General features: G+C 42.4%; 7 protein-coding genes and 1 long non-coding RNA gene across 23 annotated transcripts in view; 5 read left to right on the plus strand and 3 right to left on the minus strand.

Moving 5' to 3' along the window:
- rgs17 (regulator of G protein signaling 17) overlaps positions 1-16,242 on the minus strand; it is a 17,029-nt gene extending 787 nt beyond the window's left edge. Inside the window, exons 1-7 of one of the 7 annotated variants that reach the window (XM_077614020.1) lie at positions 16,104-16,242; positions 12,936-13,003; positions 12,666-12,871; positions 9,905-10,035; positions 6,477-6,551; positions 6,159-6,411; positions 1-5,029 (exon numbers count right to left, since the gene is read on the minus strand). The exon at positions 1-5,029 is cut by the window's left edge and continues 787 nt beyond it. In XM_077614020.1, coding sequence (XP_077470146.1) covers positions 4,841-5,029; positions 6,159-6,411; positions 6,477-6,551; positions 9,905-10,035; positions 12,666-12,668 — 651 coding nt within the window. In that variant the 5' untranslated portion in view covers positions 12,669-12,871; positions 12,936-13,003; positions 16,104-16,242 and the 3' untranslated portion in view covers positions 1-4,840. Of the gene's footprint in view, positions 5,030-6,158; positions 6,412-6,476; positions 6,552-9,904; positions 10,036-12,665; positions 13,004-15,543; positions 15,780-16,103 lie in introns of those variants that run through there. The other 6 variants (XM_077614018.1, XM_077614019.1, XM_077614017.1 and 3 more) reach the window with 6 other exon arrangements.
- Positions 16,243-26,528: 10,286 nt separating this feature from the next.
- oprm1 (opioid receptor, mu 1) lies at positions 26,529-39,156 on the plus strand. Of its 2 annotated transcripts, none has more exons than XM_077614039.1 (6): positions 26,529-26,849; positions 35,960-36,309; positions 37,253-37,428; positions 38,029-38,207; positions 38,307-38,490; positions 38,557-39,156. In XM_077614039.1, exons 1-6 carry the CDS (start codon positions 26,632-26,634, stop codon positions 38,560-38,562), a joined length of 1,113 nt encoding a protein of 370 aa, XP_077470165.1. In that variant the 5' UTR covers positions 26,529-26,631; the 3' UTR covers positions 38,563-39,156. The 2 variants fall into 2 exon arrangements, with proteins under 2 accessions (XP_077470165.1, XP_077470166.1); XM_077614040.1 differs by lacking the exon at positions 26,529-26,849 and adding an exon at positions 27,895-28,337.
- LOC144085061 (uncharacterized) lies at positions 34,074-49,180 on the minus strand. Its single transcript, XR_013304002.1, has 3 exons — positions 48,878-49,180; positions 37,238-37,505; positions 34,074-34,137 (listed from the first exon to the last, which is right to left on the minus strand). It is a non-coding gene; the product is annotated as an uncharacterized LOC144085061 (long non-coding RNA).
- Positions 48,518-49,350, plus strand: sf3b5 (splicing factor 3b, subunit 5). Its single transcript, XM_077614041.1, has 2 exons — positions 48,518-48,639; positions 48,902-49,350. The coding sequence occupies exon 2, from the start codon at positions 48,903-48,905 to the stop codon at positions 49,161-49,163; it is 261 nt and encodes an 86-aa protein (XP_077470167.1). The 5' UTR covers positions 48,518-48,639; position 48,902; the 3' UTR covers positions 49,164-49,350.
- Positions 49,351-53,907: 4,557 nt separating this feature from the next.
- phactr2 (phosphatase and actin regulator 2) lies at positions 53,908-72,277 on the minus strand. 3 transcript variants are annotated; one of them, XM_077614027.1, is made up of 13 exons: positions 72,023-72,277; positions 70,618-70,753; positions 61,282-61,473; positions 61,154-61,228; positions 60,915-61,052; positions 58,669-59,188; positions 58,099-58,274; positions 57,864-58,020; positions 57,600-57,655; positions 57,397-57,458; positions 57,132-57,269; positions 56,617-56,693; positions 53,908-55,834 (listed from the first exon to the last, which is right to left on the minus strand). In XM_077614027.1, exons 1-13 carry the CDS (start codon positions 72,260-72,262, stop codon positions 55,819-55,821), a joined length of 1,983 nt encoding a protein of 660 aa, XP_077470153.1. In that variant the 5' UTR covers positions 72,263-72,277; the 3' UTR covers positions 53,908-55,818. The 3 variants fall into 3 exon arrangements, with proteins under 3 accessions (XP_077470153.1, XP_077470155.1, XP_077470154.1); XM_077614029.1 differs by lacking the exons at positions 70,618-70,753; positions 72,023-72,277 and adding an exon at positions 68,315-68,400; XM_077614028.1 differs by lacking the exons at positions 70,618-70,753; positions 72,023-72,277 and adding an exon at positions 65,012-65,441.
- Positions 72,066-86,127, plus strand: LOC144085058 (pleckstrin homology domain-containing family A member 1-like). 7 transcript variants are annotated; one of them, XM_077614033.1, is made up of 14 exons: positions 72,066-72,232; positions 75,482-75,713; positions 76,154-76,210; positions 76,739-76,784; positions 78,965-79,062; positions 79,353-79,484; positions 79,987-80,127; positions 80,828-80,896; positions 81,285-81,349; positions 81,497-81,560; positions 81,715-81,804; positions 82,475-82,548; positions 83,097-83,171; positions 83,753-84,285. In XM_077614033.1, the coding sequence occupies exons 2-14, from the start codon at positions 75,573-75,575 to the stop codon at positions 83,757-83,759; spliced, it is 1,059 nt and encodes a 352-aa protein (XP_077470159.1). In that variant the 5' UTR covers positions 72,066-72,232; positions 75,482-75,572; the 3' UTR covers positions 83,760-84,285. The 7 variants fall into 7 exon arrangements, with proteins under 7 accessions (XP_077470159.1, XP_077470158.1, XP_077470160.1 ...); XM_077614032.1 differs by lacking the exon at positions 83,097-83,171 and having other exon boundaries at positions 84,137-86,127; XM_077614034.1 differs by lacking the exon at positions 83,097-83,171.
- Positions 86,128-87,651: 1,524 nt separating this feature from the next.
- LOC144085056 (serine protease HTRA1A-like) lies at positions 87,652-105,276 on the plus strand. The gene is made up of 9 exons (XM_077614030.1): positions 87,652-88,395; positions 92,061-92,160; positions 92,809-93,013; positions 101,043-101,237; positions 101,327-101,359; positions 101,853-101,967; positions 103,345-103,402; positions 103,493-103,588; positions 104,632-105,276. Exons 1-9 carry the CDS (start codon positions 87,915-87,917, stop codon positions 104,798-104,800), a joined length of 1,452 nt encoding a protein of 483 aa, XP_077470156.1. The 5' UTR covers positions 87,652-87,914; the 3' UTR covers positions 104,801-105,276.
- A 370-nt stretch (positions 105,277-105,646) lies between these two features.
- wapla (WAPL cohesin release factor a) lies at positions 105,647-119,649 on the plus strand. The gene is made up of 20 exons (XM_077613607.1): positions 105,647-105,928; positions 106,865-107,229; positions 107,904-108,591; positions 108,694-109,001; positions 109,533-109,663; positions 110,304-110,399; positions 110,961-111,167; positions 111,882-112,018; positions 112,567-112,678; positions 112,760-112,990; positions 113,063-113,174; positions 113,606-113,703; positions 113,907-113,983; positions 114,067-114,245; positions 114,968-115,083; positions 115,175-115,405; positions 115,488-115,698; positions 117,167-117,255; positions 117,429-117,524; positions 118,289-119,649. Exons 2-20 carry the CDS (start codon positions 106,890-106,892, stop codon positions 118,352-118,354), a joined length of 3,525 nt encoding a protein of 1,174 aa, XP_077469733.1. The 5' UTR covers positions 105,647-105,928; positions 106,865-106,889; the 3' UTR covers positions 118,355-119,649.
- Positions 119,650-121,896: the final 2,247 nt, after the last annotated feature.

Genomic DNA, 121,896 nt, shown 5'->3' on the forward strand with positions numbered 1-121,896 from the left:
GTGATGGATTTGGAGTCTTTGGGCTGCCCAAATTCTCTTTTACATGAAAATGGTCTGCACAAATTATTATTTATTTTTTGGGGGAAAAGCGGCCTTTCGAGAAATAAGCCCCGCCCCTTTTATATTTGGGCGTATTTTGAAAATTCTGGCCTTGATTATCATAAATATCTTGGCCTTTAGGTTTGTTATCCTTTGCATCTCATTAATTGTCCATTTTTTAAATTATTTTTTTATTTTTCCTTGTTCTTTTTTGGTCCAAAATAAAACAAGATGTTACGAATTGTCCAATATCGTTAAAGAAGTGACGTAGTTGTGGTTGGTTCGATTTCCTAAATATTATTTGTACTATTCCCCATTTTGTGATGGCGTTAAATCAAACAGCAAGTAAACAAACAAAGGTCATCAAATGTCCAAAGTTCCTTCCGAGCACCGCGAAGTCGCTTGTCGTGATCATGTGACACTCAAGAATCAAGTATGCATCAGTGAGAAAAATACCAACCTCCCAAAAGAGTTATTTTTTTAATGGTCTGCATACTGCAGTACTCGAATACATACTCATACAGTATCGTTTGTAGCAAATAACTGAATTATTTCATTTATTTAGCAAAAAGCATGCTGAATAGAAAAACCGTTGAAACAGAACTTTTTGGAATTCCCGATTTTCCGTCGGCGCTATTTACGTCATCTCTTTCACCGAGACGTTTAGGCATCGAAATCAATAAAGAGACAAGTGATCGCCTAAAAATCTGTGCGTGGCACGCCAGCCTAGCCAGAAGCTCAAACTGAAACAGTGGAGGGGTGTCGCCGCCCTGCTGGCTATCAGTGGTATTGCACGTGGCCGAGAAGACGCCAGCGCGCGACAAAAATAAATCAAAGAGACACATTTTCAAGTCTCGGGGAAACCAAACAGGGCAGAAAGACATCTAGTTTCGCTCAAAAAGAGAAACAAAGAGCTCGCTAATGTCGCTAAATCCCGAAATCAGGCGGCTCGAACCTCAACATTTTCCGAAAACGAAAAGGTAAGTTGCCAAATCAAGATTTCATGCTCTTAAATGTACCTTTCCAAACGAACATTTCACAAAAAAAGGACGATTAGCCAAGCTCGTTAGCACGTTTCAGCCCTTCAAACCTTTCGTCGGCGTAAAAAAAAACAACCAAAAATGACCGAACGAGCGGGAGCCGATCGTAAAAAGTCCGATTTCTAAAATGTTCCTTTTCGAAATGAAACCCCTCCGTTGCTAAGCTAGCTACAATTCTTGGCAACACGCCAGCAAACAGCCACGTAATCAGACAACACACGTTTATTTCTGTATCATCACGAAGGCATATACTATTTTATCCGTATATTAGTCGATTTATAGATACTAGCTATTCATATATATATATATATATGTACACATATATGCTCATAGATCTATATGTAAGAAGAAAAATAATGGTACATTTTTTGCTGAGTGAGATTGAAGGACATCAGCAAAAGGGCAATGTAAACCGTGGTCCATCTTTCAACGGGTGTGGGTGGAGCCCCCAAAAAATACATTTGCATAGGCAAAAAATGGGATTTAGCCCTTAGACAGTGGTTTCCTGAATTATTTCTAGAGATGCAAACAAAAAAAAGTCCACTTCCAAATCAACACGGACAAAAAAAAACGACAACAACGACGAGAAAATCAACTTCAGGCTAAGCTTTCGTGAACGCACCCACGTCCCCGCGCGCCATTTTGTCTGTGCACATTTTGTAGTTTACAGTGTTTAGGCTTCAAGTAGATCTAAAAAAAAAAATGACATTGAGAACTAGATGTGTAATAAATTAACCGACATGAGAGGTAGTGAAAAGCCTACAAAGATGCTCGTGGTTTGTTTTCATCAAAGGAGGAAAATAAAAAAATGATCATTTTCGTGGTTAAAAGTGTCGGTAAGGCCAAAAAGCTTTGCAAAAGCGTTTCCTTTCCCGACAGGACACTTTAGATACTTGAAAAAAAATAAAGAGCAGAATGGGAAATGGCCACATCGCTTGTAAAATTCGCAGGAAGCGAGCCGCGTTAAAGTCGCAATAAATGAAACGAAGGGGCGGGGCTGGCGAGCGGAAGAGCGTCAGACACGCCCCGCTTCCGTTGCAACTCTCCCGAATCTCGAACCTTCCCAAATGCTTTGAACGCGGCGTGCGTGCGTGCGTGCGTGCGTGCGTGAACTCGAACTCGCTGCTTATTCATAAATGTAAACTTGATATAAATTGCACCATGTTTATTTCTATTTTCTCCCTCCGTCGTTTAACTGCGTGAGACATTCTCGCGTTTAGTAGCGCTTCAAAAAGTATTTTTCCCTCCCCGGAAAATGGAAAATAAAGAAGAGTTGAATTATTATTATTATTTTTATTATTAGGAGTTAAGAGGGCGCATGCATGCATGGTGAAGCAATATCCATGGCTAATGTGGCTGGCTGCACGTATTGCCAAAGGTTAAATATGTACGAGGAATTCACTAAAGAGGCCTTTGTTTACATTTGAAACATTTTAGATTCTGTTCTTTTTTTGTCTCTTTCACATCTCAAAACAATATAGTAATACCTTGACATACAAGTGTCCCAACATACGAGAGATTTGAGATACGAGCATACAAAATGGTTCCCGATGCGGCCCAGTAAAGTCTAAGAACGCCATACGGTACTGTATATAATAATGTCACATTTTATTGCAGATTATAACCATTAAATAGCTATTTGTGGATGAATTGGAACAATTAAAAACTTGTTTTTCCATCGTAATATCCTATTTTAGGTGTTCTTTTCAGAAGCTAGGAACGGATTTATTTAAATTTTGTTATTTTAGAGGGGAATTCAAAAATTTATTTGAGATACGAATGAACTGACATACAATTTGAGATACGAGCTCGGTCCCGGGAACGGCTTAAACTCTTATCTCAAGGTATTACTGTACTTGACATCTACTCCGCTTATTGATAACAAGTCCGTTTAAATTTACAGCGGGCTTCCCCAAATGGGTGTGAAAGCACTTCCCGAAAAAAAGCCGGGAAAATTCATTGGCTCAGAAACGTTCGTTGCTGCTATTCTGTATTAAACGGCTAAAATGAAGAAAAGCAACTTACCCCTTCAAAGCCGACACGACGCGAAGATTTTTTGCAGACTGATACGTACGGTCAGCTGGTGGCTTTATGCGGGTGTTTCGGGAATAATGCTCTGTCAAAAATACAAAGTTTCAGGGAAAAAAAAGGCCAATTTAACAACATACTGAACCGGATTGGCTTTTGGAGGTTCACTGTTGCGGATCTCATCGCTTCCCTGCCGGTCGTCCCTCGTTGGGACGGATTTGACATCCATCGCCGTCAGCAGCGGAGGCGTTTTATGTTCGCGCAACTGCCTTTCTGGGGAATGGAGGTGAGCGACAGCAACTTGACGTCAGTTATTGGAGGTTGAGCGGCGGCCAATCGGGACTCGGCTCGATACGAGACCGCAAGCTAACCTTGGCACATCAACTTCAGGTAGTTAAATACATACAATGTTCCCGCGTATCGAGTAGTGGCACGTTTTTGCTAATATTTTAGAAACCGGACAGATAATTCATCTTCTATCTTATCCGTCAATAAAGCTGGAGATAATCGATAGCGGACAAATGAAATAATAGCGTAATACTTCAGTCATGCACTTTTTACTGAAAAATCCACAGTTTGGGCGAGGGAGAAGATTAAAAAATATATTTACCAGACGATTTGGCAAAACCCCGCCCTCTAAAATTCTTCGACGTAACACGATTTCATGCATTGAAATGTTTTTTAATCTTATTTAATTTTTTTTCAGAAAAGTAGACCAAAGCGAGCGTGTAGCGCAGAGGCATGCTAACCTAGCAGCTTGCTCTAGCACCCTCGGGGGCACGTTAGCTTGGTGGCTAACATAAAATATGCTGGCTAAACTAGCTGACTTTTCTTTTTGCGCCGTTGACATCATGTGTGGCAGCCATTTTGCCGCTGACGTCATTAAAAGCCGAGGGTTCGATTTCCGAATGAAGAAGACGACAACTATTTTGTGAGTGTGTGTGTGGTTTTTTCCGTGCCTTTCAGGCATGGGAAGCAGGAAACGAAAGGGATGGTCGTGATGAATTACGGGAAAAGCCCCCCAGCGGCAGCAAAAGCGACGTTTGTGTTGCCCGTATTCCGTTTTTTTTGTTCAAAACGCGCGTGAAGGCATCGTCGGGTGACGTGTAGCTGCCCGAGCACAAGTCTAGCTAGCTAGCCCTTACTTCTCCCACGTAAAGAAGAAAAAGCGCCTGGGTGGACGGAAACACGCCATTTTGGACGCTTTCCCCGGCTAGAAACTGAACGGAGAGCTGTCCTAGATTTTCTTTTCCTGAAAACGAAACAAGGTTTTTTTGCAAAACGCACGACTTAGCTTGGTTAGCTCGTGATGGCGCGGTGCTAAAATGGGTGGGAAATTAAAAATGAGGTGTCGTTATTACAGTACAGGAATAGTTGGCGTGTCCCTCGTCTTCTTCTTCTTCTTCTTCTCTCGCTTGTCGGTCCTGGTCCTGAGGAGTCCACGGTCTAACGCAACCATCGAGACATCTGCACAACAATCGGCGGCCTTGTCAGACACATTTGACCTAAAAGCAACCAGCAAAGTCACGTCACCGTCTAGAAATTGCTCGAAAAATGATCAAGAACAACAACGACCGGCTATTTTTTTTTTTGGGTCCTGTCGTTCAGTCTTTTTTTTTTGCAATCAAGAAAGTGTTTGATTGTTTTGTTTTTTCCAAACCGGACTCCTGGCGCCGTCGTTTTTACGTAGCAGTCGAAGGGTGTGGTGGTGGCGGCGTGGTGGAGTTTTTTTTTTAGGTGTCGAGGCAGGTGCGCCTCCTGTTGGCCAGGAGGTCTCTGTAAACGCTGGAGTTGAGGAAGCGGGGGAAGGAGTCTCGGTGCATCAGCGTGTAGATTTGGAGCTGCGCCTCCTCGTACATCAGGCTGCTGGGCTCGGCCAGGCTCTGGTTGATGCCCTCGCGCACCCGGGAATCCAGACTCACCTAAACCGGGAAGGAAAAACCAAATCAGGAATTATTAGATAACTGGGGAATTTGCAATTCACACACTTGCCGTATTTTCTGGCATATTAGCCGCCTCGGCGTATAAGCCGCACCCTTAAAATGGTTCAATTTGTCAATTTCTCTCGTATATAAGCCTCCCCCTAGATTCACAATTTTCACCTCCATATTTATGGTTTTTATAGGGAGTACAAATGTGTATTTCTGAGGTACTGTAAAAATCGATTGCTGGATTGCACATTTCTAAAGGGTGCACGTAGACCAAGGGTGTCAGACTCGGGTTGGTTCGCGGGCGGCATTAACGTCAACTCGATTTCATGTGGGCCGGACCATTTTAGATATAATATTTAGATTTTTTTAATAAATGGATTAAAAGAACTGGATAAAAAGCCCTGAATATTCCATTTTTTATAGATCTAAAACAATGTTTATTGTAGCTTTTTATTATTATATACTTTTAGATTTTACAAAATGATTTTTTTAAACTAAAAGCAGAAAAAAATAGATTAAAAAATTACAATTATCGATTTAAAAGGGGGAAAATCAGGAAATTTAATATACATCTAAACTCTTCATTTTAATTTGATCCTAAAACAGAAAGTCGGCACTCATGATTGACTTTCCTGGGCCACACAAAATGATGCGGCGGGCCAGATTTGGCCCCCGGGCCGCCACTTTGACACACGTGACGTAGACGAATTGAAAAAGGAAGTCATGTGAGCTGTACAACCAGGAAGTGTGTTTGTATCTGTCTAGTTTGTCATCCCTAGGTAAGATGGCGGCACCCTGAGCGAGCAATGGCAGGCACTAGTAAGTGAATTCTTTCACGTTTTATGCAAAATATTGTATTTTTTTCCCCTGAATTTCATTCATCGTCAAAATGAATTTTGTTACGCATCAAATCTGTTTATCTTTTCTCTATTTTGAAATGAATGAACGCATAGGCCACATTGTGATATGGTGTTTTGTGCACGCCAAGTCTAATTTATTCGCATATAAGCCGTACCCTCGATTCAGTCATCATTTTTTAGAGCGACAAATACGGCTTATATGCGAGAAAATACACTATACTTTTTGTCAATCATTTTGAATCACTGACAAAAGGCCAAACCTCTTTCGGGGAAAGTATGGAGACGTAGTCTTCGTATATTATCCTGGCCTTCTCGTCCACCACCGACGAATCCGTCTCCTTCCTCATCTCGTCGCAAGCCAACCAAAAGAGGAGGTTGTCCTCGCTGTACTCCGACCTGAGGAACTCTCGGAAGATCTCGCGGCCCTCCAGCGAACGCAGCATCATCTCAAAGCTGCGAGACCACGACAGCACCTCGTCGAGGCTGGGCTGTCTGTGGCGGCAGTGGGACAGGCTAAAGACCAAGACGACACGGTCGTGACTACCCAAAAGCGACGGCCGACGGCTCGGTCCACTTACTGTTCTTCCGCGGCTTCAATGCTGTCCATCTTGGTGCAGGTCTGGCGCTCGCTTCTGTCCAGCCTGTCTTGACTCCTGAATGGAGAGAGAGGATTTTTTTTTCATCCAGGATTTTATCCCAGAAAACTTGCATAGCTTGATGGTAGCCGGCAGCCTACTATGTATTTTTATGGGGGAATAATAACAAAACAAAAACTAATAAATACTTTTTTTTAATGTTAAGAAGGCTGGTGGTCCGCCAGGCTTATAAAGCACTGAAACTCTGAAAGTAGTGAAAATGAAACGAAATAATCTTACTAGAACAGCCAAAAGAATCATTTTATATAACACATTCATTCATTTTCCAGGTCGCAGGGGGTGCTGGAGCCTATCCGTGTACTGTATATATTTTTTTTCTTCACAAAATTGTTAACATAAATAAAGTATGATTAAAACAATTAGTATCAAGAGAATAAAGAACAGAAAAAGGCTGCAGTTTAATGAATTAGTTGTCATATTATTTAGAGAGTATAAATCAATTTCACATCTTAAAATTGGCTTTACCAAAATAAAATAATCGTACTCGTACAGCCAAAAGAATCATTTTATATAAGACATTCATTCATTTTCCAGGTCGCAGTGGGGTGCTGGAGCCTATCCGTGTACTGTATATTTTTTTTCTTCTTCACAAAATTGTTAACATAAATAAAATATGATTTAAAAAATCGTATTGAGAGACTAAAGAGAACAGAAAAAGGCTGCAGTTTAAAGAATTAGTTGTCATATTATTTAGCGAATATAAATCAATTTCACATCTTAAAATTGGTTTTACCAAAATAACTTGACAAGACGAAGTGTTTGTCAAAATCTTAATTTTTTAGGACGTTTTTTGTCATTCAAACAAGGGTTGAATTTGCAATATTCCATTTTTTTCTCTGTTAAATTTTGATATATATTTTTTTCCCAACATCAAATCTGAATTTAAGGCAAAGGTCAACAAATGTGTTCTTCCACATACAGTTGAGCAAATGTGCAGACAAGTCAGTCCGTGAGCTTGTGATCAGGGCCAAAACAACGCTGACATTATTGCATGCCTGCCATTAACACTAGCGCACAATGCTAGCATTCACAGTTACATTTCGTGCTCATTTAACCAAATAAGTCAAATGACAAAGAACTAGCTCAATGGCTAACCAACTGTTGCATGGCACATTTCTCCATTTATTTTACATCACGTTTCCCGCTAGCAGGAGCGTCCTCATTTGAGCTGATAAATTCTTTTAAGACTATTTCATTTCCACGTGACAATTTCGGTCAGATGAGATAAACGGCCATTTTTTTCTTTTTCCGTTCAAAGTAAAAACAGAAACGCCCCACACGTAAAAAAAGGAATAAACAATCCCGGTCGGTGCGTATTTGTTAGTTAAGAATCGGGCTGCGAAGGATGCGTGAGCCTCGAGTGCGCCAGACAATCGCCAGTAAACATTGGCACCCATTTGTTGAACAAAGGCCTCCTGTCAACACGCTAAACGCACATGCGAGCCTCCCTCCATCCACGGCGGCGGCGGCGGCGGCGCCGTGCCACTCGCCTGGGCCCGTAATGCGACAGACACTGCCCCGTCTATTTTTGTCCCACCGTGGAGGATCTCCGCTTCCTCTCGCTGGCTCTCGTCAAAAGTCCCCATTGTGCTACCTCTAATAGGGTAAGCGGGCCGCGCCCCCCCCCCCCGGGCGCCCTCGCAATATGGCTAAATATACGGGCTGTTCTTCACAGCTGTTTTGCATGTGATCAGAAGATGGAAATAGAAGGGTATTGTCCGATAAGCGGGTGAGGACCGGGTTAGAGGAGACGAGCGGGGAAGGGGAGATGAAGAACTTTGATACGGCGAGAGAGAGAAAAATGCAAGCGCCAATTGAAACCATTGAGAAGCAAGCTCTAAAACAAGGGTGTCAAACTCAAGTTGGTTCGCGGGCCGCATTAACGTCAACTCGGTTCCGTGTGGGCCAGACCATTTTAGATATCATATTTAGATCTTTTTTAATAAATTGATTAAAAGAACTAGATTAAAAGCCCTGAATATTCATTTTTTTTATAGATCTAAAACAATGTTTATTGTAGCTTTTTTTTCTTAGTAAGGGAAAACGTCTTTTAATGGTTTTTCATTTCAAAAGGAAACCATTTTTTTTTATCATGTTCAATATTAAAATGGAAAACAGAAAATATTATATATTTATTTTTTAGATTTTACAAAATGCTATTTGAACAAAAAACAAAAAAAATGGATTACAAAATTGAAAATACTGATTTAAAAAGGGGAAACTTAGGACATATAATATACACCTATAGTCATTGGAATTTGATGCTAAAACAGAAAGCCGGCATTCATGATATACTTTCTCGGGCCATATAAAATGATGCGGCGGGCCAGATTTGGCCCCCGGGCCACCACTTTGACACCTTTGCTCTAAAAGTATTGGAGAGAAAGCCAAAACGCACCACCACAGTCAGATAAAAAAAAACACAAACGCCTGAACTGGAACAATACTGTTAAATATGCAGAGGCCATATTAGTTTACAAAATCTTCCAACACAAAGCTCCTCCCCCACTGCAAGATTGTGTACAAAAAAAAAATTGCAACACATCAACAAGGGCTGGCTCTAGAGGTGACTGTGTAGCTCCCTTCAAAAAGAGGGCTAAATACCTGGAATTCAATAGCAATTAGCAGACGTGTGGTCAAAGTGGCGGCCCGGGGACAAATCTGGCCCGCCGCATCATTTTGTGTGGCCCGGGAAAGTCAATCATGAGTGCCGACTTTCTGTTTTAGGATCAAATCAAAATGAAGAGTATAGATGTATATTAAATTTCCTGATTTTCCCCCTTTTAAATCAATAATTGTATTTTTTTCGGTGTTTTTAGTTCAAAAATCATTTTGTAAAATCTAAAAATATATTTTTAAAAAGCCAAAATAAAAATTGTTTTAGATATATAAAAAACTGATTATTCAGGGCTTTTAATCCAGTTCTTTAAATCCATTTAGAAAAAATAAATCTAAATATTATATCTAAAATGGTCCGGCCCACGTGAAATTAAGTTGACGTTAAAGCGGCCCGAGTCTGACACCCTTGGCATACGTGAACTCCCGTCTCTGAACAATGTCAATCTTCAACTTTCCTCACGTCAATACGCCACCCTCTTCCCACCATTAGCCATGTTTCTCTCGTCCGATTCTTCTTCTACACTTAAGCCTTTGGCTATCACGCCAATAACGTCCTCTAGTAACAGCTGACAATTTAATAAGGAAGCATCATCCACAAGTTTAAAATAGAAGCTAGTCCATCACAAAGGCCTTTTTTTCCACTTTGCAAAGTGCGCCTCGGAGATCCAGTCCACTCACTTTTTTTAAATGTATATGAACATTTGGGCATTTTGGGGTGACGGGGGACCTACCAGAGACACTTGCAGCAGCCGCACCAGCAGAGGCAGCAGGTGTTGGGTCGGGGCTGTCCAGGGACCTGCGGTGGTGCCTCGATTTGCGCCGCCTGCCTTTTTCTCATCTCCACTCCACTCACACTTCGGGGCTTTGGCGAGCACAGAACACACAAAATACCTGTTACTAGGGAAAAGCTCAACAATTGGAACAGTTTACACATTTGATGTTTTTCTAAATCCCCCTATGGTGTTTGTCACTCGGTCAATCTGATTGCCGACCCGAGAAAATTTCAATTTTCTCCCTCTTTCTGTTTTGACACTTTTTTTTTGAACATGCACATCATTTAACAATCGATAAGGGGGTCATCGGGGTCTAAATGTGGTACTGACAGCCTCGGCTAATATAAACGACTTGTCACAACTGCTTGTTAAGTCTTTCCTTTGATGTTGAAAAGCTTCATTTTTGCGGCCTTTGTTGGTAATAAGGCGCGTCTCAGCTACCCTCCCTCTGAGGGATGGATGGATTTAAGTACCGTATTTTCACAACTATAAGGCACACATCAAAGTCTTAAATTTTCTCCAAAATAGACAGGGTGCCCTACAATCCAGTGCACTTTATATATGGACCAATACTAAAATTGTTATCACGATAAAAATAAAAAAAATCAGTCGATAGGGTACACCATCCTCTACAGTTCTCACAACTACGGCAAGCAGCCCCCGACTCTATTTTTCACGTAAAAAAGTACTGCACAGTGACTGCTGGGATATATAGTTCTTTTGTCAATACACCCAATGGATTGTGGCCTGGACATCGACATCAACACAGCTTTACGAAGCATGGAAGGCAGCGTTGGAATAGTTACGCTAGCTACTAGCTAGCTACTATTTGCGAATGGATTGTGGCCGCCTGGACGAACGTATAAAACTCAGCGTTTTCGATGACTCATTTGGACAATTGCTCAATTCGGACACAGAAAATGAGGACTTTGATGGATTTGTGGGTGATGATGACATGAGTACATTGTAAAATGGCTAAATAAAGTATACCCGAACTCAGTTTTTCTTCCGTTGCCTTTTTAAAAACATGTTTTTAGCATGTGTTCGTATGTTTAAGCTGGTGTATGTTTTGCCATGCCTGGCTGTGTCTTTAAAAACGGTACGTCCTTTGTGTGTGTCAAATACAGAAATAGCACTCGTTACTGACACTGCGGCTAAAAATATGATGTGCTGTAAAGTCGTGAAAATACGGTAGGCAAAAAAACTGTAAGTAGGCAAACGAACTGTAAGTAGGCAAGAGAACAGTTCTAGGTTGCATGATGGCAACGGTTTGCGCCGGAAAGAGACGAATGCACTTTACCTGATTTCCCACTCATTGGAAAAAAAAAAACATCCCACAGGTCAATCAAAGTTTCCCCAAATCGAAGCTACAAAGATGATTTAGGCGCAATCCGAGTGGTCCGCCTTGTAGTCGCCGTGGAGCCCTGCCGCAAAGGTCTGGGGATTTCCCCTGACATTTCACAGGCTCGGAAGGTAGATGCGAACAAGGCCTTTTGGTTAGGAGAGGGGGGGGAGGTAGCGGCGATAGAAGTGGAAGGGGGGAGGAAACGGAGAGACAGCCACTTGAAGATCACACTGCGGCCTTTCTCTACAGGCCAGATTGCAGCGAGCACTGCGGCTACTCTAAATAAAATGCCTCTCGAAGAAGAAGTCACTTGGAGTGCCTCGGACAATAACGCACAGTGCCGCCTTGTAATTTGGTTTCTTCGGCGGCGGGCAAGCGAGGCCGCCAGCTGGCGGGCTGGCTGGCTGGCTGGCTTTGAGTTCAACGGAGCTGGGAAAGCCTCCTCACGCTGCCGAGCAAACCGCATGGCAGTCTCCCAGATTCGGGCTGTTACGTCAGCACTCTCGCCATAAATCTTACAGATCAGGTGAATTATTCAAACGGAATTGAATTCAAGTTGCATCGGATTCAAACAATGCAGCGACTGCTAAACTACCAATATTACCGTATTTTCTCGCATATACGCCGTGTTTGTCGCAAAAATTAGATTTGACAAGACGAAAAGCCATAAAGCAAGACGAGCTGATACGGTCATTTATTTCAAAATAGAGACAAGATAAAGAGATAAAACACTTAAGAAAATGGATTTTGAGATCTATGAATAAAATTCAAGAAAAAAAACGGATCTTGCATAAAACGTGAAAAAAACTCACATACTTGTGCCTGCCATTGCTCGTTCAGGGCGTCGCCATCTTGACAAACGACACTATTACAGACACTTCCTGGTTGTACTGCTCACATGACTTCCTTTTTTAATTTGTTTACATGCAGGCAACATTCGGAATGTGCAATCCAGCAGACGATCCTTTCGATTCATAAAGTATCTCAGAAATACCACGAGCGATTTTTCTAAAGATTTTCCCTTCTAAGTAACATATTTGTACTCCCTATTAAAACCATGAATATGGAGGTGAAAATTGTGACTCAGGGGGCGGCTTATACGAGAGAAATTGAAAAATTCAACGATATTAAGGCTATTTTAAGGGTCTGGCTTATACGCAGAGGCGGCTAATATGCGAGAAAATACAGTAAACCTGTGATTAACGCTCCTGATAAATAAAGGGCGTCTCGTGATTTGATTACGAAAATACGATGGACTGGAATCTAAGATAACGACTGTCTGATATGTCTTTGCGTCAAGGGCCCTAAAATTGTTAGTTGAAATACGTGGGGGCTTCTTGGTTCTAAAATGTGGACTTCTACGGCGGATCTTACCATGAATTAGCGAGTTCTTGAAAGCAGGTCAGACAACGCGGTCATGGCGTGAGGTCATGGCTTGCCGGACGATAGCGGGGCCACTGGGCGCAGCGTCTGATTGGCTAACGGACCGCCGGTGCGACCGGCGAGAGATTGGAGGCAAGGCCAGGCGAGGAGGTCCTTTTTTTCACCGACGGCAAGAGCGATCGGTGGTCTGACCATCCCTGACCCGAGACGCTCAATGAAATCTGCCCTCAGTTCGCACCCGTTTCTTTGGTTTTGGCTCACCGGCTAGCTTTCTGACCTTCCTCCGATCTCAGCGAATGGCTCGTTTGTGCACTTGGAAAGTACAGCATCTGAGGAGGAGAAAGAAAAAGCATTCACTAAGACTTGAAATAGTTTAAAGGCCAAACCTCACAACCAGCGCAGTTACAAACTGCTGGTTTGTTACAGTGGAAAAACTCTGGAAGAGATGTTTGCTAAATGTTTGTGGGGTAAGTTGGAGACCCTTACATTATTAGAATTAGTTTTACATTTTTACAATGGAACTTTTCGAAATATGTCTTGAATTTGAACTGAAATGGGTGCCATTTTTTAAGGTAGTGTAAGGTAAGTATCAATGTTAGCCAAGTTGGACACTCAAGGAGTAGCAGTGTTCAAAATTGTTTGCTAAAAAAAATGTACTTTAGCCTCTAGTAAAAAGAATAAAGATATTGAAAAGAAACTATATGTAATATATAAATATATATGTAATATATAAATATATATTACAAAAACAAGCTAGCAACTTACCGCCTTATGTTTTTGTATTTTTCTTGGTAGACAATTTGAAAGTTTCAAGGTTTTGGTTACAAAAAAACCCGCTTAAAAACACAGTAATAATACTTTGAGCTGTGTGGCTCACTATATAGTATTTTACTAGACCTGTTTTTTCATTCTCTGTACAATAGAACATATCCCAGTTTTAAGAAATCAAATAAAGCTAGGTGAAATCATTTCATATTCAGATGGCAATAGTCACATCATAGTGATATATAATTAGCATAGTCTTAAGTATTACTTTTAGTCTTGGACCAGCAAAACAAATTACTCAGCGTGACCAAAACTAACCTTACAATTTGTGCGCAAGTCCACAAGTGGCAGTGCGGACCAAAAATTTGAAAGCGCAACACAGCAAAATTGTGAAAGTGACTCAAAGCAACGAACAATTCAAGCGCGGAACGCATTCATTACGGATCATTTATTATTCATGCTTTGACTTTCACCATTTAGCATCGTCATTTTTCATCCACAAACTTTATTTTTAGAGGTGGCTGCCATCATATGACGAGCTAGTGTTTCAACTATACTATAACCATTCTTCCTGAACTTCAATTATATCCAGTGGAGCCAGATTAAAGCAAAAAGAAATAAAATACAAGTCGTCCTTGTACGGTCCATGAAGAAGGATTTTGCATAACCCCCATGCAAAGATAAGACTTTTTTTGTGCTGGCAAAAGTTCGCAGAAGGAAGAAGGCCGGGCTATAAAGCGGATTTAACCCCATGTTGTCTAAAACAATAAAAGACCGAGTGAATGACAGGAAATGCAATGTTTCACACTAATGTATGGTTTCCCCATATAAGGCTATTGTTCTACATTTGGGAATGTGTATGTGTGTGTACGTGTGCTGGGCAACATATAGAATTCCTTTAAGAATGTAATCTCTATCAAAAAAATTAAATTAATAAGTGACATGGAAATGTTGGGGAAAAACTGCCACAATGTAACCATTGTGTTTTAGTTATGTAATTTAAGCAATTTTCTTGTTAGATCAAGTTTTGCAGCTTTTAAGGAGATAAATGTGGTCACTTTTAATAGTTTGCTAGCAATAGAATGAGCAAAATCCTAGAATGAGTTCTTATGACACATTCTGGCATTGTGGCACTTAAAAGAAACATAATTTGGGATATTTTAATCCACAAAAACTCCAGTTTGAAACGTGAGGCTTATTTAGACTCCATAAATAGATTGGCATTATTTTGTTGTGATAACTTCTGTCGCGTGATTGATATGTCACATGAAAGTGATTTTTTGGGGTAACGCATTGCGTTGGATACAATATTTATCAAGATGTTTTTCCGCTACCGATTCCATCCTGATTCGATATTTGTTATTTTAGCGCAGTGACAAGAATACAAAAAATAATGTAACCAGAAAATTGCATATCCGTTGAATTGTCTTTTTAGCCCTCCCAGTAAAAAAAAACATTCAACAGCTATTACCGTCAATGGAAGCCAATGAGTGAAAATATCTCCCTTTTAAAACCCACTCATCTTAGAAACATTAAATACACACCAAAGGTCTGAGTAGAATAAAGTAGAAACCTAATCCCAAAGTCTGACACAAGGTTATGAGGAACCTCTCATTCCTTCAAGGAACAGCCTTGGCCATGCCCTAAAACAACAATTTTTAAAAAACAACAACATTCAAGTGTTACAGTGAATATTCTGCATCTGCCTCAAGGCCCCCCTTCTTTCTTGAACCTGCTCTTATCGTGGAACTACCACCCAGCACTACCAACAACTCCTCCTTCTCCTTCTCCTTCTCCTGCTCCTTCTCCTAGCTCCGCTGGCTAGCCGCCGCTTCGGCAAACCCACCCGAGCGCAGCCACCCGCGGGGGCCCTAGCGAGACCGTTCCGCGCAGGCGGAGACGGACACTATTCGAGCGAGCGGCGACGAGCACCACTGCGCCTCACTAGCCGCCCAAGAGCCACTATCTTCGGGAGGAGCCGAGCCGAGCCGAGCCGAGCCGAACTAGCAGCCATGCTAATCGGCGAGCTAGCTCCATCGCCGCCGCCGGTTGTCTCCGTGTTTCAGTGATTTCCGAGAGCCCCCGAAATAAAGCGTCGTCTTACCTACCGCTCGCTGCCGGAGTGTCAGTATCCCGGGGTTGGGGGAACGCACAAGACTGTTTCCCGACGCCGCTGGGAGGGCATGGTCAATGGGGTTTCGGCCGCGGAACGTCCATCGCCGCCGTTTTTTCCGTCCATCCGCCCCACTTCAGCACCGAACGACACCGAGCCCCTGGATGCGTTGCGCATGCGCGCTGCTCCCCGGCGCTGCAGCCCATCACCGTGCGTGAGGGCTCGTCCCAGATGTTTCACCCTGACCCTTCACTCTCGTTTCTATCGTTATTTTCAAGTGCACGAGCTCAAGGTGTTGCAGAATACATTATCCAAAGCTGAAGCCACACTTTAGTAGCTCATCTACCCAGCATGGAACATCTCGCCTAGTCCACCCATACACCAGGAACATACATGTCCCAATACCCACGTCTTTCTAGAAAGTCAGTTTTAGCATTTTATAGAAAGGGCTCTATGTGACACCCACACTTTTACCACTAAAAAGTTCATCATCCACATCACCCCATGCACTGACACTCTTCCTCACGTTTAGAAAATAGTGAAATACTCACACTTTTCACAATGTTCTTCTCCACCAGAGAGATGTGCTTGTCTCAACATTGACTTTTTTCCCGATGAAGGTTCCAATACGTTGTGATGTGGGTGTTTTAAAACCCACACCTGCCCCTGAAGGAGTTCGACTTGCACACCTGTGTGGAAAAAAAACAAATTATTCAATTGAAAAGGTTCAACCCACGTTTTAAATATACCTACACGGTGTATATATACAAATGTCTATAAAGTAGTCAACAAGTTGATGAGTGCTGTCAACTGTTCTCTTCATCAGCACAAGGGGACGCTGTAGCCCTGTACCGTCTATTTTAAACAAACACACACTCAAACACACACAACGTAAACACTCTCCCACACCCAAACGTCTGCTTTCTGTCATTCGAATGTGTAAAAACCTCCATTTATGTCAGCCCAAATCAATCAGAAACATTTTTTTCATACCCCCACTACAACAGTAAGCATCCATAAATCTTTCAACCTCATTTTTCCAACAGGTTAAACAACTACAATCTACAGAACCCACCAAGTGTTTTCTTTTTTATGCGTGTCAAGTACAAAAGAATGTTTCTGGGTGTACAAGGTTCGAATGGTGAAAAGGTCACAACGCAGCATCCAAGATGGAGTACACTTTGATGATTTGGATACATAATGGGGCGTCTAAGTGGCCTCAAACTGTGTCTGTCGTCAAATTCAAGCGAGGATAGTACATGAAAAGGTCAAGAGCTGGAAAATAAATCAACCTCTAGAGATAAAGTAGCGTAGCAATTAAATTTGAAAGCAAACTAAACAATCTCCAGCACGTTTATCTTTAGAAGATCAATTGAAAGTAGCCTTAAATGCATGTCCGGTATTTATTCAGACATTCTACAAATTCCATGTTCAATTGTGAGACAGAAAGTCCTTTTTTAACGCTCACCTTTGACCTTTCTTTTACCGATGAGAGTTGAATGTATTAAAAGCCTCATTTTTTGGTCAAATATTTCCCCAACACGGTTATTGAATAGGTAACAACTCCTGAGTTCTAATGGGAGGACCATTTTTTTATGCGCTCACTGATATTTCTCTCTGTAATCAAAAGGAACGACAAATATGACTGACGACTCCCCAAAATGGAGCCACTCGTCATCATAATGGCGGCGCTCGGGTGGCTTGTCTCCGAGAGAAATGGCGGAGCCGCGAGGAACATTCACGAGCCGGTGGTGATCGATAACCCCTTTCTGTGGCTTTTATTCTACAGGTGGAACTGTTGCTATGTTGTCTAATTTTAGCTCAGAGCTGTGTGTTATTAGAAGAACATCAGAACACTCATAACCTCAAACGTGGAAGAAGAAAAAAACATGCTCGTGGCATCAAAATAATCATTTTTTCAAACGACATGGCATAAAAATTCCGCGTTCGTATATTCAAAACAATCAAAAAGCGGTGCGGCGTAATAATGATATGCGTGTGTTGTCAAAATAATAGAAGAATGGAACGTCCATGTCGCCAAATCTAAATGAAAGCCGTCAAAACAATAAGATGGATAGCTATTTGTGGCGTCACACATACACAAGCTCAATTCCTCAAAATTAATCGCGGCGTGCCATGAGCAGATCTCATTTCTATTAGTATCGTCGAGAAAGGACTTGGCTAGCATGCAGTGGAATTGCGCTAATGTGTTGAATAAACTTCACCGTGGATATAATACAGTTGATTGCAAAGGCTTTAAGTCACAGCTGCCAAACTCAAAGCAACGACTCAACTGGACAAAAAAAACATGCTTCCTATCAAAATAAAATTTCCTATCATATCGGAAAAACTAGATTATAGCTCTGTACATCATATGTTGATTTTAAATAAACAGTGTCAAACACATGACCGGCGGACAATAAGCGGCCCACGGGGGTGCTGTGACTAACTTTGTAGCTCATTACTACTGTACATATAGAATCAAATGCTCTTATTTGTTCTACACGGGCGCTTTAAACTAGAATTTTGAAAATTCTAGTTTAAAGCGCCCGTGTAGAACAAATAAGAGCATTTGATTCAATTTTGTGAATTCCATGATTGCACTTTGCTCAAGTTCCGCTCCGCAATACCATTCGTTCATTGGCCGTCAAAATGTCGCCTTCAATGGCAGCCAATGAGTTAACCAGGAACCTCAAAATGCCCCTGGAAATGTTCAAAAATCACCAGGAATAGACCAATTAACGGGGAACAACCCGGAAATTTTTACAGGAAGTGACCTGTGAATAGCCTAAAACAAACAGGAAGTGACACAATCAGTAAGTTACCTTTTAAGGCCAAAAATAAACTGGTCCGGCCCACTAGTTGGCACGAATATGGCACGCCAACCAAACAGAGTTTGACACCCCTGTTTTAAATTCTCCTCACAAAACCACGCCCCCTGGAGGCCAGGGCCCAGAGGTGACCGCACCCTCCTCCATTCCATCTCTTTTGCCCCCCTTTATTTCCGCGGGCGGCGGTAATGAAATGCAGCGAGCGGTCGTAATGATGTAAACAGCCTTCTGGGTATATTCTTTAAAACAGAAGACTGTCCGAGGGTAGATGAAAAGGAACGGCGGATCGTAAAAGAGCGCCGGCGTCGCCGCGGGTAAAATACTTAAAGGCCGAGATGACCTCTGCGGAAACAGAAGGTGTCGACTTTGCATTCGGCGCCCCAAGTAGGCGGAAAGCTTGCATCGTTAACTCATCCAAGAGACCGTTTACGGCACAGGTGTCAAAGTGGCGGCCCGGGGGCCAAATCTGGTCCGCCACATCATTTTGTGTGGCCTGTTAAAGTCAATCATGAGTGCCGACTTTCTGTTTTAGGATCAAATTAAAATGAAGAGTATAGATGTATATTATATTTCCTGATTTCCCCCCTTTTAAATCAATAATTTGATTTTTTAATCAATTTTTTCGGTGTTTTTAGTTCAAAAAATCATTTTGTAATATCTAAAAAATATTTTCTGTTTTCCACTTTAATATGGAAAATAATTAAAGAAAATTTTGGTTTCCTTTTGAAATGAAAAACAAATGATTAAAAGAAATTTTCCCTTACTATGAAAAAAAAACTCAAATAAACATTGTTTTTAATGGTGCTTTTAATCCAGTTCTTTTAATCCAGTCTGACACCCTTGTTTCTGGCATGATGGAAGATCTTCCCGAAAGTGGCGATTTGAAGGTGTCTTTCCAATAAAACCAGAAGGCGGCTAGGATCCATTTTCCCATTTTCGTCTTTTCAGGGTGTGATGTTGACCGGCTTACCGGTTTAGCGTCTCCCAATTGGGCCCGATAGCATCTTTCGATTACGGCAGCTGGACATAACTGGATCTAGCGTACGAGATAACGCGCGCCTACCTTGGGAACGGAAGCGTTGTTGTTGTTGTTACAATTGAGCAGGGTTAAGATGATTGGATAGGGCACATCGGGGGAGAGTTTTTGAACAAAATTTACACATTCATACCTGTCAACCTCTGCCGATAACTGCCCTTATAAATGATTATGATTCCCCTTACAAACCCCCCAAAAACCTTACAAACATCGTACGACTCGTACGGTGTTTGTAAGTTTTTTTTGGAATATTCAAGGCTTTTAATCCAGTTCTTTTAATCAATTTATTAAAAAAAATCTAAATATTATATCTAAAATGCTCTAAAACAGGGGTACCTCAGAGGGGCATCTGGCCCCTCGTTAAGACCGTCATTTTTAATATTCATGATGCTATTCAACTTTGAAAAGCGCAGCTCGAAATCACCTTCAATAATTCAGCGTCGTGGTTGAAATTCAGCTTGCACGTCAATCCCCCTCTCTAAATCAATAAGACCTTGACATTGTTTCTGATAAACGAATACTAAATTGGTTTTGAACTGTCAATGTGGGAAACCAAAAAAAAAACAAGGAGTTATGTAAAAGAATAAAGGAGCAGCGCGCCGGCGAAGAATGGCTTGTTTTTCAAGGCGTCCTTATCCTGTCATCTTGACAAATGATTTGTTATGAAGTGTACTGTTGGGCTTCTTATTAAACTTTATTTCACAATATGGCGGACGGAGTTGCTATCACGCTCAATATGGTGTTCAAATTTAGTTGAAAAAATGTATCAGCTGTAAAAATGTCACACACTTGAATTTTAAAACCATTTTTTTAAGTTCACTTACCTGAGGAGGTCATTTTTTTTCTTTTTCATTCTCTATGGGTTTTGTTTCTGGGATTGCGTCGTGTTCATTGGTTGCGTTCTGCTGATTTTTTGGCATTTTCAGGAAAATTGTGGTTTTTGCAGTCCTCCAAAAAGACCATTTCCGTTATGCTAATAATTGTATCTTTAGACTGTGCACTGAGGGTTGCTCAGGCCCTAATTATTCCGCTTTTTAGTACATTTAATCCTAAATGTCGACTCGGATCTCGTAACGTGGCCACTGGAGTGAACGTGTGCTGATTCTTTGCGACGACTTTGCTTGTAAAATTTCAACTTTTTCTTTATAGCGAGAAATAAAAGTTCATTTTAGCGCTGACATTTAAAAATATTCCAAATGTAAAGGAGGATCCGCTTTTTCCCTTTTAAAATCCCAAGCGTATATCATCGCAATGAATACTCCTTTTGGAGGCTTTTTTTCCCCATGTGGTCTTCTGCTATTTGTGCCTCACACTTGTGATAAGCTCCACTCAATTTAGTAAATGGAAGCGAGTTGACAGGTTGGATTTTGGACGCCGATAGCAAGACGCTGTTCCGCTCTTCCCAAAAGTATTTAGAGCCGAGGATGACTGAGATTGTACACGCACGGGTGACTTTGAAGGGCTTCCTGCTGGGAACAATAAAGCAAGCACCGTCTTTCCTTCCTTCCTTCCTTCCTTTTGGCCACCTGTTTCCATTGAGGCAATGGCAACATTTTCCATCTTCCTGGTTAAATTGGGCGCACAAAGTCGTTGGCGGTGTGGCTGCAGCTATCCATTATTTAAGGAAGCCATTCGTCAATCGACCGATTGCTTCTATTATATGAGCTGCGGTCATTTGTGGGGAGGTTCCGCAACAAAACCGAACTATTACGAATTATATATATATATATATATATATTATATATATATATATATATATATATATATATATATATATATATATATATATATATATATATATATATATATATATATATATATATATATACACCGTATTTTCTTGGAATTTTCTCAAAAGCCGGCAGTGCCCCTTTTAAATATGGATCAATATTGGTTAATTATTATATGAAATTCCATTTCCTAAACAATACTACTATTACTACTACTCCATCTCTTGGATATACAACACAATCCACTACTACTACAGGTTCATCTTGTGGATATATAACACAACTCCTAACTACTACTACTACTACTACTACCACCACGACTACTACCACGACTACCACTATTACTACCATTAAAACTACTACTACTACAACTACTACTACTATTAATAGTCGACGACGACGACGACGACGTCGACGACGACGACGTCGACGACGTCGGCGACGACGACGACTACGTCGACGACGACTACGTCGACAACGACGACCACTACTACTGGTACTGCTACTGCTATTACTACTACTACTACGACAGCTCCATCTAGTGGATGTATAACGCAATCTCATTCTACGAAGACTACAAGTACCAATACTACTACAGCTCCATTTAGTGGATTTATAACATAACCCCCTGCTACTACTACTACTAAAACTTCTCATCTCATCTCAATTTCTGAACCACTTTATCCTGGTGGGGTGCTGGAGCCAATTCCAGCTGTCTCCGGGCCAGAGGCGGGGGACACCCTGAATCGGTGGCCAGCCGATCGCAGGGCACAAGGAGACAAACAACCAATCACTCTTAGCTAGGGGCAATTTAGAGTGTCCAATCAGCCTTCCATGCATGTCTTTGGAATTTGGGGAGGAAACCGGAGTACCCAGAGAAAACCCACGGAGAGAACATGAAAACTCCACACAGGTGGACAAGACCCGGATTTGAACCCAGTACCCCAGATCTGCGAGGCCGATGCGCTAACCACTGGCGCCCATGCTGCGACTTCCAAATGTGAAAAATGTGAAACAAAAGCTTTTGTAAAATGTTTTCCAAGCTATTTTTAGGCATCAAATCTCATTTCACATCCAATCCAGCACGCTTGAAACCCCATTTTGCACCTTATTGTCATTTTAGCGTGCGCCCGCCGGCGCCGGAGTGCTTTCGTGAGGCTAGGCTCACACGCACGCTTCCCGGAGTACTCGCATTTGTCCCGTCGAAAGAATATAAACAGCTTTTGTGTACTTTGGGTCGACGGTGACAAAATGTCGCTAGGCCGGGAGCGGAATAGCAAATGATGCGTGTCTGTTTATGTTAGCGTGCGCTATCGCCGCAGAACACGCGGCCCGGAATATTTTCCAACACTTGGCGTCGTTTGTCTTATTTTTTTCTTCTTCAGTTGCCTAACATCCTTTTTGACTGTCGCGGAAATGTTTGGAAGACTTTCTTCGCGGTGCTTTAGCCACGTGTTTGTCGTTGCCTCGCGTAGAGATGTCCCAGAGACCCCGTCATACAATCGGAAAAGACGTCATTTTCGTAGGAAGAGTTAAAAAAAAGATTTTTTTTTCAATGTATTTCTCTATTTTGTTATATTAACTCATTGGCTGCCATTGACGGTGCTAGATTTGAGGGATAAAAAGACTGGATTGCAAAAAATACATATACAGTACTATACTATATATTCATATACCTCTACTTACGAATGGCTCTAGGTACGAAAGTTTCAGGTTACGATTTTTTTTCCACGCAAATGAGTGACCGGAGATGCGAAAAAGATCCAAGTTACGAAATCTCAAAGCATTTCCTTATCCGTCATTTTATTTTGAATTCCCCTTATTAAGCGATTAAAAACTGTAAAATGCAACGTGACACATATTTTCACACACGTAGGGCACACGTAAAAGTCTAAAATGTACTACAAAGTGGACGGCTTTCGGCCCTGGTAGAACGGCTCTTGCCGCCATCTGGCGGACAAACACGGATATTACATCTATAACAGCCACAAAGGGAGATATTTCAGTGGGGCAAGGCACATTTTCAAATGCTTTATTTATTTTAAGACATTATTAAATCATATCCTTATAATTTTCTCTCATTTTTGTGTGTTTCCTCGCATCTTTCATGCAAAATTGGGACACTTTGACCAATTTTAAAGGGTTTAGTTTGTAGTTGTGTGAGCACCTTGGAACGAATTAGAGAATTTACATATAAAGTACACCTCTACTTACAAAATTTTCAAGTTACGATAAAGTCTATTAATTTCGTAAGTAGAGGTACGACTGTATAGAATAGAGAAACAAATTTTACAGAACAGACAGAAACCAGCAACAATATAAAAGTCAAGAAAAACAATCGAGATCTCAATTTATCAATTATAATTGAAATGTTCAACATATATTTTCTAAATTTGTATCAAATTATATTTTTAAATCCTTTTTTTCCAGTTTTCAGCATCACCTTCCTTTTGTCCCTCCCTATCAAGAGTAAATGAATCTATTTAATTTGAAAAAAAGGAACATTTTGAAGATATTTTTATATTTATGAGCACATTGTGTACTGTAAAAAATCTATCTTCATTAGATCTCATTTTCCATTTGATGTAAACACTTTGAATAGCAATAACATTTTTGGGCTAATCCAATTCAGGCTGGTTGAGCATTAAAGCGTCATCCACCGATGACCGACCGGTCTTGCTTCCATGCAAAGAAGTCGCCATGGCAACAAGATGAAGCTTTCCCCCAACGGGACGGAACGCCTCCGCTCGATCCGAACGACGTCGTTGTTCCACGTGAATATAGTCGATCGTAAATGGAAGTACGTACGTGGACCATTTTGATGGTTGTAATAAAGCCTGTTTTTTTAGATTAAAAGCCCTAAATCTGTCCAAAATCAGCTCTTCCAGGACAGGACAGGACAGGAGCTCATCCGTCCCGCTAAGTGGAGCCGCCGGGACTCGCGGCCAATGGCGAGCCTCGATAAATCAAGTGGATATCTTGCAAAAGGAGTTTATGACTTGAAATTCCACGAGTTGAGCTTACTTAAATGAAGAGGAAAAGTTTAGAAGTGATGAAATGCTCATTTGTTCTTGTCCACTGGGCGAACCATAAAAATTTGGGAATAAATACCTGGAAATACTTTGAAAAATGGATGGCACAGAATCTGTACAATTTAGAGGGACATGAGAAATTGAGTTTTTCTAAATCTATTTTTTGGTGTAAAAATGTTGGTGCGCGTTTTCAATACTTGTTTAATTTAGTTAAATTCTGTCATATATTATTTATTATTATTTTTATTTATTTTTTATTTTTTTATATTATGTATTTTATCATGCTGTCGGGGTTTTGTTTGTAATATTTGGGGTTTTTTTCTTGTTCATTTTTGGGTGATTTAGAATTTTTTTCCCATTATTTACACATATAATGATCATAATCGTTACTTTAGATTCCACTTGCACATATACTAATTGCATATACCATAAATCATCATAAAAAGTGAAACTGTAGCACCCTACCAGTCAAAATGGATCCAACGTTAATCCCCGTCAATGGCAGCCATGGATTTCCCCCTGAAAAAATAAAAAACAAAGAAAACCATTTTTAAAAACCCGGATGATTGACACCCAATTCCCTGAAAATGAGCCGATGGATCTTGATTTCCGATCACGTGACCCGACCTGGGACATGGCTACTTATTAGTATTCACTCCATCAAGTACAGTTGCGTTGTGGTGTGCTAATTAAAGTACGTACGTTTGTTCAAACGAAGGTCCCGGCGCGAGGAAGGACATTTCTAATCCGAGCCCCGGCCATCGATTTACACCTCCCAGATCGATGAAACGCGCTGTTTCGCCTGTCGGGGTTTGTCGGGCAAAGTCACGGAGGACCGGCGCCGCTTGTCGCCATTAGCGCAGACACCGCCTAATAAGTGACCTCTTGGCCCCTTTGGGGTCCAGAATGGGACAGTGAGGGACATTATCCAAATTGAAATCGATCCGATTGGATTAGAGAATTGGCCGTGTTCCCTCGTCCGTTACCACGCTATTTCGCGTGGGTGTGTGATAGCATAGAAAGCAACTTTCAGGTGTCGTAGGTACGGGCTAGCACGAATCCCGTGAGAGATGTTATTAGCATTGGTACTTAGAGGTCACTGCTGGGAAATTTTGGATCATATTTAAGGATTTTCCAGGATGCTTCTTGGTCGTTTGTGGCTTCCTGATAATTTTGGGGCGTTTTTGGGTGATTTCCTGATGGTTTTGGGGTCAAAGGGCTTAAATAAATCGCCGTATTCATTCATCTTCTGTGTTGCGCATCCTCGCAAGGGTTGCTGGAGCCCATCCCGGCTGACTTGGGGCGAAAGGCAGACTTCACCCCAGATTGGTCGCCAGTCACAGAGAGACAAAAGACCATTCGCAGTCATTAGATTAGATGACTTCATCCCATATTCGGGAAATTTCATGGTCACAGTAGCAAGAGGGTGAGAATACAGACACAGAAAAATGTATAGAAAATATATCAATAAAATCACAAGCAGGAATCGAACCCGCGCTCACCCTTTACCAAAGTCAGGCGAGTGAACTACTAGTACACCAACCATCAAGTGGCTAAATCGCTCTAGTCACCTGTAAATAGGGGTACACGGTCGATTGGTCCCAGGTTTTTTGGTCGCTGGTCTTTTGGTCGCCCGGAAGTTTATTGATAATTACCATTTAAATCGTTGCTCAAATTCCCTAAATGCAAACTGTGAATGACTATTTAGTCATACTTAATGCCCTAGTAATGATTAGGCTAAAGAAAAGCTCAAAATTTCCCGGACTTTTATTGTTTTTTGTTGGAGAACTTGTTAAGACCTTGACTGACGTCGCTTCTTAAAGGGACAACGCACGTACATACAAACTCTTCTACACTCACACGTCGGCTCAGTGAAACTGCTCATGGCCATTGTTGGCTTTTATTGATGCGTAGACCGTGTTGTTTTACCTTGTTTTGTCGCCGGTCTTTTGGTCGTCGGTCTTTTGGTCGCCGGTCTTTTGGTCGCCGGTCTTTTGGTCGCCCGTTGTCGCGATCGGGGCGACCAAAAGACCAGCGTCCAATCGACCGCACACGGTAAATAGGTAACTAAACAACTGGTAATAAGTGTGGGGGGTTTTGGTGCGCCCCCAAATCGATAGCGCCTTGGGCAGTCGCCCGTATCGCTCTTAGGAAAAACCGGTCCTGCGTGGAGGTTGTTTTGTGTGTGTGTGTGTGTGTGTGGCAGGGACAGTGCGAAGAAGGTGAATGTGAATTACAAAGTGGGAGGAGATTAGGCAGAGTAGAAAAGAGGAGGGGGGAGCAAATGGGGCAAATCTCTCTCTCTCTCTCTCTTTCGCTCTTCTCGGTCTCTCCTTTTTTTTTCTTTCTGTCCCGTAAACGGCCGCCGGTCCTCCCTCGCTTTAGTCTCTGGCGGCTCCCCAGCCAAGCGCCCTTCCCTCCCCGCATTTTTTGTTGTTGTCGCAAGAACCATGGAGAGCGCAGGTAACCTGTCGGACGCCGATTACGGGATCCCCAGCCTGGACTCGTGTGCGCGCAATTCCAGCGCGGCCAGCCGCGACCCGGACCTGGACTGGGACTACGTGGACTCCAACCCGGTCAGCATCGCCATCGTCATCACGGCCGTCTACTCCATCGTAAGCGTGGTGGGGCTGGTGGGCAACGTGCTCGTCATGTACATCATTGTCAGGTAGGCACCACCAAGAAAAACTCTCCAGACTTATTTTTGCCGTGGATGGATGGATGGATGGATGGATTGATTTGGGCTTTGCTGCCAAGTCGGCTTGCGCGGAAAAAAAAGTCGTCTGGAGTTACGCAGCCTCGTCCCGACCGTGGAAAAAAAAATGCTAGTTGGAATTTTAGCTGTCTGACAATCCATCCTCATCTGCCAATCACGTGCGTGGCATCACACGTTAGATCTCAGTTCAGCGGGAGTCATTTTGGGGTCAATAAATAGCGTGAGATTCACTGCTTCAATAGATTTTACTCAACCTTTGAACCTTGGGTGGTGAACCAGAATCGTTTGGTTGAACTTTTTTAGCTGATTGCACATTTTTGGGCAATCCATTTGACACCTGTTTATACTTTTTGGAAAGGTTTTTCTCCCTTGTTTTGAGACGCTTAGCATGCTCGACATTCTGAGATGTCAATCCTGCTAGCATCAACTTTGATTTTTAGATTTTGAAAGCATCATTTGAAAATAAGAAGCCTTAGTCAACAAAATTTTGCATTTTGAAAGCATCATTTTAAAATAAGAAGCCTTAGTCAACAACATTTTGCATTTTGGAGACCTCATTTGAGACCCTGATTCGGATATTGTTTGTTTATTTCCTTTTCATTTGGAGTCAAAATCAGCAATAATCAAACAGTTTTGCTGGAATGACTTGGGAACATCTAACTTTCAATAATAATTTTTAAAAAAGCCACATTTCTCATTTGCTGATATACTGAAAGAAGCATGTGAAAGAATTGATAATCCCGAACCATAAGTTAATCGAGCCCTTGATTTTAAATTGGACATTTTCAAAACCAACCCATTTTTAACACTGCAGCCCTTTTTAGCATGCAAAAAAAAGACACATTTAACTCATTTCAAGCCTTTTTTGCCCCCACAAAACTAACATGACAGTTGTTTTTCAAAACAGGTATATTGACTTATAACATCGTCATCCGACATGAATAAATGTGACTGGTCCCCCGTTTGTTGCCATTTCTGTTCCGCAGAATGGACAACAGCCTGGAGTGAAAGCCACATGCAATTCCTCCACCGTTTGGTAACCATAGTAAATAAAAATGCTGCCGCATTATAAAGCGTCTCAATTAAAACGACGCCTGGCTATTTTGCAGTCGCGGAAACACCTCAACGAAATTGGCCACGGTTGCTAAGCACCGCGTCGAACGACCGCTCGGCCCGTTTTTAATTTTTCACACGCTCGAGCGAGGAATCCAAACCCAGCGCGGACGTGGCGGCGTATCTTTTTGACGGAGCGCGTGTAGGCTGCATGGCAACACGTGAGGCCTTTTCTTTTTTTTTTCCATTTTTCTTTTTCCCATCCATCGCCCTTCGAATCCCAGCAAAGCGGGTGACAGATGAGCCAAGAGGACACTTAGGATCTTTCGCTTCATCATCGCTCAAGTGTGTCGTGGGAACGCCGTGTCACCAAACTGCCCCCCTGCGGTAATGAAATAAACATCGGTGCTGATTTCGATAGACAACCTGAGTGCACACGCGCGTGCTTAAGTGTGTTTGTGTTGGCCAAAAAGCTGCCTGCAAACTTTATAACCCGGCTAATGAAGCCATAAACGCCGAAAATGGCATCCGGTGGAAATAATACGCCGGACCTGACGATGTACAGTATTATCTGGCCAATCCGTGGATGGTCGATGGTGGGCGTGGCTTGGATCTGCCCAATGTATACGAGTTGTTTGGGGTGTAGGAACGATAATACAAATTGAAATGGGGGAAAAAAGGCAAGTTTCAATTGGACACTATTTAATAGGCAGAGTCTATCTTCGGGATTTAAATAATGGCGTGTTACCCTACTCTAGCACCCCGCGACCGTTACTAGGGTAAGCGTGACCGGACGTTTTGTCGATAGACGTTTGGTAGGACGGACGTTTGGTAGAACGGAGGTTTGGTAGAACGGAGGTTTGGTAGAACGGAGGTTTGGTAGAACGGAGGTTTGGTAGAACGGAGGTTTGGTAGAACGGAGGTTTGGTAGAACGGAGGTTTGGTAGGACGGAGGTTTGGTAGGACGGAGGTTTGGTAGGACGGAGGTTTGGTAGAACGGAGGTTTGGTAGAACGGACGTTTGGAAGAACGGACGTTTGGAAGAACGGACATGTGGAAGAATGGACGTTTGGTAGAACGGACGTTTGGTAGAACGGAGGTTTGGTAGAACGGAGGTTTGGTAGAACGGACATTTGGTAGAACGGAGGTTTGGTAGAACGGAGGTTTGGTAGAACGGAGGCTTGGTAGAACGGAGGTTTGGTAGAACGGAGGTTTGGTAGAACGGACGTTTGGTAGAACGGACGTTTGGTAGAACGGACGTGTGGTAGAACGGAGGTTTGGTAGAACGGAGGATTGGTAGAACGGAGGTTTGGTAGAACGGGTTCGCATGCAATTGATAGATTTTAACATTGGGTGAATAGGGATTTAATGACTATTATTTAACATTGAGTGAATAGGGTTAGGGTTAAACAAATCAAAGTCTCGTGACTCAAACCTCGGGACTCCGAACCCGTTCTACCAAACGTCCATTCTACCAAACATCCGGTCGACCAAACGTCTGGGGACCAAACATCCGGGGACCAAACATCCGGGGACCAAATGTCTTTCGACGAAAGGTCCGAGTACCAGGTTAAGCAGTGTTAAAAAAACGAATGAATTATTGTCAAACCGGTGTAACTAGGGCTGGGCAATGATAAGAAAAAAATCAATGGCATGCGATCAATTGCGTAGTCATACATGCAAACGAATAACAAATTGAAAAGTAGCATACAAGGGGTCCTCAGCCCTCCGAATAAAAAGGTATCGGGCATCTACTGGGCAGCTAGTGAGTTAAAACTTCAAATAAATATTAAAAGATAAGCTTTTGCTTTTTTTTCCCTATCAAATTCCGAGCATCTATTTAACGTATAAGCGTGGAAATATTCCAAGTTGTCCTTGGTATTTTTCGAAATCGGATTTAAAAAAAAAAGTCTGGACACTCCTGGTTTTAAAAGAAGGATGTAAACATTGCCATTGATTTACAGCCCGGCTTAAGTGAGCAAATGGTGTCCCCGAAGCATTAGCGCTGTGTCAAAAAGTAAATAATGTGTGCTAATGTGAGCGACAACTTCCTCGTCTTTCTTCATCCTTCAGCATTAACGGCCATTTAGTTAATGGGGCAATGTGGACATTTCCTGGGGAATGTCAAAAATAAATAAATAGAGTAGTCATGCGCTCTCCTTCACGATTACTCACGATGCAATTGGGCCCGATTAAATAGTGACAGGGGCGTTTGAGGGAGGCGTTCCCGTGGCAACACTTCGGGTCATAAAGGCTAACGACCGCCCTCTCGCTCTCGCGCGTCCCTTTCAGCTTGACCGCAAACTTTCCCGTTATTGAGCAAATTGGGCTAACAAAAACATAAAAAAAATAAAATGCGAGCGGCCAGCGCGTCGGGCTCACAGTTCTGGGCTCGTGGGTTCGATCCCAGGTCCGGACATTCCCGTGTGGAGTTTGCGTGTTCTCCCTGGGCTTGCGTGGGTTTTCTCCGGGTGCCCCGGTTTCCTCCCACATCCCCCAAAAACGTGCGCACTAGGCTATTTGGATGCAAAATTGCCGGGCCCACACTTCTGGGGTCGAGGGTTCGATCCCAGGCCCGGACATTTTGTGTGGAGTTTACATGTTCTCCCTGGGCTTGCGTGGGTTTTCTCCGGGTGCCCCGGTTTCCTCCCACATCCCCCAAAAACGTGCACGCTAGGATAGTTGAATGCTAAATTGCCGGGCCCACACTACTGGGTTCGAAGGTTCGATCCCAGGCCCGGACCTTCTTGTGTGGAGTTTACATGTTCTCCCTGGGCTTGCACGGGTTTTCTCTGGGTACTCAAATTTCCTCCCACATCCCCAAAACGTGCGCGCTAGGCTAATTGGATGCTAAATTGTCCCTCGTGCAAGCCTGATTGGTCGTCCGTCTCACTTTGCTCTGCGATTGGCCAGCCCAGTGACTTCACATAGCGTAGGATCCGGCACCCCCGACCTTTGTGAAGATTGGCGATACAGAAAATGAATGAAAAAACAATTAAAATGCTATCATGGCGGCTTGAGCTGTCGTTACCACGGAAACAGGCCTTGAAAAAGTTACAATGACGGTTGAGGCACGGCGCCCTCTGCGAATTACGGTAATTACCACCACGGTGAAACGTTCCCCGTGTGGCCTTTACGGGTAGAAGGCTTCCTCATTTTTACCCGTTGGCCTGACGCCCGTTATACCGGTATTCTATTCATAATCTGGTTTGCAAATTCCAAGGAAGAGCGGCGCTACCAAAGCGTCTCTGTCATTGGTCTTACTTACTTCTCTTGAGAGGTGCCAATAAACAAAAGCGCAGATGTTTGGAAGACGTTCAAAGTGGCAGAGCGTTCCAATTGGCTGCCAAAACCAAAGGGGACGTGCCGTTAAGTTGTTTACCCCGAGCTCAATCTCAAATAGAATTAATAGTTTTTAAAAATAAAAAGTTATGCACTGATATTTGGATCTAATTAATTTTTAACAACGTTCCCGCAGCCAATCAGATTATTTACAGGAACTGGGGGTGAATTCCAGATAGGCTCCAGCACCCCCAGCGACCCTAGTGAGGATAAAGCGGTTCAGAAAATGAATGGCGGTGAATTCCAGGGGCGGAACTAATTTGACTCAGTCTTGTTGCGTTGATTGTCAACAGGCACCATAAAGTTTGGAGCTATATTTTATTTTATTTTCCGATTTGACGTGTCTTTGAGGTTTGCTTTCTATTCTATTTCCACACTTGTTGGCGCGGCGCTTCTACGAGATAAACGTGGGCGGTCTGGTAGGTCAAAGGGCACGATCTGGAGTTGTTATCCTCGGAGAGTGGTAAAGCTTCTTCTGCGTTACCGTGGTAACAACAAGTAGGCAAATTAAGGGCTAAATGCTCTCCAGTGTAGTCAACACAATAGAAAAGTGTGGGTTTTGTACATAGTGATGACAGCCATTTTCCTAATTCACTCAGAGTGGAGCTGCATTTTAAATGGCCATCTTTTCAAAAATGACATTTGCCGTGATCTCATTTTGGCAGAAATGAGCGTGCGGGGAAACCAACGGGGTGACGGATCGAATCATCGGCTTTGCAACGCAATAATAACTTTTTTTTCTGACATATTTTGCCAAATCATAAGGAAAAGTACAGTACTATTTGATTCCTATGCATTTGCCAATTAATGCAGTGCCCCGCCCCTATTTGCGTGATGTCACAATCTGTACATAGCACTCAATTTTCAAAGAATACAAACTTCGGTTTTGTTTTGTTTTTAAAGCGGACTTAACTAATAAATGAAAGGAAAAGACATTTCATCGATTTGTACTGAAACTAAACAGGAAGTCAAATGGATTGGACACGTCACACCGTCATTCGCAAGCCAATGAGGGCACAAGACAGCCTTTATTTGGACTCCAAAGTAACACATGATTAAAAAAAAAATTTTTTAATTAAATTAAGATGCGGTTAAATGATGAAAATACTTTAATTTTGGGCTGGATGAGGATCTCGAGATGCTTTTGCCTGGTGTTGTTGGCTGTACAAATTGAAAGTAATGCTTTCAGGGGCTAAGGGAATGTTCTTCTGGATCAATAAGGTTTCGACCTCCGCTTGCTAACTTAATTGAAGCGATTGGTTAACTCGGTGCTTGAGCGGGAGGAAGGACGGCAAGCAATTTTTCTTTGGAATATGTCGAGGCTTTGTGACGTTGGACCTCGATGGACTGCCACGGGAATGTTTGGCGAGGGCACGTTGATGGATGCTTTGGCTAAACGAGTCCGTCGGACACAAAGGACACACCAAAACAGGTCAAGCGGATCGTCAATTTCTCTAATTGGACGGATTGGCGACTGGTAAATAATTACTGCCGGCTCAAATGAGTCTGTAATGATTGATGGTAATATTCAAATTAATTAAGATTTTGAAAAATATTTACTCATTTACCTCTTTTTAAAAATAAGTGAATAAACAAAATTTTTTAATTAAAAAAAACACCCTCATTTAGTTTTTCGGTTATTTTTCCAATACGTTTTTACTGAATATTTCCAGTTTTCCACTCTTAGTTTTTTAAAGAAAACATATTTCGTAAAATATATTTCCTGTATTTTATTTTGAAATGAAACCCGAATGATTATTTAATTTTGCTCCCTTTTCTCAGAAAAAAAAACCTTCAAATAATTTTTTTTTCATTATTTATGATTTTCCCCATTTTTTTAATCCAAAAATATAATTCAGAAAAATAAAAATAAAACAAAGAAAATACATTAAAAAAGACCATTTCTTGTTTTTCCTTTTTGAAAAGGAAAAAAAATCTATGAATTTGAACATATGTAAGCGTTCAATTATTCATTGCATTAACTGCGGCGCGCCTTTTCCCGCGTCTTCCCACGCGCTAATTCGCCACGTGTCGCATTGCAGCAGCTGGCATCGTCATCTTTATCTTCTTTCTTTTCTTTGGCAATAATCCCAAATCCTCTTAACAAGCATCCGCGTTGGCATGTTTGTTCATTAAATTCTAATTAACGCCAACACTGACAGCTTGCCGCGCTCGTTATAAATATTACCCACTTTTATCGGCCCGGGGACGGCTAGCCCAAGCGATAGCTCGCCGCGCGCTACGTAGCGGCGGGAAGCGCGCGCATTTTAAACGCCCTCGCGGGCCGAGCGGTTCCGGGCGAGGCGGGGGTGCCGTAACGACCACCCGCTGCCCGAATTTCAAATGAGGAGAAATATTATTGAAAATGGCGCGCAGAACAAGCTTGAATTTAGCCTTCATTCTGTAGCACTTGTATTATACTGTCTATAAGCTGATATGTCAAACAACTTTACGATATTCGTTCATTTCTCAGTAGGGCTTCTCCTCACAAGAGTCTGGGGGGTGCTGGAGCCTATCCCGTCCAACCGGGAGTTGGTGGCCAGCCATTGGCAGGTTACAACGAGAGGAACAACCATTCATTTTTTAGGAAAATTTAGAGTGTTAAACAAGCTTGGCGTTTTTGGAATGCAGGGGGAAAGTGGAGTACCCAGAGAAAACCCACGCAAGCCCGGGGAGATGACGCAAACTCCACATAAAATGGTGGGAAGCCACCAGGGATCGAACCATGGTCCTCACCACTGTCGCACATGCTAATACTAGCAAAAAAATTAAGATTTGCTTACCCGTGAAAGCGATTCTGAGGAGATCCTTTCGATAATGTTGATTTTCACCGAGACGTGGAGAACCTGCAAGCAAAGAAAAGTACAAAAACATTAACAAAACGTTCAAAACTGTTTGAAAACATCATTTTTTGTGACACGTGATGTTCTTTTTCAAGGTAGACCTCATCCATCATTCTTGTCCTTCCATGAGAACATGAACAATGATGATGATGATGATGATGGCACGCCGAGCAGAACGACGCTCTCGTTCCAGAAAAATGCCAAAATGATAGCAACATTGTTTTGTTTTTTTGCACACGCAGAAAATTGAAGTGAAATACGTCAAAAGCTGGATTTCATTTTTCCAGTGCGTCTTTGTATTTCTTCTGTGATGGAACGTGTCAATATGTCAACGTTGGCACCAAGTTGTTTTCATGTTGTGAACAAAAAAGCACTGAAATACCGCAGCGAGGGTTTTGGCAGTTAGTGTTTGCTCTTTTGACATCGTCCAAATGCCGGCTTCTCGTACTCTGGTGGGAAAATAAATCACTGAAAAGGGAAATCAAGTGTTTTTCGCCACCCGTAATTCGGGCATCGCTTTGAAAGTCGTGGTGGCAGAGTGGTTTGGAGAGCACTTCAAAAAATACATGTTTTTTGCAGCTTTGTTCAACTCGGCCTTAAAAAAACATTTCTACTCGGAGGTATTATGTGTCAAATTCCTTGTAACTATCAAAAGAGGATGTTATTTGTTGGATTATTATGATTTTTTTCCAAGACTATAACCATCGGGTTCGAATCCAGGTCACCGCAGCTCCCCAGGCCTACGTGGGTTTTCTCCGGGTACTCTGGTTTTCCGCCCACATTCCAAAAACATGAATGCTAGGCTAATTTAGCACTCAAAAATCAAGGGTGTCAGACTCGGGTTGGTTTGCGGGCCGCTTTAACGTCAACTTGATTTCACGTGGGCCAGACCATTTTAGATATAATATTTAGATTATTTTTTTAATAAATGGATTAAAAGAACTGGATTAAAAGCCCTGAATATTCAGTTTTTTAATAGATTGAAAACAATGTTTATTTTAGCTTTTTTTAAAATATATTTTTAGATTTTACAAAATGATTTTTGAACTAAAAATACAGAAAAAATGGATTAAAAAATGACAATTATTGATTTAAAAGGGGGAAAATCAGGAAATTTAATATACATCTATACTCTTCATTAGAATTTGATCTTAAAACAGAAAGTCGGCACTCATGACCATTTTAGAATTGATATTTAGATTTTTTTTTATAAATGGATTAAAAGAACTGGATCAAAAGCCCTGAATATTCATTTTTTATAGATCTAAAACAATGCTTTTTTTTCTTAGTAAGGGAAAATCTCTTTTAATCATTATGTGCCATATTAAAGTGGAAAACAGAACATATTTTTAATATATTTTTAGATTTTACAAAATGATTTTTGAACAAAAAAAAAGAAAATATGGATTAAAAAAATATCGATTTAAAAGGAGGAAAATCAGGAAATTTAACATACATCTATATCTATCATTTTAATTTGATCCTAAAACAGAAAGTCGGCACTCATCATTGACTTTACCGGGCCACACAAAATGATGCGGCGGGCCAGATTTGGCCCCCGGGCCGCCACTTTGACACCTGTACTCTAAATTGTCCCTAGCTATGATTTCTTGTTCGTCTCTTCGTGCCCTGCGATTGGCTGGCCACCAATTTAGAGTGCCCGAAGTCAGTTGGGATAGGCTCTAGCACCCCCGGGTCACCCTTACGAGCGCTTCAGATAATGAATGAAAAAACACTGAGAAAAAATTGTCTTTTTTCGGCACGCGACGTAACGGGCTAACGGCAAAAAAGCGGGTGGTATGGTGTGTGTGTGTCTGGGTGTCAGGTACACCAAAATGAAGACGGCCACCAACATCTACATCTTCAACCTGGCCCTGGCCGACGCCCTGGTGACCAGCACGCTGCCCTTCCAGAGCGTCAACTACCTGATGGGCACGTGGCCCTTCGGCAACGCACTGTGCAAGATGGTCATGTCCATTGACTACTATAACATGTTCACGTCCATCTTCACGCTGACCACCATGAGCATCGACCGCTACGTGGCCGTGTGCCACCCGGTCAAGGCGCTGGACTTCCGCACGCCGCGCAACGCCAAGATCGTCAACGTCTGCAACTGGATCCTGTCGTCCGCCATCGGCCTGCCCGTCATGTTCATGGCCTCCACCGCCGTCGCCCGTGAGTCCACTATTTTACACGTTTTTCCATCATCTGTGTACGCCATATAATATATGAATATAAATATGTTGATGAATACGTGCCGTCCCTTATCAAATCGAACTCCGACGCAAACATTTGGCGGCGCAATGCTGATAAAATGGCGGCCTTGACGCCAGATTTAAGGAGGAATAAAATGGCAGTGCTGCTTTTGCAATGCCGATAGAAAAATAAAAAATCATACGGTGTAAATTGAGATTTATTCTGATTTGGGTTTTTTTTTTTTCCATAGCGACTACATTTGACATTTATTTTGTCAAAAATGTATGACTTTGGTCTTTTAACTTAAATACATGTTAGGGTTATTAGTCTTATATTATTATATATTTGCTCGCAATGAAGAACGCTTTGCTTTACTTAGCTTATTAGTCTTAGACAACAACTGTATTCACCCCAATAAATAAATATTCTGCACATTTTAACACCAAAATTTCCCAAATATGGGATAAATAGTTATCTAATCGAATTTAATCTCTAAAAAAATAATAATCTTTAGTCAGATATGTACATTCATTATTCTTTGTCTTTTCAATTTGATGCCAAATAATAAAAGAAAAAGAAATAAAATTTCCAATTGTCATTTTAATTCAAAGCTGAATGAGAACTGCGTTTTTTTGTGCAAAATCAATTTTAAACATGCTTTTAAGACACTTGTAAATAGGATTTGGACAACGTTCAAAAAATAGTCTTTAAAAAAACATTTTTTAACGGATTAATGGCGGCAGCCTAGTTGGCCCTGGTTAGACCAGATTGCCCTACAAAACCAAATTGGATGTTTTTGCCTCCAAGTGATGCAACTTAATGATTTTGCCTGTGTTATGATTGAAACAGATCTCCTCTAATCTCTTCCATTTTTAATGTGGTTTTGTTTTAATGTGGTTGGCCGTACCGTGAACGTGGTTAGCCTCCGGCGTGGTGGACTGCAAGCTGATCTTCCCGCAACCCTCCTGGTATTGGGACATCCTGCTGAAGATCTGCGTCTTCATCTTCGCCTTCATCATGCCCGTGCTCATCATCACCGTCTGCTACGGACTGCTGGTCCTTCGCCTCAAAAGCGTGCGGATGCTGTCCGGCTCGCAGGTCAAGACGCGACCTTTCCTCCTTCCTCGTAAACGTCCATGCGTGACTAAACGCTTCGCCATCTTTTCCATCGCTCTCTAGATAACAAAAAAAGAAGAAAAATGAAAAATTCAATATGCTAAATGAAGATTAAGAGTGTTTGGATTCAAATGACAAATCAATAAGGCTGGACAACAACCAGAGCCGGACCTAGCAGGCCCCAGATTCGGGGCCCCGGCTAAGTGAGGGCCCCCGGGGGCTTTGAAATGAGGCATATTTTCTGAAAAGCCAAACTTAAGTGTGTCATTTTACGTTATTTATGTGCATTGAATACTGCGATACCATCATTTAGTGCAAAAGTAAGAAACAAAGAGTCAAAAATGTCAAACTGTGAGAGTCAAAATTTGCATAAAAGAACCCAATCTCCCAAATTAGTTTTTAAATATCATTTATTATTTGTCGTTTTAAGGGCCCTGGCGAAGAAAAATAAGAGAAACATGAAATAAGGCAAAGTAAATACAAAAAATGCTAACAATTCATTTTGGTTGGGAGCCGCGTATTCACCACCGCTAAATTTTAGCATTTAGCAGCTAACACGTCCTCGTCGGCGTCTGTGTCCAGGAGAAGGACAGGAACCTGCGCCGAATCACCCGCATGGTGCTGGTGGTGGTGGCCGTCTTCATCGTGTGCTGGACGCCCATCCACATCTTCGTCATCATCATCGCCCTCATCAACATCTCCAACTCCACCCTGCAGACCGTCACCTGGCACTTTTGCATCGCCCTGGGCTACACCAACAGGTAAGAAGAAGAAGAAGAAGAAGAAGGTACCGGTCCAAACGTGAGGGAGGGCCCAATACTCATGGGGGGGCGGGGCTTTGTGCGGGTGTGACAACGCAGTAGTCTCAACCCGGTGCTTTACGGCTACCTGGACGAGAACTTCAAGCGCTGTTTCCGCGAGTTCTGCTCATCCGGACCCTCGCTGATGGAGATGCAGAACTCCACCAGAGTGGGCGGGGCCGGGCGCAAGGTGCCGCGGCGCGAGCCCAACAGCGCGCAGACGGGGGACAGGTCCAATCAGCAGGTAGGGCGGATCCGTCGCCCTCAAATCCCAGATAGTTCCGAATTGGAACGTGGCGTCTTTCGCCAGGTATGACTAGCCGCGGAGGAGTCGTCGCTTGGCTGGCGCGGCGGCGCCATCGACGATCTCAACTCGGAAGTCACGCAAGTCACCACGGGGCTCTGATTGCTCGCCACTCAAAACGGCGAGGAGGCCGGTCGGGAACCAGAACGCGGGTGCGACCGGATGCCGACTCCCTGCTTTTCACCGCCATCTTAATCCTCGCCAACTTTTCTTCGGTCCGCCGGCTGGCGTCCAAAAAGTCTGCATTTCCAACCCACTTCTCACCCGCGCCAAGCCACGGTCACATCAAACGCACTATCGTTGCACTACGGCGGCCATCTTGAATGGGAAAATGGAGGTTAAATGTCCGAATTGCAGGAGAAAAAAAACTGACGCGATGCCACGTCGTCACGGCAACCATCTTAAAGCCTCACCATCGCCTCAGAGGGGAATTTTGCAGCGTTTGATTCATCGAATGTTTTTTTTTCCGTGAAAAATCAACCCAAGAAAAAGCAAACATTTGGCCAGGAAGCCAGAGTCACTTTCCAGAAGCAAAGGTACACTTTCCCCCCCGTTAAGTTTTATGACTGTCGCAACCCGTGTTTCATTTTTTTTTTTTTTTTACCCCAAGAAATTCAATGTTTTTTATCCGCAAAATGGCTTCTTCATGAGCCGCTTTATTGAGCCGCAAGCCGTTGTTTATTTCTTCGCGGAAAAAAAGCCAAAACCATTTCACGGTTTTGGGTTAGGAAGCCATAGTCGTTATTGGAAGGGAGGGGAAGGAGCAGAAGGGAGGCTATTTCATCCGTTTAGTATTTGGCCATGTCAGCTGGTGTTTTACGTGTTTTTTTCAAAAAGTGTTTTTCTTGGAACAATGGTTAACAAGAGTTTTTGTTTTGTTTGGTAACGTCTCCTGGGAAGTCGTTCAATTTCCTATTCCGACTCGTGGCACGATGCCGGAATCCCTCCCTTCGAATACGTCGTCGCTTTCAACGATGCAGAGGCGAACCGATACCTCAATTTTTTTTACTGTACAATTTATGGTTCTGCTTGACTTATTTTTGAATCTTCTTTGACCAATTGACAATATTTAATTAGTATCCAGATCAGGGGTAGGGAACCTATGGCTCGGGAGCCACATGTGGCTCTTTGGATGGGTGCATATGGCTCTGAGCTAAAATATGGAAACCGGTGGTGAGAGAAAAGAGTCTTGAACGCACCAATAGGAACGTCACGTCGGCACTGTGGCATTGATTTTTTTTTCATTAGTCTTCTGCATTCATTCTCATTGAACTCATTGACATTCATTGATTAGCAACAGCTTAACAATGTTGTCAAAATAATTAAGAGACTTTTTGTACTTTAAAAGTTGTAAAATGACTAAAAAAAAATTCGCAAAATTTCATGATGTTTTGACTTTTAAATTGTGATTATGGCTCTCAAGGAATAATATTTGAAAATAGGAATTGTTTATGGCTCTCTCTTTCAAAAAGGTTCCCGACCCCTGATCTAGATCCTCGCAATCGTGGCACATATGGTCAAACGTATCATAATTGATATACAGACGCTCCCCTACTTACGAACATTCAACTTACGAACAACGGTACATACGAACATGTCTGCAAATTGCGTTTAAGTCCAAAAATGTTCGCAAGTCCAATTTTGTATTCCGCGTCTTTTTCGGAGTAGTACTTCTTTCCGCCGCTAATACCGACGCCTGGCGCTGTGAGAGCTCAGCTCACCCAGCATCTACCTTCCGCATTGCAACGAAGAAGAAGTGCGTGAATGTATCTCGTGTGCAAAGAACCTTTTTCATTTGTATCATTAAATATCTCATGCATCCAATATTGAATATGGTTGGTAAAAAGCTAAAGGCTTCTATTGAGGGAGTTGGAAGGAAGAGGCAAGCCATTTCATTTGAAACGAGTGGCAATAATAACGAAGCTTGATGCGCGTCAGAAAGTGGTGAGCGTTGCACATTCAGTACCATTTATAAACAGAAAGATCGAGCAGCAGGACCCAAATATTGAACGTTGCACAAGGTTTGCAAATCAATTGAATGATGCCATACAGTGCTACTGCATCATTTATGATGAAAAAAAGAAGAAAACTGTGCAATCGTCATTAGGTCGCTTCTTTTGGCCAGTTTCTAATACATAAATCTATCTCTCTCTCTCTACAGTACTGTACATATTCTCTCCATTTTATTAAATGTTTTTTTTTTCAGTACAAACCAATGCGTGTTACTTATACAAGCCTTAAACATACAAATGCACTTATATAAACCTTCAATATACTTATATAGGCCTTAAACATAAATTATAATACAAAATATAGCACTAAATCAACTTACAAACAAATTCAACTTATGAACAATCGCTCGGAACCAATTGCGTTCGTAAGTTGAGGAGTGTCTGTATACCTATATTTGGACCCTGATGAAAACTGATGTATCTGAAAAAATATGATAAAAATGAGTGCCAAATTATTCGTGGAATTTGGATTTTGTTGTTGTTGTTGTTCTGAGGGACAATTAATGGCTTTGAATTTAAAGATGTTCAATTCAATTTCCAATCCTTTAGTGGTTTGGGTTCCGGCCGGATTAAGATGGATGTAGAATAAAACCTCAAATGGATTTCTCGAGAATCCTTTTTGCAAGATGACTCATTTCCTTTCCTGGTTGCGCAGAAGCACCTTTCAGGATGTTTTTTTTCTTTTTTTTTCCTCTCTTTCTCTTAACACAAACAACGAACAGACTATTACATTTCCAACCTGCGCCTGGACTTTGAACAAGGACGAGCGCCACGTACGCATCGTCTCGGCGTTCGATCGGACGGACTTAAAAGGGGACGTCTGTGCTCCTGATGCATTAGTGTCTTTTTTGGTTTGAAATGTTCCAAAACAAGTGCGTCACTTGATGGATTTTAAACAAATGCTTGTGCTGTAATTGCGGCTTTTGTGTTACTTTGCAATGTTTGTGAGACGCATTCTTATTTCTTCTCTGCTCGGACAACATGGAAACCGATGAATGGAGTTTTGGAAATTGGCAAAGGCCTTCAAATAATGATTAAAAAAAAAGTTTGGGCAGTTTTAAACACCCAAAGTTTGGCTTCAGACAAAAAAGTCTTCAGTAGAAAACAATTTTGTCTGAAATTGGTTTAAAACCATTATTTTAGAGCCTTAAATTGTTGACCTTGTGGGAAAAAAATGATATTTTACATTGAGGAACAAATTTGGCGCTGACATTTATAGCCATTCCACCCAAAATACTGCATTGGGTGACGCCCCTTTTTCTCCCTAGCAATTCTGGTTGTGATGTCACAACCAGAATTGATGATCATGTCTAGCTTTCAGCATTTTCAGTTTTTTTAAGGGGCGGAGTCTAGGATCTAATTTCACAATTAAGGTTTTTCAGTCACTTGTATGAATTTTTGTCCAAAAATATGGTCTGCTATCACTTTAAAGTCGGGTTTGAAACTCAACCCTTGGCTTTGAAAGCCAAGACAATGTAAACAAACCGAACCAAGCCGGAATAAACTTATTCCAGGCTTTAAAAAGTACACCCAGGTGAAAAGCCACACTGTCCAACTTTCAAATATCTCTTTCTAAACAGCCTATTTTAAGTTCCATTATTTCCTACAGGGAAAAAAAAATCACATTTTGGGTCGACAAATTCAGAACCACACGCCATCACAATTAGGAATAAACTCTTACGATGGCAAATGGGTTCCAATTCCGTGGGGAAATAAAGGCTTGTGCCCGCGTACATGGACTTAATGAAAACACGCCGTAGTGCCGTCCGTCTTCGAATCATATTAAGTGTGTGTGTGTGTGTGTGTGTATGTGTGTGTGCCGCTTAAGTGGATTTAACGGTCAAGACGCCTTTTTTTAAATTTATTTGTTACTGCCGCTTTAAAACTGTATGCCATATTTTCCACGTCATAAATGCGTACATTTGAGGCCTGCGCTAAATCCATTTTAGGGTGGATTAAAAGTTAAAAAGCAGGATGTGGAGAATTAAAGTCGCTCCATCATTTGGAACATGATTGTTTATTTTTTGTTAAATGATATTAAAACTTAAATCCAGAACTTTAACATCCGAATGAGCTTCTACTGTGTTCATATTGAATGTGTGGCTTTCAAATATGGCTCAAATGTATCTACGCTATGCAGTTAGCCTGTAAAAATAATTGTTTTTTTGGGGTATTTTTGATGAATAATGTACCGCTGGATATACTGTGTACAGTCTATCGGTGTTGTGTAAATGTGGATAAATTAAGTATAATACATTTAAAAAAAATGATTCCAATTTAATGCAACACACACAAGCATTTTTAACTTAAGAAAAGAGTTTGTAAATAGTATTCTCAACGTACTATAATTTTGTTTAGTTTCCCCATTGGAATGTGTTGATGAAATAAAAATACATTACACAGGATAAATATACATTTTCAGAAGATTTATGAATAAGGATGATCATGAAAAGAATACGTTACATCATGATTATCATTTGACCTTGTTAAAAATGATCTTACTTTTTAATGAATAAGGACTGTTGGGAAGCATTAAGATGAGAAAATGAATGAATATTAAACACAAATATCAAGCGGTGATTACTTTGCTGCAGTCGGTTCTTAAATTTCACACTGGATGAATTATTTATAAGAATTTTATTATGGCCTGCGTTCAGGTAAGCAAATGGGGATAAGTGAAGTTTAGTTGGTGTTTTTATTTTAATTGCCAAACATATTCACGACGGTCCGGTGGAAGAGTGGTTAGAGCGTCGGCCTTACAGCTCTGGGGTCCTGCGTTCAAATCCAGGTCTGTCCACCTGTGTGGGGTTTGCATGTTCTCCCGGGCCTGCGTGGGTTTTCTCCGGGCACTCCGGTTTTCTCCCACATTCCAAAAACCTGAATGCTAGGCTAATTGTATGCTAAATTGCCCCTAGGTATGGGTGTGAGCGTGAATGAATGTTTGTGTCTTCGTGCCCTGCGATTGGCTGGCCACCAATTTGGGGTGTCGCCCACCTCGTACCCAAAGGAAGGGGGGTAGGCTCCGGCACCCCTTACCAGCAACCCTAGTAAGGATAAAGTGGTTCAGAAAATGAAATAAAAGATATATAAATTGACTTGTCCTATGAAAGGTTGTGGGGGGGTGCTGGAGCCTATCCCAGCCAACTACGGACACCCCGAATCGGTGGCCAGCCAATCGCAGGGCACAAGGAGACAGACAACCAATTACTCGGAGCTATGAGCAATTTAGCATCCAATTAGCCTATCTTGCAAGTGTTTGGGATGTGGGAGGAAAGCAGGGTACCAGGAGAAAACCCACGCAAACTCCGCACAGTGAAGACCCACCTGGGATCGAACCCACGGAACCATAACCGTGAGGCCGACGCGACGACCACCGGCCGAGAGTAAAAGTCAATGTTTTGATTTAGTAAAAGAAAAGAAATCTGGGACAAAAGCAAAAAAACAGATGGTTTACCCGTTTCCAAGATGGCGCCCTCGGGGTTACGCCAATCAGAGATTGGACACCGGGGATTCCCGGTCTCACTCGACTGGTAATTTAAGCAGCCGGGTGCAACTAAATGTTGGCCATTTATAAGTATAAAGTTGCAACTTGCTTCGGAGTCCATTATTCTGACAGGCAGCGAGTTTGCGCAAACATTTTCACTTGTTATGATGTTTATTCAAAAGGTTATAAAGCACCACCAATAATAATGATGTGTACTTTTGTCATCATTCTCCCGCTATCTTGTCCTTGTAAAGCTTCCCCAAAGCTCACCCGGAGACTGTCGGGAAAAGAAATAGAGATAAACGTAAATCCTGTTTATTCATGATGGTGCTTTATTTCCCTCATTCCACATTCCTACTATATTTCTTTTTTTTTTTCAATGCCATTTCAGGTCAGCGGCAACATTTCAGCATTTCAACTCCAAAGCAATTTCCACCCAAATGACATTCTTCAGTTATTGCTATGATTGAGATAGACTGCCAATAACCCAAGGAAAATGTTTGACCATTTTTCAGTGCGGCAGGAAGTGAATGAGATTTCACAAGAAGTCCCGGCAGACAAATTGCGCTTTGCTTCTGCCAGTGGATTTGCCCATGTCATAAACTCAGCTCTGGGGCCATTTTTTTTTTTTAATAGACGGTCTTAGCAAAGAATTCGGGCATTTTTTTTTTCTAATCGGGGGAAAAAGGCACATGAAGAAATAAAGCTGAGATTTGCAGGAGTCCAAAGCAGAGTCTTGATTTGGACATTTTGTATCTTCGTTTCTGTCGAACGGGACAAAAGAAAAAAGCTTTTATATGTTCCACTGGCCACTGCGGAAAGGCGAATTGACGTTTAATAATCTCGAAGGGCACGTCTTTATCTTGCCGATGGGCAAATTGCGCTACGCAGGGAGAGGCGGCCTTCAAAAAAAATTCCCTAGCCAAGTGAGCTTGGACATTTTTCTCTATTTTCAAGCGGGCACATATCATGTTTACATTGAGAGGGATTTCGTAAGTTGAAATTTTCATACCTAGAGGTATTTGTAAGTAGAGGTACAACTGTATATGTTCCACTGGCCAAACTGGGAAAGATTAATTGACGTTTAATAATCTCAGAGGGCACGTCTTTGACATTTTTCCCTATTTTCAGGCAGGCAAACATCATGTTTACATTCAGAGGGATTTTGTAAATTGAAATGTTCATACCTAGAGGTATTTGTAAGTAGAGGTACGACTGTATATGTTCCACTGGCCAAACTGGGAAAGATTAATTGACGTTTAATAATCTCAGAGGGCAGGTCTTTGACATTTTTCTCTATTTTCAGGCAGGCAAACATCATGTTTAAATTCAGAGGGATTTTGTAAATTGAAATGTTCATACCTAGAGGTATTTGTAAGTAGAGGTACGACTGTATATGTTCCACTGGCCAAACTGGGAAAGATTAATTGACGTTTAATAATCTCAGAGGGCAGGTCTTTGACATTTTTCTCTATTTTCAGGCAGGCAAACATCATGTTTAAATTCAGAGGGATTTTGTAAATTGAAATGTTCATACCTAGAGGTATTTGTAAGTAGAGGTACGACTGTATATGTTCCACTGGCCAAACTGGGAAAGATTAATTGACGTTTAATAATCTCAGAGGGCACGTCTTTGACATTTTTCTCTATTTTCAGGCAGGCAAACATCATGTTTACATTCAGAGGGATTTCGTAAATTGAAATGTTCATGCCTAGAGGTATTTGTAAGTAGAGGTACGACTGTCCATGTTCCACTAGCCAAACTGGGAAAGACGAATTGACGTTTAATGATCTCAGAGGGCACATTTTTATCTTGCCGATGGGAAAATTGCTCTGCGGCCTTCCAAAAAAATTCTGCTGCCAAGTGAGCGTGGACTTTGACTTTTTTTCTCTATTTTCAGGTGGGTAAACATCATTAGATTAGATTAGAACTTTATTCCGTCCCGTATTAGGGAAAAAGAGGTGTTGTGTATATATTTGTACAAAACATGTGGCATCCATGAAGGCAAAAAAAATAAAAAATGAGATAGGCGCTAGGTAAGTACACAGTGGGAAAGGCTACTGCATCTCTCCTGACACATTCCGTCATTTCACACTTGTACGGATTGCCTCCAAAAGTCATTAAAAGGCTCCTTTTCTGGCTTTCACGCTTGCCGCGCTCATCCGCCGCTCGTTATTCCCCAAACGTTCCTGCCGATAGCTTTTACACGGACGAGGGCTTATTTTTCAGTTGTTACAAGGTGAGGGGGAAAAAAAATAAATCGAGTTTAATGGGGGAAAAGTAACTTCCAGAAAGCAAAAAGAGATCAACAGCCAGATTGCTAGTTTAACTATTAGATAAGATCCGTTTGATAAGATGCTACCGGGACTTTAATTGGGGCTACCAAAAAAAGAAAAATAAGTTCATAAGTGCCAACTGGTCATAATTTTTGAGATACTATATAGCAAGGGTGTCAGACTCGGGTTGGTTCGCGGGCCGCTTTAACGTCAACTTGATTTCACGTGGGCCGGACCATTTTAGATATCATATTTAGATTTTTTTTTAATAAATGGATTAAAATAACTGGATTAAAATCCCTGAATATTAAGTTTTTTATAGATCTAAAACAATGTTTATTTTAGCTTTTTTTATATATATATTTAGATTTTACAAAATGATTTTTGAACTAAAAACATAGAAAAAATTGATTAAAAAATGACAATTATTAATTTAAAAGGGGGAAAATCAGGAAATGTAATATACATCTATACTCTTCATTTTAATTTGATCCTAAAACAGAAAGTCGGCACTCATGATTTACTTTCCCGGGCCACACAAAATGATGCGGCGGGCCAGATTTGGCCCCCGAGCCACCACTTTGACACATGTGCTATATAGTATGTGGCCCAAATGTTAAAGCAAGACTTCAGTTTTGGGTGATTTTAGCGACGCCAGTGGACAAAAGCGGTAGTGTTATGCCTAATTGAAGGCCTGCGCAAGTGTCGTAAAGTCTCGATCTGCTGTTTTTATTCGACAAATTCAATTGTTATGAATCTGTGCGACGCTTTTATGACTAGATTCTATCATTTTAATTAGAGTGCAATAATGGAGAAAGTAAACATACATCCTACTTATTCAAAATATTTGACAGATAACTAGCGTTCATTTGTAGCCACACAGCACAAAATTGTCCGTTCTGAGGTGATGGACAGCCAGAGAGAGCAAAAGAGTGAGGAACAGATTCAATTATGCTTTTGCGGGCCGGGCAGACAGACTAAAAATGACTTTATTGGCGACCTAGCCTGAATTCGCTTGCGCTCCCGCGTATCGTCGCAACGTAAAAACATTTCACGGGAGTCGTTGCCTCAGAAGCAGCTTTTAGTGCGACAATTTATTTATCCCAGCATCCTCAATGTTCCCTTGTTTAGATGTTATGCAAATTAGTGCAACGCATTGAAGCATAATGGAAAGTGGAGACGGGGCTGGCCTCTGATGATTACTACTCATCCGCCACGCATGAACGTACACAAACACGTACGCATCATACAAGATGGGAAATTAACATCTGACAGGTAGCACTCATGTCATGTAATTACTTTTTATTCCTGCACTTGGAAAAAAAAATGCAGGAGAAAGCAAAAAAAATCAAGAGAGCCCTATTTTTTTTAATTGTATGTACCGAGTTCATTTATGAGAACCAAAGGAAATTTGTTCCCAAGCTTATTTTTGATTTGCCATAGACAATTTTTTTTTGCCAATAACCCTCTTTCATGTTGGACAGCTTTGTTCAAATTGGGAAAATGAGACATTTGTATGTGGCTTATTTTTTTGAAAATCCATATTTTTCCACGACCAACAGATGTTAAAAACCTTGAAATCCCACATGCACCCTCGACATTGGTGGAACTGCAAGGTGAAGAAGTGGTTGCCATGACGACAGCATGTCTGGCTCACTCCGGCTTCTTCGTCAAATGTCAAAACATAAGCAGGATTGTACATAAATTCGTACTTGAATCCCCCCCAAGGCCACAGTTAGTATTTGTAGCGGTTTAAATGCATTGGACAATGTTGCCTCCATAAAATTTGAATTAAAAAAAAAAAGGTCAACATCATTAAAATACATTGATTTTTACACATATAACAGAAAAATAGCATTTTGGTGGATGTGAACACTGTTCACTATCATGAAGAAAAAAATGGTTAAATATTATTTCAGTATTTGTCTCCTCTTTGGTGAGTTGGCAACGTCATTTTTTGTTACAATAGTTCTTTTTTTTATACAAGAAATATTTTTTTTCTAAATTTAGGACAATTTGTTCAACCTTTTTGATGGAAAAATGTATACAGTATTTATAAATATTTCAGAAATGATCAACTGGGATTCTCATCTAATATACATTACAATATATTAATCGTAATGTATTCTATTCAAAATGAATAGTGGCAAGAGTTTATTATTCATTCATTCATTATTAATATTTTAAATTAGGTCTGTTTAACCCCGCCGCCTCTTGTTTCAAGACGGAACCTTTTACTAGACGGGCAAACAGGAAGTGTTTATCATTTCCTTTTAACGAATTTAAGGATACTACCGGATACTACAGAAAGTCAAAGTGAGTATTTAAGATTCAGAATCAAAACCGAAGCTATAAAAAATCGTGACACCTTAAAAATAGTGAATTATGGTGGATGTATCCATACGTTACTGCACATCAAATAATTCGCTAGGCTATCATGCTAGCCTAGTTGGGCTAGCATAGCTAGGGATGAGCTACACGATGGCAAACAAACAGAATAAAATCATATCGCTGCATTTTTAAAATGAAAACAAGAATATAAATATTTACCGACCTTATGTATCCCTTTGTTGTCCAGGATGACGGATCGTTACAACATCCACAGCCAACTGGAGCACCTCCAATCCAAGTACATCGGCACGGGCCACGCTGACACTAGCAAGTGGGAATGGCTGGTGAACCAACACCGGGACTCGCACTGCTCCTACATGGGTCACTTCGATCTGCTCAACTACTTCTCAGTGGCCGAGAACGAGAGTAAAGCACGAGTCCGCTTCAACCTGATGGAAAAGATGCTCCAGCCGTGTGGACCACCTGCAGACAAACCGGACGACGCTTGATTGCTAACCCGCGGACAGATGGGACACTTTTGCTTTTCTTTTTTTTTTACTTGTTAATTTTGCGGGCTGATTTTTGGAATTAACAAAAAAACTTTTTTTATCCTCCTTAGTCAAATGACTGCTTGTTACAAATATATATTTTATTGTATTAATTGGTTGAAATTAAAGGTTCCTTTTCACTGTTGAATCCTGGATTTTTTTTTAAATAATGGCCAAAGCTTTATTTATATAAACAGGGGTGGTTATCAGGTTAGATGTGTCACCGCATCCAGTCTAAAATGAGGCAATACATTTTTTTCTTTGCCAAAATATCTGATGAAGATTCAGTTGATTTTTGCATTGCAAATCAGTCTGAATTCAGATTATTGTAAACATTTCTATGTATTTAGTCTTCAGGATTTGTGCAATTTACATGAGTGATTTTATGTTAGCATGTTTGCACTTCTATTGGGTCAATTATTTTTTTCTGCTAAAATGACACTAAATGAAAGAGGTTTGTATTCAAGCGTATCGTATTTGATGGGTGGTCTGGTTTCTGACGTGGGTGCAAAATTATATATACATATATATCGGATTTATAGATTTATTGGCCTTGGTGCAAGTGAAAAGTTATTGAACACTCCAAATAAAATGTGCTTGGAGGTTGGTTCCGGCAAATTGAAATGTCCGGAGAAAGGGCGGTCAAGTAGTGCTTCCGTTCTGGTTGTTGATCAACACACAAGTACAAAGACTGCACGGTTGAGGGGGGTCTCGGCGAATGCTGTGCATGAGTCACCGTTGTTGTTGTTGTTGTTCTTGTTGCCAAGCAATGAGTCATGGTGGCTCTCTCGCCTGCATCTTTTGCAGCCGGGTAAGTCCTGGCCATCTGTCCTCCCTGATGGAAAGCACGTTGCCGGGTACAAGGAGGGCGCGTACGTGTGCTCGCTGTGGAAAACAAACTTCTTCAAGGAAATACATTGTTGGAAGTGCCTTTTTTTTTTTAAACACGGCGTCCACATATGTGTAGATCAATTTTGGGGGCCTACGTGATTCAGGGAGGGGATAAAAAATGTGTTAATATATAACATCGCTTTTGTTGTATTTTTATGAATACAAATGGATCAAATGTTAAACTAAATTGAAATGGATTTTAAAGATTTTAATTAAGGCTCCCAATATCACTCTCTAAACCAAGGGTGTCACTCGTTAACGTCAACTCGATTTTATGTGGGCCAGACCACTTTAGATATAATATTTAGATTTTTTTTAATAAATGGATTAAAAGAACTGGATTAAAACCCCTGAATATTCAGTAAAACAATAATAAAACAATGTTTATTTTATCTTTTTTTTAATATATTTTTAGATTATACAAAATGATTAAAAAAAAAATACAATTCTTCATTTGAAAGGGGGAAATCAGGAAATTGAATATACATCTATACTCTTCATTTTAATTTGATCCTAAAACAGAAAGTTGGCACTCATGATTTACTTTCTCGGGCCGTACAAAATGATGTGGCGGGCCAGATTTGGTCCCCGGGCCACCACTTTGACACCTGTGCTCTAAACAATGAATAATGCATGAATAGCAACATTTCTGAAACATTCCCCATTTTGTTTTTCATTAAAAGGCAAGCCAATAAAGGCAGGGTTGTCAAAATATAAATAGATAAGACTATCAACTGATGGCCATTTTTTTATTTAAAAATACAAGTACCTATTTCCTAGGAACTCCGAGCCTTCCATTGACAACAATAGACATCCCAAAGACTTAAACTGAGAGAACTGGTTGTGAACACTTAGCTTTCAGTGCCATTGATGGTGCAAGATGTCCAATCCAATTTGACTAAGGTCGCTGGTGGCGATCATTGGCTTCTTCAGGTCTCCAAAGTAGTATCATTAGTGGATGTCATTTCAATACAAATACACACACACACCAGACACACACACTTCCCCTTGAGAGGCAAGCACTTAAAGAGATGAGCAGAGAAGGACTCACCTTATTTTAACTTAATGGAGCTTGCAGGTGAGCGGCTGTGATTACACGCAAGCGCACATTAGGAGATTCATTAGCCGCCACCGCTATTTCATGTCTCGTCCCACGGTAGACCAAGGTGACTTTCAGCGTGTGATGACGGGTTTTTTTTTGTGCCAATTTGAGGTAACGCACCATACTTTGAAAAGTCACTCTCTTCCAAGAATTAAAAAAAAGCGATCCCAATTGTTTTTCAATTTGAAAAAAGACAAGCATGTGTTCCTCTTTGCCACCCACCACCTTTCCATCTGTTTCTCCTCCACCGGCAAGCACGACTTTTTTCGCTTTTCACGAGAAGATTGTCATCGGGGAACCGACCCCGGGCCAAAAAGGCCCTCCCAGAGTTCCTATTCCATCAGGAAAAAACAAATACGTGTTTATTAACGTGTATTCATGTGATAGTTTGTGTCCGTTTGATACAGAATACCACATTCAGAAGAAAAAAAAGGCTTCTGAGCGGTTAGGAGAACGCCTCGCAGTTGCGAGCAGGTGGGTTCGATCCTCGGTGGGTTGCGAACTGGTTCCAATGGTCCCTCTGTGGGTTTTCTCCGGGAAATCCGGTTTCCACATCCCCAAAAAACATGCATGCTAAGCTAATTAAACACTCCAAATTGTCCCCCAATGCGCCCAAAATGGTTGTTGTTATCATCGTGTCCTGTGATTGGATGTCAACCCATTCAGGTTGTCCCCCACCTACTGGCCACAAGTGGCTCCAGCACCCCCGCAACCCTTGTGAGGATAAGAGGTACAGAAAAATGAATGATTAAATCAAGGGTTTATCAAAGTCTACTGATGTGATCAACACAAAATGCCACTTTCAGAGAGAAAAACTGAATCTCAAGTCCAATTTTGCGGGAGAATTCTGGTTGCGCATTTTATTCAGTTAACAAAAATATTTGTGACAACATAGTAAGCACAGAAAATATCCTCAACACCCCACGGAAAACCAAAGTACATAGTGGAAACTGTTTTGTCTGGATTTTTTTTCTCCCCAAATCCCACCTTGTACATATTTTTTAGTCCAAATGGAATATGAATCACGACACCCATAGAAAGTCCTCATCAGCTACTGATGAATTCCCTCATTTGACTTAACAACCCGACTGTGGCCGACGGCTGTGGGATGAAACCTACCAGAAATAAAAAAGAAAACTTAGCGTTTGGTCTTTTACGGCCTTGCCAAGTCCCCCGCGAAGACGCAACGCTTAGCAAAATATACACTGTAAATTCTACAAATGTGTGTGTTTACGACGCAAGGTGCTACGAGATTTATCATCCTTGACTTTAGCAGTTTTTGGCAGAGCAGCCGCCATGGTTAACAGCGAGAAAGAAAAAAAAGAATTGTGTTGGCCCTCAGCGGAGTTTCTGACAAAGTTCTTTTCGTCTAACCTTTTGCCATAACAACTCCGGTACGTTTTCTCATCGTGAATTTTAGATTTCCAGATAAGGGATAGCTGCTATTCGCCAAAAAGCAAAAAGAACCTAAGCTTAAGAACTCAATCAAGAGTGGCGTGACAGTGTTAATGCTGCGGTTGTGAATGATAACATTTAGAAAATGTCAAGCAAGCGTAGAAAAATATGTGCAATTGAATATTAATGATGCAGTCTTACTAAGGACATGATACGCATCACAAGGCGATGGTGTGACTTTCACTTTATGGAACGACGTAATGATAATTGGATTGGATAACTTTATGTTATATAATGTATAATATAATATTATTATATTATACATTTATATTGTATTATACATATACACAATAATATAGAAACAAATATAAAATAATAATAAAAAATAATAATAATTAAAAAAATTAAATAATGAACTAACGTATTTTACGGACTATAAGTCGCACTTTTTTTCATGGTGTGGTTGGGCCTGCGACTCAAACTCAAGTGAGACCTATGTTATTTTTTTTTCTCTAACCATGACATACTGTTATACTGTTTTTTTTTTGTTTTAAGTTATGGTTACCTGAAAAACTAATGTTAACAAATGCCTATTTAGCCTCTTTATTACCTTCTTTTTGCACCAAACCTGCAGAACAAAAAGAACATAAAGAAAATCCCAATCAAGATCAAATGATCACATTGAATTATTTTTGTTAATTACACTATTTAAACGAAATTTGTTTGCAACTTTATTTTGTGCTGCAAAACTGATTTGGATTTTTTTCCCCACTGTTAAAACCCTTTTACAAGGCTATTATGTTGAACAGCGTTGTTCAAATTAGGGGTAAAAAGAAAATGTGGGTGTGCTACTTTTCTCTCCTCATTACATTTCCCATTTCCAATGGATGGAGACTCGTTATAGGCAGATTCTCCAAATGAGATTATACTACATCTCAAACCGGTACATCCCTATTAATCACAATTCATTACTTTTTAATTCTGTTCGGCAAACGAGAACAACTTGGAAGTCAAGGTTTAACGCACGGGTTGTAAAAACCGAACCGTGTTAATTTTCTGCCGCTTGCCCCAGCATTTATCGCTAACGGACGCACAAACAAGGTGACGACATTTTGATTAACGCTAATGCCGGCGCGCTAGCTAACGAGCTCACTCGGCTTCCAGCGGAACGGATTTAACGAGCGGTCGCTTAACCGACAGTCGGCGTTTGAACACGACGAGCTCAGGCCAACTTTCTCCCAGATCACCTGACCGCGAGCTAACGCTACGTGGCGATAGCATAGCGTTCCAAAGGAATGAAGACAAACGAGTCAAATGTTTAAAACATTGAGGGCATTGTTGTATTGGGGCGTAAAATGGACTCTTTATGCACATGCTCCATATACAATTTGTACAAAATCATTATTATACAATATATGATAAAGATTGCAAAGGAATCCTCAATACTGTTGAACTGTACACGACTTTAGGTTTACGCCTACGTAAAAAGCAGCAACGAGTCCCCGCCAGACCGTCCATTCATTTTAGCCACGCTACTATAGTAGCAGAAACATGACAAATGTTGTAATTTTTTACTGCTTTGAGATCTAAAAAGCTAAACAAAGTTTGCGGAATGATTAATCGAGGTCCATATTCCACTTTTTGGAAAGAGGAGTCAACTACAAAAGTATGTCGTCATAAAACGAAGGGAATTAGCATTTCGCTTGGAGTACTTTGGTTTTAGCTATGGCTAGTTTAGCATGGAGTTTTTGTCTATTTTCTAGATCAGGGGTGTCTAAACTTGAAATCTTGAAATCCGTCCACGGGCTCAGGATTAGAATCACATTAAAAAAATGTTTTTGTATAATGTACTTTGATGTTTAATGTATGCCAGCCTTCCCAGTTGAAATGGATTTGGTGCTTACAATTGTCAATTGCAGTGAATGACTAAGTATTACAATAATCCTGAGGACTGGGAATATTTTATGTATTTTTTTAATTTATTTTTTTAAAGAAAGACAACATTTTTGATTGAACTAGGATGGACTATTAATCGCAATTAACATTTTGAATTACTTGGCAGCAATTCCAATTTTATACATTTATTTTCCCTCAAATTTTCAGTGACAGCAAAAAAAGTCTAAATTAAAACCAAAATAGCTATTCATCAAATTGGATTTTTTTCCAGAAATGTATCAATGTAAAACAAAGCATTGAAATTCTACTAGGCCGTGTTTAAGTCACGCCCCCTATTTAGTGTTAAAGCTGAGAAATGCAACAGAACGTAGACTGAATTCAAGATTCTTTTGTGGGTCATACTCAATACAATTTTCACCATTTGCTACGGACCAATAAAAAGCGGGCACCGAGCCACGGGAGGGCCCGCCACCCATAGTTTGGACACCCCAGGTCTAGATTGATGAAGAACAATGGAAAAGACTGCAAAACAACAGCTAAAATGAGGCGTGCAGAAATCCAATCTTCCTCCAAAAAACCTTTGGGGGATACGAGCAGCATTGCGCACAAGCCATCAACTAAGTGACCGTAGCTAGCCGTAGCTTGATGAATGCGACGGCGCCGCGGGAAGCGAGACGACTCATCAGAATTTGAAACGACTGCGATAAAAACGCAGTCGTCGATCGACTTCCGCGTCCATAGAGGTGCAAAATCCCGTGGGCGTTAAAGTCGGAAGCGAGAATTTTTGCACAAATGACTTTTACAGAATCCTATTAGGCTTTTGGCACCGATACACTCTGTAAAGGAAAGCAAGAATGATTCAAAGTGAATAAAAATGTTAAAAAGTCCAACTTTCGAGAGCATCCTTAAAGCACTTCATACCACAAGAGCCGGTGACACAACGCCCTCTAGCGGCCCCATCGTTTCATGGTCCCGAATAGAAGAAAGCATTCCTTTTTTTTTGGGACGAAAACGAACCATTCTCTTGAGCCCCATTCGTACTCGTAATGGTGGCGCAATTTTACGCCTCGCAGAGGAAAATAAAAACCAAAGCATTTTTCGCTCCGCAATAAATAAACGGCACTTAACAAGACGCCGCTTTTCCTAGTATGCCAAGTACAGTATGTGCAATGAAGTTACAAGAGGGAGCCACGTGGAGAGCCTTAAGACAAACCTACATTTGGCGTCGGCGCGCGAGTTCGCGGGGTGGGCGGAGTCCCTCCGCTGACTGACAGCTGATTGTCTGACCCGCTTTTCTTTTTTTTTGGAGCTTTTCACATCGTCCTCTTGGCGCTAGGGCCGATGGAATCTAAAAAGGCACACAAAAGTGAAAAAATGTCAATTCTACAAGCTCGTTAGCGCGGCAATTTTCAATGTTTATTGAAATGAGCCCGCCGTATGTTGCTGCAATTAAGCTAAATGGTTTTGAAATATAATTATGAATGCATTATTGATATGATTAAATAGCTAATGACTTCTAAGATGTGTTCTTATAATATGCTTTGTGATTGGATTTGATTTTTTTTAAAGGAAGTATTGTTAAAAAAGAGAAATAGATTGAATTTAATTCATGTAAAATTAGACAATACAAGAGTGGCTTCCACTTACGAGTTTCAGTGTGGATTTTCACATTTTTATGAACTTAAAAAAATAAAATATTTATTTAGGTTTTTTTTTTTTTAAATTAATAGCAGAAAAAAAATCGCAAAGTAGTAAACCCTCGATAAGTGAAGAAGCGATAATCGAGGGATTACTGCACAGTTAGTAGGGGGCAGCGGGGGCGCCGGAGCCTATGCCAGCCAACAATGGGCAGTAGGCGAGGTAATCTCAGTCTATTCTTTCAAATAAATTAAAAACTAATTTGATTGCAAAAAGATAACCAGGGGAAGAAACAATATTTGATGACTGGAATTACCTGCAGTTAGTAAAATTCAACACAATTGAAATAAGACAGAATTTTCTGAAACAGACCATTTCTATAAGTAGTGATTTTAAAAGTTATTTCGGGTTAGTTAGCTTTTCCAGGAAAAGGTCTGCAGTGTAGCATTTACGTACGCCCTTAAAAAGGCAGGGGCCAAGCTTTGAGAGTACCTGGTAAACTGTTTACTGTCCTGGTGCACTTCCATCTCGGTGCTCTTGAACTCGTTGAGCTCCTTGCGGATGGCCGCCTGGAGCAAAGAACCACAACGAATACACACCAATGAAAACCAGTAAATGGCTACTTGGCCAAAGCGCATTCCCAGTGGAGTTGCCACGACCGAACGCTGGGGCGGCTCGAAGGCACTGGCGCCGTGTGAATCACATGGCTCGAATGCATTGAGATTGGAGCATAAAGGAGTGAGTGTGAGGTCAAGAGAATAATGAATTGCGCAAGTAGAATTTAGTTTCTTGTCTTAAAATTGCGTAACGGTCAATCCCATGGTGCTAAATGGAGGCCAAAAGTATTAAGGTTTAAGTTTGGCCAAAGCTATTTCACAATAAGGCCATGTAAGGGTTGGTTCACAGCGAAAGCGCATTTCTTTGCAAATCACTTGTACACAACAAACTAAATGTAATTGGAAAATGTGGTTGTCACGAATGGAATTATCAATAACGGGAAAGGACACCTTGTCAGCGGGAGTGAGTCGCGTCCACGGCTTGTCCGCCCGCCGGTCGTAGTCCTTGGCGTCCGTCACCTCCACGTATTCGTTGAAACGCAGGATTCGTCGAGCGATCAGTTCAGCCACCGTTGGACGCACGCTGAGCTGCGCAAAATGACCGTTTTACGCCTTACATAACAATTCAGCTCCATCTTTATAAACATATTTGGTTCAAGGAATCGATACATAGTTTCAATATAGTATTCCTTAAATATTTTATTTATTGGCTTACCTTTCTGGAAAGTTTGCGTTTAATCTCCTGCTTGGCTTCATGTTCCTCCACCTCATTCTTCTCTGCACGCAGACAAACAGCCGGGTTATTTTCAGCCTTTTACTTCTATGTACATTATACTACCATCCCAAGATCTTTTTGCGTCTTATTAAAAGGATTCCTCTACATATGTCAAAACATTTCATTTGTTTTTGATGACCTACGTCTGAGGATGTTTCTCTGCTCCAGCTCTTCTGTGGTTGGTCTTTGGCTCAAGCGCCTGAAAGAAGAAAAACCTTTCATTATGGCTCTTCAAATGAGCGAATCAGGTTCTCTAGACAACAATTCACGCTTTGGAGCCGACGGCCAAACGTAAACGAGCTGTGACAGTTGCTCGTCAAGTGACACGTTGATCCTGGACACTTCAAATGTGATCCGCCATTGCATGCTTCAATTCAGCGCCCTTTGGCGATGACTTGTCACCTCACCTAACGAGCTTTGAACCGATCTGCTGGCGGAGCTCGTGCCTCTCCGTCTCGGAGCTTCGCGGGAGGATGTTTTTCTCCTCCAGCTCCCTCTTGCTGGGGCGATTGCCAAGTTTGACGTTGAGGGTGTCCCTCCGCCGGATCTTGTTGGCCAGAGAACCTGCGGGAGGAAAAATTGCGTTCCGTCAGAACACGCGGACGGATAGACATTCGCCGACGGCCCAAGGGGGTTTCCTACTGTTGAGGTACTCGTCATCCTCTTCCTCCTCTTCGTCGTCTCGGTACAGGATGGGTCCGTCCGAGTCCGAGTCGCTGGCCTGGCTCTCCGCGGGCCGGTCGGGGATCACCGTCACCTCGGCATGTTGGATGTTTACGCTGGGCCCCTGGAAGGTTAGGGTGTCCGTGTCGACCGGGCTGCAAAACAGCGCACGTTTACAAAGTCTTAGTTTGTTGCAAAGTTGTCCTAAACATAAAAAAACTTCTGGTTTTTGCTCAACTGCTCATTTTAGTGGTGAATATTTACTTGATTTAAATTGTGAGCCCATCAAACGTTTTACTTTAAACTACTTTTTGGTCAGAGCTAGTGTGCTCTCAATGTAAATAGTATAGCATATGTATATTTTTAAAATTACTTTAAGTTGCCCGTGGAAAAACTTCCTGCAGACTTTCCCGGTAAGTCCATCGGACCTTAATTTACAATGACTTCTCCAAAATTGAAATGCTTAAGCCTCGGCGAGGTTCAGAAGACTGAGTGCTTCGGACTTGTAAAACCTCTCAGCTCGTAAAACTTCTCCGGCGATAAATTCACCTGGACGGAGTCGCCTGGACAATCTCCGTTTGCGTCTCTGCTACTTCCCGGCTCGTCCCGTCGTCATTCTTCTGTTGGCCGTCGTCCCGGACGAGCCCCTCTGTGAAAGAAGTGTCCTCAGTGTCAACGTTGACGTGCGGCGAGGGAACCGAAGGCTCGGGGGGAGCGTCTTCGAGGGGCTCTCGGCTTGCGGAAGAGACGCCGTTTGGAGTTTCGTCCGCCGGGGGATCTCCAGGAGCGACGGGGGTCTCCTCAACTTCGGAGTGGGGGACTTGAGGAGAGCTCACGGGGGCCTCCGAGGAGTTGACTTCCTCTGGCTGACCCGGGATCTCCGTGGTAGCCTCCTGAGAATCGACCGCTGCTTTGCGGCCGGTCCGGGCCGCGCTGCCTCGGCTCTGCGCCCCGACATCTTTGGCGTCTTTGGGGGTACGGGAGCGAGGAGGGACGGTGGAGGACGAGGTGGTGGTCGCGGAGGATTTCGTGGCGCTTCCTTGCGTCTTCTTTGGATGAGAGGACTTGGCTGAAAAGAAAAAATAAGGATGAATGTACAGATGTACACACTGCAGAGCTTGATTTAGCTTAGCAGGGATGCTAACTGATTTTTTTTAACATACATAAAAAGTCTCTCTCTTCATGCATGGGTTTTTTATTGTTGATCATTCGGAACCCGATTGTCTCAAAACTTGGTAGCTATGTAGTACAGGCCACTATGTTTTGATCCACGGAGGCAGATATGACTTTATTTTGTATCAGAGCTCATTAATTGTGGGCTAGCATGCCTGTAGGTCACGAGTTAGCCAGTTGAGTAAAGTGCGGCTGAATTCTTGCCTGTAGGTTGTGCTTTAGCCAGTAGAAGAAAGACTTCAGCCTATTAGAGCACGGGAGTGCTTGGATAAACCATATATTTTCTATCATCGGGGGTCTTAGAAATGGGGGATCTGCACCTTTCAACAGAGGAGGGTCATTTAGTCCTAAAACTTGGGATACGGTAACCATGTTTCCATTAATTAAAGTTTTTATTTTACTTTTATTAAAAGGTAACACGTCTTCCCAACGGATGGCGCATACGGCGACCAACTAAACCAACAAGTGTGCACTTTGAAACAAAGTTAAGATTGTCATGGTAGCAACAATGTAACCGCAACTAAAAATAACCTAAAAAGTTCATTAAGCACCATCTGTATCCTTAAAAATCTGGATATTAGGCCCATAATGAGGTTTTTAAAATAAGCACTACATACTTATCCTCGTTAAGGTCAGAACTTAAGAGAACAACTCCATCGCATCGACAATATTTGAAGTTTAGCATAAAAACTGAAACCAAAAATTGGGAAAAGAAGTCTAATCCATGCAGGCGTGCAAGAATGTCAAATTGGCTAAACTTACCAATCACCCGACTACTGTTGTTAGCGCCTCGCGGGTTAGTTTTGGCTTGAGCCCCAGAGCTCGACTTCCCGGAGGCTTTGGGAGCCTTTTTAGTGTTGGAGGAAGAGTCTCTGTGCCTCGCCGTGCCACCAGAGACACCGGCCGACTTGGAGGGAGCGGAGGGCGTGGAAGAGGGGGCGGCGCCGTGCTGCTTTTTAACTTGCGCATCCCGCGTGCGACCCTGACCCGCCCGGGCGACGGCTTTAGTGTTACGTTTTTCTGATGTGCGTGTGGGAAAAGGCCGGGAGAAGCATTTTACAAGAGGCAGGAGGACATACAGAGTAGAAGGAAGAAAAGGGAAATAGTGAATTGAGTGAGAAGCGTAGCACACAAAGGTAGCAAGTAATATTGGTAAAGATGAAAAGTACAGTGATGTTTAACATATTGCAATGAAGCGCAGTGACAAACGGAGCATGTAAAATGCTCAACATGTTCAGTTGATGCAGGTGGTGATTGGAACATTTATGGCTGCTAACATTTTGATTCTCTATTAATCCTTTAAAGTCAACAATTCACCTAAAATGATCTGATTTCATTTTAGCCTCCGATTTGTTGGGGTAGTTCTTCATGTAAGCAGAATAGCAAATTATGCTTAAGCAAAAATTTGATTTATCATTTAAAAACATTTGAACATTTTGCTGTTTAGCACCACAACAATATCAGAAGCAAGATTTTAATATTAGAATTATGATAAAAAACATTCCAATTCATTCCCATGGAGAAATTCTAAAAGATGATCATACTTTTCGCAATTAATCAGGAACCTTTGGTCCACACTTTCAATGCTAGAACACACTCATGATCCACTAGTCAGGACTCACCTGTATTGTTTTCAGTGTTGACGGGACCAGAAGGGTCTGTGGCGTGGGTCACCTTAGCTTCAATCTCCACTTTGACCTCCTCCGATGTGACGTCGGACGTGGCGTGACCGTTCTGGATTTCCCTAACGACGGGCTCATCTGCTCAAGACACATTAAGAAAGAAAAACTCATCAGTTTCAAGAAGAAGAAAAAAAGATTCCCCACCGGAACCCTGTCTACGGCGGTAGATGTCGAGCAACCTTGTTCCGGGACGAGCACTCCCTTCTTGATGAGCTCCTCTCTCGTCTGTCTCGTCGAGATTTTTCTCTCTAAAACTACAAGAAGGGAGGTTAAAGAATGTCGGTCTGGTGGCAAGGACATCGGTCACCTTTGGAGAGATCCTGGAACCTATCACTGCTCTTCTTCTTCCTCCACTTCCAGGGTTTGAAGAGTCTCCCCAGAGTGGAGAGCTTTCCCCGCTGCTGCTGTTGCCGGGACCCGGGCGCGTTGTGGCCGTCGGGACCGCCGTCCACCACCACGTCGCAGCTGGCCAGTGATGACGATTTCTCAAAACCATCAACTGGAAAAAAAGAGGAAAGAATACGCTATTGAAAACTCTTTGCACAGAAAATATAGCATGGGAACATAAAGGGTGTAAAAAAAACTTGATCAAATTTAGTGTAGAAGAAACCGGATTAATGGGATGAACTACAATCCCAATTCCAATAAAGTTGGTTTGTTGAATTGAACTGAATTCAAATTGAATTGAATCCTTTTATTGTCATCATACAAGTACAGTAATCCCTCGAATATTGCGGTTAATGTAGACCAAACAAGGCCGCGATAATTGAAAAATCGCAAAGTAGGGTCACCCCTATTATAACTTTTTTTTTTTCAGTGCTGAGTCCTAGTAGCAAAAGTGGCTTCCACTTATGACTCAGTGAGGATTTTCACATTTTTATGAACTTAAAAAATAACTAAATATATATTTTTTAAATTTAAAATAATTAATAGCAGAAAAAAATCGTAAAGTAGTGAATTCACGATAAGCGAGGGATTACTGTGTAATGACATTTAAAGCTTTCACCACAAAGTAGATATAAAATAACAACAACAAACAGACTAATAAATTGGTAAAGATAAGTAGTCACAAAATAAATAAGTAGGGAAGTGAACAAACAACAACAAACAAACTGATAAATAACGCATACATAATAATCTCTAAATAAGTAGTCAAAATAATAAATAAGTAGTAGTCAACATGGATAAGTAGTCAACATTGAATAAGTGGTCAATTAAATAAGTAGGTACAAAGTGACTAAAGTGGAAAGCAGTAAGCAATCATTTTTCAAATTGTGTTCAACCTATTTGAAAACAATGCAAAGGCAAGAAGTTTGCAAAAAAGGATTATAACTTGAATTTGATGGCTGGGTAGAAAGGGAGCTTCTCTGAATTACTCAGTCTTTCAAAAGCAAAGATTGGCCGTCAAAATCTCCCTTTTTTTTACTCAAAAGAAGGCAATTTAAGTCGCTTTAGGGCGAGACTTCGGTGTCCTTTTTAGGCCTCATACTCGGGAACGAGCTAAGAAGGAAGAGAAATGGGAAAGGGTGGTGCTTCCTTCCTCCCTGGTGTGTCACCAGGTGGTGGGTTGTCATGGGGGGGTTGGAAAAACCATGGACTACAAACAGGAAGAAGGCTGAGGAAAGCGTAGATAACAAAAAAGTAGGTCACAGAACGGGCACTAAAACTTCACGGACGAATCCCTCGTTCAACAATAAAGTCATCTTAAGCTTTTTTATCTGAAGGTTATGTTCCACATTTTGTCGTGTTGTGAACGAGATAGAATCACTTCCCTTTCCTTTCGGTTGCAGATTCTTTTGAGAATTTCCCAACAGAATTAGGTAAGCCATCGTGCAGTACAAGTCGATTTCCAAACAAAAAAAGAGAACTACATACTCAGCATAAACACACCCTGCATATTAAAATACTTTTCTTTATATAAGCATGGAGGTTATAAAGAAGGTCATTAAACAATGCAAAGCTTAGTACATTTGTACTGTGGGAGGTTTGATTTCAGGCAAACTATTCATGACGTAAATGATGTACAACGGGGCTACAAATTATTGGGAACGTTGTTTTGGAAGTTTATACAGTTATGAAATGAGCTGTCATAAATATCAAGATCCTTGAAAGAGTTACAAGTGCTGTTATTGTTGAAATTGGGGGTTTAAATAAGGTAATTACCACAGGGATCCATTAAATCCACACATTTCCACAGTGGTTAAATCGGCTTGTTTTTCCTCACGTGGCGCAACATACCTCGTCAAACCGCGTCGTTCTGAGGCGATGGCGTGTAGCCCGTTTCGAAACACGAGCGTGCGAAACACTGGAAGCATTCAAGTGGCATTGGTAAACAGGAAAACTGCCCCGAGCTCCCCAAGAACTTAAAAAACCGATCAAGTCTTGTTTTTGGTTTTTAGCAGTTACGTCAACTAATGATAATCCTGACTAAGGCCTTTCTTTGTAAAGTTTTGTGCTGGTGTGGATTACCATAAATTCCTACCAGGTACAAAAACATGTTGGTCAACGTGTTGTTATTTATCATTTTTGCTACGATTTTAGATGATTACGATTTATTTATTGAATTTACAGGACCTAAAAGCGAATGGAGTAGCTTAAGAAAACGATGTGAAATGAGATTTAGTGTATCGCTCAACCCTTAATGGATGCATGGATACTCCAGAGACCTATCAATTTCAGCAAGACATTAAAAAGTAGATCCATTTTCTATATCGCTTACCCACATTGGAGCCTATCCCAGAAAATTTCAGGTGAGAGCCCTAATACATCCTGGACTGATAGACATCATATACGCACAAAGACAAGCATTCAACTTGATGGACAGTTCAGCGTTTTTCATAATCCTATTGTGTATATTGTCGGAATGTGGGAGACAGCTGAAATACACACAGCAAAACAAACCAAAGTTGATGAAAAACTCTTTTCTATCACGCTTATTTGAGTTGATTCCACAGGCTGTAGCCTGTGGGATAAACTCAAATAAGCGTGATAGAAAAGAGAGTTTTTCATCAACTTTGGTTTGTTTTCTGTGTGTAGTTCAGGACTGGTCGCCAGGCAATTATAGTTCACCTACAGTACAAACAAACAAGAACCCACTCACAAAAATTGAATGTATAAACCTGAGGTCATTGTTTTTCCACTGCGAGAGGAAACAAAACGACAGCATGGCGGATGAGTGGTTGGCACGGCGCCCTCGCAGTTCTGGAGTCCTGGGTTCAAATCCAGGTCGTCCACCTGTGTGGAGTTTGCATGTTCTCCTGTATGGGTTTTCTCCGGGTACTCCGGTTTCCTCCCACATTCCAAAAACATGCATGGTAGGCTGATTGGACACTAAATTGACACTAGGTATGTGTGTGAGTGTAAGTGGTTGTCCGTCTCTTTGTGCCATGCCCGCTGGGATAGGCTCCAGCACCCCCTGCGGCCCTAATGGGAATAAAGCAGTTCAGAAAATGAGTGAATAGAAAACCAAATCCGTTAACTTTGAAATAATTTGAGTCGTTGTGTGTGATGGATGAACACAAATTTGGACATACATTCGGTTAGATGGATATATCGCGATTAAATCGCGATTTGTGCCAAACTTCAGCTGCAGTCTGGGTCACATTTTCTTTGAAGCTTCACAGGAAGAAGATGTTTGCTTTGAAAAGTGTCTATCAAGTCCAACAGGTTCCTCTGTGTAGGTTGTAGCGCTAAACTGTGTACTTTGATGAGGAGCCAACGACAAAAATGTAGTCACTCACCCTTTCCTAAATGTGGTATTAGTAGCCAGTCGAGTCAACTTTTTTTTTTAAACAACTCGTCTATATCAATGGGCGTGTGCCCGAACGGTGTCAAGTTAACTAAATAAACGACACGTGTAGTGGCGTTGTTTTGACAGCTTTTTAGCTAGCACGAACGCTAGCTTGAATTTACCGCCGTATGCTAATTCAGACTAGCGAACTCGAACCGAAGAAAGTCGGTTAAATGGCGCTCTTCGCTAAGTGTAGGAAGGAATTAAAAAAAAGATAGCGGAATGTACGCGAGGAGAAAATACTCACTAGTCGCTGTGTGAGAAACGGCAGACACAGCGGTCTGGCCCATGTTCCGCTTCACCGGCGGAGCTCCGGTGGAGGAGGGTGCCCTCCTCAATCTTTAACCCGGAATCACCGCTCCCTATCGCCGCATAAATCCAATACGCGGCCTCCGTGAGAGTTCATGTCTCCTGGAGAGGAAACTTTTTTGTTGTGCTTGGTCGATGGACGGTTATTCGACTCGACTGTGCTCTACTTGGTCGTAACTTCCCCCTTCCTTCCGCCCCGGTATTGCTCTCCTCCTCCTCTGTCGTGGTGGATGCTTTTCATTCCTAAAGTCAGATTAGAGGCGCTAATGTCGCCCAAAGGTGAAGGTTGACAACTTTTAGGCACGGACACTTTACGTTGAATATAGCGGAAGACATGGGAAAAGGCATCGGAAACTACTTTTAACCCTGATATTTACATGGGCGGATCTAAAGTGTCTTATTAAAGGGGCATGTGCCACCCCGTGGCAACCCGTGCCACCCTGGTAGACCAGCTGGTGGATATAAAACGTTTTAATACAAAAAGGATCATTAATTTAATATTTTTTATACCCTGGATTGGTCGGAAACTGTGACGAACAACCATTCACGCACACACTCTTACCTAAGGTTTTAAGAGGTATGTTTTGGGGATGTGGGAGGAAACCAGAGTATCCAAAGAATACCCATGTATTGTACCCGCAATTGTGGAGAAACAGCAAATTTAACAAAAGGAAAATATTTGATTTAATCTATTTATTTGTGTTTATCTGTCAGGGATATTTTAAAAAGATGTTTTAGACCTACCAGGACTTCATCTGTTTTTATTTTAATGTCCTGGATCATATCAATGTAGTTTCAATTCCTTTCCATGGGAGAAAATTATATTTCATCCAAATAACTTGATCGCAGAATAAATTAAATTTGTGAGTCAAGTGTTAAATAACTGAGTCGCAAGGTCAATATATGTCAATTTCATTTCCAGTGTTGTATCCGTTCATTAGTTCCACTTTAGCACGTAACAAAACTTGATAGAAAAGTTTAAAAATAGGAAAAAATAATATGAGAGGGGAGTTCCATTTCGTGTTTGATGTATTTTTTCAACAGTCTTAATACAAATAAAGCAAAGTGTTTTGCAACATGACCTAAGGCTGGCTAACGTGGTTGGTCACACGCTCCTGCTTTCAGCTGATAAAAAAAGCAAATAAACAGCAGTGACTTCAGCCTCTGTGTGTGTATGTGTGTGTGTGTATTTGTGTTCTGTCATCACTGTTGACAGGGTGTGGAGTTGAAACCTTGCAGATCCCAACCATAAATGACTTTAACTTGCTTCACCTTTCTACTGAGATCATTAGTGCCTTCTAGTGGGGGAACAGCGCCACAAAAATACCACCACCATCAGTCAAAGCACATTAGCAAACCCTAATTGTAATTATGACGACAAAATAGCCATTAAACAAAGTGATTTAAAATGGGCCAGCCACCCAGGAGCTTTTATTATTTTTTAATTATTATTTTGCAAGTCAGCAGTGTGGAATAGACTTAAAACACAGCTTTCGCCCCCCCTCATTCAATCGGACGAGGAAAGGGCTGAAAGGAAAAAAGGCCGTCATCAAATATTCAAAAGGTGGCCTCAGCGGAACAAGGGGCTAATAATTGTTTAAGTGCTGCTTTTCAGAGGCTCCGCCCCCTACCTTGACTGAATTCATGAAACCTGGCCAGCCTAATTGGATCGTAGGTTGGAGTTGTGAGCGATTATGTACGTTTGTGGCTTTTAAAATGTTTATTTTGGATCACAACTAAGCCACTTTTGCTGGACTGGTTACTGTCATGTTTCATGCTCTTCCCATCGACCCCTGCCGACTGGCCTGCAACCCGATCTCCTGTTTGTTGTATACTGTTTGGCGCGAGCTATAATGCTAAAATGTTGCCCGGATTAAATCAATAGCTGACATCCTGCCAGACGGGCGGCTGGAGAGTCCGAGCGAAGGGCTTCCAATCGAGAGGGAGAGTCGGCGACGGGCTTTGGTCGAGTAGCGATTGGTAACCGGTGCTTAATAAAGCCACCCCCCAAAAAAAATCATGCTAGGCTAGCTTGTTGAACACTATAAATGACCATGAGTGATTTGTGGTCTGTCTCATTGTGCCCTGCGATTGGCTAGCCACCAATTTAAGGGTGCACTTCCCAGATTATCACTGCAGCCCTAACACGCCGCATTTAAAGGGATTGAAAGGATCCGTTTTGATTGGCAGCGAATGGAATCAGTTGTGATCGCAGCCCAAAAAAGTGCAATTGGGGTTAACCCCGCCTAGAAAAAAACTGCAAATACTTTCGCTTCCAGTTGCTTTTTGATGGGTAAATTACTGACCAGTGTATACGTACAAACCACGCCCACTATGCTGTGCATATGGCGAACTGTAAAACACACTCACTATTTTAATTATTGCAATAAATAAGGTTTTCAATATGAAAATAATAAAGATGAATGTGGAAATATTTTAAAAAATAAAATAAAAGTCGCATTTCTTAATCAGAACAAAGAAGAACAAAACAAAATGGTTGGTTACACCTAACCATAACTAACTGTGGAACACTCTTTAAACAGGAATAATTGCTAAAATGAGAATAAACCATCTTGGCATTTCTTTAAAAGTCCCCACGCAATTACTGTGGCTGAAGATTGGCGAGAAACGATCAAGATCGCAGGATGACCTGACCACCTGAACATTGTTGATTTCAACGAGCCTTGACATCCCCCGCTCGCTGCACTGATCATTAACTTGAAGGTCAGTCAAGTTGATCATCTGTTTACCCACCCATTTTTTAAACCCGAAGTCAGCACACCAATAGGCACAATTCTTCCAACGGGGGAACGCAATTATTTGTCTTCTCGGGGAGACGCAAAACTACGAACAATGATTACAATAAATTAAACATCACCAATTTTACTTGAACACACTAATTTATCCACTACCAACTCCAACCTGGAACACATAACCATATTAGGAATAATAGCAATGCCCCAAAACTACAACTTTAAACGACACAAATCGCAAACCTCTGCTTAAATGAAACCAAACAATCCTTCGCCGTCCACCATGTTATAAATATTCCAAAAGAACATATTATCCAGCCAATACATGACATGGAAAAATGTCATAAAATCAATGCTGTGTCATCAAGTTGACATTTGAACAAATTAGCTGTTTTTAAAGATACGGTGCAAATGACAGCAATTAAAAAGTGATCAGACGACAAAACGGCAACTAAACGTATGCTTACAAATGGATAAAAAAAACTCACCATCATTTTCCATGTCTTGACCCAGGGATTATTATCAGCAATACGAGCGGATCCTCGCCTCTTCCCGACATATCGCCCTCCCCCCCTCACCCCTCGCTCCTCCCACCTGCCTCCCTCCTTCATGCATTAATACTTGATGTTTGTTTCCATCTCAGATCCCCGAGCCGCCTCTCTCCTGACGAGGCCACATCACCACCGTGACGCAAAAACATGCAAATTAAGAAAGAAAAGCTCATTCACAATCATGATTTATGGCCACTTGTAATCAGCGTTTAGCAAAAAGACAAAGTTCAGCTTCTATCTATGGTGCAATTAGCGTAAACGCGGTGTAAAGAGCAAGAATAGCCGTACAATCGAGTCAAAACCGTCAACCGGTAGTACCAGTGTCGCATGACGGCTTACAAAAGCAAGTGGAAATAGTTGATGGCAACTTTTTTCGCAAGGTGCCGTACGTGTTTTCCACTTGTCAGGAAATAACAATACTTAAAATAAAACAAAAATACATGAAAACAAATAAAACCTTGAAAAACACGATCTTTTTCACTCGATTCCGGTTTTCCAAAAAATGCCGTGATCAGACATCCCAAACATATACGTATATATATATTTTTTATTTTTATTTTTTTTATTTTTATTTTTTTGTTGTTTTTTTGTTTTGTTTTTGTTTTTTCCTGTTTTTTTGTTTAATTTTTTTTTTTTTTTTTTGGGACTATAAGTTATACGCCAAAGAATACACAAGAGGGAATATATATATATATATATATATATATATATATATATATATATATACATATAAGTGACATTTTTTGAAAGGATTTTTAAAATTTGATCAAAAATCAAGAACAAACACACTTTAGGAGTAAAATGGAGAACAACAAGCTAAATGACATTTATTAATATAACAATTTTTCATAACTACAGCCTAAAAAAACAACATCAAAGCCTGTTTGTGGTCAGTGAGAAAAAAACATATTATAATGAAAAAAGTACAATTTATAGTCCAGAAAATCCTTTTTAAATTCATAACATAATTGAAAATTATTGTTTACTGTTCATTTTCCCACTCTGGTTATTAAGTTTTAAGGACCTCAGATGAGCCATAATCATTTCAATAATGTGTAAACATCAATTACACACACAATGGCGTGTGTGTTGTTCTTCCACAGGTTTTTTTTATTCCTTTAATTTCCTGTCCTTTACAAGAGTGAATTTAACGAAGCAAGCACTAAAAAGGGAGCAATCTCTCCATAGCCTCATCCAACTTGATTATTTTTTATGTTTTTATTTGTGAGCTGGAGGCAACGTGCGTGCAATTAAAACACCTGCAACCGTTTAAATGGCTTTTCAATAGATTTCCATCACTTTTACATTTTTCCAAAAAAGGTCTTGCGTGCATTTAAGCTATTCTAAGGCCCACCATTAAAAAAAAGAAGACATCTAACAAGTGCTTATTGTCAACTCAAAAGCTGTCTAATCTGGTCTATTTCGAGAAGTGAGCTGACACGCCCCCTTCTCTTCTAATTTCCTCATCTGTGCTCTCTTCCTCCTTAATTATTTGGCCTACTCTCTTATTTTTTTGCAGTTTCAAGTCATATTTGTAGGAAAATCAAAGTTAAACAAGACTCTATACACATTTACATCTTATATATATATGAAAATATACTAGATGTTTGACAATTTCAACTGGGCTTAGCATGCTTTGGCTCTTAGGCTCCGCCTCCAATTGCAATGACATTACAGCGCCTTCTCTGTTTTATCCAAAATTCCAAAGGATTTATTTTATAACAAGTATATTCCTTAGTTTAGTATCCACACATCGTTTTAGTATACATTTAAAAAAAAATAAGTCACATGGTTTTCATATACATTTTTTTTTAACTTGAGAAGCTCAGCCCGACCCGAACCCGAAATAATGATTGACATTTTAATTCAGGATTCGGGCTCGAGATCTTACCTCTACAACCCGATTGGTCCCCTCTCCCAATTGTAATTAATAGACGAGCATATAAATGGGCGTGTCCATTTGGAGGACAGAACGTTATGTTTTGACGGGAGGAGGCCAATGAGTGAACGTGATTACGGATAGGAAATTAAGCAAAATGTAGTCGCCATCACACAAATCACAACCATCAGCGTTTGCGACGCCCTCGTTGAAAAACAATATGACCTCTCAGCGGACCACTTCCAGCTCGCGGACCGCACCTTTGACACCCCTTCTTTAAACGACACATACCAAAGATACACAGAGAAATATAGCAAAGTAGTGTGTGGCTTTTTGCATGATTTGAGGTGTGTTTTCTTACCCGCGAGAGCTCCTCGGAGCCTCCAAAGGATTTTGGCGGCGAAGCCCGAGGTGTCGCTGTGGGAGCGGAACCTGGACTGGGGAGGGAAGGCCTTGAGCTCGGAAAGGGTGTCCTCCTCTTCATCTCCCATGGCGGCCTACAGCACCCCCAAGTTGAAGGAAAACGTTGAGAAAAATTGCCACGTGAAACGAACAGGAAGACTCGAACGCCTACACCTTCCTTTCTCGATCGACTTGTTCAAACTTGACTGTGCGTGTGGGTGTATATTTGTGAGAGTGTGTTTCCTCCCGTGTTGGTTGACGCCCTCCCAAGATCGCAGGTTGTTTTGGTGTGTAACAGCAAATTCAAACCTGTTCTGTTCACTTTTTTTTGTTTTTTTAAACATTGGAACATGCGCACAAACTGGAATGAGCCATTCGCAGTCATGCTGATTTAGTGTATGCCAAAGTTTACATTACATTGGCGTAGTCATGGAGATATTAAAAACATTTGCTGGGGATTATGGTGACAATGATAAAATGTTTTATTGTGAAAAGCAGATTAATTGTTTGTGTGACTATACTGTATGTGTGGGATTGGACACTTGCTATTACAATCCTAATTTATACTTCTCAGGGTGTACTCTGTTTATATAATATTAGCATGTATTATGCTGGTGAACAGTTTGATATGCTTAAAAAAAATTGTACGCTATTCTCTGGACTATAATTCGCATTTATTTCATAGTTTGGCTCGGCCAGTGTCTTATATTTATGTCTTATTTTTTTTTCACTCTGACCACCTACAGCTTATGTTGGTGTTTTTAGGCTATAGTTATCAAAAAAAGTGTCAATATTAATAGGTGATTGTTTTGTCTGTTCTTGGCTTTTTTTCATTTACAGTTCTTTTGTTAAAATCGGTGTTAAAGCACAGTCTTTGTTATTTATTACTACTTTATCAGCTGTATTCATATTACTACAAATGTAATGTGACCATTTTGCTGCAGCGACCATTCCGTTTCCCCTAACCTAATAAGACAGTGGTGCTTTAAAAGAGTACGTTATGTTTAAACATGCATATCTCTAATTATCTTTTTTTATTTCAATCAATCAAGATTAGATTAAGCAACTACAGCTCATGTCTGTCTGTCTGCCTGTCAATCAGGTGCACCAAAATGATCGGTCGATGCACAATCTCTCCGCCAGAGGTCGACAAATCGATACTCTACGCAGGCTGTTCGTCCTATGAACGCTTCTATCCAAGAGTTTTAAACCAAGGAAAAATCCTTGACTTCTCACTCTGAGAGTCTTTTAAAAAACATGTTTAAATTTTATAATACAACCATAGAAAAGCTTTAACGCGTAGGGCTAAACATTTATGATACAAGATAACGTAATGAAGCAATAATAATTGTTTTATGACTTACATCATCGTTTAGAAGGGCCCAGTGCATTTCCGTATTTAGCTCAGTGTGTTCATCATCCCAATCGACGATCTCCGCCATTCCTCCGTGTTCGGTCTGGTTCAGCTCGCGGGGCTGAGGGTCCGCGTCGCTGCCTGGATCAGAGATGGGCTGAGGCGGAGAAGGGCGACCCCCCAGCAACAGCGAGGCGGTAACCGAAGCCACACATTGCGGGTAGGTATGGTGACCAACTTCGGCAAGCATTGTATACTCGGCGTTGTACGTCGCCTTGTCTGTTTAATTCTACCCGGGATGTTGTTCGTTGGGAACGCCTCGTAGCGGCACTGCGTAGTGTTAGCTGACTGGGTTGACGTGAAAATAAAAGTTCAAGGCGCAATTATGTCGTTATTACGTTCGCGTTCACATGGTAATGCGCGGTGGGGTGCTCTAGAGGTGGGTGTAATTTTCGTTTTTTTTTCTTGGGGCTAATGGCAGCCTAGCCATTTGTCCTGATTAACTTCAGGCACTTGCTGCTAACTAGCTCGTTTGGCTACGTACTGCTCGGTAACCCAGGTCATAGTCGGTGCCACCGGTGTAGCGGATTCGCGGTGTGTTGTGTTTAGAACCCCGGCGGTAGACGGAGCCCAGAATATTTTTTTCTCCCGGTTTTGGGGAATGAGGCCGAAGCCTGTCAAACCGTTCATATTCCAATTACATTATTGGGAGAGAGCAAAAAGTATGACGGTGGAAATGACACCTTTGAACCGTTTAAAAGCACCTGCACCCTCACCTTTGTCATTACGGCTTTGTCACTTTCAATAGAGGTGGCGGGCCCTTTTGAAGTTGAATTCGTCCCACGTTCGTAAATTACTCGTATCTCAAATGTCATGAAGTTTTGCCTAATCTTCACCATTCCTTCTTTTGTTACATCTATTATCTTATGCTTCATCTTATTCCTTTTTGGTTATAATGACTAAATTACATTATCACTGTTGTTAAAACAACTGTCTCATTATACTCTTTGCTAATGCCAAAACCTTCATTTAAAAAAAAAAATGGGTCGCCCGATTAATTTTACTGTAATGGATCCCATTTGAATATGGTTTCAAAAGTAAATTCCCGTGTAATTTTCAACTTGTTGCACAAGTGACCATTGTCAGATCTCAAAGTCTTTTGTAGCAACCGTAGCTAACTCGTAGAAACTGATGAGTAAGCCTTGGATACCTTGCTCAAGGACACCTCAGCATTGACTCGTCGTTTAAGTTCGGCCCTCCGAGGGTCTCGAACCGACCGACCCGGCCGGGGCGGCCACACCCCACGAGCAGCACGCAAGCTAACAAGCGCCACGGCAGCTGTTCCTTACAACAGGGGCTCGAGATGACGGTCTCAATGAAAATATTGACTCTGCCGGGGTGCCCAGCTGGCCCATGTCCTTTTTTTTCCCTTCTTTTTAACGACCCGCCACCGTCCCTGCGTGACCAGTTGGCCGCCACGTGACGCCGGACACATAAGCCTTGCCGTAGCAAATGTTGGCTTTCTATCAAAACATATTCAAAAACTCCCACAAGAACACATCCATCCTCTTCTCTTGTAACCTTCTGCTTTTGGGTTTCATGCTAAGCTTGCTAACCAGAAATTGCAGGTGAAGTTTTACACTTAGCTAAAACCCACTCAATTTCATCACTTGAATGAAATTGTCTGAATGTGGCAACAATATGAATATGTAACTTTTTGTGAGCCGTAATGGACTTACTAGGGGTGATTTAATAAGAATTTTCTCACGCTTAACCTGTGCTCAGCACCGTGTTTTCAGCTTTAACTCAACAAGCATCCCTCACAGTCAGCCAACAATCGTTGTTTGTGTCCGTGCTTAACGGTTATCATCTCCTCATTCCGTGTGTGTGTGTGTGTGTGTGTTAGACTATTCAAGTCCACGTCGCGGCTAACTGAGATGCTCTCAGCGCTCCGGACTCCACGTTGCACAACAACCGGGCCTTTTGTTATCCTTACCCGCCCGCACAGTGCTTGTAATGCGGTGGAGAAAGAGCGTCTTTATCTGCGTTTCTTTCCGAGAAGCCATCTAACTCGTGTAGTCTAGCGACTTAAACAGGCCGAAGCCACAGTGTGCTTACGGTAACGCTATGCCTCTTGTGAGACGTCATTAGTTATACCCGCCAGATGACATAGGAGAACACAGTTTTTGTTGCATTAAATCTCACAGCTGTTTTTGAAAATGTCAACGGTTACCATCAAACAGCACTAAACCCGAGCCAGTTCTGTCCAAAGTACTCGAGATGTATGTATACATAATGTAACCTTAATTTCACCACTTAAAATCAGTTTCGAACAGCTTCCCTTTCACAATGATGACCATTGATATAAAAAAATGTATTCATTCTACTGCTAGTTGTCCTCAAACCATTAAACTCAGCACTTCTTTCTATGATTATACACACTGTAGTAACTTAACATTATTTTCAATTAATTAAACCCACCTGGACGATGTAAAAAAGGGGCCTGAGGGTTAAGGATGCTCGCCACGGTAATGCTAAGGTGAATGCTAAGCTAGCGCTAGGAGTTACGTACGGAAGGCTCGAAGGACATTGCATTTGCCAAGATCATAGAACAAATCTTACTTTTTTTTTTTTACAAAAGAAGCAAGTTTCTTACTATCCTAAAATATCTTAAAAACAACTTTTTTTTTAACCCGATGACGTGCTCAGGCTCAATTCCCGGTCATTATTTAGTTGTTCATTCACCGCTATTGATAGCAATAGACATTACGTTGTACGTGGGAGTTGGAAGTTGATTTGCTCTACGGTTGGCTGAAATATTTCTTCAGGGCGAGGGAGGCAGAAGAAAGAATGTAGGTCAAACTTTAACTCGTGCAATTTTTATGGGTTTCCACTATATACATAAATCGAGTTCGCTTTAGCGCCATGTAGGATTTAGGCGTGTGTGTCATACGTCTGCGGGATAAATTGTCTTCGCCCCGGTCCCCTCCCTCAGCTCCCACAGGAGTTAACGTGTTTTTTTCCGTTTTTTTTTCCGGCCACGCTCGAGTGGGCGCTCGGCTTTAGGAGGGGAAGGGGGAGGAGTCAGAGTGGGCCGGCCGGAGGCTTGCCAAATCAGACGAGAGCACATTTGAGAGGGGACGGCGAGAACGGGAGTGTCAAAAGGAGAGGCCGATAGAAACTGAATAAAAAAAGCAGAAAGAGCCAGCCAGGGTGGGTGGAGGAGGAGATGGAATAGAATGTGACAGAGTGTGCGCTTGTGTTACTAGGGAAGAAAAACCGGGACGTGCTGAGTTAAAAAAAAAAAAACGATGAAGTGGAGGGCGGGGCAGGTTTTGTTTTGGGTCACGTGATCCGGCAGCACATTGCAGTCAAACCACTGCCAAATATTTTGGAAGAAGCTTAAAGAAATAGACCCAAAGCAAGGACAATTCTTCATCTTGCTTTTTGTTCTCTTGTTTCTTGCCAGGAATTCCTCCATACGCTTCTTCGTCCCCGCTCGTACATTCCCTGTTTTTTTTGTTGGGCCCGGGCAGGTCAGGGAATGTCCCGGCGGCGCCATGCCTTACGTGGACCGGCAGAACCGCATCTGTGGCTTCCTGGACATCGAGGAGCACGAGTGCAGCGGCAAGTTCTTGCGCCGCTACTTCATCCTGGACACGCAGCAGGGGAGCCTGGTGTGGTTCATGGACAACCCGCAGGTAAGCCTGGGTTTGTTAGCGTTAGCTTAGCACATCGAGGGTTGTACTCGAGGCGCACCCGGTTCACGTTATCGGACGTTATCAGGGTAAGGAGACGCGGCGTAGACTGCGAGACGACGGCGCTTAACAAGACGGGTCAAAGCATCACTTAAGTCAAGAGAGGCAATCGGTTCAATCTCAGCGCAACTGTCGTCACGCCGCGTTAGCGTGGCTGCATCTGCAAGAGCGCCGTTGTTCCGCAAACTATTCCTAGTTGGCGTAGCGCCGGAGAAATTTTGAATAATTTACCGGCTCACTTTCTTTTTATAGAAAGCAAAGGATTAAATTTTAACGAGGTTCAAGTCACAATGCTCGAACTTTGGCTCTGCTAAAAAAAGACGTCTGACGTTTAATGGTTTTTCATGGTCGATTATTTACCTATTGTTGATGTTTTTCCACAGAATCTTCCAGTTGGCACCAACTGCGTGGGCTCCCTGAAGCTTACTTACATTTCCAAGGTAAACCAAAATATCCCGTCATTAATTTGGGACAGCGGTGTTACCGTATTTTCTCGCATTTACGCCATATTTGGCGCTAAAAAAAAAAGATGACTGAATGGAGGGTACGACTTATATGCGCACAAATTAGACTTGACATGCACAAAACTGCACGGTGACGAGGACAAAACGGCATAAAGCAAGATGAATTTAATTGGACGTCTATGAATAAAATAAAATAAAAACATATCTTGCATAAAATGACAAACGGCTAATACGCGAGAAAATACGGTACTGAGTGGTTGCCTCAAAAGCTTAAATTTCTGTGTTCTGTGTATATAAGCGCCGGCAAATGGCTAGCGATTAATCTAGTGTCTTGTCCAAAGTCCACTGGGTTGGGTCAAGTCCTTAGCACAGCGCTAATGAGGACGTGGGTTAGAGAACAAGACAGGCCGAAAGAATGGATGAAGGAAAACCAACATGATATTTTGTTCTTTACGTTTTGTCTTACCGCAAAACAAATAATTACAAGTCTTTGTTCTCCTCTAGGTCAGCGACGCCACTAAGTTGAGGCCAAAGGCGGAGTTCTGCTTTGGTAAGAAAGTGAATATCGTCACACTATTGAACCTGTAACACTTTGCTGAGATGGTTTTAGAGGAGGGAGAAGTACTATAAGAACACCTAGACTGTTTATAGTCAACACAAAACAATGCCTAAGTGTCTGCACAGCAACTTTGTTGTTGGCGTTGGCCAAGTATTTCCATTAACACATTCTTGTCAGCCCGTGTGACCACTCAAACTTGAAAAAAAAATCAATTTAGTGCATTTTTTGACAGATTTTTAGTTTGCAAAAGGAATTGAACTAAAAGGAGTGCAGGTCCATGCTTGAACCATAGTAGGCGTTGTTGTTATCTAAAGCGGTGTTTCCCAACCATTTTGAGTTGAGGCACACTTTGCATTGAAAAAATCAGCTGAAAATCTTAAAATGTAAAACATATATAGTAACTATAAATTAATTCTCATCCATGTTGTATAAACAAGAATCAATAAACAAAGTAACGTCCTGGTCTAGTGATGTACACAAGTAATACAATTTTATTTTCATAATTTCCCAATTTTTTTTCTCCCAATATGCCTTCAATCTCCTAATTTTACATCCAAAACTATTTTGTCTTCACCCACAAAAGTTGAAACCCAAAATCCAGTTCATGAAACATGAAACTAAGCGACAAAACGATGACTAATCTCCTATCATCCCATTTGAAATCCCCAAACATCACAATACACCACTTAATTTTCATCATTACGACTCTATTATTAGCGTGTTCTCCGCCAAAACGCTTTGTGTAAACCTCTCTCCCCTGTTATTGTTGATCATCCTCCTCTTTCCAACGCTTCAATCGCAGGAAATGCTCTTCTGTGACAATAAGTTAACTTATGGGAATGTGTGTGTGTGTCTGTGTGTGCTTGTCCTCGCCTCGCCTCTGACAGGATGTCACCGCTCAAATCGGAACCCGATTCACAGATGTCAGGAGGTTATTTTTGAGTGCGCCATTTGCAGGCCACATGTTTTTGCATACATCAATGATTCTCGCCGCCCCAATTCTTCCTGCGTACACGCCGGCAGCGATGCCAAACGCCGGCTTTCTGGCTGCGTACCGTGAGGCCGGCTCAGGTCACGCTCACAGGTGGCTTTGAACAAAAACAAAAAAAGAGAGAAACCGGACCTGCGCATTTTCGGGGGCTACGTTTGGTTTCCCAGCACACGTTTCGGTCTGCGGCGGTGACTCACGTCGGGATACTCCCACATCTGTCCGGAGAGCCCTTCGAATCCAGAGTGCAAGCTGGGTTGGCGCGATTATTTACGGCAAAGTGGGGGGAAAAGTGGGAGAGCGAGGTCTCGCTCGTGCGCAATTACCTGACCAGATGTTGACACAGACGCCACATTTAGAAGAAAGTAAAGGTTTCACTGCGCACATCCTCAGCGCGTGGGGAAATGGAGCGGCCGGCCGAGACAGGATGTCCTAAATGACACGCTCTCCTTGCTAATCACCGTCTGGCTTAAAAATACCGAAGCGGCTCTGTGAAAAGGCATTTTCATAGTGGGCATGATGAAAATGCTGAATTGTGCAGCCTCATGCTTAAAAAAAAAGTACTACTTCACTTTCCAAGTTTTTTCTAGAGAATTTAAAGCGAACATTTTGTCACTACGTTGCATCATGCATTTGGAATGGTTACAATCCAAATGTGAAATTTAAATAAATGGTACAGGGTCGATTGGTCGCCGGTCTTTTGGTCGCCCGGAAGGTTATTGATAATTACCATTTAAATCATTGCTCAAATTCCCTAAAGACAAACTGTGAATGACTATTTAGTCATACTTAATGCCCTATTAAAAGCTGCTGTGAATTTTAATTTAATTTCATTTATAGTTATGAGTAGAGAAGCTGTGTTTTTGGACAAATACTACTTTCCGCAGGAAATTGCAAGAAGTCATACAATGTAATATTCAGAGAGAAAAATTAATGACTATAGCGATATTAAAATTGAACTATTAAAAGGTTCAAATCAAAACAATATGAACGTTAAATTATAGATTATTGAAATTGTTCTTTAACATGAACTGGAAGTTGTTAGTTTTTTCTAGGGCCTCAACTTTTTTGGGCGTAATATTAGGAGATTTAAGTCATATTTGGAGAAAAGTCATAAAATGATGCGATTAAAAACATGACTTATTTTTGCATCAATGGAACTTTTTGTGTTTGCCTCCATTAGTCATTAATGCTGGGATGAGAAAGGTCTTCCTGCAGGCCAATGACCAGCAAGACCTGGTGGACTGGGTCACCGCGTTAAATAAAGCAACCAAGATCACGGTAAGCCTAATAAAGACGCACTTACTACTTTCTCTCACTTTAGATGAAGATTTTTTTTCCGTCAAGTCACTTTAAGAGGGAAATGCCTCCAGGGCCGAGATCTTAGTGAGTTAGCATGACTAATAGGATGATTCTTTATAGTTGAGTCAAGTCCAACAATAAAAGGCATTTTGCTTTTTAGACCGCAACGCCTTAACATCCCAAAATGGAATTAATAAAACACAGGCTCCGGACGCAGATGTTTGCAAAAAGTGTTCGTGTCCATCATTACGTATTTTTTTTCCCCGTAGGTTCCTAAAGTCTCCGACAGCCAGCAGAATTCGGAAAACCACAAGTCTTTGCTGGATTCCGCGGGACCCAAAAAGCAAGTGTCCTATAAAACGGAGATCATAGGAGGGGTTCCCATCGTGACCCAGACTCAGGTAAACGACATCCCATAACAGGAGAGGCCATGACACTAGTAAACAAGTTTGGCGTGACGACATTCCCGCAATCGGATAAACCCGCGATGACTATTTTCAAAGTTTCACAGACTAAACAATGAGTCATGTTTTGTTTGAAACTTATATTTAACAGCACACAAATACATGAATGACACTAATATGTCGAGTTCAGTAAATCACAGACTTAAATAAAGCTGTCAAGGAAGATTCCAAAAATCGCACGGGCAGTGTTATTCCACTCCAGTTCTTTAGGTGGTGATGTGTCCACATTTAATTGAATTGATCGACTCTAGAAGAAGAAAACTTTTTTTTTTTTTTTTACAAAGGTCCAATTCTCCTCCAGTCCCAAAAGAGTTGACTCCATGGTTTATTTTCTTCCCTCTTGGCCCAAATTTCAACCCAAATAGTCTACTCTAGAATAAATACCCTTTCACCAACTCCTTTCCCAATAGCTGACCCCATCTTTTCTCCACATTCACAGCATGAAGGCGGCGACGGGGCGGAGCGAGCGGAGCGCGAGGACATGCATCGCTCGCACAGCCAGCTACCGTATTTTCTAGGCAGGCCGGCCCAGGACCACACGGTCATCAAGTCCGGCTACTGCGTCAAGCAAGGCGCCGTAGTGAGTATCGGGGAAGCCCTTTCGACGTGATCTGTTAAATAAGACCGGAAAACTGGTCCACATGCTTGTTTAAGAGAGGGGCGGTCCTCAGTTTGTGTTTGACATTTTTCGATGTCACCACCAGTAATAGAATAATTAAAGTCCCCCCCCCCCCTTTTTTAAAAAGAAAAACAGTAACTTAGTGCGCATTTTTCAACAATTTAAATACTTCTAATCAATGGTTCCAAGCAAGCTGCCTCATTGGCTCTGAATAATGTTGGCGCATGTGTATGGCATCTATGTGGATATTATTAGCAAAAAACAATACCCTATTAACACTTTATAAAAAATTCACAAGAAAATTCAAATGAAAAAATATTTAATTGAGCCACGTTTGTTTTTGTGATACATTTTTGAAGGTTTTACCATATATTGCAACACAAAAAAATCAAAGTGGGGTGCTAATACATGTGATTTTTGTCGGTCTCAAACATACATTGCTGTTGCTGACATTTTTTTCAGGAATGCGCAGTGGATTTGATGTAAAAAAAAAAAAAGCGTTGTACCTTATGAAATGGGAGTTTTTTCTCTCTCCAAATATGGCTTTTTGAATTCATTGCATCCCCAATGCAATGTTCGTTGAGCCCATTTAGTGCAAAGCAGCAACTATGAATGATTCATCTTATGGAGCTCACTAACGACACCATTTTCCTTTCACCAGATGAGGAACTGGAAGCGGCGATATTTCCTCCTGGAGGAAAACTCAATGAGCTACTTCAAGTCCGACCTGGTAAGTTGTCTCTTGAGTTCTGACCGACGCTTGTATTTTATTCTTCATCGGTGCCACTTTGCGATAAGAATCGGTCGGCTGGGCTCCGCCAAGCAGGCAAAGCGGCCAACACACGGTTCTGTGTCCCGGCATGTTTTATCTGCATTCGTTGGAATTCCGTCGGTCCCTCTTTTCACATGTCCTGTCACGCCTCGTGCCCCCGCCGCGGCCTCCGTCTTCCCTCGTCGGCACACACACACACGTTTGCGTTTACTGAGATAACGCAGGCCCCGAGGACACAGACTCTGTGTCTGCTCCAAGATGGCATCATTATCCATCTAAGAATTAAGAACAACGTGCTCACAAATGAAAGCATTTATTCCATTGAACATTATTTCCCCACCTTCAGGAGAAAGAGCCCCTGAGGATGATCCCACTAAAGGAAGTTCACAAAGTGCAGGAGTGCAAACAGAGGTATCAAACAAGTTTAGTTCTTTTTTTTTTGTCATTGGGACGCGTTTAAGAGGTGAATTTATTGTATTTTTAAAAAAAATTGGGTCGATGGGATGCGTTTAAGAGGTGACTTTAGTGTATTTATTTTTTTATTTTTTTGGGTTGCAGTGACATTATGTTGCGGGACAATCTGTTTGAGGTCGTCACCACGTCGAGAACATTTTACATACAGGTAAGGTCTTGTAAAAATCCACTTGGACTTTTGTTTCTCATCAATCCGTTTTAGTTCCATAATTAGAATAGCTGGAAAAATTCCTGAGCATACTTTTATTTGCACGGCATTGTATTTTAAAAGCGCCTTCAAGTAATGAATGTCCATCTCCTAGGCCGACAGTCCAGAGGAGATGCACAGCTGGATCAAGGCCGTCTCGGGGGCCATCGTGGCCCAACGTGGACCCGGGAGGTCCGCTGCCACAGTATGTGTCTCTCTCTCACACACAGACAGAACAAAGCCGTCGTCGTTTTCCGTTTCACTTGAAAAGATGTACCTTCTACGCCACGGACGCAAAAGTACAACTCTGACCAATTCCCAAAACTCATTCCAGATGTCCGTAGTGTCACTACATAGCTTGTTTTTTTTATCCTTCTATTTTCGGGGGAAGGGTTACTGCGATCGCAGTAGCGGGGATCCGCCTAGCTAAAAATTCTCTCATTCTCATTGTCAACAAGGCACCCTTTGGCACTCATACTTGACCTTATGTAAAGTCCAGTGGTGCTTTTCAAGCCACTAGCTCTGCCTAGTGTTAACGACGCAAAGTGCAACGTAGGCCGAATTGAAGCTCCGTTATGCGGGCCGGAGTTTAGACGTATTGAGCATGTGGTGAATGTATGGACTTGTTACTGACAGACGCCTTACCGCATGCCACATGACTTGAATAATCAAGAGTATGATAGGAGCTCCGTGTCAGTTTGTGTCCGACGAGGTGACACAGCTGTTCCCTCCACTTCCCTCCCGGACCACCTGTTGTCGTCTTGTCTCCCTCCCTCTCTCTCTCTGTCTCTAGCATCCTTTTCGTCCCCCCTCCGACCCCCCCCGGGGCGTACGGCCCATCTGCTCTAACCCTGCTTTGCGCTGTGTTGTTGCAGATGCGGCAGGCCCGACGGCTGTCGAACCCCTGTATACAGAGGTATACGTCTCGAATTGGGGAGTGCAGCAGCACGTACGTCAGCTCGTCTAATTAAAAAAAAACAACAACAACAAAAAAACACATCACAACATCCCCCTTTGGTTTTAATTTGATCTCAATGCTTTTTCTACTCACTGGCAGCCCCCCGCTCGTCTTTTAAAAGTGGATCAGATCTCATCACGGCACATCTGAGTCCCTCCTTTCCCCCCCTCTCCTAAATAAACCCAAATACGGCTGATAACCCAACAAGCTCCTCCCCCCCAATACTTCCCGCTAGCTATTTTCACGCTCCTGGCTTTCTGTTTTGTCACCGTCGTCACCGGCTGGCTGAGTTGACTTAGCGACAAGCATGGTACCCATGCAGCCGAAAACTAAGTCAGTACATCTAACCCCCGGGTCAACTCGCCTCCCTTTTCGCCTTGCCATCATACGTTGGGGGGGTTAAAAACACTTTTTAAAAAAGCGAGCACACGCCACCACCACACACATGAATGTGACTTCCTGAGCTGTGTGAGTCCTTCACATCCTCCTTTTTTTTTTTCTCTCTCCACCTTCTTGGTTGCCCTCTGTTCTCTCTGCAGCCTGCTGCAGCTGTGCACCTGTCTTAGATGTGTGACTTCCTGCTTGTGTCTCCTCCTCCCTCCTGTTCGAAGCCTGTATGTGTTTTTCTCCCAGTCACCCCCTTCCCGTAGCGCTTTCGTCGTTGAGCTTACACGCCTTCCTCCAATGCAATTGTGTACTAATGTTACCAGCACTATATCTGTGTTTTGCTTTTATACGGTAGTCTTTACCAAGTATATATATATATGTCACTATTTAATTCATTGCCTGCCATTGACAAAAGATGACCAATTATTTTACACTGGTCCTCAACACTCATTTTTCAGTGCCATGCAATCAATTTTCAATGGCAGTGAATTCAACGAGTGCCCTTTTAACATCACGAGGAGAAGATGCTAAACTTTGCTCTTAAAGCAGTATTTTTTTCCCCAATTATTTTTAGTGTCATTCCTAAAATGGAGACTCCAAAACGTCTTACAAAAATTTACATAGCCATAATTTCCTTGAAGGAGATCATCCTTTAAGATCTACACAGGTTAGCATGTTCCTCAATTGAATCTCCTCTGACAAGCCCTCAAAAAGTGTGCGTTTTGGAGCGCTTATGTATTCCCACGTAACACTTTAAACATCGCTAGCCGTCGTGTCCGCCACCGACGCGTGTGCCGTGTGTTTCCAGAGACTGAAATCCGAGAGCGACAAGCTGCTGAGCACCGAGGCCTCCTAAGGCTTCCTTCCTCCTCCTGCTCCTCCTTCTTCTTCTTCTACTACTACTACTTCTTCTACTTCCGCAACATGTCCCAACTACCAAACTAAAAAAAAACAACAACCCCGCTGACTCTCCACCTTCCCGTCCGCCGCCGCTACCACTACTACTCGTGCTTCTTCCACCATCTTCACTCTAACAATGCTCCGCCCCCCCTCCGGCTCGCAGCATCGCCGCCGCTAAAGCCTCACCTCGGGCCTCGCAGGCTGGTCTCATTTTTTTTCAAACACCTTTGCAGTTTAACGCCCTCGCCGCGCCTTCGCATTTCAGTCACGCTCGTGGGCTTGTGTTCCGCAGGTGCACGGCGGCCGCTCCACTTTCTACCGCAGTCCCGCGGGCCCCCCCATCCCTCGCTCGCCCGTATCCGCCGCGCCACCCGGCCGGCCAGACGACGACGACGACGCCGTCGGCGCGGGCGGTCCACGCTCGCAGCCTGGCGTGGGACAGCGAGCACTTCATGAGCCTGCTGCCCCGGCCCGCTCGCGGCCGCGCGCCGGCCCGTCTCTCGCTCCAGGAGGCGCCGCTGGCAAAGTGAGCACGTGCGGCGAGGAGTCGCCGTGGCGCCGGCGTAGCGCCGCCGAGCCGCGCCCGCCCGAGTCGGCCTTGGACCTGGACGACGCCGACCTACCGGTGAGCGAGGTCTGAGCGGGACTCGTCGAACGGGGGCGGGGGGTGGAAACAAGACGCCACGAGGGATCTCCGGCCCAATAAGCTCCTCCCCAACCGGTTGAACTGTTGAAAGGTCAAGGTCATCCTCCGAACTTGTGTGCCAAAGATGACCCGGTCTTCACCCGCAGTCCAACCGCTCATTTATTCACCGTATTTATTCGTCGACTTCAACGACCGGTGGATCCTTTCCACTTCAGACCACTCCAGTTCAGTCCAAGTCTTGACTCAAGCTACTTTTATTCCTAAATGAAGTCACCAAAAAGGATGAACATACACCAGCTGAGCATTTTCCTTTCATCCGTGACCTCGTTTGGTTCCATTTCAAAAGTCCTACCTATCCGACACGCACAAGTTTGGCCATCGACGGCACAAAAGAATAACGCAAACTTTGTTAGCATCATTAGCGAATACCCGGTAGCTCAAGTCAACATAAAAAAATGGGATCAAAAGTGGTCTGTCGTCGCCGTGAAACAAAAAAGGGTCTTGTTATTGTTTTTAAGAATTTTGAGGCTTTACACGGACAGAAGGACGGACGCGCCGCTTAAACCACTAAGTGCCAAGAAAAAAAAAAGGGACCGTTTAGAGATCAGCAAACACCGAGGACTGACTGACTCCACTTGGCGTCTCTCTCTCTCTCTCTCTCTCTCTCTAATGAGCTGAAAATAAATAAGCTGTGTGGTTCTTACACTCTCCTAACACTGGATTTAGCCTTCTGCTTTGACCAGTGTCCTTCTCAAACCCTCCGTTTTGGTTTTTGGTGCACACTTTTGAGACTACCTGCAACGACAGCTCATAGCATAATTGCCTATTTTGGGAAAGATGCCACATTCAAAAATCAACAACAATCCATTTTACAAATGCTTATCGGCAATTCTGCCAAAATTCCATATTAGGTCTTCAATTGACATTTTTTAACCGCTAAATTCAACTTCGCGGATCGAGGCCTCATTGACAAAATCTACGAATATAAAAAAAATCCCCAATTGATGTGGCAATTATGCTACTGGGCTAACCTACATTTAATAAGAGTTTATTAATGCTCAATGTGCGTGTTTGTGTTTAACAGTTTGAAGTGAAATGTTTCTTCAAGCTCAATTAGCCTCCTTGCTAACACTAGCACGGCAGTCTCCGGTGTTTTTTTTGGCACTTGTTTTGCTGTATTCAATTTAAAAAAAGTGTTTTAAACAGACAGCTAAACTTTAAACACTTACAGCCTAAGGATGGGGAAAATAGTCGATTGATTGTGCAGTCGTTTGCATTATTTCCGGGTAAAAATGGAGTCAGAAGAAGCACAATCCACCGATTATTTGACCCATTTTTAGATGTTGGTCCTTTGTACGCTACGCGCGTGATTTCCGATGGGTTGTGTGCGGTTTATCTTTCATTTCTTTTATACACAGTGTAGTACGCGTAGACTTTGTTTCCCATGTGTTATTGTGAGCAGACCGTTTCTCCACTATAGTCCAATCAATATAATACAGTACTATACAGTATAAGTAGCATTCAAAGCTGTTTCTGTTCACATGCTAAGCTATTTAGCCAACGTTCCAGTCCGGTCGGTGTCCTTGCTTTGGATTATCTCTATTTATTACGTGGATCAAATAAACAGTGAAAATGTGCATTGGAGTGCTGAATTTATTCAATGAGGGGCCCCACAATGGTTGCTAGGGGACACTGCAACACTTCTACATTCACAATCTGCCCCCTTGTGGTAGCAAAATGACTACTCTTACCTATCATTTCTCCAATACTGTACTGAATTAAATGTATAAGTTAGCTTTTGTGTTACCCACAGTTAAAAAAAAAAGAAGGGAAAAAAAAAAAACATATTTTAATTCAGCGGTCCCTACGGATATCACAATAATGAGCATACTTTTAAATTCACTCTAACAGCGTTGTATTCAATATAAATTAATATTTCTTATTGTACTTGTTATTCATTTAGCTTCTATGCTTTTCATTTATGCAAAGAATTCCTTAAAAATTATGAACTAGAATTATCAGATTATAATTAAGACCCGGCGTCCACATATGTGAACCGGATGTTTTGTGTAGGTAAATCTTGGAAACCAAATGCCAATATATTTTGGCCTATATAATCCAAAATTGTGACGTGTACCTCCGTGGATGCCAGGTTTGATTTAGTTTTTGGATTTTCTTATGACCTAAACTTGTTTCTTGCCCCATTAGAATATTCATCTCATCTCACCGCCATTTTTTGGTAACACGTCTTCGTTAGCTTCATGATCTTGAGTTGGACTTCCAAGTCCCTGGGCCGAGCATTAAAGAATATGAAAAGAAACTTGCAGCCATTTTTAGCAGCCTCGTCGTCCTCTCATCAGCGCACTTATTTATTTCTGCTCATATCACTGTCTCCAGGTTTCGATGGGAGGCCCAAATCACTCGTGTGGCTTCACGCGCTGGCTTAATTAAACGCTCTCGTGCCATTTTAGACCAGGAGACATCGGGAGGAGCCCATCCCTTCGCCTGGCCTGGGATTTTCCTCACATCCTGCACGCATGAGGTCCTTTTCATCTGCTGGCTATTTGTGGCCCCGCTGACGTCCTCCTCCCAAATCAGTGTCTTCCAATCTCCACTAATAATAAAGACCACTTAGTAGATGATTTATGGTTTCTACGCGATAGCGTCACTCCGTTAGCCCGCTACGGGTGTGTGGTGAAAATCTAATTTGATATAGATTCAAGTTGCTATGCAAAGGGAATTATCAAAAGTTTTATGTGCGAAAAAAAATCTTTTAGCATTTCATAGTTATTGCGCAACAATGCATCGGGGCACGCCCACTTTTTTCCAGCAATTCTGGTTGTGACGTCACAGCCGGATTTGATGACCATTTCTGGCTTGTTAGAGTCGGTTCTTCTTTATAAGCAATAGAATTGGGGTTTTCTTTTGGAGAATTTGCACTTATGGAGAAAATAATAAGACAAAAATAAGGTCAGATAGTTTTTGTTTACTTTATTCTCACAGATACAAAGATAAATCAAGAATAAATGGAAAATCCAAAAACATGTACGCACGCACGCACCCAGCACGACAACAAAAATAAATAAATAATGGCACAAATAAAAGGTTGGCGTTGGTCTGCGGTCAGTGGGATGCCATCCTGCTTGACTTGTGCACGTCACGGTTGCTCAGCCAATCAGAAGTCTTGTTGTGGTGCTCAAAGAAAAAGAAAAGAGAGAAAGAGAGAGAGAGAGAGAAAGGGAGATGTCAAGCAGCAGAGCGTAAACTCAGCTGGATGTTCTTTTCTTTCTCCTTAGTCCAATTTCGACGTCCCATCGCACTGCAAGCGCAGTACGCCAAGACGACTTTTAATCTTTTTTAAAGCCCAAACTTTAGTTTTTCGTTTCTTTATTTTCCCCCCCTCTCTCTCTCCATCTTTCCAATCATGTTTTGGTGCCTGTTCTTCCTCCTGTCTTTCGTGGACGCTCAAAGTTCCAGCCGCTTCTCGGTGGGCTGCCCGGCTCGATGCGACAAGTCCATGTGCCCCCGATCGGCGGCTTCGTTGTCCGACTGCCCCGCGGGACAGACGCTCGACGTCTGCCGCTGTTGCCCGGTGTGCGCGTCTGGAGAGGGCGAAGCGTGCACCGGCTCTGGTACTGGCACCGGCGGCGGTGGTGGTGGTAAACTCGGCGACCCGGTGTGCGGGGAGGGCCTGGAGTGCTCGGTGTCCGGCGGAGTGGGCTACACCGCCACCGTGCGTCGGCGCAGCAAGGCGGGCGTGTGCGCGTGCAAAGCGGTCGAGCCCGTGTGCGGCAGCGACGGGGTGTCGTACCGGAACGTCTGCGAGCTCAAGCGGGTCAGTCGCCGGGCGCAGAAGCTCCAGCAACCGCCGGTGATCTTCATTCAGCGAGGGGCCTGCGGCAAAGGTAAGCCGGATTCGTTTACCTTGAGATACGAATTTCATCCGGGTTTTCAAACATGAGGCTCGCGGGCCACGAGCGGACAAGAGTTCTGTGTATTCTGGGTCGTGAGAGTTTTAAAAAAAAGCCTTTCAGGGATAGCTTTTCGAGCTTTTAGGCACCCGTGACATCTTGATAGACATTATAAATATTGCTGCTCCATAATTGTTTGTTTTTATTTGTATTATTGAGGCCGGGTGGCTGACCGGTTAGTTAGCACGTTGAACTTCCAGTTTGGGGGTCAAGGGTTCGATCCCAGGTGTGTGAAGTTTGCATGTTCTCCCCCGGCTTGCGTGGGTTTTCTCGCCGTGGCAAAATCACGGAGCTCACCTCGTCTCTTTCTTTAATGGAATTAAGGTCCTTAGTCAGCTTTAATGGCTAAAGCGGCTAAATATAGCAACCGCTTCACTAAGGTAGGATAGGGAGGGATTCAAAATCAGCGGAATATGACCTTTGGTTTCAGTGCCATAAGCTGGTCGAGCGCCGTCAGTGGGGGATCTGGGTTCAAATCCAGGTCGGTCCACCTGCGTGGAGTTTGCATGTTCGCCCCGGGCCTGCGTGGTTTTTCTCCGGGTACTCCATTTTCCTCCCACATTACAAAGACACGCATGCTAGGCCGATGGGACACTCAACGGCCCAATCCCGACACCCGGCGTCTCCCACAACGTAGAAACCCAGCCAAGAGCCTTCAGTCTGGGTCTGCTTCTCAAGCCCCGCCTCCAAACGTTAAATCACGGCGAGCGGTCACGTGACGCCGCCTTTGATGGATGGTAAGGCCGCTCCTCGGGCAGACACGGGCTCGGCGGAAAACACAAAATTAGCAACCCGTGTTTCGGGGCTGAGGCCGAGGCGCGCTTCAAAGAAGCGTGCGGGCGCGGCGGTCGGAGCGTCCCGTCATATGTTTGTCGCTCGCGTGAGCCACGCCGAGGGCTCCGGTCTGCGGCCACGACTCCTCGTTTTCACCAGACGAAATTTCCACATCTGCTGTGAAACGTGGAACGTTTGATTTGGCGGCGGAAGAAAAAAGAAGAAGAAAAAAAAAACAGGCCCCTCCCACTTTGGAGATGTCCGTAGTCAGGGGCGGAGCTAGAGAAATATTTATGGGGTGGCGAGAGGGTGGCAAAGATGTCATGACGCCATCTTTTTGATGTGTTGCAAGAAAAGTTTGGTAGAAAAGTTGAATTTGACAGCAAAACGTTTCACAAACTTATCAGCCAAATCTTCGCTTTTTTTCCCCCAGTAGACCGCAAATGAATCTAGCCAAACATATCATATTTGTTATGTGAATTTTAGGCAATGTGATATTTTTTCCCCTGATTAAAAACTGATGTTTTATCCAAAACTGGTTCTTAAAAATCTCAAATGTGGAAAAAAATTGAATATGGATTTTTTTTTTACTTTTCAAAAAAGAACTAGTTCACGTTTTGCCCCTTTTTTATGAAAAAATGTCAACAAATTTGAGAATATTTGCTATTATAAGGCTGAAAAATGAGCTTTTGAACATATTTTAATGTTTATAAATGATTTAAACATTATCAGCAAAGCTAATTAGTGGACTATTTTTGGAGGACATAACTATCCTCCGAATAAAAGCGTATATATGACGTGACCCCCGACAAAAAAAATGAGTTTGACCCCTCCCCTAACTTGCAAAAAGCAGACCTGACGTCAAAATAAAAGCATGAGCTCACTTTCTGTGAGGGTGTTAATGTGAAATTCAAAAAGTGTCGCTTTTGGCAGGATCGCTTGGCCCAATGCCTGCCGTTCGTCATTAAATCCAGCCAACTTTTCTTTTAAAAGCATTTTTAACGCATTATGATGATTGACGGTCGCGTGAGAAAAACGGGCCTCGGAGTCCAAAAAAATGATTTTCCGCAAAACGGTTGACAAATGCCAACATCAGGAATTTGTTTTGGATCTGGTTGCCATTGCCCATGAGGCGAGATGTCCAATCAATTTTGAATGGGAGGACGGACTGGCAGCTGGTCAATGAGAAAACAAGTGACCCAAAAATTACCAGCAGGAATTGACACCAATTTCAACAGGAAATGACTCAAATTCAACAGGAAGCTTACTGCAAATGGAAAAAACTGCAAATAGTGCAAAATATACACAAAGGGATCTGAGCGTATCCTAAAATGACAAAAAAGTGACACAAAACAAAGTCATTGTCCGCCATTGACAACTATAGCTGTCCAATTCACTTTGCCCGGGAGGACTGACTGCGGATGCTAGGCGTCCAATCCGTTCCGATGTAGAAAGGGCGGATGGGGACCGACTTTCTGGTACCTCATCAAAGCCAGTTGGTGGCGGTCTCGATCACTGTGTTCATACAAACGTATTATTATGTCGTCAGGTGAGAGATCATTAAAAAAATCATTCCGCGGGTTCGATGCTATTTTTGTTTAATGATCATCACGTCCCCACTTTGAAGTCCGACGCCCTGGGAGGCTTTTGACTCCAAAATGTCTCCTGCCAGAGCCACCATGGCTGATATTTGCTGCAATTTCAAGGAGGGCGCCGGCCGTGAAAATTAGGGCGCTAGGCGGCTTAATTACCAGGTGGATTTTACCACGTTTCCTGACTTGCATTAATGAGCGGTGGCGCGGTCAAATTAGAGTGTGTGTTTGTGCGTTTGTGTGTGTGTGTGTGAGTAGAAATGCAGAATATTCCAAACCAAATGGGTGTGTGATAAGGTGGGGAAGATGAGAAATGCCAGGGTTGGCCGTCTGTGGTATATTAGAACTGTTTAATCGGCCACGTTTCCACGACAACCATCTTAAAGCCCTTTGACCAGACGTTTGGTTGCCGGACTTTTGGTCGCCGGACCTTTGGTCGCCCGGACCCAAACGTTCGGCGACCAAACGTCCGGCGACCAAAAGTCTGGCGACCAAACAAGGTAAAACAACACGGTCTACGAATCAATCAAAGCCAACAATGGCCATGAGCAGTTTCACTGAGCCAACGTGTGAGTGTACTATAAGAGTTTGTATGTACATGCGTTGTCCCTTTAAGAAGGTACGTCAGTCAGGGTCTTAACAAGTTCTCCAACAAAAAACAATAAAAGTATGGGGAATTTTGAGCTTTTCTGTAGCCTAATAATTAATAAGGCATTAAGTATGACTAAATAATAATTCACAGTTTGTATTTAGGGAATTTGAGCAACTATTTTAAATGGTAGTTATCAATAACCTTCCGGGCGACCAAACGTCCGGCGACCAAAAGTCCGGCGACCAAACGTCCGAGTCCCCTTAAAGCCACACGATTACTTTACTGGCGACTTTACCCAATTTGATAGATTGGACGATACTGAGTCCGTATCCTATCTTTGTCAACAAAACCCAGAAATGTGTGATGGAGTGCTCCATTTTCTAGCCCCCTTCGTTCATTCGCTCCCCCTCAGTCAAAACGCCGACCAATGAGGAACCCGGATGGGTGTGCGAGGAATTGTGACCCGAGCGAAACGGTCCAAACCACAACAGAACAGTCATTTCCTTCCTCGTGACAAAATGCGAAATTTGTTTGTATTCTTACGTCACCTAGCGTCTACGGTTTTGCTCTTTTGTTTATGTTGAAGTGTGTCTTATCCAATGTGTGTGTGTATGTGTGTGTGTCCTTCTTTGTATTTCCAGCTCAGGACAACCCAGACAGCCCAAGACATAAGTACAACTTCATTGCCGACGTGGTGGAGAAAATTGCGCCAGCTGTGGTTCACATCGAGCTCTACCGCAAGTAAGAAACGAGCACCTGGGTGTGTGTAAGTGTGTGTTTAAGTGTGTGTGTGTGTGTGTGTGTGTGTGTGAGTGTTTTCCGAAATTTACAGCCCACCTGCGTACTCAACCGCCCACTCGGCAGAATCTCAGTGCGTTTTCCAAAGCTAACATTGTGTCTTTTTCATCATCCACCCAAGCGCTTCCTCATTTCTGCACCCCTATTGTAGGGTCCCCCCCCCCTTTGACTCGTCACCTGTGTCACCCGGGACTTCTCGGCCCGTGGTTACCGCGACGTGTCTGGAGTCTGAGTCATCCCGCTCCAATCTGTCTCTCATTTACTAAAGCGCCGCTGCTTTGCTTTGCTTTGCTTTGCTTTGACTTGACACCGGAGTTGCAAAGGGGAGGTTTTTTTTGGTGGGCTTCCAGGAACGTTCGCTCTCAACTTTCCACTGTGAGGCTTTTCTGGGATTTTTTTCATCCACTTTTACAAGAAGGCAGCATACGTGCAAACTAAATTTACGTGAGAAAATCTTGCAACAACAATTATCGATTATAATGCCGATGATCTACCCCTGTTTTTTGACTGATTTATTCGTAACTTTAAACCCACCTCCGCCCTGTAGTCTACGTCTCCCCGTTCACATTGTTTTGGTCTTTTCCGGTTCAGGATGACGTACTCCAAGCGCGAAGTGGCCGTGGCCAGTGGCTCGGGCTTCGTGGTGGCCGACGACGGGCAGATCGTGACCAACGCGCACGTGGTGGCCAACAAGCACCGCGTCAAGGTGGAACTCAAGGGCGGCGCCATCTACGAGGCCAAGATCAAAGACGTGGACGAGCGCTCCGACATCGCACTCATCAAGATCGAGGCGCCAGTGAGTAGTCGTGACCCTCCGAGCGTGAACCGGGTGCCCGACCCCGACCGCACCCCTTTAAGCTCCGCCCCTGAGTGTAAGACATGTTACAGACAGCTTTCAAGTCAACCTGAACTGAACTAGAACAGAACAACACTGTTAAATATGGAAATGCAACCTTAATTTACAAAATCTTCCAATACAAAGCTCCTCCCCCACTGCAAGATTTTGTACCCAAAAATTCCAACACATCAACAAGGGCTGGCTCTAGAGGTGACTGTGTAGTTCCCTTCAAAAAGAGTGCTAAATTAGCCAAAGCACCTTCTCTCCTCATACATGAAACTTAATAGCAATTAGCTTACGTCAAGGGTGTCAGACTCGGGTTGGTTCGCGGGGCGCATTAACGTCAACTCGATTTTATGTGGGCATATTTTTTTTATAAATGGATTAAAAGAACTGGATTAAAATCCCTGAATATTCAGTTTTTTATAGATCTAAAACAATGTTTATTTTAGCTTTTTTTATATAATTTTTTTTAGATTTTACAAAATGATTTTTGAACTAAAAACATAGAAAAATGGATTAAAAAATAAAATTATTGATTTAAAAGGGGGAAAATCAGGAAATTTAATATAAATCTATACTCTTCATTTTAATTTGATCCTAAAACAGAAAGTCGGCACTCATGATTTACTTTCTCGGGCCGCACAAAATGATGTGGCGGGCCAGATTTGGCCCCCGGGCCGCCACTTTGACACATGTGGCATACGTGAACTTCTTGGCCAATCATCTGGCTGTTAGATGAACAAGATTGCGATAAAACTGTGCTACGTGTGTGTTTGGTATGTGTCATCGTTTATCTACAACCTACACAAAGGACTAAACATGAAAAATGTATAGACACGTTGTCGGATCCAGTGGCTCTTTTTTTTACTAGGAGTCGCTTGAAAGTTCATTTCCAAACCTCTGCGATGTGATTATTACCAAGGAAGCTCCAATTTCATCCGGGGGACTCTCAAAACGTCACTTTTGTACCCCCTGCAACTAAATCAACGCGTGGGCTCGCCACTGTGTCGTTTTTAAGGGCGCGGGGGGTTGTCTGGGGGTGCTAAATCACAATAATTCCGAATGGAGGTCAAAGTGAGACGGAATGCAGTTGAGGCCGCAAACAAAGAGAGGCTGGCTGTCTTTATCGGAGCTTACTGTTTTTTTTAGTAGTATTCAAGCAGAATATACAGAAAAATGACAAAGATGCGAGGATGCTAATCAGCTAAGCTAATGAAGAATGAAAACGAACAGATGTTGGACATTTTAGTTCCTGGGGCAAATTGCGCCTGATTTTAGGAGGCTGTAAATTATTGGGCAAAATATATCGTAAGTTTACGTTGACGTGTTAAAAGAGTTGCTGGGAAAAAGAACATAAAGACAACACGGCGTGGACTTTGCGCTAGCTCGCTGTCTCTCTTTATCTGTCTGTGTTGATTTCTCCGTCTGCTGGACGCCAGGCATTTACGCTATTCGCGCTACATGCTAATGCCGACATGCGGGAACGCGTGGCAGCCGGCCAGACTGTTCGGCGGGGTAAAAAAAAACATCATTTTTCGCCAAACTAACAAATGTGTCATCTGAAAATATACAGAATTTCTATCATTCATTGACAGCTAAGAAGCACCACTGAAAATCCCATTTGAACAAAAAGTGTTGGCATAAAAAGCAGGATTTAAGAGGATTGGGATTTTCCAAAACTGGTCTGATTTTAAAAAGCTTTCTTTGCATCGTTTAATCACATGTTCGCATCATCATTTAAAAAAAAAGACTATTATTTTAAGAGTGTGAATACACACCCAAATCTATCACTAACCTGCCAAGATCCACGCGAAAATAACCCGAACGTAACGCAATACAGTAAAACGCAGTATGCGTAATTATGTGTGACGGCGTATTCTTTACTACTCAAAAGCTTCTCGTTTCTAACCTCAAATCTCGGAGCGGTCGTAATCTGAGAGCCCCCCGCAGAATGAAAAAAACGTTTTTTTGTCTGGTCCTCCTTGGTAAAAGTGGACTTTCTTCCATTCCCAAGGTTTGCGGGTAAACACTTCAAACTCTGGGGGATACATTAAGTCTGGAACTTCACAGGATATGGATTTAAGAAGGTTTTTGGGGGGGAGGGGGTTTAAAAATGGGGGACGGGGGAGAAAAGTAGCAGTGCGGTCAGTTGACCTAGAAAACCTGGTTTGAGGCTATTCCGCGAGTACGGTGGCACGTGGCGTTGCACCGTAAAGACGCACGATAAAAACGTCTATGATATCGTTATTTCACGCAAAGTGGATTTACCACGAGTTTAGCCGCTTGGAATTTATTCGTGTGTGTGACCAAGGGCCAGAAAGTCTTGAATTCCTAATATGGTGGGTGATCATTTTACGGGCTGGTTTTTGCCGAATAGCTTAGCTTTTGTTACCGTGAAGGCCGACCGCCATTTAACCACCACAAACTCTTGGCGCTAGCAGTACGCGTGCTAAAAGAATGGTGTAGAGCAGAGTGTGAAAGTGGCGGCCCGGGGGCCAAATCTGGCCCGCCGCATCATTTTGTGTGGCCCGGGAAAGTCAATGATGAGTGCCGACTTTCTGTTTTAGGATCAAATTAAAATGAGGATTATAGATGTCTATTACATTTCCTGATTTTCTCCCTTTTAAATCAATAATTGTCATTTTTTAATCCATTTTTTCTGTGTTTTTAATTCAAAAATCAGTTTGTAAAATCTAAAAATATATTTAAAAAAAAGCTAAAATAAACATTGTTTTAGATCTTTAAAAAACTGAATATTCAGGGTTTTTAATCCAGTTCTTTTAATCCATTTATATATATTTTTTCTAAATATTATATCTAAAATGGTCCGGCCCACGTGTTTTTAGTTCAAAAATCATTTTTTTAAATCTAAAAATATCTAAAAATATTTTCTATTTTCCACTTTAATATGGAACATAATGATTAAAAGAGATTTTCCCTTACTAAGAAAAAAAGCTCAAATAAACCATTTTTTTTAGATCTATAAAAAAAGATTTAAAAAAAAAATTATATCTAAAATGGTCCGGCCCACATGAAACCGAGTTGACGTTAACGGGGCCCGCGAACGAACCTGAGTCTGACGACCTTGGTGTAGAGGAAGAAAAATATGAATAATGAAATCAGGAAATTGCTTGTTGGCCTCCTCTTGACGAGTAGCATTAGCATAGCGTAGCATCAACTGGAACTTCGGTGATTTGTCTTTCTACCATGTCAATTATTTGTTAAAAAATACATTTAGTAGTGCAGATTCATTCTCATACAGTTGTTTTTTATTCTTTTGGTATGTTTTTTGTATTATTTTGCCATCATTCTAATTGTAGGTTACAAAAAAAATGTGCATTTTCCCTATCTTGAACTAAATCTGTTTTTGACAGGAGGGCTTTTTTTGTACATGCAGTACAAGATAGAATACTATATAAAGTACTCCGGCCATTATCTTGTTATCTGCTACATTGGGTAAACGTTTCCTCAGGAAATACGAGATCGGATCCCTGGATAATCATTGGCTGTGGACAAAAATATGTGCACTGTAGTGCAGCCGTTTGTGAGTGGAAGACGACTCAGTGGGGACACGGAAGACTGCAAGTGTTTTTGCCAGTGGAAAGACCTTCGTAGACAGGCCAAAAAAAAAGATTGACTTTGATTTCTCCTTCTGTTTGACTGACCCCTTCCCCGTTTTTTTCCCGGTAGACCAAAGCACGTCTTAAAATCCGAGAAGTGTAACGACTACATCAGGAGTGATCGCGATTCAACTTGGAAGTTTTGCGTTTCTGCATTGCAACGTAGCGACTTGACGTTCACCGTACTATGATTAGCAACACTTTTTAATGTAGAAAAAGGTGCTATTAAATAAACAACAGCTCCTCACTGGAGGAAGGAAAATTAATTGAATGATCGTCATTGGACAGACTATTGCTGTGCTCGATTGTCCTTAACTATACCGGATTTTCTTGCATCAAGCTGGACTAGGTCTAAACTTTGAAACCAGATGGGACATACTTTTGTGAAAGTAGCGTCTGGACACTCATGGACTAAACTGGACCATAATCTAGTTCAAAACTGAACTGAACTGGTCTTGATTGTCCTTAACTATACTGGATTTTCTTGCATCAACCTGGACAAGGTCTAAACTTCGAAACCAGATGGGACATGCTTTTGCGAAACTAGCGTCTGGATGCTTTCGGACCAAACTGGAACACAATCTAGTTCAAAACTGAATTGGATAGACTATAGCTGTGCTCGATTACCCTTAACTATATTGGATTTTCTTGCATCAACCTGGACCGAATCTGTCCTACTTTTGCGACCTACTTGTTGCATTAATTGTCCTTAACAGAGCCCTATAAAATGTCCTGAACGTAGGCGTCCTCTGACTTCTTTTGCTCAGAAATGAACTAACAGTGACTGTTCTACACCGGTGGGTGGTCCACTTGGAACAATGAGGCTAATTGCGTGTAATTTGTCACAGAGCGACACGCTAAATATATTGCCCAAGCGTTGGCCAAGCTAACGCTACTTGCCTCCAGCCCCGGCCACCGCTCATGTCGTTGACGTGGGCGCACAAAAAGCGGTGGGGTTTCCTTCCATGTGGATCTGCTCAATGTCCAGCAGTTCGCATAAACGCAAACACATGCGTTTGATGTGTGTCGGTTCTGGCAAAGAGCCGCCGAGAAAAACCCTTTGAACTCCCTAAATCACAATGATGAGAAGGAGACGGGCCACGGTGCGGCCATTTTTCTTTACCATCCAAACGTGTACTTATGTGGGCCGCTTAAGTGATGCTGACCGGCCACAAGCGACCTTGAACGCGGGCCGATACTCGGAGGCCAATACGTGGATGCGCAGATGTCTCACCATGAGTAACGACCAGAAGACTCCATTTATATGCCTGACTCAATTATAATGCTTTTGAGAAGCGAATTTTGCGGCGTGGAACCGACATGCTGGGATTGGATGGGAACTCGGGAAAGGGGGTCTGAGCCTCAGTTCCATTCTGAGCATCAGTTCCATTCTGAGTGACGCTTTCCTTCCCCCCATTTGTACAATTCTTTACAGACAAATCAATGTACATGAAGCAGAAAATATACCCCTTAATATATCTCCTTAGACCCCTTAAAATCTGGTATAGTTAAGGACAATTGAGTCCAATCCTGTTCGGCAATAGTGTGTCCAATTCAGTTTTGAACTGGATTCTGGCCCAGTTTAGTCCATGAGCGTCCAGACGCTAGTTTCACAAAAGTAGGTCTCATCTGGTTTCGAAGTTCAGACCTGGTCCATGTTGATGCAAGAAAATCTGGTATAGTTAAGGACAATCAAGACCAGTTCAGTTCAGTTTTGAACTAGATTATGGTCCAGTTTAGTCCATGAGTGTCCAGACACTAGTTTCACAAAAGTAGGTCTCATCTGGTTTCAAAGTTCAGACCTGGTCCAGGTTGATGCAAGAAAATCTGGTATAGTTAAGGACAATTGAGTCCAATCCTGTTCAGCAAAAGGCTGTCCAATTCAGTTTTGAACTGGATTCTGGTCCAGTTTAGTCCGAGAGCGTCTAGTTTTATTTTGAAAAAGCGGACATCTCAAAAGTAGTAAGTCTTCTCGACACGTTAGGCAATTCTGTCCCCAGTCCAAATTGAACAAGTGTCTGCTAACGTTGCTAATCTGTCCAAACAGCTTTCCAGCATTTCAAATCCATTTTCTTTGCGCTGTTGGAAAACGCGTCAAGTGCGTCAAATTGTCAGCTGCACTCTGATTCATTCGGCACTTGTTCCTCTTTCTGAAGATCAATTTGGAATAACTTCATTCTGAGGTTGCCAGATGGCCTTTATTTTGTGACTCACTATTGTGCATAGGCTTGACATAGGCTCTACTTGGCTGTCGTATATTATTTTTCCCCCCGTGTGGATTTGACTCAGGTTTCACATTCTTTTCCTGTAATTTGTGGTTCCCCGTTGTGCCTTTTATCGTTGTCGCCTGCTCGTATCTTCGGGCGAGAGGCTCGAATGGTCGCAGTGAGTCACGGTTCTCTGTTTACCAAAACTTGTGGCAGTGTCCAAGTGGCTTCACATCGGAGTGTTGTTCAATTGCCGGATAACTGATGCTTTTTGCACTATTCGGCGTCCAGGTCAAGGATGCAAAAACAAATGATCTGTTTTGTGAAGTATTCCTTTAGAGGATTAATGCCATTTGATTTGGTTTTTCACACGGGAAAGACGAAGGACATGTTGATCTCGGCCTCGCATTTAAATGCAGATATTTTTCCAGATTCTTTGAATATTTCCACGATATAATAGGTGGTAGCTGATAAAATCTGGAAATTCCTTGCAATTGCATACCTGTCAACCTCTGCCGATAACTGCCCTTATAAATGATTATTGACTCCCCTCACAAACCCCCAAAAAACCTTACAAACACCGTTCGACTCGTATACGAGAGAAATTGTAGAATTCAACCATTTTAAGGAACTTTTAAGGTTACGGCTTATACGCGGAGACGGCTAATATGTGAGAACATACGGTAATTAGTTTCACACAACGTCCCAACTTCATTGGGCTTTGTAGATTTATTGCATGTTGCCATGGAGACCACTATGACTTGTGTCAGGCGTCTGTTTGTGCTTGCACACGTCAAACAGCGTAAGGCCTACCTGCTTCATGCACACACACACTCACACACGGCGTGTTTGCGCGTACACTTAGCACGTTTGCTTTTCACACCGTAGCGTCGACCAGACCAACGCCACGATGTCCCGGCGAAGGTGGTCTCTCGGTCAAGACGGTGGCCCGTCCCCGCCGTCGTGAAAGAACGAGCTTCACCGCCAATTCCCCTCAGAGCGGGTCAAAGGTCAAGCCATGGAATTTGCTCCAAAACATAACCGCTGACTTTCTCCCAGCCGCCAAATACGACCAATCATCCGCAGTTTACGACGCCAATGCGCATTTTGTATCAAAGCTACGAAAGCTAAAAATCAAGCCGTTTTTTTCCATAACTGTAAGACACAAAATTCCTTATTATTTATTTAGGCAAAAAGGCTGCGTGTTGGGAAAGTGGCGGCGGCATGATGTGGTTTGACTGCAGCATGAGATGATTTCACCAGCGCGCAGGGATAAATTTAACTTCTCCCAAACGTCGGATTCTACATCGTAAGCCGCCGATTTCTAACTAGCTTCGCCACATTGTCAGTATTTACCGACGCCAACCTTTTTTTGTCCTGCCAGCTGTCTCCACGCACGTGCGGGAGGACACAAATGATGATTATTATGATTACATTATTCGTTTATTTATGTGTGCACATTACGGCGAAGCTTGTTGTACTTGTGTTCAGACAATAATGGCGTTCGATTGCATTGAAATGCTTTGGCAGCGAGGCATTTGGGGACGCTAACGTTTTAGCTTCAGTCGCTGCTGTGGGAAAGGGAATTATTGTTGTGTGGGATGGGTGTCGTCGAGGTTTTTTTTCCCACATGAAATATTATAATGACAGTCGGAGGGGCTTAAAAAAGAATCAGTTGTAAACGCATCGGAGTTGATTGATTGGTATCGTCGTATAATGCAAAAATTTGGAGGAAAAAAAGGAGGTTTTGCAGCTTGATTGGCATGAAAAAACCAAAAGAGGACTAAAACAAAGCAAGGTTATGTAATGACATCTTTTAAGATTAAAATGTATACCATTATATCATGAAAAAAAAGAAAAAGGAAACAGATTTCACCATACAATGTTTATTATTTCTTCCACTGCAGATGACAAAATGGTTTTTTTTTCTGATTTCAGACCTGAATTTGCACAAACTGTAATATTAAACAAGATTTTTTTTTACAATTTCCCCCCTTAAAATGTCAATTAGAGTAATACCATGAAGAAGAGAGTCATCTTGGCTAAACATACATTTTCAGCATTTTAGGGCAAAAATATGCAAAAAAAAAAGCTTTAAAAAAAGCTCTAAGACTATCATAATTTATTTTTCCGTTTTTTTCCCCCGTCCACTCGCAGACCAAGCTCCCCGTGCTGCTCCTGGGCCGCTCGTCGGACCTGAGGCCGGGTGAGTTCGTGGTGGCCATCGGAAGCCCCTTCTCCCTGCAGAACACCGTCACCACGGGAATCGTCAGCACCACCCAGAGGGGGGGCAGGGAGCTGGGCCTCAGCAACTCGGACATGGACTACATCCAGACGGACGCCATCATCAATGTACCCAGGCTTTATAAATAGAATGAGCATAATCAAAATACTACTACTGGTTCCTAAACAATCTTTTTTTTTCTTTGTTTGGTTCACAGTATGGCAACTCAGGAGGACCTCTAGTCAATCTGGTAAGAAATAGTTTTCAGACTTCACATGTTATGTGTAAATGTTGTGTGTACGCGGTGCTATGAACTGCTGAGTTTAGGGTTAGGGGTCAAAATGTGAAGTATTATATATGTGGAAAATGATTTTGCCACTCAATCCTGGCTGTTTTTAACATAGTTTCATAGTTTTTGCATCCCTAACGGTGCATTAGAAGACGCCCACTTTTTCCTAATTTCTGGTTGTGACATCACAACCAGATTTTTTCGTTTTTAGCTTTTCTAGTACTGCGCGAGTTGGTGCACGTTAAATGAATGACAGAAGTGGCTACGAGAGAATAGAAGCCTATGGATCGCTTGCTAGCCGACAAACTGTGACATCATTTTTGAGTGGGCGGGGCCAAGGAAGCTGAGAGTACCTGACATGATTCAATCTTACAAGTTTAGAGTGGTTTCAATATTATAATTCTTGAGTGGTTTAAACTTTTGTGACTTCATACGACAACAATCATGTTTCCAGGATGGCGAGGTGGTCGGAATCAACACGCTAAAGGTGACCGCAGGAATTTCCTTCGCCATTCCCTCGGATAAAATTCAGCAGTTCCTGGCGGAGTCCTATGACAGGCAATCCAGGGGTGAGTTCAACGCAACTGTTTTTATGCAAGTGCAAAAATGACATTTTCCATAAGGCCTTACAAAAAAAATCTGATGTGTCACTCCCTGTCGGTTTGGGAGAATCGAACCCGCACCCCCGGGATGACAGCACTGCCAGCGTCTTCCAGTCAAAATGAATTGGACAGGACAGTCTATGAGTGCATTGAGCACCCTATAAAGGGTTAACAGAAATTAATACAGTGAATCTAGAATGGCTGTTGGAAAAATGAAGCTTGGTGGAGAACTGTCCAAGGCGATTTTTTTTTTTAACTCGGAAGGAAAGCGGTGAAGCGGCGTCTGCCAGCATGGAATATAGCTTATGTGGGGGTTGGGGGTGTTTAATCGTGACTGTTAAATTATTTCCACAAGCATGTTGTGAACGCAACTGGCGGTATTAGGACTTAACAGCTGTGTTGTCTTTAGGAAACCGCTTGTCTTCCGTCAGGCTAATTGGACAGGGGGAGGGCGGCAGTTAAAGACTGATGAGCGGGAATGGCGACGTTCCCAAGTGATGGCCGGGTTACAATCGGAAGACGGGTGGATAATTATAGCGATGTTAACGGTTGTGTTTAGTCGCAATGATTGACGGGAGGGTTGTTTGGGATTTCGACTGGCCTGGTCGTTACGATTGAAATGGTGCAATCAACATAATTCATGGAAGGGTTTGTTTCTGCATAGTGGAAACCGACCGCGTCATCAAAAGCTCAGATTCTGTTAGAAGGGTACACGGTCGATTGGTCGCCGGCCTTTTGGTCGCCGATCTTTTGGTCGCCGGTCTTTTGGTCGCCGGTCTTTTGGTCGCCCGGAAGGTTATTGATAATTACCATGAAAAATTGGTGCTCAAATTCCCTAAATACAAACTGTGAATTACTATTTAGTCATACTTAATGCCCTAGTAATTATTAGGCTAAAGAAGAGCTCCAAATTTCCCGGACTTTTATTGTTTTTTGTTGGAGAACTTGTTAAGACCCTGACTGACGTCGCTTCTTAAAGGGACAACACATGTACATACAAACTCTTATACACTCACACGTCGGCTCAGTGAAACTGCTCATGGCCATTGTTGGCTTTTATTCATGCGTAGACCGTGTTGTTTTACCTTGTTTTGTCGCCGCTCTTTTGGTCGTCGTTTTTTTGGTCGCCCGTTGCCGCGGTCGGGGCGACCAAAAGACCGCGACCAAAAGACCGCGACCAAAAGACCGGCGACCAAAAGACCGGTGACCAAAAGACGGCGACCAAAAGACGGCGACCAAAAGACCGGCGACCAATCGACCGGCGACCAATCGACCGCACACGGTTAGAAGGTGTTTGAGTCAATGGAGAACACAATTGACGTATGTATTGATGCCACTTTACAGGTACGGCGGCTTCCAAAAAGAAATATATCGGCGTGCGGATGATGACTCTCACTTCAGCGTATGTTGCTACTATTTGTCGTTTTGCATGCTTGATGACTCTGATTTCTATATTAACGCCATCTGTTTTTTTTTCTTTCGTTTTTTGCAGGCTGGCCAAAGAGCTGAAGAGCCGACATCGAGACTTCCCTGACATCACCTCTGGCGCTTACGTTATGGAAGTCATTGCGAAGACGCCAGCTGCGGTGTAAGTGATAGTTTTCGCACATGGCTCCGAAAGGATCCACACATTTTGGGGTAAAGATTTTACAGAGCGCTCATTGAGGTGTTTTTACGTGGAGGATGACTGACGTCTGTGGACACTTATTAGGCTTTAAATTGCAGGCTTATGAAAGCTAAGTGTGTTCTTTTTTACAATGTTTATGGGAACAGGCTACTTCCTGGTTTTAATGGCCCCAGGGACGGATGGATTAGTGCTCCATTTTTGTTGCGGTCCACGTTACGGCTTCATTTGGAGGGCCGTTATGTTTGTAATTAATTGATAGCTTTTCTGATCGTCGAAAGATTATTTAAAGAAATTAAGATTTGCACAGTCCTATTTTGAATCTCTTAATAGGATGAATAAAAAGGGGGAAACCTCATATATTTCTTTTTATCTTTTCTTTTTTTAATTAAACTGGAAAAATAGTATGTTTTTTTACATTGAAAACAGAAGGTAAACATTGTCAGTGTTATTTTTTTAAATATTTAGATTTTTTTTAAATATATATTTTTGGATTTAAAATGAGTGGAACCCCTTCTATAATATTTTGTTTTTCATATTTTAAAAAGAGGTTTTTTTCCTTAGAAAGACAAAATATGAAATTTTCCTTAGAAAGACAAAATATGAAATTTTCCTTTTTCATACTTTAACCATGACTTTGTCATTTAAAACAAAAGGAAAAGAAGCAAATAAATTTGAAGAAATATAGTTCACTCTTTTTGTTTCCATAAAAAAAATCATATTTATTTATTTAGATTTTAAGAAAGGCTTTAGTGATTTAAAAAACTGAAACATAAGGAATTATTTTAGTCATTAGAATATAATCATGACAAAAGCAAAAGCGCAAATTAGATCATTTGAGGGGCACTTTGTAGCTCATGTAAACTAGAATTTTGTGAGTTCTGGAATTCCATTGTGGCACTTTAGCTCAATTTCCTAGCATCACATTCATGCCAAAAAAAATGAAATCTCATTATACTTGTATAATGACAATAATTCATTTCAAGCAACTGTAATCTTTCTTCCAGCGCCGGCCTGAAAGAACACGACGTGATCATCTCCATCAACGGCAAAAGGATCTCCACGGCCAACGACGTGAGCGCCGCCGTCAAGAAGGACAAAAGCCTGAAAGTGGTGGTGCGGCGCGGGAACGAGGACGCCATCCTCACCGTCGTTCCCGTGGAGATCGACCCTTGACCTCCGCTCCGGTTAGAACTGCGGCCATGTTGGACTTCCCACTGGGGAACTCTCCGGTGGCAGGCGTGGGGGAGGGGGGAGGGATTCCATGGACACGCCATCCTCCCGTGGGGTGCCGGATATCGGAACATTCTGGCGATATGCCTCGAAAAGCGACGACTGTACGGATCGCTGGAAAAAGCCGCGCTGTACTTCCTTTCTGTGTGTTTGTGGGTTTGGTTGTGTGGGTCTGTTTTTAATTTTCTACTCTTTCGGGCACACCCCAACAAACAAGAAGCTATTGTCTGTCTTTTTTTTCCTTTTAATATTATTGCTCAGTCAGTCCTTCCTCTGCACTTTTGTAGCTATTTAAGGACTTCCTGAGCACCTTACTTGTGTAATTGTTATGTTCTAACCTTTTTTGTTTTTGATTGAACAAAATGAAGTACTGTAGACATTTTCTAATATTTGATGGAAATAAATTGTTTCACATTTTGGTTTTGAAAGAGATTTTTTTTTTTTAAAGCATTACATTCTCTTTTCTGGACACTACGATGGCTTACATTGCATTATTTTTCCTCTCTAGATGGTCATAAGCTACCATAAAAAGTTAAACAAATACACGAAATGCTATTTCAAATCAAATGACACACACAACTCCTCAATATGCCTTTAATATGAACTTGAAAAATTAATGTCATTGTTTATTTCTTTATTTTTATCTTGTCACACGGTTATTTAGCGCCCCCTATCGCGTGTTTATACTTGAGGTTTTTTTTAACCAATCATGTTCGCGTTGACTGCGTTGCCTTAAAATAATCGCTCGTCTGATTGGTCGGTTCCTGCCTTGGTGCTCCGCATCGGATGTGCCACCTCTTGCCTGAGCAAAACGACGAGGGGAGGGGATGTTTTCAATGGCCGCCATCGGCACTTCAAGATGCGAAAGTCGGGATTATCTACTAAATTTAGACCGCGTTTGAGAACGCGATTTTAATTTTAATGCTCTCCGACGATTCTACAGGACCGCTTATCGCCTAGAAGATCTGTTTCGTGCGTTGTTTGTACTCCGTCGGACGGACTTTACGCGCTTGGGCTGAGGATCAGGCCTAGCCGGCTGGCTAACAAACAAACATTTGCCAGAGTTGGAAGGTAAAAACGAGTACTTTTCAAACTCCTGATTAAAATGCCATTTTCCCTCTTAAACATATGTTCTTATTAATGATGTTCTCAACCGTATTTTATTTCGGATGTTAAAATCATTAGGCTTTGCGGTCCAATATGAAGTCAATGCTAACAGCTATCGGCTAACTTTGTGTAAACTTTACAACCCGATGGCCCACTCGGAGAATCGCTGCATTGTTAGGTGGATCGGAGTAATTTTCACTTAGAAATAAGCTTCGGGATCAAGTTAGTTTGGTGAAGGTGCATCGGAATGACTTTTTTGTCATGAATGGATGATCCGATGATTGACGGAAACGTGTTGAAACGGCGTGTCAGTTAGCAGCTGGGCTAAATCAGGTGTGCCAACTTTCGTAGCAATAGTAGAAATACGTTGTTTCTATTTGATCTAGTAGGGACAAAATTAAGATTTTAAGCGCTTCAAATTGAAATAGTGCCATTTTAAAACGTCACATATTGGATCAAACCATCGCTCTAAAAAACAAGTGACATTTCGTTATCAAAGTCCTTCGCATTTCCTAAACTCGACATTTTGAAATGTTTGAAATAGGAAAGTGGAGTATTTGTAAATGATTTTGCCATCAAGATCCCACTTTTATAGTTTGAATACCGCAATTGCATTAAAAATCAATCAAATCAAAAGCTTTTATTGTCATTATACACAGCTGTATATAACGAAATTGGTGGTGCTACTCCAAAAAGTGCGTTTTCCCAGTATATACATAAGTAATAGAAAAAATCACTTCCGGGCAAAAAAGAACCCAGCTAGTTTATCTCAGTTCAGGTTTTCGAACCAGGGGTGACCAAAAAAAATAAGTGGCTGTACACTAAAATTCACTACACGTACACCACTCAATTATTAATCATCACATCATGTAATTATTGTCCCTTTGTGTATGTTCACAGGTAATATGTAACATAAAACATCAGTATGACATCCAGATTTAGTAAAACGTACAACCGCAAGGGAGGTGAGGCCAATTCCAAGTTCGAAGAGGTCTTCTCCAATAGGAAACCCACCCTGAGCACCAAATGGGGTGAGACAACCTACAAGGCCCAGCTGGGGGCCAAAAGGCCTCACTCAAAGTCAGATGAGCAGTCCAAGAGGCCCCGGCTGGAGGACAGCGACAGCGGCGACGACCCATTCGGGTTCGACAGCGATGACGAGTCGTTAAGGGTCGATGAGGGCGGCGAGACCACGACGGCCACCAAAGATGTCGCTGTTGTGGCCACTGTTTCGCAGAGTACGACCAGCCTCGCCAAAACTCCAAGTAAGTGCAGTGGATGACTTGCTTGTTTGTGTTTGGGGATTCACATCATTTTCTTTTGGAACCAATTTTTTTCCAACAACTAATCCTTAATGTTTCTACGTAGACCAGAACACCCAAATTACCCAGAAGAGATTACTCCAAGTTAGGGGTTGGCGATTCGCCAAAAAGATCATGTAATAATAAAGAAAATTAAAAACAAGTCAAATTGTAGCACATAATTGGGGCTAACGTATGATGTGTCCAAGATCAATGTACCACTTCATGAGCATTTGTTACAGCTCATTTATATAAGGGGAGACAGAAATTGCTGAAATTGTTCGCCGCAGAGAGCCACATATGACTCGCGAGCAATACGTTCCTGACTCCTGTTCAGACAATTTAAAAGATTTTTGGCTTTATGGGATGGTCAACCTGTTAACCATCTTAACGATCAAGTGTATATATTTTTTTCAATATGTTCCTTTCTAATATTACCACTCTTTGTTACCATAGTACCCGTCTTTTGGACACTATTTCTGGGTAAACATAAACCCAGAACCTTCCTGGACCACTTATTTTACACCAAATAGTCAATAATACATCTACCCACATATGAGACACTATTCCTGGGTAAAACTACCAACCAGAACCGACCAGGCCCAGTTCTAATACCACCACTCTTTGTCTGTTTGCAGTCAAAACAGCAGTTGACGCAAAGGTTGCCCAAAATAACAAGCCATGGTACAAAAGCGTGGCGCAGAGCAAAGAGACGCCGACAGCCACGCCTTCTTTGTCCCACGCCGCCTCCCCCTCGTCTGAATGCTCTTCAGGGACCCAGAGGACGGTCTTTGCCCTCCAAGCTGCTGCCACGCAGGCCGCCCATGTCCCATTTGGCGGCGCGGACTTCCAGACCGCCCCCGCCTCCTTGTCTAATAACGACGCAGCGCCGTCAGCAAAAGAAAGTCCTGAGCAAGAGCCTCCCCCACAGCTTGTGGACAACATCCCCCCTTCCCCGTTCACCCTCCGAGCTTCAAATTGCAAGAAATACCAGCCGCGTCGCTCGAACAAACTGTCCCCAGAAGACGACACCGACGCAGCCTCCGAAGCGGAGGGCGCTGGCGAGAAACCCGACGGTGTCGTTTCCGCTTCGGCAAGCAACAATGCCGCCCACGGCAAGGCACCGGCAAAGCCCGCGGGCCGGGGAGGCGGGAGGGTCCGAGACTACACGGTCCTGCACCCCTCCTGCGTCTCCGTGTGCAACGTTACCATCCAGGACACCATCGAGCGCAGCGTGGAAGAAATGGTTACGCCGGCCACGCCCGCCGACCCCGGAGACGCGGGCCAGATGAAGAAGAAGTCAGACGTGCAGCCTAAACCTCAAAGGTAAGAAGAGATGGGATCAACTCTGGAACCGGGACATCCCATCACATATTTTTGCATGTATGTCAAATTGCTAACGGTTGTCAACTTCATTGTATCTTGTAGATTCAAAACCACTCAGGTAAAGGCCAAGAAAACAAAGGCCGAGTCGAAGTTGGAGTTCTTTGGCTTTGAGGACGAGGACGCCCAGGGGGGCGAGGATGCTCCCGAAGGCGCCGGAGGGGGCAAGAGCAACTACAAAATCAAGTACTTTGGCTTTGACGACCTCAGCGAAAGCGACAGTGACGAAGAGAGCGCCAACTTCAAAGAGAAGAAGGCCAGGAAGTCTGCGGCGGCGTTGGCCGCGCTCAGCTCCGGCGTGGATAGTCCCCATACCAGTGACTCCCAGGACAGCCAGGCCAGCAGCAATACAGGTGAGATGACACTTAAAAATAAATGACAAACAAAATCATGCCTATATTATTCCAGGAAATTAACAGGAGTATCTACAAGGTGAAATATATGCTGTGTATGAAGTTGAAGATGCATTTAAATATGACTACATTTCACTGCGATGTCAGTTACCCGTCCAGCAATACCGCAATTTACCATTTATTGCTGAAGAATGGTTTGTGTTTCCACCAATTTGATTGGATTGTTGCTTCACCAATTGACCTTTCCATCTAGCTGGCTGAATCATCACACCCTTAATTTATAGTGTTGTCATATTTTATTGTGACAAGTATTTATTTCGTCTAGGTTGTCAAAGTACAGGTATCACCCCCAAATATATCCCAACGAGTTATAGTCTCAGTCTTAAAAAGAGAGAAAATACAAATGCAGTGCATCTCTACTTAACATTGTTTTTCCCCCCATAGAGGAAAATGTCGTCATTGCTACTGGGCCTAAAGTCAAATGACTACACTTAACGCCACACGCCATCATCACTGTTGTTCCTCCCGCAGACAATTTTGACTACTCGGACGACTGCAGTCCAGGGGGCACGGAGAGCCAAAAAGGACGCTCGGGGAAGCAAAGCGACAAATCCAAGGACCTGGCCGGCGGATTCAAGAAGATCTTCAGCGGGCCCAAAAAGGTCCGTGAGTCACGAGGCGTCTCGGTAACCTCGTTTCATTTGGCGAGGGTACGGCCTTAACCCTCTCGAGCGGCCCGATGGAGAACGAGCTAAGCATTTGTGTTGTTAAGATTACCTTACGGGCAGCTTCATCTGAATTATTCTGCTCCAGTTTCCCGTGGTGCGTTCACCGCGCAGCTGTTTATCTTTATTATCTTCTACAGTGGCTGTGTTTTTTTTTTGTTCTGCTTTCTCTTCCTTTATTCTCCGTGTCCGCCATGGCTCATAAGCACATTAAAACCTATAGGGCTCTAGTCAGGAAATACAATATTCTACCGTGTAACTAATGAAGAGAGAAACAGTCTATTGTCATCATTCTGCTGGTCATTTCAATGAGTATTACTTCTAGACGCCCAATCCATTTGAACTGGGAGGGTGGCAGCAAAATGTTTGTAGTGGTCCTTAATTTCAACAGTTAAAATGTTTTGAATTTTCCTTTACTTGACTTGTAGGAACCCCCGCTTTTGGGAAGAAACTGTCTTTGAGTCTGTTTGTCTTGGCTGTTATGGCTCTGTAGTTGTCTTATGATGCTCTCTGCCCATATAATGTATTACTTTTTGATGTTTTTAAGAAATGAACCCACCAATTCCTTATGTTTCAGTCCCCCGCCAAAGCGGTATACAACGCCCGACACTGGAACCAACCAGAGGCCGAAGAGATCGCCACGACGCCCCTCGCTCGATCGCAAACGGCCCCGGTAAGGCTCCACCCCCCCGCCGCTCGATAAATGGCGCTCGGCTACGAATTTGGCCTCGCCTTGCATTATTCACACGCCACTTTTGAGCACTGCTGAGAGGATAAAGATGCATGCAATACATGTCGTATTATGGAACCATTACTGTTTGTCACACTATTCCCCATTGGTCCTGGTGAGCACAAGGCAGGATATTATTTATAGGTCTCTGAGTAGTCAACAGTTCTGCTTTTAATTGCACTAATTAGTCTCTTTTGCTTCTAGTAGAATTTTTTGCCCTCACATTGAACCCCCCCTATTTACAAATATGCTTTTTTTTAACCCCCTCCTCTCCCATTCGAGTCAATGTTTGCTCAGGGACTAGCAAATTGCTGTTTGTCAAGTGGGATTTTCAAAAGTTGCCCTCGACGTTGCGCTACCTCATCTGTTGAAAACACTTATTAAGAGCTTGTGTGCGTAACGGACTATTCAGTTGCGTTAAATTGTCCGGACATGCCATTAAAGAGATTTTGTGACTGCCGCCTGAGTCCTGTTTCCAAAGCTTTCCCCCTTCCTTCTCCCCAGGCCACCTTATCGACCAGCGGAAGCGGCAGTAGCGGCAGCAGCAGCGGCGGTAGCGGTGGCAGCAGCAAGGAGAGCAACTCCCATAAAGATGACGGCTTGTTCAAAGCTCCTCCACCCCCGCCCAAAGTCATTAAATCAGAGACCATCCCCACGCGACCCTACCAGGACATCGTCACTGCGCTCAAGTGCAGAAAGGAACACAAGGAGGTGAGCACCCTTTTTTGGGTATCTGGCAAAGTAACGATTATTTTTTTCCAGCCAATATTAGCGTTATGTTTAACGAATTTAAATGTTGGTGGGAGACAGACTAAATAGATAAATGTACATTATCATTTTTTTAAAAGGGTTGCCATTTTCAAGGGATTAGCTGTTGCATAAACATCTCAAAACCATTAACTTTTCAGTTGGTGGATACATTCTAAAATGTGTTATTATGAAGCAAAAATCTTTTTGCTTTTACATGTGTCAAATTTGGAGAATTTATTTGACTCTGCATACATTCATTGAAAAAATAGTGCTGCAGAAACCAGAAAACATCAACAAATCAATTTAACCTGGGGGCAAAAAGTACAAGCCTAAAAAAAACTTTGACTTCTGTAAGTAGTTGGCCATTTACTGCCATTCAGAACCCTCCTTTGTCGAATTGTATTTATTCATTTTTTGTCAAAAAAGCAAGCATGTCGCCAAATTAACAATTAAAACAAGTTAATCCATCACGTAGGACTTAAAATCCTGTTCACCGGCATCTGTGCCACTCTAGCTTAATGCCACAAAGTCTATTAGCTCCACTGGTTCTGCTAATGGCGCCATTAGACTGGGAGGAAAAATGGAATAGGCATTTCCCCAAGCGCACCGGAACGTCTGGGAAGATGCCCCGGCATTACCAATTAGCTGCAATTACCCTTATTTCCCGTCTCTCAGCTGTACACGGTGGTGCAGCACGTCAAGCACTTCAACGACGTGGTGGAGTTTGGCGAGAATCAAGAGTTCACAGATGACTTTGAGTACCTGGAGACGGGCTTGAAGAGCAGTCAGCCGCTCAACACGAGATGCCTTAGGTAAGCGGACTATTTGGCTTGCACAGATGTTTTTGCTTTTTTATCGGTGGCGCATTAATGTTACGGTGTGGTGTAACGGCCAAGTAGCTGATTAAATTGATTGAACGGTGCTAGCGCCTGTCACTTAAAATTTGTCCACGTCGCCGCCCATTAGGCAATTTGGGAAGCAACTCGTGCTTCCCGCCAAAGCTCATAAAACAGCGACGCCCCGCTTCATCGTGTCTTGGAAACGCGCCAAGTTTTTTGAAAAGGTTTCTGGAATTAGGGTCCCAATGAGATCAGCTCAGGTTTTGGTGTTGCATCATCTACACCACATGTGTCAAAGTGGCGGGCCGGGGAACAAATCTGGCCCGCCGCATCATTTTGTGTGGCCCGGGAAAGTAATTCATGAGTGCCGACTTTCTGTTTTAGGATCAAATTAAAATGAAGAGTATAGATGTATATTACAAACCATCTGGAAATATGTTCTTAACAGTATTTCTTCAAAGAATGGTTGATGAAAATGAAGCGATAATTCAGTCCTTGCCATTCCTTTTTGTTTCTTGCAGTATAATCAGCCTGGCCACACGGTGTGCCATGCCCAGTTTCAGGATGCATCTGCGGGCCAGAGGCAAGGTGGCGCAGGTGTTCAAAATGCTCAGTGACTCTGCACAGCACCCGGTCGGTAGCCTAAGCCTTTAAGTCTTCTTCCCCCACTGATTCTGTCCACTCACGCCGGTCGGTTCCCCGTTGTTCTGTCAGAACCTTGCCCTGTGCACGGCGGCGCTCATGTACATACTGAGTCGCGACCGCCTCAACATGGACCTGGATCGGGCTTGCCTGGAGCTGATGATCAAGCTGCTGGAGCTGGACCAAGATTATTCTGCACACCAAGACCAGCTTACTGCCAAGGAGGTGGACAAGGTGAAGGAGAAGATCCGGAAGCTGTGCGAGACAGTGCACAACAAACACTTGGACCTCGAAAACATCACGGTGAGTTGAATGACGGCTTTAACGTGACGAATGACCACGAGATGACTGAGCCGATTTTTACCTTCTTTGTAGACGGGCCATCTGGCTATGGAGACATTGCTCTCACTTACATCTAAAAGAGCAGGTGATTGGTTCAAGGAAGAGCTGCGACTCCTGGGTGGCTTGGACCACATTGTCGACAAAGGTATTGCCTAGTGAATACTTATACAGTACAACCCATGTGTACCTACCCAAGTTTGGCCATCCTTGAATCCTCAAATAACATCTGCCAATCCAAGGGAGTAATGCCTAGATTTAAGCCTAATTTAAATCAATGCTCCCATTTGGGACGCCACGCGAGGCTTGGTTATCATTGTTGAAGTAACGTAACTCGCAGGCAATTGTGGGGTCTTGGCATTGTTTCGCGTGTTCAGATAGCCATATCGAATAAGGTGTCACTTTAAGTGTTGGTGAAAAAGTACACAGTTAAGGATATCGAATACAAGCATTCAAATGAGATAGGGCCCGTACAGTGTAAATCCAGCCCAAGAACTGCTTTCCATACTGAGATATTAGAACCACTAACTTGGATGTGCCAATCACGTGATCTCATTCCCCACCGTGTCGTTTCCCTAGTAAAAGAGTGCGTGCAAAACCTGAGCCAAGAGGACAACAAAGAGAACCTCGTAGCGTCTTTATGGGGAGCTGAAAGATGTCTGAGAGTGCTCGAAAGTGTAAGTGGCAGGTCTCTTATCAAGCGTCATACTCCAGGCCAAATTGAGTGTTAAATCCATGCATGCCTGGTTGGCTTTTATACCACCGATGATTGCTCAGCCCATCAAAAGTCGGATTTTTATCTTTACTGTCGTCGCCTCGACGCCCGGCCTTGTACTTAAACTTATTTGATATCCTTCCTTTACCCTATGGGGGCCAACAGGTGACAGTGCAAAATCCGGAAAACCAGGGTTACTTAATTGCCTACAAGGACTCGCAGCTCATCGTCTCCTCTGCCAGGTGAATACCAAAACCGTCTTCTGAGAAAGCCCCCTTACGCCGTCTGATCACTTTCTTTCTGGAATGTTTTCAACAATCTTCAGAGCCCTGTGCTACTGTGAAGACATGATCCAGCGCTACAGCAGAGCGTTGAACAACAGCTCCTTGTCCGCTGAGTCGGGTGCCGCTCTGCCTCACTGTAGCTTCAGCAACGTGGGCAAGGCCGTCGAGGACTGCATGAGGGCCGTCATTGGCGTGCTGCTCAACCTCACCCATGATAACGGTGAATATTGTAGGAGGACATACTGTATTTATTCGAGTCTAACCTGCAAAATTTTGTACTAAAAAAACTGAAGCAAAGTTTGGATGCGCGTTATACACGAATCCCGGTGAAACACTGTCCTCTGACAGTGAAAAAGTCCCCTCCGTAGCCATTATGTATAATGGGAGAGATAAAACTTGTCTTTGTTTGGCAGATGGCGACAATCTACGTTCTTTTACAAAAGTCAGCCTTCTCCAAATAGCCTTTGGCAAGTTTATAGGAGTAAAAAAACCCAAAGGGAAACGAGTCCGCCCAGGAAGCGCTATCCTCGCTCAAGAAGAATAGAATCAACTGTTTGGTGAATCTGATAATTATGAATCAGACATAATTTAATTCATGTAATATTTAAAATTTTTCCAAGGATTTAAAATAGCAAATTCCGTTTGAGATTTGTGTTCCTATTGGTAGTAGTTTGTTATACCAGGTTTCCATACCATATGTTGGGAATATTTTTTTTGTCATGGCGACATGTGTGCAGCATTTGCCACTTGGCAAAGGAAAAACTGGAAAAAAAGATTGCCAATTTTTAGTCACAAATTATGGGTGCGCGTTATACATGGTTGCGTGTTGTACTCGAATAAATACGATAGGTCTGGTCGTTTAGCATTGCAGATGGCAGACAATTCGTTCACTTTTTTTTGGCCCAAAATAAACATATTTTTGCTTCTTTTTTATTTTTGCAGAGTGGGGAAGCACAAAAACCGGTGAGCAGGATGAGCTCATTGTCACCGCGCTAAATTGCGTTCTCCGGGTGCCACGCTTTATCCCACAGGAACAACGCTTTGACGTGCGCGTGCTGGTAAGGGCTTTGAAATGGGAAATTCTGTATCCTTATAAAATCAGTTTCTACCTTGCATGTCATTAATACATCATCCTACTTCCCCGTGCAGGGTCTAGGTTTACTTATCAATTTGGTTGAGTATAGCTCAAGAAACCGGCACTATCTGGTGGACATGGAGTACAACATAGACGACTTCTGTCTGGAAGACCCCCCGACGCAGCCGGTCGAGCCGACGCAAGCCGAGGCGTCGGCTGTGCCGCCGCCGTCCGACACAGCCGGGACGGGGGAAGGCGGAGTGGAAAAACCCAAGGCCCGTGGTGCTTTGGCTGCCCTTGTGAAGGTAGGAAACTGTTTTAATGGTTTACCTCGGCGCCCAAACCACTGGTTTGTTACTTATTTCTTAACGGTTGTCTCCTTTTCAGCTTTTCCTTGAGCGAGAGAGAGCCGCGATCCTGGCCGAGGCCAAAACGGATGACCTTATTAGCGAGGCGCCCAAGCCGCAGGACCAGAGTGGCGAGTGGAAAGAAACCATGGGAGAAATCCAGTGGGTGGCGGCTGAACCAAACGACAGCCAGCCCCAACCAGAGAATCCAAAGAAAGAGGAGGAAGATGAAGAGTTGGACCTAAACAAAGGTAGGTTTTTGGTCTCAAGTGGAACGAGCACATACGCAGCCCTTTTTTTGTCCTCTTCTTTTGGTTTGTTTGTTTCTCGCGTGGATTGAGATAAAAGCCAGCACACCGGTATAAAGGCGAATCTCGTATTTGGATTGGATAACTTTATTCATCCCGTATTCGGGAAATTTCATTGTGGCAGTAGCAAGACTGTGATTAGACAGAACAACAAAGCAAAAGCACGAAGCAAATCAAAGTAAATGGGATCATTGAGAATCACCAAATCAAATCATTAGGACAGAAAAGCAGCAAAAACACAAAACGAGCAAGAGTGGACGGAGCTACCGCCGTTTGCTGAGTGGGAAGTTTACTCGAAGTAGTCAGCCGTCCACTGATTTTGACAGCAAACATTTCTAGTGTTGCTGAAATATTCCACTAATGACTTATTACCATTCCTGCAACTTGACACCGTGAAAAGGTCAGGGGGAAAAAGATTGGAGAATCGTTCAATCGTGGCGCCGTTCATGCTTCCCCTTTAGTTTAATCCCTCTAACAGATACAGATTCTCCCCTACTTACGAACATTCGATCTTACGAACAACGGTACATACGAACATGTCTGCAAATTGCGTTTATGTTGAAAAATGTTCGTAAGTTCGATTTTGTATTGCGTGCCTTTTTCCAAGTAGTGTTTCTTTCCGCCGCTAATACCGACGCCTGGCGCTGTGAGAGCTCAGCTCACCTAGCATCCACCTTCCTCTGCCCAGTTCGTTGCAATGCGGAAGTGCGTGAACGTATCTCCGGTGCGCAAAGAACCTTTTTCATTTGTATCTTTAAATATCTCGTGCATCCATTATTGAATATGGTTGGTGAAAAGCGAAAGGCTTTTATTGAGGGAGGTGCAAGGAAGAGGCAAGCCATTTCATTTGAAATGAGTGGCAATAATAACGAAGCTTGATGCGCGTCAGAAAGTGGTGAGCGTTTCACGGGCGTACAACTTGAATCGTTCGACCGTCTGTACCATTTATAAACATAAAGATCGAGCAGCAGGACCCAAATTTTGAACGTTTCACAAAGTTTGCAAATCAATTGAATGATGCCATACAGTGCTACCGCATCATTTATGATGAAAAAAAGAAAACTGCAATCGTCATTAGATAGCTTCTTTTGGCCAGTTTCTAGTAAATCTCTCTCTCTAATGTGTGTATACAGTACTGTATGTATTCTCTCCATTTTATTAATTATTTTTTCAGTACAAACCACTGTGTGTTACTTATACAAGCCTTAAACATACAAATGCATGTATATAAACCTTCAATATACTTATATAGGCCTTAAACATAAATTATAATACAAAATATAGCACTGAGCAACTTACGAACAAATTCAACTTGTGAACAATCGCTCGGAACCTAATTCGTTCGTAAGTAGGGGAGCGTCTGTACTGGGCAAAGTGACAGGACCTGTGATTTTTTTTTCCTTCTCTGTAGCTTTGCAACATGCAGGCAAACACATGGAGGACAGCATTGCGGCCTCCTACACAGCTCTGTTGCTGGGATGCCTCTGCCAAGGCAGCCAGGTAGGCACAAAATGGTTGCATCTTTACGCTTTTGAGACTTGTTTGATGTTTATGCCATTTCGCTATTGTACGCCCACAGGTGTGTTCGGCTTTTGAGGTTACGCTTGGCAAACTAATTGTTTTCAAAGAAAAAAAGGAGGGCAATTTTGCTTACTTTTCCTTTTGTCTGGCAGGTAAATGTGACTACTGTGAGAGAACACCTCCCCAAAGGAGACTTCTCTATAATGACGGAAATGCTAAAGAAGTTCTTGAGCTTCATGAACCTCACTGTGAGTATTCAGTTTGGTATCACTACTTTTGGTTGAATCATGTAAAGATAAAAAAGTTAAATACTAGGAAATAAAAAAAAAAAAAAAGAATAATATTGAGAGCCATAATAACCATAGTGTATTTCCTTATTTTCACATAGTTTAATTTCGGTCAAAGAATTTCATTTATTGTATTCATTCATGAAAACAAATATATTTGTTCAAGACAATAATGAATAGGCATAATTTTGAGCAGTATAATTATAATTTAGACCTGAAATCCACAAATGTGTATATGTATTTTGGATCATGTAGACCACATTTTTATATATATGAAAAATTATTAATATTTTTCCCTAAATAGCTCAAAATCAGATTCCCCCCTCATTCACCCTAAATAGGCATTTGCCTAATCAACAGTTTTAATGATATTTCTGACCACTCTAAACATTAGTTTGAAAAAAAAAGGTAAAATTAATATGCTGTTGAAAAAAAAGGTAAAATGAATATGCTGTTGAAAAAAAAAGGTAGAATTAATATGCTGTTGAAAAAAAAATCAACAACACAAGCACAATTATTTTTTTCAAGTTTCTTAAATGTCTTATGTAAGATCATAGTCGGTCATCCTGAAATAGCGCTTTTCTACCCAAACGCAGCCGTCCAGAGTTTTCATTAAAAAAATTTATACAAAAAAGTAGGGGGTGCAAAAGTATAAACAGGCCTGAAGCCACCCAGTTTAGCTCCCACCTCACAAGTTCCCATCTGGATACGTTTCTGTCTGACAGTGCGCGGTGGGCACCACGGGGCAGAAGTCCATCTCCCGGGTCATCGACTATCTGGAGCACTGCTAACAGCAGACGCGTTGACCGACGCGTCAACCGCCCACCGGGGAGGGGGTTGGGTGGGGTAGGCGCGCCGGGTCGTCTCCGGGGCGGAACCACGCGGCGTACGGAAGGCGGGGAAGGGGCCGCGCCGGGGGAGTCGCACACCACTGAACCAAAGCCAACGCTCGCCGTCAATGCTCGCCACCCTCCTTGACACGCGGGAACGTTCCGTAAAGTCCGTTTTGAAGACCACGTCTGAAATTTCCCGCCTCGATCCCTTTTCGTGTTTTATCGCCAACAATGAAATGGCTGACCGACCCGGCATGAAAAAAAAAATGCTTTCATGCATGTCGCAATGATGTCTTCACAAGTTGACTGGCCCCTAATGTTTGCAGTTGAATGCCAAAAAAAGGAGGGCTTTATGTATTTTTGGAAAAATGTTTTCCTTTCGGGATCTCTTTATTTGGATTTTATGAATTGGACGTCGGAGAGGTTGTGGCTCAATCGGGATTTCTTTGACTTTGAAGGCGTGCTTTTTAGATTATTTAAACCCAATAACACAGTACATAATCTCACAATGAATTTTGAACTTGTAGATGTGAATTACTGTGTACATGATTTTTTGCTTTGCGTTTTAAAATCATATTTAATTTAATTCACCATTATGAAATGTATGATTTTAATGTTGGACAGCAGAGTGACTGGACATAGTGTTAACAGAGTGGCAGATGTATCACTTAATAAGGTGGAATACGATGCGGTTATTTAGCCATCCGCTAACTGCTAGCAATTTGCGCTTACGATGAATACATATTTAAAATGCGCCACGTGATGATAATGGTTCTTCTTTAACTTGATCGGAATTCATTAGCGAGTGATAAGTCGAATGAATTTTCTGTCCATTATGCCCCGCCCTCCTCAGCTATGCTAGATGCGGATTTGCGCTATATAAGAGATTGGCGTTTGACTGGTTTTGAAATATGGTTTCCATATGTCTAAGCGTATATTTATATACTAGCCACCTGTTTTAATTTTAGCCACGGCCACCTGGGTTGATGTTATGGGCTCGGCCCACCCCTCAGTGATGAACTTTGACCTTGCAAAATGTCCACTCTGTATGGAATTGTAGAATGTAAATACTAGTGTACATTGATTGACGGACATTGAGAAAAATGCTTAGACTACTTTTTGTCCCCTCCTACCTCCTTTTTTGTCTCTCCCCACCTACTTGGAAGCTGATGATATTTTTATTTTATACAATATTTCTGTCATTTGGGAAAAAGTGATGAGAAATAAAATGTTTGTACTTGTTTCCATGTAAATAGTTCTGAGACAAAGTAAAACAAAAAAAAAGATATTCATATTCTTTCCTTTTATGCGTTGTAACCTCTATTAGCTTTGACATTCTTGATGTATAGTTAGCGCTCGGCTGCCAATTTCTTTTTGATTTGCTCATATTTTACCGATCAGATACGCCATTGCAGTCATTTTTATTTTAGGATTGCTTCTCACTGTAGTTCATTTTGTGTTTCTGAATTGATCTTTCCACTTTTTTAGTGGAATTGTGTTTTGCCCTTATATTAATTTTACAGCTGAAATTAGCTTATGTACAGAATGTATTATTCATTTCTTGTACACATAGAACGTGATAGTAGTCCGGGGTCTCAAACTTTGGCCAAATCCTCTTTTTGAGCCTCTTAAAAGCACATTTTCTGTTACATTTTTTATTTTATTATTATTATTTTTTTGTGGAAAATTCTTTATTTTATCCTTTAATTTCCTTTGTAAAAATTGACATTTTACAGTTTTGTTGTTTGAATGTTTATTTTGATTTGTCCTTAGGAAAAAAAAAATCTCTCTCCTTTTGAATTTTAGCATGAAACATGAAGTCCCATGATTCACTTTCACAGGCCGCAAAAAGTAACGAGGTGGGTTGTATCCGGACCCTGGGCCACCATTTTGACATCAGCGCTGCACTGACTTGACCGTCAAGTAACGCCATTTCCATCCGGTCTTGGCTCGACATCGCTCCCTCTTTTTTGCAGTCCCATCTCGGTCTGCTTATAATCTTTCAGGCTGCGCCATTGCCGTTCAGTGGGAGTCTCTTTCACCCAAATTTTAATGGGATGTCAGTGGGTAGGAATGAGTGCGCTGATGGAAGATGAGGTGAAATGATGGCTTCGACACCTCGGAATGAATTTGGAAGTTGTCAATCACGCCAGCATCCCTCGTATATCAACATCCGTTTACTATACGTATCTTGGCACCAAGAGACTACAGGTGTTCTTCCTTGACAGGCACTAGGGGGCGATAGTGCTCTGCAATAACTTAATTTGATTATTTTTACGGAATTCTATAAACACCTCATCAATGGTGTTGCTGCTGATTTGCCCTTAAGCTGTAAGAGCTCTCATCTTTGCAGAGGTGTATTGCATCATCTCACATAGAGACTGATAGCATGTACACATGCAATCAGTGCCATTTACCCAGAATTATATCCATTTTTTAAAAGCACTTGTCTTCATTAAGAAAATACAGCCTACGCGAACAGATTTTCGGGGGTGGGATGCAGAAGTTAAAGTCCAAGAAAGCATGTTCATGGAATCGAAAACTTGGCAAGAACCCACCAGGGGCCCACAGAAATGCTTGTGCGCTCCACTCAAAGCACGGAGCTGTTAAAATAAACAACCTATCCCAGCAGACTAAGGACAGTAGGTGGGGAACATCCAGAATTGGTCCTTCATACCTAGGGAAAATGTTGTGTCCGATTAGCCTTACCTTGCATGTTTTTGAGATTCGTGAGGAAACCTGAATACCTGGAGAAAACCCAGGTAAGCAGAACATGCAGCCATCACACAACATGGCCGGAACTCAGTAGGGATTGAACCCCTTAATCTCAGAATTGTCTGGCAGCTGTACCAACCACTCTTTCACCAAGCTGCCTACCCCTTCCCTTAACTTATTCTCAAGCTTAAACTGCGAGAAAATTGCCAATCTGTCAACACCGACTGCTTTGTAAACACGTGGGTATTCCCGCTCCCTTTGTTTGTCACATCTCCGAACGACAGATGAGGGAGATACTCCGACCCGGCTGTATTCTGGCCTGTGCGTGACTCGCACGCCAACGGTCCGGCCGGGTTGTTTCGTCCTCACTCCAGTCGGATGAGTCTAGGGTCGCCGTTGCGGATCCAATGCGCTCTACCTATCGCCTCCGTCTACCTTGGGGCGACTTTGGTCCTGCAGCGAGGCTCTTCTGTGGGCTCAGTGGAGTGGATTTATACAAAGGGGGGCTTACGACCAGCAGTCTATGTCTTGGTAAATCAGGCCAGATCCCCTTGAGCACTAAAGAAACTATAAAACTGTTATTTTGGTAGACTTATTTATTTCTTTGGACTCATGAGACCAAGGGTATATAGTACAGGGTGACCCTAAAACAATCCGATGAAAGCAGGAGTGATAGAAGAAACATTTATGCATAGTAAGTGAAACCTTTGAAGCATGGCATTTAAGAAACAATAGAATTGATATTTGATCTAGACCAGGGCTGCCAAACTCTGGTCCTTGAGGTC

This window comes from Stigmatopora argus, chromosome 11, assembly GCF_051989625.1.
Source record: "Stigmatopora argus isolate UIUO_Sarg chromosome 11, RoL_Sarg_1.0, whole genome shotgun sequence".
NCBI classification, from domain to species: Eukaryota; Metazoa; Chordata; class Actinopteri; order Syngnathiformes; family Syngnathidae; genus Stigmatopora; species Stigmatopora argus.

What these genes read in the sequence shown, in the direction of transcription:
- oprm1 (XM_077614039.1), top strand. Translation starts at nt 26,632, where the DNA reads ATGGAGAGCGCAGGTAACCTGTCGGACGCCGATTACGGGATCCCCAGC. An exon ending in GTCATGTACATCATTGTCAG is followed by an intron (nt 26,850 to 35,959) that starts GTAGGCACCACC and finishes TCTGGGTGTCAG; the next exon opens with GTACACCAAAATGAAGACGG. An exon ending in GGATGCTGTCCGGCTCGCAG is followed by an intron (nt 37,429 to 38,028) that starts GTCAAGACGCGA and finishes GTCTGTGTCCAG; the next exon opens with GAGAAGGACAGGAACCTGCG.
- sf3b5 (XM_077614041.1), top strand. Translation starts at nt 48,903, where the DNA reads ATGACGGATCGTTACAACATCCACAGCCAACTGGAGCACCTCCAATCC.
- phactr2 (XM_077614027.1), bottom strand. Translation starts at nt 72,262, where the DNA reads ATGCTTGCCGAAGTTGGTCACCATACCTACCCGCAATGTGTGGCTTCG. An exon ending in GCTCCGAGGAGCTCTCGCGG is followed by an intron (nt 61,474 to 70,617) that starts GTAAGAAAACAC and finishes CTTTTTTTCCAG; the next exon opens with TTGATGGTTTTGAGAAATCG. An exon ending in AGTGCTCGTCCCGGAACAAG is followed by an intron (nt 61,053 to 61,153) that starts GTTGCTCGACAT and finishes TGTCTTGAGCAG; the next exon opens with ATGAGCCCGTCGTTAGGGAA.
- LOC144085058 (XM_077614031.1), top strand. Translation starts at nt 75,573, where the DNA reads ATGCCTTACGTGGACCGGCAGAACCGCATCTGTGGCTTCCTGGACATC. An exon ending in AGCTTACTTACATTTCCAAG is followed by an intron (nt 76,211 to 76,738) that starts GTAAACCAAAAT and finishes GTTCTCCTCTAG; the next exon opens with GTCAGCGACGCCACTAAGTT. An exon ending in CGAGAACATTTTACATACAG is followed by an intron (nt 81,561 to 81,714) that starts GTAAGGTCTTGT and finishes TCCATCTCCTAG; the next exon opens with GCCGACAGTCCAGAGGAGAT.
- LOC144085056 (XM_077614030.1), top strand. Translation starts at nt 87,915, where the DNA reads ATGTTTTGGTGCCTGTTCTTCCTCCTGTCTTTCGTGGACGCTCAAAGT. An exon ending in GCGAGGGGCCTGCGGCAAAG is followed by an intron (nt 88,396 to 92,060) that starts GTAAGCCGGATT and finishes TTGTATTTCCAG; the next exon opens with CTCAGGACAACCCAGACAGC. An exon ending in ATGATGACTCTCACTTCAGC is followed by an intron (nt 103,403 to 103,492) that starts GTATGTTGCTAC and finishes CGTTTTTTGCAG; the next exon opens with GCTGGCCAAAGAGCTGAAGA.
- wapla (XM_077613607.1), top strand. Translation starts at nt 106,890, where the DNA reads ATGACATCCAGATTTAGTAAAACGTACAACCGCAAGGGAGGTGAGGCC. An exon ending in CCAGGCCAGCAGCAATACAG is followed by an intron (nt 109,002 to 109,532) that starts GTGAGATGACAC and finishes TTCCTCCCGCAG; the next exon opens with ACAATTTTGACTACTCGGAC. An exon ending in AGAGTTGGACCTAAACAAAG is followed by an intron (nt 115,699 to 117,166) that starts GTAGGTTTTTGG and finishes CCTTCTCTGTAG; the next exon opens with CTTTGCAACATGCAGGCAAA.